At 34.1% G+C, this 144,179-nt stretch overlaps 2 pseudogenes; both read left to right on the top strand.

Annotated features, from left to right (window-relative positions):
- The first annotated feature begins 47,802 nt into the window (after window positions 1-47,802).
- LOC143641245 (tripartite motif-containing protein 51-like) lies at window positions 47,803-56,290 on the top strand (annotated as a pseudogene).
- A 26,651-nt stretch (window positions 56,291-82,941) lies between these two features.
- LOC143641244 (uncharacterized) lies at window positions 82,942-143,707 on the top strand (annotated as a pseudogene).
- The last annotated feature ends 472 nt before the right edge of the window (window positions 143,708-144,179 follow it).

Here is a 144,179-nt window from a genome sequence, read left to right as displayed (position 1 = left end):
TAAGCATCAGATCAATTTGAAGCAAATTAAATACATAAATGTAAGAACTAAAACTATGAAATTACCAGAAGGAAACACAGGCAAAGTACTTCAAAGTTTTGGAATGGGTAAAATTTTTGGGTCAACACACCAAAAGCACAGAAAACAAATGTGAAAAGGAAGAGATAAGATTATCTCAAACTGAAAAGCTTCTTCACAATGAAGAAAGCAGTGAATAAACTGCAGAGACAACTTACACAATTGTAGAGAATATTTGTACCATGTGGCATTGGTATAAAGAGTATATAAGGAACTATATTTTTTAAAAACTCACTAGCAAAAAAATAAGGGATTTAAAAAAATGGGCAATAGTTCTAAATAGACAATTCTCAAAAGAAGGCACACAAATCAACAGCAAATACATTAAAAATACTGAATGTCTTCAATGAGGGAAATAGAAATTGAAACCACAATAAAATAATTCCCTATCCAACTAAGAATGGCTGTTTTTGAAGACTAAGGATAACAAGCGCTGGCAAGTTTGTGACTAAAAGGGAAAGTTTAAGCACTGTTGGTAGGAATGTAAATTTATTCAGTCATTCTGGAAAACAGTATGTAGTTTCCTCAAAAATTAACATATTATCATACAACCCCCAAAATCCCACCACTGAGTTTATGTGCAATAAAATGATATCAGTATGTCAAAGGGGAATCTGCACTCACATTTTATTGCACCCAAATTTATAATATGCAAGAAATGCAAAGCATCTAAGTGTTCATCTATTGATGAATGTATAAAGAAATGCAGTATATATGTGCAATTCAGCCACAAGAAAGAATGAAAATTCGGTCATTTGCCAGGAAAATGAAGATCATTTTGTTAAGTGAAATAAGCCAGATGCGAAAAAAAAAGATCCTGCATAATCTCACTCCTATGTGGAATGTAAAAATGTTGATTTTATTTAAAAAAATCTTCAAAGCAGAATGGTGGTAACTAGAGGTCAGGAGAATAAGAGTGGGGTCTGGGGAAAGGTTGATCTTGGGTACCATGTTACACTTAGATAGGAACAAGGAGATCTGGTTTACTCTAGATAAAAACATATATTTCAAAGAGCTAGAAGAAATTCTATGAAAGTTTTCACCCAAAATAAATGATAAATGTTTAAAGATATACAGCTGTCTAACTTGATTTAATATACTCCATATATATTCATCAAAACCTCACATAGTACACCATTAGTATATACAACTTTTCAGTATCAAATTTTAAAAAAGAGAAGGTGAATTATTGACAAAACAAAACAGAAATCAATTAGATATATACGTTACTAAAAAGCAATTGATCAGAGATTAGTATAGGCAGAAAACTCACTCTCAAAGATGTCTAATGTTCTGATCTTTCCAAATAAAGATATGGTAAGTAACATGGTTAAGATTTGAAGAAGTTGGTTTGAAGAAGTAGCATGGTTAAATCCTAAATTTGAAGAAGTAGCATGGTTAAATCCCAACACAAAAAGAGCAAGATAGTCCTTAGCTAAGCCTGCAGTGAAGCTGTTCTGAACAACAGTACATCTGGAGAAAACTAGTACTAAAGCCAATACCATTACATAGTGCCTTTCATAAGGCAAAATATCAGGAAATCTTTGCTGAAGAAAGGAAGACAGATCAAATATTTCCCACTGATAAAATACAAGCCACATGGTGTATCATTTAGAGATGAAAGTGTGTTTTGCTGGGAGAATGAAAGGATCTAAAAAAAGTTGATGTACTCTTCTCCCATTCTTCTCCAAACTTAAAGCAACCATCACATTTGATTTCAAGTGTTTGGGAAAGAACAGGAATGTGAGATTGCCATCCTTTCAGTGGCCACCACAGATAGGAACAAAAGCAACAGTCTAGAAATGTATTACTCTCATATTGAACTTCTACAAATCTTAGATGTGATTTCTATTTCCAAATGGGAAACAAAAGCAGAACTGTGGTGAATAATCAAGAGAACTTCACGGTTCATATCTGTAAAGTCTTACTTGCTTATAAATAACTGAAAAACTTCCCTAAATTGATCATGGAAGAACTTCTAAGTGATTGAAGAAAATTGATGCTTACTTAAACTGTTGGATGCATAATTTTCCTTTGCTGAAATAGAAATGAATTCACCAATCAGCCTCTACCTCCTTCAATTTTACATTTAAGCCTGTGATTCAGGTAGTTTCATTGTAGATCTATATTCTAAATCAGGTTATAAAGCTCAGGCTCTGTGGCTCAGAAACCCAAAAAAATTCAAGGACTTGATTATATATGATACACACACCAAATAACTTTTCTTTCCATAATAAAATTTAAAGAAAACAATGCATTCATTAATTATCCAGTGAGACCAACTATGACACCAATGGGAGCTTGCTAAAAGCTTGCATGAATAAAAATATAGTTGAGATGGATCATGCATATGGAGCTTCTTTTAACAAAGGAACTTCATTTCTCAGAAATTCCTGTTATACCAAGAATACCAAGACATGAAACTAATAACAAGAAAAGAATAAATCCTGGACAAGAAAACAATAAACCCTGGACAATGTATTCCTGGTAATTGGTCTGGCATCCCTTCAGGTTTACTCTTGAATGAGTAAAACAGTGAGCATTTTCCATTATGCTATAGCTCTAGGATTGAGTTTGTCTTTGTTAGCATATCAGGGGAATTAGCAATTCAAAAAATTGCCAGCCAAAATAGTTTAATTTAATACTTTTTATCTCTAAGCCCCAGTTTTTTTTTCTTCTGCAAATTAGGGATGATAACAATATCTATCTCACAGATATTGTGAAGAATGCATAAGATTAAGTACATAGAGAACATGTGCTCAATAGCTGTTAGGTTATATTCACATTATTAATTGTAATTAAACTCATATTGTCAACTTATTTCTATCTCCTGTTTTGACTGCTTCTGCCAGGCAGGATGGCCAGACTAAACATCAGCAGTGCACCTGCTATCACTTGATTGGTTGCTGGAATTTGCTTCCACTGGATGTTTTCATAAAAAAAACAAAAACAAAAAACAAACAAACAAACAAAAAACCTTTTCTTTATCTCAGTTATTATCCTCTTCACAGACTCATGGTAAGCTATAACTGAGAACTCTTGTCGGAGAGAAGCATTTCCCCAAATGTACCTCTTACCCATTGTTCTTTAATAGTGATATTAATTGAAAATTATTATTTGAAAAAAAAATAAAAGGTCAATGTGGCCCCAATGTCACTTGTGTTGTTGTTACTATTATAATTATTGATTTTACAATGAACTTTGCAAGTTTGGAAAAGGTTTTTATTCTTTTTTCCTGAAATTTCTCAACAGTAATTGAAAATTTGGATCAGGTGTTCTGTAAAGTTCCACCCAGCTTTCAGAATCTAATTCTATGTTTCCTTTCTGTTTTTGGTTGTCTTCCATTTTACACTTGGCCAGATGCCTTCTTTGACCAAAACACCAAGATCTTCCTCTCAAATCATTGAGCAAATGAATTGTTAAATAAATGCATACTTTGATGGATTTTCATTAAACAGTCTCCAAGGAACGTTGCCCTTATTCCCTTCTAAATATAAGTAAACTTCAAGAAAAGAACAATTTTTAAAGTAGTTGTGTGGTAGATGTTCCATTGTACCAAGTGACACTAATTTGTCTCCACTGATTTGCTGATGGAATAACTATCTCCTCTATGAATGTGTACTCTTCAAATTGGGGATGTCTGGTCTTTAGCATACTGATGACATAGAAAAAGGCCACTCAGCTGTCTTGTTTTTAAAACCTATTATACTGATCATAGACTGTAAGAGTAATAAAAACAAATTATGGGGATTATAAAGTGTTCTTGTCTACATTATTCTAAAAAATCAATAATTAAATTTTATGACTCTACCGGTACTTCTGTTCCACTTTCTCTCCTTTATTCTCCTCTTCTCCTCTTTCATCTCCACATTTCTTCTCCTTCTCATTCCCAACCCTCTTTTCTCTCCTGCTCTTTAACTTCTTAACTGGTTTTTGCACAACTTTTAATATCTACTTGTTCCCTGATTAATTAACAAATAAAATAAAAATATTTGAAGCATTAATTTTTACATTTACTTTGCAGATATATATATATATATAAAGTCTAGAAGAGATTAAATATTTTTTGGTCATCTACTGAGATACTCAGGTGAATCAAACTAATGGGTCCAACTAAACTGCCATTCTGAAGAAGTGCATGCACCCAAGATTGGGCTCAAGACAAAACAATGGAACTTCAATTCTGCTAATTGTGGGTCTCTCCAGGTTCCTGTTTTGGTCTTTCAATTGATAATTTTATTTCTGTTTTTGTTTGCTTCATGTAGACTGAATATTTTCTTTGCAATGGTGAAAACAAATAAAAACTTGAGTCTCATGGTTGGCCATTTTGTACCCTTTGTTTGGTGAAGACCATTCAAAGAGAAATTGCTCTCTTAGAAACACTTAATGATTTCTGATTCACTTGATTAAAATGGATCTTTGGAAAAATGATAATCGTTAATGTCTGTTTTAAGGAAGTTTTTAATAAGCTGCTTCCTATCTTTTCTCTGCTTCACCTCTTTTAATATGGCACTAGAGTACATTTTACTTTAATAAAAATAAAGTTTATTTTGTTATACATTTTGCTACTTAATTTGAATTTTTAAAATGTCTTATGTAGGTTTACTAAAAAAATGTAGGTTACTTACTCATTCATGTTCACAAAAGGTAAACAATGATTATTCATGGAACAATCATTTTGAAAATATGTACAAAGTCTTCACCAAAATTTATCAGAGTGAATATTCTGATAAATATGTTTGCAGTACTGATTATATTTTTAGTGTTTTAGCTCAAACAATATTTCTAAGATTTTTATGTAACCCAAAACCTCGAGTAAGTGTTAAACAAAAATATGTTGATATTTCTTAGATATTTGCCTAATTTCTCAATGATATGAAATGCTAACAAATTGATTACTATTATAAATTGGTATACTTGGCATATTTTTCTGTTTTCAAGGGATTTACCTTTGAGTCATTTTAAGGTTATGTTGTTCATTTTTAAAAATATAAAAGAAATACATGTATCAATAAAAATTTTGTTATATAAATTCAAGACTGTTGAGTCTGCTAAGAGGCTCATGTATGACAGATATTTCTCAATGATTCATCACCAAGGAACCTCTTAAAGTGATATCATTTCTTTCAGCTGAATGCTATATTTAATACACATCATTGAGTTAATACTGGAAGAAAACTTAATAGAGAAGCTTAACTATTTAGTGTGTTTTTACTTTCATCAATATTCAAATAAGATAGTCTTATAGCACCTATATCTATAATGTGAAAGGCAAGCTCATTAAAATGTTCACAATGTTATGGAAAGGAGGTTTTTACTTGCCTTGAATTCTATAGTCTTCAAGTACTGGATCTGTAAAGACACAAAGGGTTGTGTAAATATTTTTTTCCAGAGTTGGCTTATTTTGAAGTAGTTATTCTAAAAATGCTATGAAGCATGCCAAATATTTGGAATTTCGCTTTCTCACTCTTAAAGGATAAACAGTCATTTTTTACCTTCTGTGCAATCTGTGCATATATGAGAAAATCTGTGGATTACCAAAATAGTTTTATTTTCTTTGAAATAACTTCATCATATCCTTCTTTATTAAGAATAGAACTAAGTTTCTTTACAAAAGGAAGAACTAAGCTTCCTTAAAATTGCAGTGCTCAAGTTCTCAGGATCCTATCTTAATCCAATGGACAAATAATTTCTTAAATATTCTAATATTTAACATTAAATATTATCTTAAAAAACAGATGCCCTAATATTAGACCCTCTATTTAGGACAAATAAAACTTATAATAAATATTTCTTTAACCTAAAAGAATATTTTATGTTTTTCAGAAGGCCCACAGAAAATCATATAGCTCTGTTCCTTCATTTTGTAAAGAGACACCAGATTTGTTGTGTTCTATATTTTTAAATTAGCTCAGTACAATTGTAAGACTGCTTAGGAATTGTCAAATTAAAAGAGATAACTAAACTACCCTGAGTTAAATTTGTAGTATTAAATACTTTTAGTAAAATCATTTTCAGTTATTGTATACTTTATATGAATACCTAGGAAATTTGTTAATGATTCTGCATTCTAGAAATATTTTTATCTCCAATGGAAAGAAACAACTCTCAAAGCTTGCAAAAAATCTCACCTTTCTATTAGCTGCCCCATGCGCCTGCAAGTTGGGTGGAACTATGACCCACCGATAGAACAGGCCCAGTGGCCCACCAGACACATCGCCCCGGTTGGGGGAGGGGCAGAGACGCCTCGCGCCTGCAAGGTAGGCGGACCTGCGACCTACCAGCAGAACAGGCCCAGCAACTTTCGGAGCGGCAGAGCCACCACACCGCACCTGCAAGGAACCATTTTTCTATCCTCCAAAGTCCATGTTCCCTCATCAGCTATTGTAGAATCAAAGAGTTTGCCCCCAGGGCTTCTCACATAGAACTACCCTACTGTGCTCCTCAACTGGGGCTGATGTGCTCCAACCACTGCTGCACCGAGCTATACCTTCAATATCAATTTTGACTTTTATATTGAGCAATGGAAAAACATTATGAATTCATTACACTAATTGTTCACACACTTCATAATTCCAACATCATTTTTTTTTATTAAGAAAATAAAATTAGAGGGTATCTTTTAAAATCCCACAAAAGTAACATTTCTTATAGTTTCTTTACCATAATCTCCTTTTTGAGTTCAGCTTAAGTTCTTGAATATGAATCCCTTGAATGTTATAATTTTAGGATATTTCTTTTCTATTCTTTATGAGAAAATGAGACATTTTATTTTAATAATATTTCACTGTAATTGTCAAACATTCAAACTGAGTCATCTGTAAAATTAAAAAAAAAACACAAAACAGAACATTTTTTTTAGTAATGCTGATGGTGAATTGCCTGTAAAATATTCTAAAAATTTATGTAATGGGATATTATTACCACATTAATTTAGTGTTATAAGTAGTGTCTAAATAGAATGGAAAATGTTATAGAAAGGTGAGATTTTTTGCAAGTTTTCTCTAAGAAAGACATAATTTGTATTGATAGTAAATAATTTCATGATCATAAGAGGCTACAATAGTTCCATTAGGTTTTACAAGGGCTTTGTCTTCCTGTTTGAATGATGGTTAATTTCCGGTACAATGAATCATGCTATTTTGGGAGTTGTTTTTGTAGCAACAGTTTTATCAGCACTATAATTTAATAAAATGTTGTATTTGAACAAATCTGATAGCAATCAGAGAAGACAGGTAAATATGCTGATACATGTCAGTTCTCCAACTCAATGGGCTGGCAACCTTTCACAACTGATCCACATGGTGACACCCTAGAACATTCTGACTGGTTGCATGCCTCTGGAAGCATCTTGACCCCCTCTATGTTTACTACTATTTTGAGTCTTTGCTACCATTCCTGGCCACAGACCCAGGCACTATCAGCATCAATCTTGAATCCCACAAAGTTATCATGGCCTCCAGCTACTCTACATTTTTTGTTTTAAACTCCATCAAACAGCACTTAAAGGATGTTATTCAAAGGCAAATGGTATTGAAATCAATGGTATTCTGTCAATTTTCATAATGTCTAAGGCATGAGAACTTCAATGTCTCATTGAGCAATATCTTCATCAAAGTGTCATCTTGCCAAAGTGATTATTTACAGTCATGCTATCAACTAACTACTTTTTTATCATAAGGCACTAGGCTATCATATTTTTCTTAACATTCTTCAGTCATTCGCAGAGTAAAGTTAGATGCAAAACTAGTAGTAAGAAACAGAATATGAAGAAAAAATTAAAATTTTATTCTGGCTGTAAATTATAAGCTTAGTTTTGTTTACTCTGATTTACTGTCGATCTCTAGTAATAATTCCCAGAAAGCATTTCTCATTTTTTTCTCAGCAATATTGTTTTAACAAGATTTTCACTTTTCCGAGTAATTGTATTAAGTACAGTTCTGAAGGGGATGGACACTATTGTATTTCATTTAGCTTTTTATTATATTATTATGAAAACTAAAACTTCAATAGTTAAAATTCTTTCATATCGCCAATAGTGTCATTAAAAAGACTGACTTATTCTGCCAAAATTTTAAACATACGGATGTTCTTGTATTTTTAAATGTATTTCTGATTAGAATTGAATGACCTGATTCAGTTGATTTTGGATTCAAAATAGAAATTTTTATTTTAATTATATTTATACAGCATTTAATTTAATTTATACAGCATTAGAGATGAATGTGAAATATTTAAACAATAAAATAATTTTATATAGGATGAGATGAACAGCCTTAAGAGAAACAAACAGCTGGTAGGCTCTCATGTTTTACGATTTTAGATGGAATCTCAAAAAGAATAAACTATTCTGCACAAGCCAAACCCTGCTGCTAAACTCTGTTGACTGTGCAGGCATAAAGGTGAGTCACAAGAGGAAAACACCAAAAAGCCATGAGACTATTTCTAATCTAGTCATTGATCAACCCAACTTATTTTTTCAAGTTACACTCAAGGCAACATTGAGACACTGCACACAAAAAACTTCCACAGTTTTTTCAAGGGTTTCCTTCACTGTCCAGTTGTTGTAAAAATAATACATGAATTATATAAAGGATAACTTTGTCTAAAATGGTGTAGATATGATAATGTATTAAATCAAATTTTAGAAAATTTATTTCTATTAATTATTATGTGTATATTTATAGAAATATTTTATTTTTGTATGTGAAAATCATATTAATTATTGGTTTTGTCAATGCTATTATCAGTTTTATAATATACAGCATTAGAAATCTCATAGATAGAAAAGTTAAATTTGACTTTGAAGCTTAGAATTTCAACACCAAACAACTGCTAGAGACTCAAATCCTATTTACATATCATTATTATATACTGTTTGAGATTTCTTATTTGTCATCGTTTTTGTAAAGTTAAAGGACCTTTCTCTTACTGTAAGGAGGCAATCTTGAGATCACCTTTATAAACATTTTAAAAACAATGTTTTTAATGAATATCAATAAGAATATCTTTTAAAATGATGAAATTAAAAACATATCAACTCAATAAGAGACACTTGTGAGCTAGATTTTGTTTCAGATTATTCAATTTTGAAATAGCATAATAAGTGTTCAAAGACCCTGAAGCCAGAGAATGTCTAGATAATTTCAGGACCTGACTTGGAGCAGGGTTAGGAAATGAGGATGTGGAATGGAAGAGAAAGAAAGAAGAAGGTAAGCTCACATAAGTAACTAAGAAAGTAATAAAAGTTCCTGTTTTTTAAAATGAAAATAAGTGCCTATGGCATGGAATTTTAAAAAAAGTAAATGAGATAATCCTATTTATCTCAAAACTTTAATACTATCCTTAACAAATATATAGGCATTAACCTTATTTAAACTAGTAATTATAACTAGTATATGTATAAGTGTTTTTATGTGTGATATATGTAAAATATATGACATTGCATTAACATGTTTACTTGTATACATACTATTATTATGATACATATATTTGTAGACAAATTTAAATGGAAAATAATTAACTTAAGGGTGCATATCAGTAGGTGTAAAAACACCATATGGATTAAATCAAGAATTGATAATATTATATATTAGGATACATATACAAGTGTTTTGCTCTCAGCATTATTTGTAATTGACCCAACTGGAACCAGTTCATTTGCAAATCCACAATGGTATTAATGCAAAATTTTACAGTAAGAATTGTTTATAAACAATAAGAGTAATTAGTGATGTATCTAGTAACATTTTCTCTCTCTCTCTCTCTCTCTCTCTCTCTCTCTCCCTCTATCTATCTCTCCCTCCTTCCCTTTTTGGTACCAGGAATTGAATCCAGGGGCATTCAGCCACTGAGTTACATCTCCTTCCCTATTTTTAATTTTATTTAGATACAGGGTCTCACTGAGTTGCTTAGTTCCCCACCGTTGCTGAAGCTGCCTTTGAACTTGAGATTCTCCTGTCTCAGCCTCCTGAGCTGCCGAGATGATGACATAACCACAGTTCCCAGCTTGTAAAGCTCTTTTTAATGACATTTTTTCAAAACATTGATAATAATAATTCTCAAATATAAAATTCATATTTAAAAAAACATAAAATACTTGGATAATTGTGAAGTGTTTTACTTTCTAGTTAAATTCATATGGACTGATATAGATTCTATAGGCTTATCATAATAATCTATTTTGAATTTTTTTCATTGAATCATGTGATATTTCTGGTAGTACAACAATAATTCTATCAAGATATTGAATTTGAATTTTCTACTAGCATCAAACTAGTGGATAGAAGAGAATTCTTAAAATGGAAAATGCATAATTGTTGAAATTTTTAATCATGTAAAGGACAGAATAAAATTTCTGATTTTATTTTACTTTTTTAAATTTAAAAATGTGTATGAATATGACTCTTCAAAGACGAAACTTATTTTGTACCAGTTGGCACAGGGAATGAAAATGTTCCCAAGATGGTTTCTCTGCCCTGTAACACAACATGTGTGAGTGCACAGTTGTCCTCTGGAAGTTACAAGTGTCCTGAGATTTAGCTATTAGATTTTTTTCTTATGTGAAACAATAATTGTGCAGGTTTTCTAAAATCACAAGCTGAGTTAAGTGATTCATGAGATGAACATGTCATTGGCTGTGTAGATCTTAAATCACTGATTGGGTTCAAACCATATTCATGTTAATATGATTAGCCTTGGTAAAATCATTTTAGATACTGGATAAACATAGGCAGAGAACTTTAAACATTAGATGGCAGCTCACGTTTTTGCCTGTTAATCTTGTCAATTCCCTGTCCATAAGCAACCTTTGCTTCTATGTGCATAATAGAACCATTTTAGAAAAATTCTAAACTGGATTCCTGTTTAGTTTTTTTCTTTAGTACCTTCACCTCTTAATTTTAACCCCATTCCTCCACAGTGGAGATGGAAAAATTACCAGGAAATTTAGAAAAGCATAACCTATTCAGGTGATAAAAAGGACAGTCATTACAGATTTAGAGACAGGTCATTCCTCCTGGAAATAAGTGAAACTAATATAATTTTCCTCTGACTCAATTCTACAGTCTCTACATTATACAGCCTACTTCCCACACACCTATTTTCCAGTTTGGTTGTCAGAAGCATCAATAAAAGTTCATTAATATTCTCAGAACTAATGCTGCTAAAATATTTTGACAGGTGATCAACTATATAGAATATTGTGAACAGCTCTGCATGTTATTAAGTATTAGTTTCAATCTTTTTTAAAGGCGATTTACCTTTATACAACTTCCTAATATTTTAAATAAATGCCTACTCTTACATATAAACGTTGATTCATATTTGTTTTTCAAGAATTTGAAAATGGGGCTGGGGATGTAGCTCAGGTGGTATCATGCTCGCCTGGCATGCACAGAGTGCTGGGTTCAACCCTCATCACCACATAAAAATATAATAAAGAGTTGTGGCCACCAAAAACTAAAAAATAAATATTAAAAAATTATCTCTCTCTCTCTCTCTCTCTCTCTCTCTCTCTCTCTCTCTCTCTTTAGGAAAAAAGAATTTGACATTTTGCTTTTTATTATAGCTATGCCTGGGAAATTCTAAACATTATCTATTAGAAAATATGTCCCTCTAAACACAGTCATAGTTTATTCAAATGACACTGAGTTAAATAAATATTTTTCAAAATAAGACATAAAATGGCAAAAAATATAAAATGCTCAATGTCTTTAAATATCCAGGAAATACACCACAGAATTACAATGAAGTATTACCTTATCCTAGTAAGAATGGCTATTATCAAAAGACTGAAGACAACATGTTTTGGTGAGGGTGTGAAGAAAAGTGAACACTTGCAACCATTCATAGGAGAGTAAATTAGTACAATTTTGTGGAAAATAGTATGGAGTTTCCTCAAAACATAAAAATTGAATTACCACATTTTCTACCAATCACTGGGTAGATAACAAAAGGAAGTAAAATAGGTATCTGCATTCCCAAGTTTGTTGCAGCAATATTTACAATGGCCAGGACATGGAAGCAATTTAAGTGTCCATAATGGATAAAGAAAACTTGATAAGTATACACCGTATTTAAAAAATATTTAATAATAAAGAATAAAATTCTGTCATTTTCAATAACACAAATTCAATTGGAAATCATTGTGAGCAGTAATTTATAGTAAAGCCAAAATTAGCTTTTTATGTCTTTGTTTCTAAATGGCTCCCAATTTTAAGAGGGACTCAGACTGGGTTTATTATATAAAGTGAAATAGGCCACATAGACAAATCAAGTCCACAGGATCTCACTCAGATATGGAGTCATGGAATTTGTGAGTTAGAGTGGTGGTTATCAGAGGCTGGGGAGAAAAAATGTGTAAAGAAATGAGGAAAGACATATCAATGTGTCCTAAAATACAGTAGGAGAATATCAAGAAATTCTGGTTTGCTATTGAACAGCAGAATGACTACTGATGATAATAATATACTCTACATATCAGAAACTTATAAGAAAAAATATGAACAGTTATGTTTTCCAGGAAAAAAAAAACAACTTACTTCAATTCTGTCATTCAATATGTGCACTCAGAGATTTCATTTGTATTTTATATTTAAAAGAGCAAAAATACAAATGGAAGGCTTTAAAGTTTGGGGGGTTATGCAAACTTTCAGTTTATATAGAGACTCTTACTGTATAAGAATATAATTTTCAATAGTGGAAGTTCTCTTTAAGTTGTTTATTTTGATGGTAAGTAATAGAGAAAATAATCACTGCCAATTATTCCATGGTTATTATAAAACAGTTTTGTCATGGAAAGGTAGGAGGTCAAAAATAATCAATTCAAATGCAAAATATGCTAGGTATAAAAAGACAAACTATTTTTCTGCATGGAATTATTTTAAGGAAGAAACAAAAGTTGACAAGAAGATTTTAATACACATAATTTTTAAATTGGATACTGATGATTTATATCTCTCTACCTGCAAACTAATTATATAAGTACTTACTTTTAAAGTATAACATAGTAGAGCCACAATTTTATTTGTCTAAACTGTGGTTGATAAATCCAGACAGAAGTACAGCAGGCCTGTCCGCCTCGTAGTCTTGGTTTATGTGTTTCTCTGTGTTTGAAGAAATCTGTGGCCTTCTGGGAAAGAACTGATGAAAAGAAAAGAATTTAGGTGATTAAGCTAGGATCAGGGTGGAATGGCGATAAAGAATAATTGGATACAGCATTTTTAGTGCTTTATTTCAGATTATTTGCTCACTTAATTCAATAATCCCACAACTGTCTGATGTTGCAAGGGTATCAGAGTAATGATGTGTAGACTAATGAAAGCAGTTGGGATAAACTAAAGTCTTATGTATAATTTCATAATTTGTAAAAATAGAACAATTAGTATCTACCTGCTTGGTAGATTTGTCTGTCACATTACAATGACATTGTAAAGCAAGGTATCAGGCTAGTGATGTCACTGCTGTTTCTTCAAATCTCTGGCACCAAGATCAAAGCACTCTTGACTATTTCTTTTTACACTAGGAATAAAATCCTCAAGCTGCCTGCCTACACCAACTGCATCAGACACTGGATTGCCTTAAGATTCATGGAGACCATAAATCTCTTCTCAATGAACCAGGGTGGGAAAAGAGAAAGTAAAAGACACATGTTATGGTCTGGACTACTACTTCCCTGAACTCAGGTAAGACTCATTTGAAACTAGGATGAATGCCCAGATGAATATGGGATAAAGAAGATTAAATAATATTTGAGTCTTTGTTTTCTTGGTGGGTCTACTTATAGTTATAGGAAACAAACTCAACTAGTTTTGTTTCTTTTGGTTGTTTTAACCCTGGGTAATTCCCCCCCCCCAATAACTCCTGCATTACATGTAGTAAAAACAATCATTCTTTGCTACTCTAAAACAAAGTGAGTTCCCTAAAATATCCAGCATTCAAATCTTTTCTTTCTCAAAGAGAAATAAAATCTGACAAGGTTAGTATTATATGGTATTGCAATTTGTAATACAAGAAAATAAAAATAGGGCTTCATTCTGTGTTTCTAGGGCAGCAGGTTTGGAAGCATTATAGATCTTTTGCAAGAAGAAAATGTAAATAAATTGTGCAAAAGTTCAACTTAAGTGAGTTCCACCAGAATCAATACTTAATATTTATAATTTTAAGGGTATCAGATTAAACTTTTAGAAAAACAAAGCAGATTTTCTCCAAAAGTCATAATAAAATTTATATTTTCTTTTCTTACTACATGTTTTAAAAATATGTTGTCATTATTAATATATTATTAGACATTAATTTAATATTACTCATATACAGTTTTGTTTATTGCTAGCCTTACATAAAATTCCCAACCTCAGTTTAGGTTCCTTAAATCTCATTTTAATATATTTATTAAAATTATATAGAGTGCAGACATGAAACATGCTCTAAACTTACATGAAAGTTTTGAAAATTTAAGTTTAATCCTGATCTTATACACAAGTTTTGTTAGCTTTATCCTTGTTTTATTTCCAATGCACATTGCTTCCTTGTTTTTTTTTTTTTTTTTTTTTTTTTTTTTTTTTTTTTTTTTTTTTTTTTACCTTGTATCTCTTTAGGTTTGGGGATAGTATTTATCAGAATGGACTAATTTATTCTGTGGCAAGAAACATATCCAAAATATCAGGTGTTCAACAAGTTTGTTCTTCCACATACCAAACTTTTTGCATGAGTCCTGAGAGATCTTGGGTCCTTAGATTCCCTAAGATTTCTATGTAATCGGAACATCCCACATTATGAAATAAGTGAGTGCCTCTGTCTTTAGGGATGAAAAGACAAAATTGGAAAATTACCAACATGTCTTTCAATGCCTTAGCCAGAATTTATCAAATTCTACCTACTGGTGTTCCAATGTTCAGAGTTAGCTACCTGGCCTCAATTCTATTTCCAGGAAGAATAGTAAAAGAAAGGGAGGAAAGGAGAAATTTGATGAACACCAATCTCATTCTTCCTGCTCTTTTTACTCCTGTAGCAACTGAACTTCTATGTCTAAGAAAACCAGCACAGTGTTTTGGATACTGATCTCTCATTCCCCTCCATCCCTGCTTAGGTTCCAAACATTGTCTGCTTCTGTATTCTTTCCTGAATTTTTGAAATGCTCTCTTGATAATCATAGACAAATGTGAAATTTTGTTATTGCCTTTTATAAAAACTAAGTATTCTCCCTGCGTGTCCGTATCTATTTGCAATATGAAAAAAAATCTCAGAGCAGACATTAAAATAATTTTTTTAAAAAATGTGACACTATTCTAAAATTTGGAAAACTTTTTTATTACCAACTACTGCCTCTTGTCTTAATGCCTCAGAAACTTTGAAATCCTGTAGCAATAGACTCTGGAAGAGCCATATAATAAGTGAGATTCTGATTCAATATTTTTCTATCCTTTTATGTAATTTGGTTTTCCACAATCCTTCCTGTCAAGAATGTTATTATTCTATTTATATGAGCTTTTAATGTATTGAAGAGAAATAAAATGAAATAGAGCAACAAACAAAAAATTAGACAGAGTTGTGAAAGTTGTGCTTGATAATTTTCTTTACTTTTCAGGAGATTTGCTCCTGGGATTTTCTTAATAAATCATGTAGTGAAGACTCAGAACCAGAGAGACTCTCTTTCTAATAATTTCATTATGAATAGTAAAAGAGTATGGTCATGTTCTGAAGGTTAAAACAAAATAATAGGAGAAATGAGGCTTGATTTCCTGCACCTAAATGTACTAATCAAATAAAGACCCCTTCTGAATTGAGAAAGTGATAAAACAGGGCAGAACAGCACAGCATGTCCTGTGCATCAATACCAAAGAGAAGGTAGAAATAATGTTACCCTGTGTTTTTTTTTTTCATTCTTAATCATTAAAGACTTGACCATTAAAACTAGGACTAATCTGTGAAGTAGTCAATACCCCCTAAAAACTCCTGTTCTTTATTCATGAGGCCAAATACCTGGAATGAAAATGACTTCCCCTATGTATCATGTGAAAAACAATAGGCCATAGCTTGAAAGATGGAGGGTATATATTAGCTTAAAGTACTCTGCTGTTAGTGAAAAATAGATTCTTTTTAAAAAATTTCCTCTGAAAGTATGACCAGAAAGTTTCTCCTTTGATAAAAATTAAGTACAGAGACTGAACATCCACAGTAGAAAACGCGATTTCTTAATTTATATTTATTTTATTAACACATTTTAGGGACATATTAATTGTATATATAAATGAGAATTACTCTGGTATTTCCGTTCATCTATTCAGCTTGTATTAATAAATTTTTTTCCCTATCTCCCTCCCTTTGGCACCATTTTTTATCCCTAGAAACTTGCTTTTAGTTTTATTTTTATTTATTTTAATTTAATTTAATTTATTTAGATTCCACATATTGAGATAACAAATGATACTCATTGTTTTATTTCTGGCTTCTTTTGCTTAGTATGATGTCCTTCAGTTCCATCCATTTTACTGCAAATAACAGGATTTCATTCTTCTTTTTCCAAAACACTGGCCCTTGATCAAGGAAGGTGAGAGAGATGAGTATTCATGTAAACCCTGTAATTACCCAAGTTATTTGAAAAACTTTCCAAACTACAGTGTAGGGTGAAATCTGAGGTGAAGTCTAGCACATTCTCCAAGTTGAGGTGTCAGGGCTGAGAGTCCGGAGAGGCATCTAAAGTTCAAAAGATAGAGAGTATATCAGACTGTAATTTTGATTTGTATTTGTTTTATTGTTAATGATGTTTAGCACCATTTTATTCTTCTATTGGACATTTATTGTTTGTCTTCTTTAGAAAAATTCTATTAGGCACTTTGACGACTTTTTATTGTTATTTTTTTTTTGTCTTAACGAGCAATTATTTTATTACTCCTTAGTTTCATCACATTTCATCTTGAAGTGACAGTTGGGTGGGAATTTATTTTAATCTGATAAGAAGCATTCTCCTTATTGTCAAATAAAAAGATAACAGATTGGGAAAAACTGTCTTTAAGTCAAACAATGATGCATATCGTCAATGACCACTTTTTTTGTCAGGTTATTTGTTTTCATAGGTTTTGTCACTGAATTATGACTTTCTTGCATATTTTGTACACTAACCTTTTGTCAGATACATGACTTACAATATTTTTCTCATTCCGCAGGTTGCCATTTCACTCTGATGATTGCCTTATTTGCAAGATAAAGATTTATTGGCCAGATGCTGTGGCTCATGCCGGTAATCCCAGTGACTTCTGAGGTTGAGGAAGCAGGATTGCAAGTTCAAACCAGCCTCAGCAAAAACCAAGGTGCTAAGCAACTGAGTTAGACCCTGTCTCTACTTAAAATACAAAGTAGGGAAGAGAATATGGCTCAGTAGTGGAGTGCCCCTGAGTTTAATCCCAAGTAATATTTCCCCCCCACCACCACCCAAGAAAGTTTTTGTTTTGGTGTAATACAACTTGTCCTATTTTCACTTTTGTTTTTTATTCTTTGGATGTCGTATTTAACAGGAATAGTTATAAGAGATAATTTTTCATAAGGGTCTGGACAAAATCAAAAAACTGATAAGAATATAAATTAGTGTGATTATTATAGAAAACAGTTTGGAAATACCTTCAAAAATAAAAATGAAACCAATATATGATCCATCAATCCCATTTACAGGTATATATACAAAGGAAATGAAATCTGGATCTTAAAGAGGTATCTCCATTTTCACTTTTTTGGTACTATTATTCACAATAATAAAGACTTGGAAACAATTTATGTGTCTTCATGTCTGCCAGTGATTGTGTGGAATAAAAAATGTGGTATATACACACGCACATACACATACACACTGAAATATTACTTGGTTCATAATAAAGGGATTCTATGTTTTTCTTCTTTATTTATTTATATATAACAGCAGAATGCATTACAATTCTTATTACCTCTATAGAGCATGGTTTTTAGGTCTAGTTGTATAAATAGTATATTCACACAAATTCATGTCTTCATACATGTACTTTGGATTATAATGATTATCATATTCAACCATCATCAATGCCCCCCTCCCTTTTCCTCACACACCTCTGGCTTATCTAGAGTTCATCTATTCCTCCCAGGCCCCACCACCCTATCCCACTGTGAATCAGCCTCCTTATATCAAAGAAAATATTCAACATTTATTTTCTTTTTTTGGAGGTGGGGGTGGGGATTGGCTAACTTCATTTAGCATTATCTTCTCTAACTCTACCCATTTACCTGCAAAAGCCATGTTTTTACTCTCTTTTATTGCTGACTAATATTTTATTGTGTATATATGCCACATTTTTTTTTATCCATCATAGCCTGGAGGACATTTTGCTAAGTAAAACAAGACAGACACAGAAAGTAATATGCTACACAATCTAATTTATACATGGAATTAAGCAGTTGCTATATACAAGAATAGTGAAGTGAAAATAGGAAAACATCAATTAAGATTGTAAAATTTTAGTTATGAAAAAATTATTTTTGAAAGTCTAATACACAGCATAGTGACTACAGTTAACAGTACTATATTATACACTTGCAGTTTGCCAACATGGAAGATCCTAGATGTTATTACCCTGGAAGAATGAAAGAAGAATGTATAGAAGACAGGAAAAAAGAGGTAAATATGTAAGGTGATGGACATGTTTATTACCTTGATTGTGGCGATTATTTCACAATGGATACATATACAAAATGATCAAATTTGTACACTGCAAATACAAATTATTTGTCAATGTATGTCATTAAGTTCAGGGAAAATTAAATATTTCAAATAGGATTATACTGAAAAGAGAAACCTGAGAGTAAATAAAACCTGCCAAATAACAAGTAGTTGGGAAATATAGAATAGAGAGCTGAATTTGCCCAAATTGTCTTTGTTCACATAAAAAAGTATTATATTATCAATAATAAAAAGCATAGTTGTTTATAGGTAATTATATTACTTTGAAGAGTCCTTCCATTGTCAGTATTAAATAATTATTTAAGAAAAAATTTCTTATGAAAAATTTCTTTACAAAACTAAATATTCAAATCCTGTTGATAAAAAAAGAACAGAAATCATATTTCCTTCAATAATATAAAATCCAGCTCCAAGGAGGACATTTAACTTTGCTAGAAGTGGGACTTACCTGAACAGATTCTCTGATAATTTTATTTGAAGTAGCAAATGAGACCACATGTATTTGTAGAATTAGCACATGTAACAGATGAAAATTGAATGTTGTGCCTATTTTCACTGTCATAGGGTTATGCTATGAGAAACCCCAGATGTTACTCTTTGGCAGACAGTTTTTATTTTTGTTGGGAGCTCAGAAGAATTTTGTATAAATTTGGATATGTCCCAAACTTACTTTCCAAATGTCTGGCCTAATTTAGTGACGCAGATAATGCAAATAGACTTTCTTACTAGCAAGGTGATGTGTAAGATGACAGTTCACATGGTTTGGGAATACTTCATGAATAATGCTGCCTTATCCATGCAGGGTGATGTTCTTCACTGTTTAATGAATGACATCTGTTTGTTGAACAGAAGTTTCCACATTTGACCTAGAAACAATTTTTCTTTCTTTCTTTCTTTCTTTCTTTCTTTCTTTCTTTCTTTCTTTCTTTCTTTCTTTCTTTCTTTTTTTCTTTCTTTATTTTTGGTACTAATTTTTAAGCATAGGAGCTTAACCAATGAACCACATCCTCAGTTCCTTCTATTTTGTATTTTAAGGCATGGTCTCACTATAGTAGTTGTTGAAAAACGGGTTGATGTTTACCCAATGATATTACTTGATTAATTTTGTTTCTTTTTAAGAGTTTATGATGCTACATTTCTTTCTATAAATTTAATGTGTTTTAAGGTGTTTTAATTTTTTTTTCATTTATTCACCTAAGATTAAACTGTTCTTTTAAATCTAAAAAGTAAATTAGGTTTCATAAGTACATTAGTGGTCCATTATTCTTCCATTTTTATTGAATTATGAAGTTGGCTTTGTCTAGCCAAAATATGTCAAATACAAATACTTTAATTTCAGTCATCACTCATATTCTAAAAGATGAGGTTCAAATTCTCATATTCCCATGGCTACAGAAAAAACAGAAGTAATAGTATAAGTCTCTTATAGATTCTAATGTCATACAAAATAAAACAAATTTTTGACTGAAATAGTCTCTTTTTTTCTCAGTGAACATTTCCTTCAATAATGAAAGAAACACTCTTAATATAGAGCTGTGTGATGATGTGAGAGACTGATGTTTGGACAAGAAAATGAAGATGAATCTTTGACTTCTGACAGATCAAACTATTTTGCTTCATGGGGAGATCAGGTCTTCACTTCTGGAAAAAATTACTTGGAGCTGGATGTTAGTGACTCTTGGTTCTGGGCTATGGGAATCTGTAGGATAAGGAAGAGCCACACACTGATTAAATTTGAGTTCATGTTTCTCCATTTATGTATAAAGAATGATAAACAATTCACTCTCTTGACCACCTCCCCAATATTTTCTCACTATATATAGAGATCTCTTGGTCTTGGTTGGTGTGTTCTTTGATTTTCAATGTAAAAGTGTGAGTTTTTCTTCAATGTTGCCAAGAGTTTTCATATAGAGAGTTATCCTGCTGGGTCCCTGAATTTCCCTGTCAGGCCATTTTTCTCCAAATTTTTCTCTTACATAATTAGGGATGATTCAGATACCTAACATTTTTTTTTGTCTAGGACCTCCATATTTGTGGGACTGCTTCTCCATTGAAGCAAAGCAATAATACTGTGGCTGTCTTTTTTCTTATCTTACTGAAGCCTCATTTTATTTTATATGAAGATACGATATAATGTAAAATTTTGTTGGCTTAATTTTTCTTTAATAAAAGCCATCATTAGTGACCCATTATGTATAATATAGGCTGTGGTTGATTCAATGTTTTGTGACCTTTGTGTGATTGCAAAAACATAGATTTGTGATTCCAAATAAAGATCTAATAGAGGATCACAAGAGTTGGCACATATAGACAGATCTGACTAACCACAATGCAACCATCAGTTTGAAATCTCATTCTGGATCTGATAAGTCCTATTAATCAGTTCATGCTAATGGAGGAAAAGTAGTATAGTTGTGTGTGTGTGTGTGTGTGTGTACACACGTGTAAGTGTATGTTAATATCATAGTAGGCACACATAATTCTCTATGTTAATTTAAAGGCTATAGCCCAATAATCAAACACAATAATGCAGTGTTTGATTTCTAGCAGGAGTGGCTGTGTGTTGTGCAGTTTAAAATTTATATTCAACTCCAGGACATGAGACACGAGTTGTTAAGATAGCACAAAATAAAGTAAGTCATCAAGAATACAAACTTGTACTTTCTAGTGACTTTTCCATCTCACAATCACACAATACTTTGATTTTTAATTGTTGTCATACTTAATCACATAATGATCAATGTATATCTGCCATCAAATATTCTTCCAGAATGTATCGTAGAAAAAAATTGTTTTGTTTTTTTAAATGAAAAAATAAATATTTAAAGCTTGCTAGACATTGCTGTCTGACATACCTGATAATGAGTGTTCAGTATGTAGCCGTCAAGTTACCTACGTTCAAATTGCCAGTTCAATTATTTATTAGTCATGGTGGAAAGACTTATTTATTAAACATTTATTGTGTGGCCTACATAAGAATATACTCTGTATGATTGAAATAAAGAAACACATATACTTCTGGGCTTGGTGGAGCTTTCCTTTAATTCCAGTGAATTGGGAACCTGAGGCAGCAAAGTTGCTAGCTCAAGAACAGCTCTATCAATTTAGTGAGGTTCTAAGTAGCTTAGCAAGACCCTGTCTCTAAAGTAAGTAAAAATTGGGGGTGTAGTTTAATGGTTAAGTGCCCTTGGTTCAATACTTAGTACCAAACAAAACAAAAAGCAACATGAAAGAGAAAACACCACCTATACTGCAATTATTATAAAGAAGATGAGACAGGAGGGATGAAAGAGATTTCAAGTAATATGATGGTCTCCAAATGAAATTTAACTGTGAGTTCCCTCTCAAGTGAATCATCTGCGTGTTCCCTCTCAAGTGAATCAGCTTAATTGACAGACAAATATTCATTCCAATGACTTCAAGGTCAAATAATGTAATGCAAGTGGAGTTTACCTGAGTTTTCTAACTCAGTACAAAATTGGCTGCAAATATTAAAATATTATTAGTAGAAAAAATTCACTATTTTAATTTTCTTGATATGCATTTTCTTCAATACTTCCTACTATGAGCTAATCTACAATGTCAAGTGCTATCAGCAAGCACAGTCTACCTTCTTTATTCTCAGTAGATAAACTTGCAGCCTACCAGGATAACAAGATTTACGCAGTGTCTTACATTCATCTTCATATGTGATATTCTTAATTTGACAGTAATTTCAGTGCTGCATTTCAATTGTGTGCAAAAAAGTAACTTAAAGTTAGTTTATATTTTTTATATGGATTACATATTAATTAAAATGCATTCCTTAGCCTTAACATGAATTGTAATGTCCTAGATCTATATAGTATTTAGTATGCCCCTTCTCACATTAGAATGCCCTAATATAAGCACATATTATGCCAGATAGAGAAAAGTTTCCAATGTGCTGCTAACATAATAGGCTAGAAAAATATTAAAGGATAATGTCAATGAAAAGCAAGAAAGAGAAAGATTTTCCGATTTACATGTTAAAGAGGGTGCAATATTTTAAAATTAGAAATTATTATCTTATTTTATGCTGCAAGGTCGATTTTGAAATTTCCCTGGCGATAAAAATATGTACCAGTGTAATATGAAGATCTCTATTGATAAGTAAGCATAAAATTGAACTTAGGCTTATGGAGACAATCAACATTTAAATGGACATATTATTAAATCACTTACTAAGCTAAAAGTGCTATAAATTTCCTTTAGTGACAAATGGAAAATACTTTTCCATTTTAAAGATTAATGCAGATGAATAAGAACATATATTTTCATAACAAATGAGACATATATATCTATTCAAAAAAGAAAGAGATTGTGGGGTATATCCATGAGAAAAATAATGGTGTTAAGAAATTATATCATTTGTAATATGTTCAATTCAACCAAACTGTGGGTTCATTTATCTCTTACTCTCTGTTGGTATTGGGAATTGATCTTAGTGGATTCTTGACCTCTGAGTCATCTCCCTAGTCTATTTATTTATTTATTTATTTAGTTAGTTATTCATTCATTCATTCATTCATTCATTCATTTATACTTTGAGACATGGTCTCAAGTTGCTTAGATCTTGTTAAGATGCTGAGGCCGACCTTCAACTTGTGCTCCTCCTGCCTCAGTCCCCCAAGTCACTGAGCATGTGGCCTGAGGGTTTGTTTCTCACAGATACTCAGTGTAAAGTAAAGGCTTTTATGGGATCTTTTAGGGCACAGGCCGATCTGCCTTAACACAGGTGCAAATTTTGAAAAACTAGTGTTTTCTTCTCACCTGTTTCTCTAAATACAGGAGAAAATCAAACAGAAAATTTTCAGCAACTGGACTTTTATCTTTGTATGCAAAAAAAAGGCAACTGAGGTTTTATTATAAACATAAGGTAAACTAATATTAATCATTCAATATGGTTTTGACACTTAAAGAACTTGCAAAGGTACATAAAAATTCAAGATTCTTTTTTTTATTGGTTGCCAATGACAATACAATGATCTTTACATATCATAAATTTGAATCAAATAGGGAATAATTTCTCATTTTTCCAAGTGTACAGGTGGCAGAATCACATTGTTTATACAGACACATATATACATACAGCAATACTATTGTATATTATATTCTGCTGCCCTTCCTATTCCTCTTCCCACTCCCCTTCCCTCCCATTACTTCTCTTTACTCAAACTAATGTGACACATTTCTTTTTTCTTTTTTGCCTCACATCATCATACATGTATTTTGTATAATGATGAAGGTCTCCTTCCATATTCCCCGCAATTCCGCTTCTCTCTCCCATTCTCTCCCACCTCTATTCCCTATTTAGTGGTAATCTTCTTCTCACGTTCTTCCTCCCTATCCCATTTTGAATAACCCCTTATATCAGAGAAGATATTTGGCATTTGTTTTTTAGGGATTGGCTAAGTTCACTTAGCATAATCTGCTCTAATGCAATCCATTTCCCTGCAAATGCCATGAATGGATAAAAAAAATGTGGCATTTATACAGAATGGAATATTATAAAGCACTAAAAAATAACAAGATTATGACAATTGCAGCTTTCTTGTTTTTAATCTTCTAAATGGATCGCTAAAACAGGATAAATTCTCCAAATTATGAAAATACTTTTCAGAAATATTTTCTTATTTTTTCTGTCTGTACCAATTAGATTCCATAGTTGACATGCTCCTCCTCCTGTTCCCATTTTACACAGTCCTTTATTAGCTAAGTATATTATTAAAGTTTTTTTTTTTCTCACTGTGACCCAAATACCTGACAAGAACAATTTATAAGAAAAAAAGTTAATTTGAGGCTCATAGTTTTTTTTAGAGGTCTTAATTAATAGATAGATGACTCCATTTGTCTGGTTAAGAGTGAAACAGCTTTTCGGGTGGCAAGAGCCCATCAGAGGGAAGCTGCCCCACTTGTAGTGGCTATAAGAAAAGAGACAGGGGAAAGAATAGTATACAATGTAGATGAACCCCAGGAAAAAAATTATACATCTATTTGCCAATGCTTTTGCAACCATTATAATAAAAAACTTCTTTCTTTAATGATGCTTCTGAAAATATTTAATTTTATTTATTTTTAACATTTTTGGGATATTGGAGATTAACCCAAAAGCACTAGCATCTCACTGCAGCATCTCACTATTCCACTGAGTTTGGCCTCAATTTTGCAATCCTTCTGCTGCAGACATTCAAATCATTGGCATCACAGGTGTACTCCACTGAGCCTAGCTTGTTACATTTACTTAATGTATCTTTCAGCTTTGAAGATCTGTATGAAAGTTATTATTACACAGGAAATACCATAGAGGACTGAAAAAGGTGAGAACAGTGGAATACTTGCCAGTTATATTAATGATGTTGTTTATTCATTTGCTTCTTTTTTTTTTCATTTGGCAAAAGTATACTTTTTCATAGAAATAAGAATAAAAACTTATGTGGAGAACATGGGACACTTTGAGAGTTTTTTTTTTTTTACTTGGTTTTAGAGATATTAGTTCATAGATGGATGACTCCATTGATCTGGTTAAGAGTGAAGCAGCTTTTTAATTAATTAACTAATTAATTATCCATGAAAGCAGAATGCATTTCCATTCATGTTCACAAATGCAGTATAATTTTTATTTCCCTGGTAATACACAATTTATATTTTGTGTTCTAACAAAGCAGATGAAATGGTAAAGAAGTCAAGGAATACCTTAGACAGATGGAATGGAATCTTAAAGACGACATGAGACAGCAAATTCAAACAATGAAAGAACACATTGAAAATGAATTACATAAACAGATAAAAGAAGCAAATAAGCATCTTTAACAGGAGATAGAGAATATAAAAACATTCAAACAATAATCCTAGAAATGAAGGAACTATAAACCAAATTAAAAACTCAAATGAGAGTATTACTAACAGAGTGGGGCCAGTAGAAGCCAGAACATCAGATAATGAAGACAAAATATATCATCTTGAAAATAGTCTAGCTAACTCAGAAAAGCTAGTAAAAAATCATGAGAAAAACATGCAAGAGATATGGGATAACATAAAAAAAAACCTAAGAGTCTTCAGGATAGAGGAAGGTATAGAGGTTCAAACAAAGGGAATGAGAAACCTGTTGAATGAAATAATTATGGAAAACTTTCCAGAGATAAAAAAAGAAACGGATGTACTCATTGTAGATGCATACAGGACCCTGAGCATACAAAATCACAGTATATCAACACCACGACACATTGTTATGAAGATATCCAAAATACAGAACATAGAGAAAGTATTAAAAGCTACAAGAGAAAGGAGGCAAATTACACTCAGGGGTAAACCAATAAGCTTACCAAGTGATTTTTCATCACAGACGCTGAAAGCGAGAAGATCCTGGAACAATGTATTTCAAACAATGAAAGACAATGGATGCCAACCAAGAATTTTGTATCCAGCAAAATTAAGCTTCAGGTACAACAATGAAATAAAAATTTTTCATGATAAACAAATTTAAAAGAATTTTTAACCAGAAAACAAGCATTGGAAAGCATCTTGAGCAAAACACTACACAAGGAAAAAATGAAAAACAATAACCAAAACCAACAATGGGAAGTACCTCAGTAAATCAAGAGGGCAGGGGAAAAGCTAATCATGCAGATACAAACCAAATTAAAACAGAAAAAAAGATAAATAATCAAACATGGCTGGAAGTACAAACAACATATCAATAGTAACTCTAAACGTTAATGTCTTAAACTCACCAATAAAGTGACATAGGCTGGTAACATGGATTAAAAAACAAATCCAACAATATGCTGCCTCCAGGAGACACGTCTGATTGGAAAATCATACACAGGCTGAAAGTGAAAGGTTGGGAAAAAACATACCAAGCACATGGTCCTTGTAAGCAAGCAAGGGTGGCCATCCTCATATCAAACAAAATCGACTTCAAGACTAAATTAATCAAAAGGGATAAGGAAGGTCATTATGTACTGTTAAAAGGAGCCATTCACCAACAAAACATAAGAATTATCAATACTTATGGACCAAAGAATGGTGCCGTGATGTTCATAAAACAAACTCTCCTCAAGTTCAAGAATCAAATAGACCACAACACAATAATTATGGGTGACTTCAACACACCTCTCTCACAATTGGACAGATCCTCCAAACAAAAGTTGAATTAAGAAACTATAGAACTCAAAAACACAACTAATAACCTAGAATTAACTAACATATATAGAATATATCAACCATCATCAAGTGGATATACTTTTTTATCAGTAGCACATGGATCAATCTCAAAAATAGACCATATATAATGCCATAGGGCAACCCTCAGTAAATATAAAAGGTTGGAGATAATACCATGCATTTTATCTGATTATAATGGAATGAAACTGAATATAAATGATAAAAGAAGGAAGGAAAAATCCTACATCACATGAAAAATGAACAATGTATAACTGAATGATCAATGGGTTACAGAAGACATAGAGGAGGAAATCAAAAAATCCTTAGAGATAAATGAAAATACAGACACAACATATTGGAATCTGTGGGACACAATGAAAGCAATTTTAGAGGGAAATTCTTTGCCTGGAGGTCATTCCTCAAAAAAAAAAAAAAAAGAAAAAAACCAACAAATAAATGAGCTCACACTTCATCTCACAGCCCTAGAAAAGGAAGAGCAAAACAACAGCAAATGTAGCAGAAGGCAAGAAATAATTAAAATAAGAGCAGAAATAAAAAAAAATTGAAAGAAAAAAAACATGGAAAAAATTGACAAAATTAAAAGTTGGTTCTTCAGAAAAAATAAATCAGATCAACAGACACATAGCCATGCTAATGAAAAGAAGATGAGAGAGAATTCAAATAACTAACATATGGGATGAAAAAGGTAATATCACAACAGATGGTACAGAAATACAATAGGCAATTAGAAATTATTATGAAACCCTATATTCCAAAAAAATAGAAGATAGTGAAGACATCAATAAATTTCTTAAGTCATATGATTTGCCCAGACTGAGTCAGGAGGATACACACAATTTGAACACACCAATATCAATGGATGAAATAGAAGAAGCCATAAAAAGACTACCAACCAAGAAAAGTCCAGGATCAGATGGGAATAAAGCAGAGTTTTACAAAACCTTTAAAGAAGAATTAATACCAATACTTTCAAGTTATTTCAGGAAATAGAAAAAAAAGGGAGGTCTTCCAAATTCATTCTATGAGGCCAACATCACGCTGATTCCGAAACCAAACAAAGACACCTCAAAGAAAGAAATCTACAGACCAATATCTCTAATGAACCTAGATGCAAAAATCCTCAAAAAAATTCTGATGAATCAGATACAAAAACATATCAAAAAAATTGTGCACCATGGTCAAGTAGGATTCATCTCTGGGATGCAAGAATGTTTCAATATGCGGAAATCAATAAATGTTATTCACCACATCAATAGACATAAAGATAAGAACCATATGATTATCTCGATAGATGCAGAAAAAAGCATTTGACAATGTAGAGCATCGCTTTATGTTCAAAACACTAGAAAAACTAGGGATAACAGGAACTTACCTCAACATTGTAAAAGCTATCAATGCTAAGCCTCAGGCTAGCATCATTCTGAATGGAGAAAAATTGACGGCATTCCCTCTAAAATCTGGAACAAGACAGGGATGCCCTCTGTCAGCACTTCTATTCAATATAGTTCTCGAAATACTGGCCAATGCAATTAGACAAACAAAAGAAATTAAAGTCATAAAAATAGGAAAAGAATAACTTAAATTATCACTATTTGTGGAAGACATGATTTTATACCTAGAAGACCCAAAAGGGTCTACAAAGAAACTACTAGAAGTAATAAATGAATTTAGCAAAGTGGCAGGATATAAAATCAACATGCATAAATCAAAGGCATTCCTGGATATCAGCAACAAAACTTCTGAAATTGAAATGAGGAAAAACACCCCTTTCACAATATCCTAAAAAAAAAAAAAAAAAAACAAATACTTGGGAATCAACCTAACAATATAGGTAAAAGAGTTATACATTGAAAACTACAGAACCCTAAAGAGAGAAATAGAAAAAGATTTTAGAAGATGGAAAAATATACACTGTTCATGGATAGGCAGAACTAACATCTTCAAAATGGCGATATTACCAAAAGTTCTCTATAGGTTCAATGCAATGCCAATCAAACTCCCAATGGCATTTCTTGTAGAAATAGTTAAAGCAATCATGAATTTCATATGGAATAATAAAAGACCCAGAATAGCAAAAGCAACTCTAAGCAGGATGTGTGAATCAGGCGGTATATCGATACCAGATTTTAAACTATACTACAGAGCAATAGTAACAAAAACAGCATGGTACTGGTACCAAAACAGGCGTGTGGACCAATGGTACAGAATAGAGGACACAGAGACCAATCCACAAAGTTACAACTATCTTATATTTGATAAAGGAGCTAAGAGCATGCAATGGAGGAAGGACAGCATCTTCAAAAAATGGTTCTGGGAAAACTGGAAATCCATATGCAACAAAATGAAACAGAATCCCCTTCTCTCAGCATGCAAAAAAGTTAACTCAAAATGGATCAAGGAGCTTGATATCAAATCAGAGACTCTGTGTCTGATAGAAGAAAAAGTTGGCTCCGATCTACATATTGTGGGGTCGGGCTCCAAATTCCTTAATAGGACACTCATAGCACAAGAGTTAATAATAAGAATCAACAAATGGGACTTACTTAAACTAAAAAGTTTTTTCTCAGCAAGAGAAAGGATAAGAGAGGTAAATAGGGAGCCTACATCCTGGGAACAAATTTTTACTCCTCACACTTCAGATAGAGCCCTAATATCCAGAGTATACAAAGAATTCAAAAAATGAAACAATAAGATTACAAATAAACCAATCAGCAAATGGGCCACGGACCTGAAAAGACACTTCTCAGAGGAGGACTTAGAATTAATCAACAAGTACATGAAAAAATGCTCACCATCTCTAGCAGTCAGAGAAATGTAAATCAAAACCACTGTAAGATACCATCTCACTCCAGTAAGATTCACAGTCACTATGATGTCCAACAAAAACAAGTGCTGGAAAGGATGTGGGAAAAATTGTACACTTGTACATTGATGGTGGGACTGAAAATTGGTGCCGCAAATTTGGAAAGCAGTAAGGAGATTCCTTGGAAAGCTGGGAATGGAACCACCATTTGACCCAGCTATTCCCCTTCTTGGACTATTCCCTAAAGACCTTCAAAGAGCGTACTATAGAGATACTGCTAAAAATATGTTCGTAGCAGCACAATTCACAATAGCTAGGCTATGGAACCATCCTAGATGTCCTTCAATAGATGAATGGATAAAAAAAATGTACAATGTAGTACTACTCAGCACTTAAAAAATGACAAAATCATGGCATTTGCAGGGAAATGGATGGTATTAGAGCAGATTATGCTAAGTGAAGCTAGCCAATCCCTAAAAAATAAATGCCAAATGTCATCTTTGATATAAGGATAGCAACTAAGAAGAGAGCAGGGAGGAAGAGCACGAGAAGATGACCATTAAACAGGGATGAGAGGGGGGGAGGAAAAGGGAGAGAGCAGGGAAATTGCATAGTATAGGAAGGAGACCCTCATTGTCATACAAAATTACATATAAGAGGAAGTGAGGGGAAAAGGGAAAAAAACAAGAGAGAGAAATGAATTACAGTAGATGGGGTAGAGAGAGAAGATGGGAGGGGAAGGGAGGGGAGGAGAGGGGGGATAGTAGAGGATAGGAAATGTAGCAGAATACAACATACACTATTATGGCTGTATGTAAAAAAGTGGATGTGTACCCGATGTGAATCTGCAATTTGTATATGGGGTAAAAATAGGAGTTCATAATCCACGTGAATCAAATATATGAAAGAGCTTTGTCAAGAGCTTTGTAATGTTTTTAACAACTAATAATAAAAAAAATAAAAAATGAAAAAAGAAGTCAGTTATGTATTGAAAAAGAACATCATTGATGATAAAAATGAGGAGAAAGTCATAATATGAAGTATACACTGAAAAACAGATAGTCAAGATACTAATTGAGTTGGCAAATATTGTATGTACAAGAAAAGTGTGTGTAGCAAAATTAAACAAAGGAATGATAAAAGCATGAATGGTGTTCTTGTCCTGAGACCTCAATGTTACCAGCAGCATCCAGTTTATTGCCCCAACTATTACTGAGGATACTGTGAACTTGGAGGGTACATCTTCCCATTGCTTTGCTGTCATGTTCACTTTGATTCATTGCTCATGACCAATGATTCAGGACTAAGTTTCAAAGCCATTATATGATGGAAACTCTACCACATTCAAATCATAAAATATTATTTTGGCTTCCACCTAAACTACTGGTTGTCTGTGTAACTGGGATCCAAATTCTGCATATCTCTCTCTCTCTCTCTCTCTGTTTTATTATTTATCTGGATATGTCTGTTAAATAAAATTTATGGGAGGACATTGACTTGGACTGAGCTTCCAAAGTAAGCCTAACATACCAAGCCTGTGGCTGTGGTGAATGCTGGTAATTCCGTTGGGTTGAGAGTGCTTCAATTTTCAAGAACAACAACAACAACAAAAAAAAAAAGACTAACCGACTAACTTGTTATGGAGTTTAACCACAGTATCGGAGCTTCTATTAATCATAGAAGGCTCTGTAAACCTTTAACAAATTCAGTTGTCTCTAACCTTACTTCCATATTCTATAAATTCTGTTAGATCAAGTCCTGGGCTGCGCTTCAATGAATTTGTCTTATTTCAGGTGATTGTCTTTTTTGAGATCTGCTTTTGTTTCATTTTGCATTTCTCTTTTTTTATATATAATTGCTGAAAAAATACTTTGTATTCAATTACTATTTTTGATTCATTGTAGGACTTTTATTTTCAACTCATGAGTATCTTCTCATCTAAAAATAAAATATTTGGGAATCAACTTAATGAAAGTGGTGAAAGATCTATATAATGAAAATTACACAACACTAAAGAAAGAAATCAGAGAAGACCTTAGAAGATGGAAAGATCCATTTTTCTCTTGAATAGGCAGAATTGATATTATCAACATGATCATAGTACCAAAATCACTATACAGATTTAATGAAATTTCTATCAATATCCCAATGACATTCCTCATAAAAATAAAAAAAGAGAGATTATGAAACTAATATGGAAAAATAAGTAACCCATGATAGCTAAAGCAATTCTTAGCAGGAAGAGTGAAGCAGCTGGAATCACTGTGCAACATTTTAAACTATACTATAGAGCAATAGTAACAAAAACAGCATGGCATTGGCACCTAAACAGATTTGTAGACCAATGGTACAGAATAGAAGACACAGAGACTAAATCAAAAAATTGCAATTATCTTATATTAGAAAAAGTTGCCAAAAAATATATTTGATAAAACATAGCCTCTTCAACAAATGGTGATATGAAAACTGAAAATCCATTTGCAACAAAATGAAATTAAAGCGCTATCTCTCACCAGGCACAAAACTCAACTCAAAATGGATCAAGGATCTAGGAATAAAACTAGAGACATCATTATCCAACACATGTATGAAGACACAAATTGGTGTCAACATACTTTATATACAACCAAAGTTATGGAAAACTGTGCTGTATATGTGTAATAAAAATTGTAATGCATTCCACTGTCATATAGTTTTTTAAAAATCAATTAAAAAGAGACCATGTGTCTAATAAAAGATAAAGTAATGTCAATCATGTGGGATTAAGCCCTAAATTCCTTAATAAGACTTGTGTAGCTCAAGAAATAAAATCAAGAATCAATAAAGGGGATGGACTCAAATTAAAAAGTTTCATCTCAGCAAAAGTAAAAATCTTTGAGGTCAATAGAGAGCCTACATCTTGGGAACAAATTTTTACCCCTCAAAGGTAGAGCACTAGTCATATAGAACACTAATCTCTAGCCTGTATAAAGAACTCAAAAATGTAATGACAAAAAAATAAATGGGCCAAGGATTTGAACAGACACTACGCAGAAAATGCTATAAAATCAAATAACAAATATAGAATAAAAGATCATAATCTCTAACAATTAGAGAAATGCAAATCAAAACTATTCTAACATTTTATCTCACTCCAGTGAGAATTACAGCTATTATGAAGACAAACAGCAATAAATATTAGTGAGAATGTGGAAAAAAAGGTACATTCATACACTTCTGGTGTACCTGTAAATTGGTGCAGCCAATATGGAAAGAGTTATAGAGATTCCTTGAAAAAAAAAATGGAATGGAACCACCATTTGACCAAGCTATCCCACTCTTTGGTCTATCCCCAAATTACTTAAAAAGAGCATACTACAAGGACACAGCAACATCAATGTTTATAGTAGCACAATTCACAATAGTTAAACTGTGGATCCAACCTAGATGCCCTTCAGTAGATAAAATGATAAAAATGTGGCATATATAGACAATGGAATATTGCTAAGCAATAAAAGAGAATAAAATCATAGAGTTTGCAGGTACATGGATGGAGTTAGAGAAGGTAATACTAAGTGAAGTTAGCTAATCCCCAAAAATCAAATGCTGTGTGTTTTCTCTAATGTAACAAGGCTGATTCATAGTGGGGTAGGGAGGGGGAGCATTAGAACAATAGAGGAACTCTAGATACGGCAGAGGGGTGGGATTTGAAGTGAGGGGGCATGAGGTTAAAAATGATGGAGGAATGTGATGGACATTATTATCCAAAATACATACATGAAGACACAAATTGGTGTGAATGTACTTTGTATACAACCAGAGATATGAAAAATTGTGCTCTCTATGTGAAATAAGAATTGTAATGCATTCCACTATTGTATATAAAAATAAATATAAATAAAAATTACAAATAGAGATACACAAAAAGCAAACACAAAAATAGACAGGCATTATACCAGTTTTTATAAGGTAGTTTGAACAGAAGCTGGGGAAGGGCATAAGACAAAGCAGACTGGTTAATATCACCTTACTTTCCTCGTAAGGATAATCACACAGAACATTCTCTTACTGTGTTGGCAAAAACCGGTCTGTTTAGGTGATTGGCCATTCTCCAGAGTTTCTCAAAAGGTCAAATAAACTATTTGGTTTTTGTTTAGTGGTGAGGAACATTTGTACAAGTGGCTCTATTTTGGTTTGGACTCTTGAGGACAAGTTCAAATTAGTGAACACCAATTTATTTTAGTTTACAGAATATACATTTTAAAAAGCATATAACTATATACAACTATAGTGAACAAATTAAAATTTGAGAACATACTTAAGTGTCCATTTTCTTTAATGAGATTCAATTTCCCATTTTCAATTTTTCTGATCATTACTTGTAAATGTTGTGGGGGAAAAATAAGTTGAGGCCAGTCACCTAATGCATATAAAGTTTTGAGACCTCAAAATCTTTCAATTTAGAACTCAGAAATTTACAAGGATGTCTTTGGTTTAAGGTGGGAGTTGAAATTCAGCATTTCCTTAATTGAAAAATTCTAAGTAAGTTCAATTTTGAATAACAGAAAATTTAGAGAAAAGTGGAACTGGAAGGAAATGTAAAATGAAAAAGAGATCAATGATAATTATTTTCTTCAATTATTATTATTATAATAATTTTATATTATGATTATAATATTTTTTTTGTATCAGAAATTGAACCCAGAGGCACTTAACCACTAATCTATAGTCCTAGCCCTTTTTCTTTTTCTTTTTTATTTTGATACAGAGTCATGCTAAATTGCTTAAGCTGACTTGGAAATTGCAATTGTCCTGCTTCAGCCTCCTTAGCAGCTGGATTTACAGGCACACACCACTGCTCCCAGCTCCTTTAATTTAATCTTGAAGATCAATTTTTCACTCATGTGTTCCCTTAGCCCCATACACTTAGATATCCTTCAACTTCTTTCTGCATCTCTAGTGCATTTCCAAAGGAATTTGGGAAACATCCATAAGTAACTTTATATTACTGTAATTCTATTAAAAATGAAAAATAGAATCCAGTCCCAGTGGTGAATGCCTGTAATCTCATTGACTCAAGGCTGAGACAGGAAGATCACAGATTTTAAGGACAGCCTTGGTTATTTAGAAAGGCCCTCAGCAATTAAGTGAGACCCTATTTCAGAAACAAAATAAAAATGTCTGGGGTAGATCAAGGGTAAAATGCCTCTGGGTATAATCCCCAGGACCAAAAAACAAAACAATCAAACGAACAAAATACTTGAAAAAGCATTTTCAAAGGGTTAGAAGAGGATTATAATGAAAAATTCCTGTGGTTTTTATACACCTGTTCTTTGAAGATCCACTTTGTTTTTAGAGACCTGGAGTAGTTCAATACTTCAGTGAAGTTTTTTTCTTGTTTTGTGGTACTTGGGAAAAAACTCAGTATGGTTAACCCTAAGCTACATCTCCAGTCCTTAATATTTTATATCTTGTGATAATCACTCCCTAAGTTGCTAATGCTGCCCTCACACTTTGGATCCTCTGGTCTCAACTTCTTGAGTTGATGGGATTACAAGTGTGACTCACCTCACCCAGCCAGGGAAGATTCCACTATGCAGTGAAGGAAGCACTGCTTCAGTCAAAGTTCAGAACAATCTGACATCTTTTCTGTCATATCTGTACTGACATCCTTGGAAAGTCAGGTAAGAACAAACTCTAGATGTTGTTACTTTACCCATCATCCTTCTCTTCAATACTTACCTGTAATTCTACATACTATGTATCAACAATTTTTTTCCTAGAAAATGTGTTGCTAAGAGGTAAGTAAATAAAGTTTATTATTTTTTTGACAATTATGTATGCTTATTTTGTGTAAGCAAAGCTTGTACTGATAATTCTACACTGTGAGGAAATCTATGGGCTATCTCATGTGTTACTGCCTTACCTGTTCATCTAGATTTGAATAAAGAGGTCACATGTCTAAACTTTTTAAAAAAAATCTTATACATGTCTCATATTTATATTTTTTCTTGATAGGCAGTAGAACTCTTTTAATTAGAATGACATTTCTTTTTCTAGGGAACATTTGTAGATGTCTGAAACTATTTATGATTTTTATACTATGGTGCTTTCCACTGGTATGTAATGAGTAGAGACCAGAAATAATGGTGAACATGACACAAGGTATCCAACAAACCCCTCAACAAAGAATGGTACCTTGATATGCTGTAGAAAAGTTTTAAACTAGTGAATCTTAACATAGGTTAATAATAATACTTAAATTAAAGGGCTCGAGGTGTAGCTCAGTAATGGAGCACTGGTCCTGTATGCATAAGGTCCTGAGATTTTTCCCAGGTGTGTAACTAATAATAATTCTAAAAACCAAATAATAAATAATACTTAGGCAGCAATTGGAGAGAACATGCAATTAGTAGAAGTCCTACATAAATTGCAAACAACTAATGTTATGAGCAAAAATTACAGCAATTTAATTTCTTAACCAAATACTTCATTTGATAAAACATAGAATAAGTATTCCAGAGGGTTGAGCAGAAGAGTTTAGAATTTTGGATAGAAAAAGCCCCAAAGAAAGCAGAAACAAAAATCAAATGGATGTCTTTGAATATGCATACGTTGTAAGGTGGGGCAGAGAGATGGAGTGATAGAAAAACAAATTATTGTTTAATGTTCAATTACTTTAATATTACATTTGTGTGTGTTAGTTTTTGTGTGTGTGTGTGTGTGTGTGTTTGTGTGTGTGAGAATCTGTAATAATTAAGACAGAGGAAGCTTCATTATCACACCCAAGAAATTGGCCTGTGAAGGTAATTTGGTCTTTTTCTCATAATCTTTTAAGAAGGTTAGATGTGACCAGGGATTGAACATAGTGATACTTAACCACTGAGCAATATCCCTAGTTCTTTGTAGTATTTATTTTGAGACAGGGTCTGGCTAGGTTGCTTAGGCCTCACTAAATTGCTAAAGCTGCCCTTGAAATTGTAGTCCTTCTGCCTTAGCCTCCAGAGGCACTAAAATTACAGGCTTGTGTCATAAAGCCCAGCTCCTTTGGTCCTTATTTCTACCAAAATCAGATTAGGCAATTTAGTCTTACCTTGATGAAATGAGGCTCAATTTTGTTTTTGGTTTGCTCTGTTGAAGAGCTAATCCAGGAAGTGACACCTTCCATCACTGAGCTACTTACCCAGGCCCTCCATTTTCACTTTTATCCTGGTCCATGGGATCTTAGTGCAGAAGCTTAGTTCAAAAAGTGATGGCCTTTCATAATTTCTGTTTAATACTTTGAGTGGGAATAAAATGCTTGTGGTCTAAAATTTATGTGATATTCTCTGAAATCACTAAAGATGATATTCTAAATTCATATATATTTAAAAATTACACTTTAACTTGTGATCATTGGTAGTATAATTTTACACTCTGATTTTCAATTTGTAAATATGTTTTCACAATTGTGAATAATAATTATTAGTGTATTAGTGAATTTTTTATTGCTTATTTCTTACAACTTTCTTCATACCAAGAAGCAAGCCTTCATTAAAGCTAATGTCAAGTCTCATCAAGAAACAAGGAATTAGATATGGGAAAATTAAGGAAATACATACAACAAATATAAATTTAAATCAGAATAAGAATTTGAAGATAGACTTAAAAGATGGTTAAGGCATGGTGGGTGGGGATTTCAAGGTGAAAATAACTTCAAGTGTCAGAAAAAGCCATTGAATTTAAAGGGTGGGAAAAACACAAGTGGGAAAAAGTACCAGAACATTTGAGGTTTCATACATCTCAAAAATTCTTTCTATTCCAGATTCCTTTTTTTACTGGCATAATATTTCTACATATTGATGGATAGATTATTGTAATTTGAGACATGTATATGATGTGTGATTTAAATCTTGTCAAATATAAGCATTTCTGTTTGTTGGTAATATTCAAATTCCTTTTATTTATTTTAAAATGTATAACTAATATTTCAAACATTTTCTTAACTGTTTTCTATTTTTTCAATTCACGATAGCTAAACTGTGGAACCAAAATAGATGTGTTTCAGTAAATGAATGCAAAAAGAAAATGTGGTGTACATACACAATGAAATATTACTCAGCAATAAACCGAATGTAATTGGATGGAGTTGGAGAATACAATGCTAAGTGAAGAAAACCTATCCAAAAAAAAAAGACAAATATTTTCTTTGATATAAGGAGGCTGATTTATAGGGGGGCTGGGAGGGGGAGAATGGGAGAATTAGACAAACTCTGGATAGGGCTAAGGGGTAGGAGGGCAAGGGAGGGATCATGGGAGTAGAAAAGATGGTGGAATGAGTTGGACATCATCACCCTAACTACGCGTTTGAAGACAAGAATGGCATGAGTATATTTTGTATACAACTACATATGAAAATTTTTACTTTATATGTGTAATATGAGTTGTAATGCATTCTGCTGTCATATATAACAAATTAAAATAAAGAATATATAAAAAAACAACAAAAAATGTGCACTCTTTAGCTATCTCCTATACTTTTTTTTCCTGTCTTCAAACTGAAAACTGAGTATTTTTAACCTAAGAGAAGTTATGTTGTATGTACAGCTAAACTGTATGTCTTAGTAATAAATTAAACACATATCTTACCAACTCATAATGCATTTTCAAAATGAGACAAATCTGTATTGTAAGCAAAAATAACTGAAATTAGAGCAGATATCATGGGCAGTAATTCTGTTTATTGTTCTGTGTAGTCAATCAGTCAGGCACTGGAGGTGCACATTTTCATGGTGGAAAATGGACACTGGGTACAAGTGGAGTCTGTGTTTTATATGTTACATTGAGGCTGACTTAATTTCTGGAAACTTAAGCAGAACCTGTCAGTTTGGGGAGTCAGGAAAACACTTATAAAAGTGTGAAAACCATTGTTACCAGCAAGGAATGAAAATGCAGAACCTGGAGCTCACTATTTTATTTTTTACACTGGGACTCATTGTTATCCAGAGGTCATTGTCTGCTCTCTCCCTCCAGGACCCATCCTCACTGGGACAAGGTGAAATTCCAGAGCCCAGGCTCACTATTTTACTCCTCCCTTCAGGATCCATTGTCCTCTTCTTTCCTTGGGTGTTGTTATTTTTCATATGTTTAATCTATCAAAATACATTTTCTCTGGGAAACATAACCAAGTGGATCTATGAAAGATAAACATTAACTTTGGTAGGTGTCAGTGTAGGAAATTCTATAACAAGCATATTTGCCCTTATTCCCTCAGAGCTGCTTAACTTTCAATTTAAGATATTTAAATGTTACAAATTTTAAAAATCTTTTCGACATTTTTTGATGTCAACATTTGTTACTCTTTACACATGATTATCAACCATGCTCTAGCACTTAAAATTCTCTGACTAGTCTTTGGGTACTTAATTCCTAGAATCTGGAACACCTGTGGTGGCAGCATTTGCTGTTAATTCAGGCAACTACTTCTGCTGTTCACACACAGCAATTGCATTTGTCAGATGGTCTGCAGCTTTCTCAAGTTTTCCTTGGCTTATTAACTCTTTACTAGGCTCTATTTCTTCAAGGAAGAATTGCTGAACAGCTTCAGCTTTATTAATATCCTGTAAGTTGGAAAACCTCCTCTCTCCCCTTGACAAACTTCTGCTTTTCTCTTCCTCCCCAAAGTGTGCTCTTGAATTTGGAGTTTCTCAACCTCTTGCCATTGAAGAAAGTGCAAAAGTGGATGATGAGCCCTGAATTTTCCTGCAGCCAGGGTGCAGCTTACCTTTTTTCCCTAAGGGCATGGAGTGGTGCTTCCTTGCCCATGGAGTAGTAGTTGGTGGAGCCTAGAGAGAGTGGAATTTTAATAAAGTATTTAAAATAAATTTTACATATTGGTTGTCTTCTCTTCATCAGTGTTTGCTCTGCTTTAAATACAATGAACTGCATTTTCCTGACATGGCCTTCTTAGTCTCCCTTGCTGCTTTTTCTGTTATATGAATGTGTGTGTTTTCTTGTCCTAAGTCACTATAGCTGGTGCTTTAATCTATCATTATTATAATATATTAAGACCAAAATTGTTTTCTAGATGTGTCAAAAACTCCAAATTCATCCTACTTCTAAACCCTTGTCATTTTTTGTTCATGTTCTCTTCTTCCTTGTTAACTAAGTACCCAACAGCCCACATCATTCCCCTTCTTACTCAGTATGTTCTCCTTGCTTCTCCATTGATACACAATCTTAAATGAGAGTCCAAGATATAGTGTCAGAGTACTTTGGCAATAGCATAACTGCCTGGGGATTGTGCTCATGTGCATGATCTTCAAATAATTCACTGCCAGCCACCACCCTGCTGCACTATCAAGAGGACAGTGTTGATTAAAGGACTAACCCACCTAGCAACTAGCTGGTTATCTTTGCTGCTTCTTCAGTTTTACCATCAAGAAATACTGGCCAGTACCATGAGCATCATTGCTCCTGAAGCTATTGGGGCATCTTACATTATTACATTTACAAAGCATTTCCCAAACGTGGAAAATGACTGGCTTATCCAAAACATAAAAATAAAACAAATATTACGTTCTAAACATGTATCAGCACATGCATTTATTCTGTAAATATATCATTGTATATTGTGGAGAGGGATAGTTGGGGCTCACTTACCCACAACACTCAAATAGAAAGTCACATGTAGGAAAATAAGTATAAGTACATTTCCTCTAATACTCATACTATTTTTAATGATGTTTTCTCAGAGGAATTTTCCACAATCACAAAAGGAAAGTGGGCCTCATTTAAATGATATTTTCCCTATTGTCTCCTTAAGGAGTAAGATATAGACCTTGCACTGGAGTCATTATCTAATTGAATATATTTATACATGTTTTTACTTTTTCATTAGCCTATAGGCATCAAAGTGAAAATGACAACACATAAAGGGAAATGGCTTGTACTAAATTCATACATGTCAACAATGCTATTTTTCTGATAAATGTCATTAGAGGCATCGGTCACATAGCCTGGCTGCATATTCAGTGTGGTGAGTGCAACAACTGGGGACACAAGAAGCAATATGGAGTAAAGGTGGTAAGCTGCCATATATTTCCCCACCCAAAAGAATGAAAAAAAAAAAAACAATACATTTACATCTTGAAGGTTACTCCTAAGATGAAAACTAAAAATATATACATTCTTTTTCTGAGTATGTCATGTTTTACATGAGACAAAGGGAGAAATTATTGAATTAAGATTTTATACTTGCTAAAAGCTGCTTAATTAATTCTTCTTATTTGTTAGGACTAGAATTTCTGGGCTATGGCCAAGCAGATTTTAAGAGTTTTAAGGCACATTTTTGTTTTGTTTTGTTTTTGCAATCCCCAACAAAGTCATACAAACATATCTAATAATATATGAAGGTACTCATTTCACATTATTACAATATTGGTGGCTATAATTTCTTAATAATCTCTAATTTCATAATTTAATAATGGTCATTTGCTTTCCAGAGAAATTGAATGCCTTACTATAATGTACTTAAAGCCCATGATTTTTAGTAAGTGAATATCCTAAAATTATTCAAATATTTTATTAAATTCATAAACATATAATATTTATTTATTGTATCGATAAATGTATAGTTGACCAAATAGCATAGACAAAATATTGCCTTATTTAAAATTAATTATAACTGCATACACCTAAATAACTTTTTATGTGATTATATGGAAGATGTGCATATTATAATAGTTATTATTTTTTATGAGTAGTTTATTCTTTTACAGCATTTATTTTTATTACTAAAAATCATAACACATAAAAAAGAAAACAACAAAAGTATTTAAAAAATCACAGGAATTATTACAGTGATTAACTCACCCAGCTCCTGCTTCAGCGTCCTGAAAGCCACTGTGATTTCAGGAATATGCCACCATTCCAGGAGAAAGTATGATATTTTAAGTGTCAGTGGATTTACAACTTGTTCAATGTTAATGTAAATTTGTCAAACTAACAAAAAACATTAATTCTTTACTTTTTATTTTCTTTTTCCTTTCAGCCTTTCAGAGGTTCTTCTGTTCATAGCTGTTGCTATGTCCATTCATATCCATCATTATATCAAATCCACACTTTAAGTCAGATTTATGTATTGATTTGTAAAGATAACAATACATTTAAGCAGTAAATTAATTTAATCTTTTATACTTTATTTCCTGTTGTTGTACTCTTCAGTGAATTACTTGTTTGAATTCAGATGTAGTTCAACATTATTTTTCAAATTATCATTTGTTTCCATCAAGAGATCCTTTCATGTCATTTGAGTTTGATCAAATTGTGCTTTTAACCAAATCATCTGGAATTTTAGAAAATCTATTACTCATATTTCTTTTCCCAAGCTCAAAGTTAATGGATCCAGAATGACAGGCAATTAACCCATTAACACTCATTCTTCTAAAGCCACCAGAATCAGTTACATTTTGAGGTCAAATGCCACCTTAACAATAGAGTTTATAGAAATTGACCAGCCACCCCAAGGATAAAGACAATATTAAATCCTAGGCCATAGTGAAGATAAGGCAGAAATTATCAAGGAAGGATAGGATGCATATTCAAGTATAATGTTCAAACATAGTCATAGGTGGGGCAAGAAATGGGATTCAAATATGGGATCCCTGAAACAGAAAGGAATAGCCATTTGCTTGTGCTCTGTGTGAAAGTCAATTACAAGATTAAATCCCTACTATAGGCTATTTGTAGTGAGTTATTTATGGAAATCAGGAAACAATCTAGAAAATTTTCAAAGGCACACGTTTCCTGAGCATTTCCAAATGCCAAGATCTAATCTGAGTGGGGCTGCAAGCATCTTGATAAGGCTTTCTTAAAATAAGAGTCTCTCTGTTAGAAAGCATTTAGGGTCTCCTGGACTGTGGAGAACGGAATGTTTCAGCTGTTTTCCAAGAGCCCAGAAAACACAAAATCTATTATTGGATTTGCTGTTTGTCCTGTAAATTTTTTGAGATTGATTATAGAATCTTCAGGTGAGTACAGAATTTCTCAGATATAACTCATATTGCTTTAACTGAAAAGTTAAAAAGAAAACAAAACTATATATATATATATATATTTTTGGGGGGTGGTTACTGGGAATTGTATTTAGGGGCACTCGACCACTGAGCCACATCCCCTGTCCAGTTTTGCATTTTATTTAGAGACAGGACTTAACTGAGTTGCTTAGTGCCTTAGAGTTTAGCTTTGAACTCACAAGCCTTCTGCTTCAGCCTCTTGAAAGCCACTGGGATTACAGATATATGCCACCATGCCAGGAGAGAGAAAGTTATTTTAAGTCTCAGTGGAGTTACATCTTTTTCAATGTCAATGACAATTTGTCAATTTAACAAAAAAAATCAATTAATTACTTCTAGGTTTTTCCCTAAAGTATAGAACATAATTCCTATTATTGATTTGAATTTTATAGGTTTAATAGGGCTTTTAAAATTTGTGGTGTCATGTGTAGAAATTTCCTAAATTTATAAAGAGATTTCTCTTCAAAAAAAATGTTGTAGAAGGAAAAGAAATGACCTTGAGACATCAGTGTGTAGTCTTCTTTTTTAATAGTGATCTTAAACATCTAAAACTCCAGGATGGTGGAGAAAGGTGACAATGAGTAACACAATGAAGTTTCAAGGTGAGAGTTTCTGAATTCTTTTTGATCTACAAATCAGGAGCTGATTAACTTCACATTTCAAAAATATTGCTAAAAAAAGGATCCCCTTTATTAAAAGTCTTGTATTATCTATCTATCTATCTATACATATACATTCACACACACACACACACACACACACACACACACACACACACACACACATATATATATATATAATGCCTTGTACCACCTCATATGTGAAATTTAATTTTGGTCTAAAAGTTTACAATATATATATATATATATATATATATATATATATATATATACACACACACACACACACACACACACACACACACACACACACACGTGGTACAAGGCATATACTTATTATATTTGGACACATTACTTTTATTTTGTTCATTTTTATATGGTGCTGAGGATCAAACCCAGGGCATCACATGTGCTAGGTGAGCAATCTACTGCTGAGCCCCAGCTCCAGCCCTTGGCTTTATTTCCTGTTTACCAGATAGATAACAGCTTTTTTTCATTTTTTAACTTTACTATACTTTATCATTCTTCAATCTTCTACTGAAATTTTTATTTCTGCTCCTTTTAAAAACCTAAGGTCCCTTTTATTCTCTGAATGTTTCTTTTAATAATTTCTTGAAATTCTTTTGGCAACTTACAAATTTATTATGCAAAATCAATACTATAACTCTAAACACATATTTTGAAAATACACAAAAGATTAATTGTGTGGAGTGAACAAAGACTATCTTATTTAATACATCTAAATTTTGCCATCTCCATCACTTTGGCACATTATATATTCTTTTTCATTTTACTTGATTTCTTCATCTATGCAGTGAGGAAATAATAGCAAACATACCAGGCAGTGCTGTAATGATAAACATGGGAAAATTAGTGTAAAGCCCTGTGGAGGGAACCTGGGTCGTGAAAGTGCCATATGGGAACAACACTACATTTATGTGGCTCCACTCACATCCTAACACTGTAGGAAAATGGAAGAAGAACCATTCTTCTTCATTGGAATCACATTCCAAATATTCCACATCACATTTGGAAAGTAAATTTTATTTAATTCATATTTTTTTCTTAGATTATGTCTGTTATTTAATTTAGTCATATAAATTTTGACAAAGTTGGAGGTGGAAGATAAAACTTTTCTTCTGAAACTTTTGAGTTAATGTCATACCCCATAATAACAGATAGGTTTATTTATTAATCTTGTCCTTTTGTGTTTTTTCATGAGAAAAAAATCTGTCTCAATTATTACTTCTATCACTTTATTAAGATTCATTTTTCTTTCCTGAGGACATTAAAGAAGTTGTGTATTTATTTATTTTTTAAAATTAAAACTTCAGTGACTTTGAAGTTTATTCTCTCTTCTCAGAGAAATCCCCATATTTTAATATTTTTATTTTTTATTCCTAATTTTAAAATCTTCTCTTATGAAGGATTATTTTTAATTATGTTTTGGGGATGGTGAACCACACTTGAGCTCCTTTTTATTTTTTTTTATTTAGAGACAGGATGTCACTAAGTTGCTTATGACCACACTAAATTGTGAAGGCTGGTCTTGAACTTGTGATCTTTCTGCCTCAGCATTGCAAATTGCTGGTATTACAGACATGTGCCACAGCATCCTCTTTTTTTAATCTGTTTTACACCAGACATGGTGGTGAACACCTGTAATTCCAGTGACTTGGGTGTCTGAGGTAGGAGGACTGCATGTTCAAGGTCAGCTTTGGCAACTTTGTGAGATCTGTTCCTCCCCCCCCAAAAAAATTAAAATATAATATAAAGAGGCTGGGTAGGTGCTCAGTATGAGAAAGCTTACATACCATGTGTGAGATCCTATATTTAGTGTTCAGTACTTAAAAAAACACGTTTCTGAATGGTAAATATTTTTTAATCAAATTTGTTGTTCTTCCAAAGAGTAACAGTAAAATTATTTAAAAAAATATCTTTACATAGTGGAGTACAATATGCTGGATGATAATTCTTTTTTTTCCACCTCATATGTGAAGTCTAACTTTTCTCTAAAGTGTTTAAGTATTTTGATCTTTTCTTTTTGTTAATGCATTCTTTACTATTTATCCCAGATTTATTATAATACAGTCATCTCTTAGTATTAGTAACCTGTAAAGAAAAAAAATCTGTAGATTCTTGAGTCCTTAATATGAAATGGTGAAATATTTACACATAATCTACATGCTTCAAATATCTCTGGGTTACTTATGCAATCTAATAAATGAATGTAAAAGTTATGTTACACTGTATTGTTCAGGAAATAAAAAGTCTGAACAAAACATGTTCAACATGTGTGTGTGTGTGTGTGTGTGTGTGTGTATATATATACTGAATTCATAAATGCAGAACCCACAGGTATAGAGGGCCTATTGTAACTACTACTGTATTAATATATGCACCTTGAGTGTATTTAGAAGTTTTATTTTTAAATGATATAAATGCTGTCCCTTTATAGCTTAAACTTTTGAACTTAATTTTAAATTACTAAGACAGTGGTGAGAACCGCAAAACAGTGGCAATAGGGGCACTGAGAAGTTTCCCTGAAATATCCAACTCCAAGAGTCAGAACCCAAGTATTTGAACAATAATTTATTTTAAGTCATAGTTTTATGTGGCTGATTGTCTTTCATTTGATGTATCTTAAGTTATGAAATTTTTTCTAGTTAATAATTGTGAATTACCTCTGAAGTCTATCAGCATTACAATATTTTCCTATTTTCCACTTAAATTCATCAGTGTTACTAAGAACTGGAAGATCAACTACTCAGCATTGCTAGAATAAAGATTTCTGTTAAGATATGATTATGCATATTTTAGATTAAAATAAGTCTTCTCAGGCTGTGGCTGTGGCTCAGTGGTAGTGCACTTGCCTGGCAAGTGTGAGGCAGGGAGTTCGATTCTTAGCACCACATATAAATAAATAAAAATAAAGATCTATTTAAAAAAAGCAAGAAAGTGTTTTAAAAAAATAAAATAAAATAAGTCTTCTCTTTTGTTTTAAAAAAATTAAGAGGAACATATAACTTTAACTGTGCTCCAATTTTTCTGCCAGAAATCAGGATTATAATTGTTAGAGTACCCAAGAAATAAGGTTGTGATGAAAATAACATGTTGATTGTAATAAGATTATTTTTTAAAAATAATTTATCTAGTTTTTTAATACTCAAGATTAAAACAGAAACCAAACCAAACAAACAAAAAACATTTTTTTTATTTCTTACCCTTACAGAAAACCTAGATTGGTTTTATTTTTTGAATTGATGTGGTTTATGTGTGCAATGGTTAAGGTGAATTGTCACCTTGGTTGGATTAAGAAAGAAAGAAGATTTAGAGTTTTCTGGGTGGGTCAAGAGGGTGTGTCTAGGAATGATTAGCAAATGGAATAGCCAACTGAAATGAAGACTCTCCCTAACTGGGGGCAATACAGTCCAAAAGGGTGATGGATTGGATGGAATAAAAATAGGAAGAAGAAAGAAGCAACAGCAGATGCCATCTTGATCCTCTTTGAACTGTTTCTTGATTGCTGTTTTGAGCATCTGAAATTGTCTGATACTGATTTCTTCACTCTTCCAAAGCAGACTCTGCCAGTGATTCCCTAGGGAGTTTCCAGAAACTTGCAGTCTTTGACTTGGAATTGATACCTCTTGTTTTGAAGCTTAAGCCTCTTGAACTGTACAGCTAATTGTTCTTCCAACTCTCCAGCCTACAGGCATCCTTTGTGGAACACCCAACTTCTGGTCGACCTAAAAAAATACCATTTTATAATTATACTTCATATTGGTTTCCAATATATATATTTATCCCAGATTTATTATAATACAGTCAACTCTTAGTATTAGTAACCTGCATATATACATTTGATTTTGTGAGTTTTACTTTTAAAGAGCTGGGCTCTTTCTAGTGAACTTCTCATACTTCATTGGCCCAAGTAGACTTTCCCCAATAAACCTGCTTTCATTTTCCTTTTATTGAAAAGATGAATGGAAACAATTATAATTGTATGTAGGCCCCTTATGACCCAAGTCCTACACCCACAGCCAGATGATTAATATTCAAATTTCTATTATGGTGGGAGCAGAAACTCAGTATGGCCGGAATATGAGTTATCTAGTCAAAATTATGCCTGACATAATGCTGAAGGCTCTCCTTGTGCATCAGTTCTTTTGTGTTATAGAATAGAGTTTGTACTACTTTAATGACCATTTTTTAAGAAAATTAAAATGTAGTTATTACTCCCCAGGTATGGGTCTGAGGAACCATTTTGCCTAATCAGGCTCAGAAATAACATGTTGCTGCTTCTTCTTCTTCTTCTTCTTCTTCTTCTTCTTCTTCTTCTTCTTCTTCTACTTCAAAAATATGGATTCCAGAATCAAGCAAGCCTTCAGGAAGAAAATCATCTGCCCTATCTGCATAAAGTACTTTATAGATCCAGTCACCTTAGCCTGTGGGCAGAGCTTTTGTAGGCCCTGTATCTACCTTGGCTGGCATGATCTCTCAGTTCTTGTTACCTTCTCTGTATGCAAGCAGATGGTACAGAAGAAAGACTTTAAAACAAATGTTTGTGTGAAGAAACTGGCAGCCCTGGCCAGAAAAAAAACAGTCTTTGGCAATTTCTGAGCTTGGAGTAACACATGCGTGAGGCTCATAAGGAGATGAAGAAGAATTTGTGTGAATAAGACAAGAACTTTCTCTGTTTGCTCTGCTCTAAATCCCAGGAGCATGAAGCTCACAGACATGGCCAATTGAAAGTGCTTCTGAGGAGCACAGGGAAAGTGATTCCTCTGAAGATCCATTCTTAAAAGATCAAAGAAATCAACATGGGTGTGTTTTCTTGGGGGAACAGATGACTCTATGTTTCCCATTCAGAATGCCTTCTGGGTTCCAAGTCTCAGGCTTCCCATATTTGACAAACGTCTGAAAGGAACAAAGAAAACATAATGACCCTAGTATTTTCAATGAGGTTAATTTATCTCTCATTTCTGATTTCTTCCCTATGTGAAGGTCTGAATGTTACACTATTATTTTTGCTGCTTCTCTAACTTATGGTTCTTGTACAGAATTATCTGCTGAAGAAAATGCAATGTTTATGGAAAAAATATTGTGAAAGTCACAGAAATCTGGCCATGGAGATATTGACAATGGACTCATGGGAGGTTAGTGCTATACTTCTGCCTTCAACATAAACTTAGGGGTCCTATATGCAATATTTAAAGTAGGAAATAGATCTGAAACTCTAGTGTTCTCTAGGAATGAACAAGAAAGGGGAGGAGTCAATAGTAAAAGTATTTCCTCAGTTTCTAGTTATAAAAGTTTGGCCCTTAGATAGGGTTTCTATTTGAGACACAGATACTATCAAAATCACTCTGCTTTACTACATGTAAAGGTACACTTAGTACTTACACAACAGGTATAAAAAACTAGGCCATTTCAAAATGTCATATGTGCTGGGATGATGTAAATGGCAGGCAAAAGTGGCATTTGGTAGTTACTGAAAATTCAAATGTAGCTTCCAAAGCAGATTAAGCTGACTGCTAGTGAAAAATAAGTGGTGATAAATGGGTGCAAAATTTCAGAGAGAGGGATAAATGGTTCAAATATAAGAACAGTCTGAAATTACTCCAAAGAATTAATATTTAACAACATAATATAAAGTATGGAGGGGAAATATGAATAGTAAAGCAGCTTTGTGTTTGAGTAGAAGATTACAAATTTGATAATAATTTTTAAATAACTAATTTTCTTTGTGGATGTTTATCCTGAGTGTCTTATAATTTAAATTAAAATTAATTTAAAAATTGTTTCATGATAACTCTATTACAAATAATAAGCTAAATAACATGCAGAAAACAAGGCTGCAAAAATCTCTTATTGGAAAGGTTAAGATACAAATCAGAAAGGAAAATGACCGTCATGTAAATAAGTAAAGTTCTTGATATATTAGAGCATGATAACATTTTTTAGACTAATTAAGCAGGAAAGGTGAAAATGAGTAAAAGAGCACAGACTGCAAATTAGGTTTAAATTTTAAATAGTTGGTTGCAAAATTTTTAACTAAAAAAATACTTTAAGATTAAGTTCTGAAGAGGAACATAGCCATAGAATGTCATCCCAGAGAGAAGCACATGATAAATAATTGCACTGGTATATTGGGAGGGAGGTTACTGAAGTTATGGTGAAGTTGATGTCATAGATTGGAATGACTTTTGAAGAGAATTTAAGAAAATGGTCTCAGAAAGATAATAAGATCAGGTGCTAAATGGCACTTCAGTATTACAGTTAGCTGGATGAAGTGCTTGGAGATGACTATTGTACTCTGAAGTTACAGTATGTAGGTGTAAGTGACTTGGCTTAAACTCAAGAAGAGTGAATGGATTTCAATCTATTCGTTGTAGTCTAAAGTCCTTAAGTATGAAATGGGTTATGTTTCCTCACATATGGGTTGGAAAGGATAAAACAAAATTTTTTTTGTGTGTGGATTATTTTAGAAAACTCTTTATTATGAATTAAGTGAATTTAACCTGTTGATTAAAACTGTTGGCCATGATGAAGAGAAAAGGACATGGTAGTGCAGTCTTGTAATCTCAGCTGATTGGGAGGCTAAGGCAGAAAGATTACAAGTTTGAGTCTAGCCTCATAGAATTAATTAGAAAGAAAAAAACGAGCCATGAGTATTTGTAAAAAAGGAACGGAATAAAAGTTTGTGGATTCTGAAAGTTTGACAAGATGAAGGCTTAAATATGATTGTTAATAATACAAATAAGAATCTGGGAGTTTATTTTATTTTTTGTTTGTCCTTTTAAAATACACATGACAGTAGAATGTACTTTGACCTATTATTAATACTTAGATTTTAACTTATTCTGATTAGAATCCCATTCTTGTGATAGTACATGATGTGGAATTCCAATGGTTGTATATTGATATATAAACATAGGAAAATGAAGTCCTAGAATTAGGGAGTTTCGACAGGATTTAGAGGGATAGGTTCATATTTTGATGAATTTAATTTTACTGCAGAACTAAATAAATTTAAGAAGAGAAGCAATCAGAGTTGAATATGGGAAGATGCCTCCATTTTACTATGAGGAAGAATGGCATCATTCAGACAGGATGCAGAAAGAGAGAAAAGACATTTTTGAGCAGCTCAAAGAGAGTATAACCAGAATGATTCATATGACAGAGATCTCAAGAGGACCTGAATGAAATATGCCACAGACAAGATGTGGAGTCATTCAAGGTAACTACTGATACATGGGGATATAGGACAGGCATGTATAGCTATTGCATTTTACAACTGAAATCCACTTCCCTTGTTGCTTCAAGTTTGGTTGGACAAACATATCTCTCCACAACTGTGATTACTTTGCTACGAGGTCACTTCTTCCATGAAATTCTAAAAATAAGGATCCCTCCTATGTTATCTGTAAGTAACAAAAATGTATGTAATGATTAATGGATAGTCCCCTTCTGAAAATCAATGACATATTTGGGACTTTTAGAAATTCACCAAGTTGTAAGCTGCACATGGGTATTCTTGTTTTTTTTTTTATTTTTATTTTTTTATTGGTTATTCAAAACATTACAAAGATTTCAGAATCACATCGGTTACACATCCACATTTTTACATAATACCATAATAGTAACTGTTGTATTCTGCTACGTTTCCTATCCTCTACTATCCCCCCTCCCCTCCCCTCCCATCTTCTCTCTCTACCCCATCTACTGTAATTCATTTCTCTCCTTATTTTTTTCCCATTCCCCTCACAAACTCTTATATGTAATTTTGTATAACAATGAGGGTCTCCTTCCATTTCCAAGCATTTTCCCTTTTCTCTCCCTTTCCCTCCCACTTCATGACTCTGCTTAATGTTAATCTTTTCCTCCTGCTCTTCCTCCCTGCTCTGTTCTTGGTTGCTCTCATTATATCAAAGAAGACATTTGGCATTTGTTTTTTAGGGATTGGCTAGCTTCACTTAGCATAATCTGCTCTAGTGCCATCCATTTCCCTGCAAATTCCATGATTTTGTCATTTCTTAGTGCTGCGTAGTACTCCATTGTGTATAAATGCCACATTTTTTTATCCATTCATCTATTGAGGGGCATCAGGGTTGGTTCCACAGTCTAGCTATTGTGAATTGTGCTGCTATGAACATCGAAGTGGCAGTATCCCTGTAGTACGCTCTTTTGAGGTCTTCAGGGAATAGTCCGAGAAGGGCAATAGCTGGGTCAAATGGTGGTTCCATTCCCAGCTTTCCCAGGAATCTCCATACTGCTTTCCATATTGGCCTCACCATTTTGCAGTCCCATCAGCAATGTATAAGAGTACCCTTTTCCCCATATCCTCGCCAGCACTTGTTATTGTTCGACTTCACAATGGCTGCCAATCTTACTGGAGTTAGATGGTATCTTAGGGTGGTTTTGATTTGCATTTCTCTGACTGCTAGAGATGGTGAGCATTTTTTCATGTACTTGTTGATTGATTGTATGTCCTCTTCTGAGAAGTGTCTGTTCAGGTCTTTGGCCCATTTGTTGATTGGGTTATTTGCTTTCTTATTGTTTAATTTTTTGAGTTCTTTGTATACTCTGGATATTAGGGCTCTATCTGAAGTGTGAGGAGTAAAAATTTGTTCCCATGATGTAGGCTCCCTATTTACCTCTCTTATTGTTTCTCTTGCTGAGAAAAAAAATTTTAGTTTAAGTAAGTCCCATTTGTTGATTCTTGTTTTTAACTCTTGTGCTATGGGTGTCCTATTAAGGAATTTGGAGCCCGACCCCACAATATGTAGATCGGAGCCAACCTTTTCATCTATCAGACGCATAGTCTCTGATTTGATATCAAGGTCCTTGATCCATTATGAGTTAACTTTTGTGCATGGTGAGAGGAGGGGATTCAGTTTCATTTTATTGCATATGGATTTCCAGTTTTCCCAGCACCATTTGTTGAAGATGCTATCCTTCCTCCATTGCATGCTTTTAGCCCCTTTATCGAATATAAGATAGTTGTAATTTTGTGGATTGGTTTCTGTGTCCTCTATTCTATACCATTGGTCCACCCGCCTGTTTTGGTACCAGTACCATGTTGTTTTTGTTACTATTGCTTTGTAGTACAGTTTGAAATCTGGTATCGCTACACCTCCTGATTCACACTTCCTGCTTAGAATTGCTTTTGCTATTCTGGGTCTTTTATTTTTCCATATGAATTTCATGATTGCTTTATCTATTTCTACAAGAAATGCTGTTGGGATTTTGATTGGCATTGCATTGAACCTATAGAGAACTTTTGGTAATATTGCCATTTTGATGATGTTACTTCTGCCTATCCATGAACAGGGTATATTTTTCCATCTTATTCACAGACATAACAAGATGACGTGATTCAGGAATATAGAGCTTATTGCTACTGCTTTGTGTCTGCTCACCTGAGACACAGGGTCTTTAGACAATTGCTGGGATTTATTTATGGTTGCAGCAGAACCCAGACTCCACAGCATCATCCTCTTCCCCACACACAGAATATTGATGAACCACACTTTACAACGATTCTATAGTGGACTGTGTTCTATTGAGTAGAAAAGAAGTTGGAAATGCACCCTAGGATGGAAGACAGAACTTCTTAGGAACTAGTAGATTCTGGAGCTGATTCAAAAATCTCACACTGTACTTAATGGTAGAGGGATCTTGTAAAAATCACTCAGAATTTTTATTTTTCTTTTCCCAGGTCATTGGAGACACAATGTACAGGTGAATGTTTACATGCCTCCCAACAGATCTTTTTGCAGTTTTTACAGTACTTGTCAGGACTATTACAGCGCATGATTCACTGGAATACTCAGTCCCTCTTGTCATTGATCTACTTTTTTCTTCCCCCACCTAATTTGACATCTCTCTTAGTTCTCATTCTCAGTAATTTTAGGAGTAGCTTCAATTAAAATGTTGCAAAAGAGAAATTATTTCAAAATCCTTTCATTCCTGGTTTTCTTTCCAGTTCTGGAAAGCCTATGCAGATGAAGGAGAAATACTAAGTGTACACCAGGTTGATGAAATCAAACAATTCACAGAGCTAATAGTGGGAACACAGGCTAACAGGAGAGGTAGAGTGCTCCAATGTGTGAAACCTCTAGAGATTTGTTAATTTTGTATGTATAAGTTGAGAGTTTAAAATTATAGTTGAAATAAACTTAAAGCATTAGAACTCTGTGGGTCCTCCAGGCAGCTCAGCTTCAGAAACCAGATATCACTGCTTAGAATTCTTCTGACAGTCTCCCTGTGAAGGAGGCAATAGCCAGTTCTAGTTCTTAGAGACGCTTATGATTGCAGATAGGGAGATTTCAGTGCAGACTGGAAATGGACACCAGATTTTTACTCTTATATATATGCAAGTGAACAGAAAACTAAGCATATTTACAGAATTTGAGGAGTAACAGAAAGTATTAATATGTATTTCAACAGCATTTAAAATATATTTAAATATTTAGGAACTGTGAATAAGAGTTAATTTCAAAAAGTGATGATTTCTGTATTTCCACACCTGTGTGTTACTAGAATTCTTATAAAGGGTTATATCAAGAAAAGTCATGATTTTCTGACTTTACATATGTTCACTGCATCTTCCTTATTGCAGGATTGAATCTATGCAGCTGTATATAGCCCAGCCTCTGAATCCAGAACTCAGTGCAGGGCCCATCACTGGATTAATCCACAGCTCAATTGCTTTCAAGGTAAACATAAGCACTTTGGTAGTATTCTCATATGTATTATTTGTTCTTAGGACCACATGGGTGGTATTTCCCTTTTGTTAAATATCTTACTTATTTTTATAAATAAATAATATGACTGAAAATCCTTGAGTATGTATCTATAGTCAAATTTACACTGTAAAGAGTGAAAAATATGGGGCTGGGGATGTGGCTCAGGTGGTAGTGTGCTCGCCTGGCATGCGTGCAGCCCGGGTTCGATCCTAAGCACCACATACAAACAAAGATGTTGTATCCACTGATAACTAAAAAATAAATATTAAAAAATTCTCTCTCTCTCTCTCTCTCTCTCTCTCTCTCTCTCTCTCTCTCCTCTCTCATTCTCTCTTTAAAAAAAGAGTGAAAAATAAAAAAGAAAACTACATAAATATAATCCAGGCTCATATGTCCTGAGGTATATATAAAACAAGCAATATAAAAATTGGTAATTTTAATAAACAGAGCTATACTCAGATTTAAGTTTCATTATTCAATTTCACAAACAAATTTATGCAGTTGTTCAGTATGTTCAGTATTTAAAAAAAAATGGCCCTGGCATTTTAACTTGGGGCCTCCCACATGTTAGGCAAGCACCATACCAGTTAGTCAGATATGCAGCCCGCAGTATTTTTTGTAACAGACTCTCATGAATTTGCCCAAGCTGGCATTGAACTTTTTATCTGCTTATCCCAGTCTTCTGGGATTTCAGACATAAGCCACCTTACTCTGCTAAATTTGAATTGTTAGGAAAAGCTTTGGGGGGTAAATAGTTGAATAGTACTTTATGTTGTATATACCATGGGTATATATGATTTATATGACATAAAATTTTGAATAGCTATAGAAAATCTAAGAAAATAAATCAACTTTATCACCAAGAAAGGAAAATAAAAATAAAAATGATTTTAGTTTGCTCAATATAAATAGCTACATGTTAAATCTCATAAATTCAGGGCAGTGCAGAACATGCAGAAAACTTAGGGATAGTGAAAAGATTTGCATAAATAAATATTAAATTATTCTTTCTAAAATCACAGGATTTGAGGAATAACAGAAAGGATTGAAGTGGATTCCAGCAACATGTACAATATATTTGAATATTTAGGAAATGTGAATGAGAATTAATTTCATAAAGTGATACTTTCTAAAATATATAAATAGATTTTTATACAGTTGCTTATAAAAGCTTACAAGAGAGAAAATCTTCACCTCTGGTCCAAAGAATGACACCTTTTTTTTTTTTTTTGAAATAGGAATTTTTTTTTTCTGATAGTTATTTTTTATGTCTTCAGAGAGTTCAGGACATCCTCTCTGTATCTATTTTGAAACAAAAATAAAATTAAAAAAATTGGTTTCATATTTGACTCAATATTTGATTCTTCACATTGTCAACAAATTTATGAGTCTGTGGTAAGGAATTTATTTGTTCTGTAGAATTACTATTCATGCCCATAATGTATTAGATTTTTACATCCAAAATCATTGTTGCTTTTACAATTTCACATTTCTCAGTAATATTATTTCTGCACAGGAAGACTTTTTTTTAAAGACTTTAACTTCTTATTTTTTACATTCATGTCTGTAATATTTTTCTTACAGTTGCTATTACTTTGTGTCCTGAAAGAGCCAACTGCCGCGTCTTCCTGTAAAGAGAGTTGAGAAGCATGAATGTTGGATGTGATCCACAAGGTGCCTCCTGGATCAATCTAACATCAGAATGCTTTCTTGCGTGGGGTACTCAGACTTTTACCATTGGCAGATATTACTGGGAGGCGAAGTGGGAGACCCTTGAAACTGGGCAACTCTTGGAACTGGGCTTTTGGAGTCTGTAATGATTATTGGAAAAAGAACAGAAATTACAAGATGGATGAGGTGGAGGGGCTCTTAGTTCTTGGATGTGTTAAGGAAGGTTTCTATTGCACTCTCTTTACCACCTCCCCAATTGTACTTCAATATGTACCAAGGCCCATTAGCCAAATAGGAGTATTTCTGGGTTATTAAGTTAGAACTGTGAGCTTTATTAATGTTGCTCAAATTTGCTGATATACAGGATTCATTCCTGTACCTTTTCTCCCTATCTTTAGCTTGTTTTCTGCTGTAGTCACTTCTGACCAGACATAGATAAGGACTATGCCCCAATGTATGGGAAATTCAATATCTAAGGAAGCCCTCCACCTTGGGTCTTATCAAACATGACAAACAGGTTGCATTTTGTTAATTTTACATTCCTTCTAATGTTGTGAAAATCTATTTAATGTGTTATTAATTATGGTGATAATATTAAAAGCCCATATATTCCTAAAATTTATGTTTTTTAAAAATTTATTTATTTGAGGAATATAATTGCCTATGGTACATGAAACAGAATATACTTCCTGGTTTTACTTTATTCCTGAACTGTCACAAATGAAAGAATAGATAAAGTATGATTTAATAAAGTTAAAATTCAACCTAAGAGAACATGTCTTTTTCTCTAACCAAACAAGCATAAACATAAAGACTCAATGGTTGTAAGAACATAATTTTCTCCCTTCTTTTTTATCTAACTTTAATTTACTCATCTTGGTCCATTTTCTGTTGTTTTCAGACAAAATCTGCAACTGAGTAAATTATAAAGAAAAGATTTACTTACCTCACAGTTCTGAAAACAGGTAAGTTCTACGTCATGGTGCCTCAGTTTCTTTTGTGTTTCATGATAAATCTGCTCACAGCAGAGAAGCAGAACGAGAAATCTTTCAGTGCAGAATGTTGGACGACAGGGGTGGCATCCTTCATAACAATGCACTTTCTTAAAAATAACTCTCCAAGGGCCCAGAATTCACTCTTTTATTTAGGTTCAGTCCCAGGAGAAAGGCACTGATCATTTTTCATGACTTAAAGGCCCCATCCCCAAACACCACTGCTCTATGAAATTACACTTTAACTTGGTTTTTATTGAGGACAAAGCATATTCAAACCATATTACTATATATTTATCCTGTCCATAATACTGAGTAATCATGCTTAATTGTTAGTGTGATGATTTCTTTTCTAAAATTATAATCATACATGTGAATATTTACAATTATTAGTATTCTCCTTTGCATTGGCAACCACAAGATAATCAATCTAGTGTTGAATCTAATAGTTATACAAGTGGACAAAAAGAAACCTGAGCCCTACCAATACATAGTCCTTTACAGATTGACTTAAGGCTCATAGAGAAATTGCCCAGACAAGACATAAAAACAATAATCATTGAGGAAAAATTCAATTGGTCTGAATTAAAATTAATGACTGTTTGCTTAAAAATACTATTCCTCAAGAGTAAACATACAAAACTGGAGTTGGAAAATTGCCATGCACTATAAGCTGTGCCTGTAGCTACTTGGAAGCCTGAATAAGTGGTTGGTTTGATTCCAGGTGTTCAGAACAAGATCTTCTATCAAAAAAAAATATATAACTAGAACCACGCATGATTGTAGATGCCTTTAATTGGAGCCACTTGGAAGGCTATGGCAGTATGGTCAGAGGTTTACCAAGGCTCTAAGCAACTTAGTGCGATATTTTCTCAAAAAAATAGAAGTGACATGGTATGTGATTCAGTGATAAAGCTTCCCTGGGTTCAATTCCCAGTGCCCCTCCCTTCAAAAGAATATATTTACCAAGTATCTATGAAAGATACAATATATATGCATCATTGATACTATGTTGGTGGTTCTGAATTGTCAGTTTGGATTAAAGTATGCTTAAGTTTAGGATGCTTCTGGGAATGTCAATGAGAGTGTTTCTAAAATGATTGTCATATGCGACAGCAAACTGAAATACAGACGCACCCTATGGCAGCCATAGGTTGAGGCCCTGGATGGAATAAAAGTTGGAAAAATGAGGCATCAATGCCCTCTAGCTTGATTTTTCTTGAGGGGTTATAGATTGCTGCTGCAAAATTCTGAGAGCATCAGACTTCATCTCCTTTACTCTTCCAAAGTGGACTCTGACCAGTGAATATCATGTTGTTTCCACGTCTCTGATCCCACTAGGGCTACATCATTAATCCCTCTTGTTCTGAAGCATCAGTACCTTAGACTCAGCAGCTATTGGTTTCTCCAGAACTCCAGCCTGAAGATAGCCATTGTGAAATTATACAGCTTCTGATTCTGTAAGCCAATGTAATAATCCCCTTTCAATAATTATATATACCCTGTTGGTTCTGTTCCTCTAGAGAGCCCTGACTAATAAAGATGCATAAAGTTTGGTAAAAAAAAGAAAAGTAAATCTGCTAAAAAAATTAAATAACTTTTCTTGAATGGTAACATCACAAAACAGAAAACGCATTTGTAATCAGTGAAATATGAAAAAGTACTCACTTTTATGAGACATTAGATTATTGCTAATTCAAACCATAAATTGAATCACTAGACCTTGATAAGAATAAATCAAATTTAAAGATGAATAATATGTGTTGACAAAAATGTAGAATAAAAGAAGTTTACTCAAGGCTAGAGAAAATATTAATTGAAAAAAAATTTTGGCTTACTTACTGAGAGGATTTCCTAAGGCTTAGATATTCCAGAATGGATAAATATATATTATCAGCAATTTCTACATACACTTGTTAGGTAAAATTTATACGCAATGTTGCTTCTTTCAGCACTTCAAATAATGCCCTAAAATATGTAGCCAAAAATACTTACCAAAAGTAAAATAGATAAATAAATAGTTATAAACTCATGCAAAGCAATTCTATGAAGCAATGAAAATGAACAAACTCTCATTTCGAAAATGTGAATGAATCCCAAAAGCGTAAGCTGAAAAAAAATACTCAGTTTTTCCACTGTTTGTATCTAAGGAAAGATATATTGGATATTTACTAAGAGAATATGGTTTAGATAATTTTACCACACACACATGCACACACACACAACACACACACACAAACACACACACACACACAATATCAATGGGGGATTATTTAAATAAATTGCAGACTCCATGAAATAACATTAAAAAAAATTTTTTTTGGCAGGGTGCTGGGGATTGAACCCAGGGCCTTGTGCATACAAGGTAAACACTCTACCAACTGAGCTGTATCCCAAGCTCCAAACTTAAAATAGTAAATAACTTCATAAGAAAATACTTATACAGGTCAGTATGAACTGGGAATAAAATATAGGACAAATTGCAATTGAGGGGAATATCTTTTCTTTATCAGGAGAATGATTATCTCTCCTGTTTTACAAAACTTTAAGCCACAAAGAGAAGAGCAAAATATATTATTGCGTTTGGGGAATTACAATTTTGGAAAGGAGAAATAAAGATATATAAAAATCAGTGAAAAACTTTAAAGCAGACACAAATATGTGATTAGTTAGACCTATAGGTAAAGATAGACATGATCACTGATAAAGCCCCTCCTAAGACTCAGGGTCATGGAATGTGCTTAAGATCTTGGCTTTATTAGAATCACAAAAATGCTCCTATATCCTTCATATTTCCATTGCCCAATGAGACTAGCAAGTGATGAGCAACATGTAAAAGAAGTTTGTCTGAGAGCCTGAAAAGAGTTTATAAAGAGAAATAGAGTGTGGAGCAGTTATTGAGACAAACTGGTGAACCAGTCCAACCGTAAAAACAAAGTAATGCTAGGTGAATATGCAGCCCAAAAGCACTGAAATAATGACATCAATAATGAATTCCAAACCAACTCAACTTTTCACCAGATTAATTCAGACACTACACACAAAGGTAAAGTCTAGTATGTGAGAAAGCCTGTCAGTTTACATTCTACATTATCACAGAATTGTTAGATTTTATAAGAAAATTATAGCATATAAAAATAAACAAGAATAAAGTAAAAAAAACACCACTCAGACACCAAGCAAACAACCATACTACATTGAGATGTGACACAGGTGCTGGAACTCTTTACAGTTAGATCAGTTGGCACAGTTCTATAAAAGGTGGGTAAGGTGTCCTTGCAATTTGTGACTTTGTTATCTTTTGTTTGAACTTTTAGGGTTACTTATATAGAATGGAAAGGGAAAGGGAATAATTTTCTTTTTGCATATATGTGGTACTGGGAATTGAACTTAGAGGTCCTCTATCATTGATCTAAATCTCCAGGCCTACTAATTTTTTTTTTATTTTGAGCCAGGTCCTTGCTAAATTGCCCAACCTATAAACAAACATGTGATTCTACTGCCTCAGTCTCCTTAGTAGCTGAGTTTACAGGAGTGTAAAACCATTCTAGCTACAAAAATGACATTTTATACAATGTTTTCATAGATAGATCAGATTTATTACTTTTCTACAGATCACTCATTTATTTCAAGTTTGGTAAAGTCTTTTATTTATTATTCTGTTTGATATTAAAAGGCAAATTTTAAAAGTTAAGCTATTGATATAAACCTTAAAAAATAAAAATAATGAGAAAGAAACATCGAGATTGAATTGTGTTCTAAAGGTTCATGATGTTGGCTACATGCAAAAGGATTAACAGTGTGCCACCCTGGCTGTCTGTGCAGAATGTCTGGGTTTTTAGCATGTAGCTTCCACCTCCTGCCTGTACCATGCCTCCACCAGCATAAGAGATAGAAGCAGTAAGTAGCTCAGAGGTTAAGTATCTTGATGTCACCGACTCACAGAGTATTTGGCAGGTTTTTTCTCTCCCCTGTAATACTCCCAAACACTTCAACAGGAAGTAGTGAATGGTTTGCTGGTTCCCAGGTAAACTCAAGTTCATTGCTAAATTTTTAGCGGCATTAACATTGTCTGAAACCAGCCCTCCCAACCATTTTTTTTTTTTAGATCGTCTTGCTCATTTTCACATTCTGGCCTTAAATTCTTTATCCTTCCGAATAGCCTCAGCCTCTTGAGTACCTGGAATTATTGACATAAACCCCTGTGGACAGCAGCTGTCTCAAAATTTTTGCCTGAGCTAGAACTTTTAGATAACTGCTTTATCCAAGGTGTCAGAAATTACTGTGACCACATTGCGCGTTCCAGATGGGAAGTATGACTGCCCAAGCCAGTGTTCTAAAGCTTGTATCTCCTTGATTTATCTTTTAGGGAAGAAATTTAGCAAATGTAAACATTTGAGATCTCTAGAAATGAGGAGCTTTCCTCATCTAACACTTTGAAAATCTGGGGAAAAAAAACAGGGCCTCATGGGAAGCCTAATGCCTTTGTAGCTCAGGAAATTTCAGGGCAGCTACTTCTTCTGAACACTCTCCCTTAAAGCCCAGGATTCTTATATTAGAAATCAAAGCTTGAGACCTGCGACTCACCAGCAGATCAGGCCCAGCAACCCGCGGAGTGGCAGAGCCACCCCCGCGCCTGCAAGGTAGGCGCACTTGCCACCCACCGGCAGGTCAGGCCCAGCAACTCTCGGAGGGAAACAGCTGCTCCACACGCATGCAAGGTAGGCGGAACCGTGACCACCAACAAAACAGGCCCAGAGGCCCGCCAGACACATCGCCCCGGTTGGGGGAGGGGCAGAGCCGCCGGGCGCTTGCAAGGTAGGCGGACCCACGACCCACCAGCAGAACAGGCACAGCAATCCACAGAGCGGCAGAGCCACCCCCCAGCCTGCAAGGTAGGCAGACCTGCGACCCACCGGCAGGTCAGGCCCAACAACCTGTGGAGGGGCACAGCCGCCCCACGCACCTGCTAGGTAGGCAGAACCATGACCACCAACAGAACAGGCCCAACGGCCGGCCATATACATCGCCCTGCCCCAGTTAGGGGAGGGGCAGAGCCGCCGGGCGCCTGCAAGGTAGGCGGACACGCGATCCACCAGCAGAACAGGCACAGCAATCGGCAGAGGGGCAGAGCCACCCCCCAAGCCTGCAAGGTAGGCAGACCTGCGACCCACCGGCAGGTCAGGCCCAACAACCTGCAGAGGGGCACAGCTGTCCCACGAGCCTGCTAGGTAGGCAGAACCGTGACCACCGACAGAACAGGCCCAGCGGCCTGCCAGACACATCGCCCCGCCCCAGTTGGGGGAGGGGCAGAGCCACCGGGCGCCTGCAAGGTAGGCAGACCTGCGACTCACCAGCAGATCAGGCCCAGCGACCCGCGGAGCTGCAGAGCCACCCCCGTGCCTCCAAGGTAGGTGTATTTGCCACCCACCGGCAGGTCAGGGTCAGCAACTCTCGGAGGGACACAGCTGCTCCACGCTCGTGCAAGGTAGGCGGAACCGTGACCACCGACAAAGCAGGCCCAATGGCCCGCCAGTCACATCGCCCCGGTTGGGGGAGGGGCAGAGCCACCGGGCGCCTGCAAGGAAGGCAGACCCGCGACCCACCAGCAGAAGAGGCACAGCAATCCACAGAGTGGCAGAGCCACCCCCGGAGCCTGCAAGGTAGCCAGACCTGCGACCCACCAGCAGGTCAGGCCCAAAACCTGCGGAGGGGCACAGCTGCCCCACGAGCCTGCTAGGTAGGTAGAACCGTGACCACGGACAGAACAGGCCCAGCGGCCGGCCAGACACATCACCCCGCCCCTGTTGGGGGAGGGGCAGAGCCGCCGGGCACCTGCAAGGTAGGCAGACCTGCGACTCACCAGCAGATCAGGCCCAGCAACCCGTGAAGCAGCAGAGCCACCCCCACGCCTGAAAGGTAGGCGCACTTGCCACCCACCAGCAGGTCAGGCCCAGCAACTCTCGGAGGGACACAGCTGCTCGACGCGCCTGCAAGGTAAGCGGAACCGTGACCACTGACAAAAAAGGCCCAGTGGCCCGCCAGACACATCGCCCCGGTTGGGGGAGGGCCAGAGCTGCCACAAGCGCCTGTTAGGTAGACAGACCTTCATCCAAAAGACAGAACAGGCCTAGCGGCCAGAGGAGGGGCAGAGCTGCTGCTCACACCTTCAAGGTAGGCGGACCTGTGACCACCGAAAGAACAGGCCCACCGAAAGTACAGCCACAGCGGCCTGCCAGCATGGTAGGCACATTGCCCCAATTGGAGGAGGAGCAGAACCACCGCCAAAGCCTGCTAGGGAGACTTTGCAACTATACAACAGCAATATAAATATATAGGGGGAAAATCAATAACACAACAGTTTCACCAAGCAGAAAGAAACGTGATCAGTATGCAAAGACAAGGATAGAAAGGACCACAAGAAATGCAGGTCAACTCAACTTTAGAAGAGGTAATATCTGCAGTAGATGGAATGTCAGATAAAGAATTCAGGATATACATGCTTCAGATGATCTGGAGTCTCAAGGAAGACATTAGACAGCAAAATCAGACAATGAAAGACCACTTCGACAATGAATTACATAAACAAATCCAAGAAGCAAAAGATCAATTATACAGGGAGATAGAGGTTATAAAAAACAAACAAACAGAAATCCTGGAAATGCAGGAAACAATAAACCAACTTAAAAACTCAATTGAGAATACTACCAGCAGAGTAGAACACTTAGAAGATAGAACATCAGACAATGACGACAAAGTATTTCAACTGGAGAAGAACATAGACAGATCAGCAAAGCTGTTAAGAAACCATGAGCAGAACATTCAAGAAATATGGGATAACATAAAGAGACCAAACTTAAGAGTCATTGGGATACAGGAAGGTATAGAGTTCCAAACCAAAGGAATGAGCAATCTATTCAATGAAATAATACGAGAAAACTTCCCAGACTTGAAGAATGAGACAGAATCCCAAATCCTAGAAGCCTACAGGACGAAAAATGTGCAAAATCAGAAGAGATCCACACCTAGACACATTATAATGAAGATGCCCAACATACAGAATAAGGAGAGAATTTTAAAAGCTACAAAAGAAAGGAAGCAGATTACATTTAGGGGTAATCCAATCAGGATGACAGCTGATCTTTCAACACAGACTCTGAAAGCTAGAAGATCCTGGAATAACATATTTCAAACACTGAAAGAAAATGGGTTCCAACCAAGAATTGTGTATCCAGGGAAATTAAGCTTCAGGATGGAAGATGAAATTAAAACCTTCCATGATAAACAAAAGTTAAAAGAATTTGCAGCTAGAAAACCATCTCTTCAAAACATCCTCAGCAAAATATTACAAGAAGAGGAAATGGAAAATATCAATGAAAACCAACAGTGGGAGGTAGCATAGTAAATGGGGGGGGGATAATCAAAGAGGAAAACTAACCATGTTTAGTAACATAAATAAACAAATACGGCTGGAAGAACAACCCATATCTCAATAATAACCCTAAATATTAATGGCTTAAACTCACCAATTAAGATACACAGGCTACTAGAATGGATCACAAAACAAGACCCAACAATATGCTGCCTTCAGGAGACGCATTTGATAGGAAAAGACATACATAGACTGAAGGTGAAAGGTTGGGAAAAATCATATCATTCATATGGACTTCGGAAACAAGCAGGAGTGTCCATACTCATATCAAATAAAATAGATTTCAAGCCAAAGTTAATCAAAAGGGATGAAGAGGGACACTACATACTGCTCAAGGGAACCATACACCAACAAGACATAACAATCATAAATATATATGCCCCAAACAATGGTGCAGCTATGTTCATCAAACAAACTCTTCTCAAGTTCAAGAGTCTAATAGACCAACATACAATAATCATTGGAGACTTCAACACACCTCTCTCACGACTGGACAGATCTTTCAAACAAAAGTTGAATAAGCAAACTATAGAACTCAATAACATAATTAATAACCTAGACTTAATTGACATATATAGAATATACCACCCAAGATCAAACAGTTACACTTTTTTCTCAGAAGCACATGGATCCTTCTCAAAAATAGATCATATATTATGTCACAGGGCAACTCTTAGACAATATAAAGAAGTAGAGATAATACCATGCATCTTATCTGATCATAATGGAATGAAACTGAAAATCAACGATAAAAGAAGTAAGGAAAAATCATGCATCAATTGGAGAATGAACAATAGGATACTGAATGATCAATGGGTTATAAAAGACATCAAGGAGGAAATCAAAAAATTCTTAGAGATAAATGAAAACACAGACACAACATATCGGAATCTATGGGACACATTGAAAGCAGTTCTAAGAGGAAAATTTATTGCTTGGAGTTCATTCCTTAAAAAAAAGAAAAAAACAACAAATAAATGATCTAATACTTCAACTCAAAATCCTAGAAAAAGAAGAGCAAAAAAACAGCAAAAGAAGTAGAAGACAAGAAATAATTAAAATCAGAACTGAAATTAATGAAATTGAAACAAAAGAAACAATTGAAAAAATTGACAAAACTAAAAGTTGGTTCTTTGAAAAAATAAATAAAATCGACAGACCCTTAGCCACTCTAATGAAGAGAAGAAGAGAGAGAACTCAAATTACTAGCATACGGGATGAAAAAGGCAATATTACAACAGACACTTCAGAAATACAGAAGATTATCAGAAATTATTTTGAATCCTTATACTCCATTAAAATAGAAGATAGAGAAGGCATCGATAAATTTCTAAAGTCATATGATTTGCCCAAATTGAGTCAGGAGGATATTGACAACCTAAACAGACCAATATCAATTGAGGAATTAGAAGAAATCATCAAAAGACTACCAACTAAGTAAAGCCCAGGACCGGATGGGTATACAGCAGAGTATTACAAAACCTTTGAAGAGGAACTAATACCAATACTTTTCAAGCTAATTCAGGAAATAGAAAAAGAGGGAGAACTTCCAAATTCATTCTATGAGGCCAACATCACCCTGATTCCTAAACCAGAAAAAGACACTTCAAAGAAAGGAAACTACAGACCAATAGTTCTAATGAACCGAGATGCAAAAATCCTCAATAAACTTCTGGCGAACCGGATACAAATACATATCAAAAAAATTGTGCACCATGATCAGGTAGGATTTATCCCTGGGATGCAAGGTTGGTTCAATATATGGAAATCAATAAATGTTATTCACCACATCAATAGGCTTAAAAATAAGAACCATATGATCATCTCGATAGATGCGGAAAAAGCATTTGACAAAGTACAGCATCTCTTTATGTTCAAAACTCTAGAAAAACTAGGGATAACAGGAACATACCTCAATATTGTAAAAGCAATCTATGCTAAGCCTCAGGCTAGCATCATTCTGAATGGAGAAAAACTGAAGGCATTCCCTCCAAATCTGGAAAGACAGGGATGCCCTCTCTCACCACTTCTGTTCAACATAGTTCTCGAATCACTGGCCAGAGCAATTAGACAGATGAAAGAAATTAAAGGCATAAAAATAGGAAAAGAAGAACTCAAATTATCACTATTTGCAGATGACATGATTCTATACCTTGCAGACCCAAAAGGGTCTACAAAGAAACTATTAGAGCTAATAAATGAAATCAGCAAAGTGGCAGGATATAAAATCAACAAGCATAAACCAAAGACATTCCTGTATATCAGCGACAAATCCTCTGAAATGGAAATGAGGACAACCACCCCATTCACAATATCCTAAAAAAAATAAAATATTTGGGAATCAACCTAACAAAAGAGGTGAAAGACTTATACAATGAAAACTACAGAACCCTAAAGAGAGAAATAGAAGAAGATCTTAGAAGATGGAAAAATATACCCTGTTCATGGATAGGTAGAACTAACATCATCAAAATGGTGATATTACCAAAGGTTCTCTATAGGTTTAATGCAATGCCAATCAAAATCCCAACGGCATTTCTTGTAGAAATAGAGAAAGCAATTATGAGATTCATATGAAAAAATAAAAGACCCAGAATAGCAAAAACAAAGCTAAGCAGGAAGTGTGAATCAGGCGGTATAGCTATACCAGACTTCAAACTATACTACAGAGCAATAGTAACAAAAACAGCATGGTACTGGTACCAAAACAGGTGGGTGGACCAATGGTACAGAATAGAGGACACAGAAACAAATCCACAAAACTACAACTATCTTATATTCGATAAAGGGGCTAAAAGCATGCAATGAAAGAAGGATTGCATCTTCAACAAATGGTTTTGGGAAAACTGGAAATCCATATGCAACAAAATGAAACTGAATCCCTTTCTCTGGCCATGCACAAAAGTTAACTCAAAGTGCATCAAGGAACTTGATATCAAATCAGAGACATGGCGTCTGATAGAAGAAAAAGTTGGCTATGATCTACATACTGTGGGAACGGGCTCCAAATTCCTAAATAGGACACCCATAGCACAACAGTTAATAACTAGAATCAACAAATGGGACTTACTCAAACTAAAAAGTTTTTTCTCAGCAAAAGAAACAATAAAAGAGGTAAATAAGGAGCCTATGTCCTGAGAACAAATCTTTACTCCTCACAATTCAGACAGAGCCCTAATATCCAGAATATACAAAGAACTAAAAAAATTAGACAATGAGATAACAAACAACCCAATCAACAAATGGGCCAAGGACCTGAACAGAAATTTCTCAGAGGAGGACATACAATCAATCAACAAGTATATGAAAAAAAGCTTGCGATCTCTAGCAGTCAGAGAAATGCAAATCAAAACCACCCTAAGATACCATCTCACTCCAGTAAGATTGACAGCCATTAGGAAGTCAAACAACAACAAGTGCTGGCGAGAATGTGGGGAAAAGTGTACTCTTGTACATTGCTGGTGGGACTGCAAATTGGTGTGGCCAATTTGGAAAGCAGTATGGAGATTTCTTGGAAAGCTCAGAATGGAACCACCATTTGATCCAGCTATTCCCCTACTTGGTCTATTCCGTAAAGACTGAAAAAAAAGCACACTATAGGGACACTTCTACATCCATGTTCATAGCAGCACAATTCACAATAGCAAGACTGTGGAACCAACCTAGATGCCCTTCAATAGACGAATGGATAAAAAAAGATGTTGCATTTATACACAATGGAGTATTACTCTGCATTAAGAAATGACAAAATCATAGAATTTGGAGGGAAATGGATGGCATTAGAGCAGATAATGCTAAGTGAAGCTAGTCAATCCCTTAAAAACAAATGCCAAATGTCTTCTTTGATATAAGGAGTGTAACTAAGAACAGAGTAGGGACGAAGAGCATGAGAAGAAGATTAACATTAAACAGGGATGAGAGGTGGGAGGGAAAGGGAGAGAGAAGGGAAATTGCATGTAAATGGAAGGAGACACTCAGGGGTATACAAAATTACATACAAGAGGAAGTGAGGGGAAAGGAGGAAAAATATAAGGGGGAGAAATGAATTACAGTAGAGGGAGTAGAGAGAGAAGAGGGGAGGGGAGGGGGGAGGGGGGATAGTAGAGGATAGGAAAGGCAGTAGAATACAACAGACACCAGAATGGCAATATGTAAATCAATGGTTGTGCAACTGATGTGATTATGCAATCTGTATATGGGGTAAAAATGGGAGCTCATATCCCACTTGAATCAAAGTGTGAAATATGATATATCAAGAATTATGTAATGTTTTGAACAACCTACAATAAAAATTAATTTAAAAAAATAAATAAATAAATGAAAAAACATAAATCAAAGCTTGCGTTTTCATACCATATGGTATTTTTAAAAGTCTTGATTTTACATCCTAAGATCATAATTAGTAACAACTGAACAAATTCATTCTTAATACTAATCTGTGTACAAGGCAAGTTCTAGAAAAGTCCATCCAGTGTATAAAGAGTCTGTGGAGGCTTTGTGGTGGCACCTTTTGCATTCCAAACAGGATGGGTTGGAGGATGTGTCCTCATCTGGTCTTGCAGTTTACTCTGAAAATCTGCCATTCCTTAAGAAGCCATTGCAAGGCAACTCCTTAGGTCTCTTACTGGAAAGCATTAGATTGAAGTGAGAAAAATAAAATTATTTACTTTATATATTTTTTTTGTGTGTGTGTTTGTGTGCCTGTGTGTGTGTGTGTGTGTGTGTGTGTTTGTCTGTGTGTACCAGGGATTGAATCCAGGGGCACTTAACCACTGAGCAACATCCCAGCCCTTTTTCACATTTTAGTTAGAGATAGGTCCTTTCTGATTTGCTTAGGACCTTACTAATTGCTGAGGCTTGGGTTTGAACTGCTGAGCCACCTGCCTCAGCTTCCCCAGCTAGAAATATAGGCATGCACCCCCACATCTAGTGAGTATAATAAAATTTCTAAATTAAATCCCTCTCATAGTGACAGAATAAAACTAAAATCAATCTTAGGCAAAATATTTATAAATGATCAAATATATTTACTAAAAATCATATATTGATGACATCCTCTTTCTATGTTTTTAAAAGCCGAAAATTAAAATAACACAACTAAAAAAATAGAGATACAATCTGAAACTAAGGATTCACTTTTTTTTTTTTAATCAGTGACTGTTGGTGAGCCTAGGGGGTTTATTTATGAAGATTAGATAAGGTGATACATCAATATTCTGTATCTGAAATCTAATCAACCTCATACTTAAGCACCCACACTGATCCAATCACCCACACTAACCCAATAACATACCCTAGCATTGATTGGAAGGATCTTGAAATCCAATCAAGGAAAACTGGATGTGGTCTTCAGCACTCAGTAAAAGGGAACTCCTGGAGACAAGCTCATCTTCTCTAGAGCACATTTTGAAACTCACCTTTCAAAGAGATATTTTAATCTACATCCTCTACAATTTGAGCACTTGATCCTCCAGCTGACTTCATATTTTCCCTTCTGCAACAAGCACTGGTGAAACCATGGACCCACTGGTTAGGTAAGTACACAATTTATAGTGGAACTGTAGCTACTTACCCAAGCCAAATCAAGTCAAATTCCATATTTTAAATGATAATCAAATTAGGTTATTTCTATGAAATGATGCTGTTTCTCTACTTAGTAAAAAAATCATTCTTCTTTCTTTGCTTGGATATAATTTGGAATTAAAGTGATAATTAATTTAATTTTGTTAGTTGTGTATCCCCTAGTTGGTCCTCTGTATTTTATAAGGACTCAGAAATTAGTTTCCAGATAACTTGAAATTTTGCACATGTAAAACTAAAAATATATTTAGGAATATTCCTTTCCTCATATTATTAGAAATTCAACCACTCTAGAAATGAGAACCCAAAAGTTTAGCTAAATGAACTTATAAATGATGCCTTGTTTTCTGGAACAGATTAAAATAATTTCATATTTTCACAGTGTGAAGTGCTGCTTTGTAATAGTTTAGACTAGGTAGAGAGTGATAATCTCTTAAATGCATAATTTATTTGTGTTATCTGTTTACTTATTAATTTTTGTATTTGGTCATATATAAAACGGAAGTCTATTTTGCCATAGGCAGAAATGTGCTATGCAGTAAGAACTTGAGTAAAATTTTATTGAGGACGTTTTCTCTTCAAGGATAGATGAATAAAATCTATTGATATTCTTCCCTCAGAAAATGGACTTAGAAATCTCACATGCCTTCAAGAAAGAATGCACCTGCTCCATCTGCCTGAACTACTTGATGGACCCAGCCACCATAGGCAATGGGCACAGTTTTTGTTGGCCCTTTCTCTGCCTTTCCTGGGAACAAGCCCAAACTCCTGCCTATTGTCTAGTGTGCAGAGAGCCATAAAAATAGAAATATGTCAAAACAATATTCTTCTGAAGAATTTGATGTCCAATTACAGAACGGCCAGTCTCAAGAAATTCCTGAGCTCTGAAGAAGATGTGCATGATCCACAAAGAGACAAAGAAGATCTTCTGTGAAGAGGAAACCCCCCTGCTGTATTTGCTCTGCTCCAGCTCTGAGGAGCACAGGGCTCAGGAACTTCCTTCAGTAGTAGGGGCTACTGAGGAGTACCAGGTAAGTGAGAGAGGGAGCTCAGGTATTATAACAAAGATGAGGATCCTGATGATGATTGCCCTATTCTTTCCTGCATGCTACCTAATATTCTAAGTATCAAGGAATAAGCTAAGTACCAAATGTGTAAGCAATAAATAAAGTATAATAATATACCTGCCTTAGTGGAGCTTGCTTCTACAGGGCTAGCGATAAGGTACATGGCTATTTTAATTTTGAGTTTAACACTAAGGCATTTGAAAGTTCTCATTTCAAATGAGTTACATGTTACTAAAATAATAAATACAAAATATTTCTATACAGCATGCATATGCACTAACACAAGGGAATAAAGAGCATAAAGTGCTTTGCAATTATTGGGAGAGAGCACCAGAAAAATCCCAATTTTCATGCCAATTGCCCCACTATCTGAAAGCTATATATCAATATTCCTGGCTATATTACATTTTATACTTTTTAGCGTGAAATTCATAATCATCAATGGTTAAAAAAAGAAAGTAGTATAATTTTTTTCCTACTAAATATTATTTGTTTATTCTATCCTTGTGAGATAGAAACAAATGTATTTTCTTCTCAACTTTATATGTTTATATATATATATATATAAAGGAGAAGCTGCTAAAGCAAAAAACATCATTATGGGAAAAGATCCATGTAAATCAGAAAAATCTAAATGAAGTGAACAAAATTATTAATCCATGGATGGTAAGTGTAAGACTATTTTTCGAACATTCAGCTTGAAAAAATTAGCATACTAGAATCACTTTAGCATCATAGTGTAAGGATATTTGGCACAGCTTTTCTGATGGGTTTTAATTCTGAAAGTAAAATTTAACTATGCTGGTCCAACAAATCACCAAGCAGTGTTGTAGTGAGGTTTGAGATTGAAATTTATTTACTAACCATAGATGAGACTATTAAACTATTGCAAATAATGACGGTGACTCATCTATAAATTCTAATTGCTTGCATAGTTGATTTTATATGTGGGAGGATAAATTATCAATCAAAACTTTTTCTTTGGATATTTTACACACTGATGTAGCAGATAAAAGTGGATAAAAGCAGATAAATGGATGGCTTGATAACTTCTATCATTATAAAGAATAGAAAAACAATCAAGATTAAAGAGGAGTGAAATTACAATTTCTGAGAAAATGGGTAGATATGAATTCATGGTATATTTAACATACTGATAAAATGTCCTGGCCAAAAAGAGAGGTTTAAGTGGAGGAAGATAAAATCATACTGGAAAGGTGATCTAGACAACCTATCCATACAGTGCTACATGTAACTACAGAAAGAGATGATGAGGGCTGAATACAAGTAACTGTGTCCCATTCTTCTTTAGGAATAAAAACTATATGTAGATTCTTAAAAAGGAAAGCAAATGAATTTTAGAGCATCTAAAAAAAAGCAAAGCCAATTTTTTTCAAAAGAAGAAACAACTTAGAGAAGTACATAAGAAGCTATTGAAAAATTCCCAAAAACTCTATGTTGAGCTACTTCAGGTAAGCACTGAGATGGAGGTGACTGTGTTTTATATAATCTGAAATTCTCAATTTTGACCACATTATTTGTTGCAACATCTAGATTTTTACATCTCCTGCATCAATGATCAGGGTTATTTCCTCTTTAGATATTATCTAGGTAATATTTAACTTCTATTCTGACTACAAATAAGCAAAATTTATAGAATTTTGTGAGTAGCTGTCCTAGCAAATGTTTACTTCATAAATTGTTGTTTTGAAGCTTGCTTTCCTAAGAACCAGGAAATAACAATTTATTCATGAACATTTCATTTTTGCCTACCACTGGATAATATGGAGAAATTTTGTAAAAGTTAATGGCTCCTTAATTCTGTTTAGAAGTTGTGGGTTTGAAATGCCCTCATTAGAGACATTATCTACTCTGTGATACCGAGGTCCTTCCTACTCACTATTTTCTCACCCTCTGTGCACTGAATTCTTCAAGAATTCAGTTTCTTCAAATATGCTATACCAGTATTGTCCTGAGAGATGAAAATGAAAATGAATTTATAACAAGGGTTGCTGTGATGATATTTGATACTTACCTGAACTTTACAAAAAACAAAATACCATCACATTTATTAAGACATCTAAGCCTTTTTTTTGGCAGGACTTGGGATATCTATTGACAAAGTTAGTTTAGTCTTTAGTGCAACTAGGGCACCATGTGATTATGAAAAGAATCAAGCCGTTTCTAACAAAGTGAAGAAATACTTTTTGTAGATAATAATAAACTGTGTGTGCATATGTTTGTGCAAATATGATTTCCTGTTCCCTTTATCAAAAGTTAGCTTCTCTTCTGTGGTTATGGGATGTATATTTTTCTGGGGTGAATGCTGGCATTCACAAATACAACTCTGTATGATTTTCTATTGTATATTAGAAACACTGAGGTGCATGGGATAGTTTTTCCTACTTAGGAAATGAGACTGGCACCCCTGAGTATGAGTAGTTAAAAGGCAAATAAAGTAATAAAGACTCCTAGGAAGAGTGCCTTCTCATGACCATAGAGGTACACTCTGTTGAGAAAAGGTTTTCAAGAAATATTTTCAATGGAATGGTAATGTAGATCCTTTAAAACTGTGATGACATCTTTTACATGAGAAGATTCATGTCCTCTTCCTTCTTACAATAGTGAGTCAGTGCAGCTGCACATGCCTCATCCTATAAAGCCAGCACTTCCTGCCCAGACCATCCCTATACTGAGAGACACGCTCAACTGCTGCCAAGGTGAGCATCAACCCACTGATGGGAGCACAGTATAGTGCTCTTCAGTAATGATATTCTGTGGGAAATATTTAACTTTATTAACCTTTAATATCCCCCGCCCAAAATGGCCTGTCACTTGGTATCTATAATCACATTTAGTAATCTAGTTACCATGATTAAATAAAAAAAAAAGTGCAGGGTTGTATAATAGTAAATGTAATGCAGGGTATAGATGCAAAATCATTTAAATAAGTCAGACAATTATAAATTACTTTATAATTTATATATATATATATATATATATATATATATATTAAAGTTACAATTATAAATTACTTTATATATATATATATATATATATATATATATATATATTAAAGTGAATGTTCTCACTTTAAATTAAGTGAAGTTATTGATGGACATTATTTAAATATTTTCACTTAAAATATCTTAGTATTTCAATATTTCACAAGTATTATATTAAATGTAACATATAAAAATGTATTAAATTTAATATGTTAAAATGCATGAACAAACATAAAATACCTGAATTCACAGAGCAATACTTCACGAGCATCAAAAATAAAATGAGTTGGTGAATGTTGATGCCGTATATCGATTTCCAGAGTAAACCTAAATCAGAATGAAAGCAAATAGTTAATTATTTGGACTTAGTGGAAATGCAGACCTCCAGTTCTCAGATAAAATGAAAAGCAATGAGGAAGAAGTAGGCATGACCACCCTTTTTGTTACAGTGTCCATAGTTTTAGCAGTGTTTTCACTGTGATTGGGCTCTTGTTTCTGCTGCAGGTGTTCTGGAACACTTGTAATATACTCCAGACAAAATTATGCCATTACTTCTGCCTTCTAAACCACCTCTCCTCCCAAAAGTTTCAAAGGTATAACTTCTCATATAACAGGAATTTAAAAGATGATTTTGAGAGAAGATTCTCTTCTTTCCACAGTGAAATTTTTCTTTAAAAATGCAGTAAATGATGATAACATCAAGCTATTTGATGATGTGAGAAGTTTGAGATTTGAACATATCCATCCAGACTCATATTTGAATTATGATAATTCTAACTATTTTGCTGTGTGGGGAACAAAGAGTTCCCTAGGAAATATTGGAAATTTGATATGAAGGACTCTTTGCACAGGGATCTTGGAATCTGTAAGGATTCCTGGGTAAGGAAGAATAGCACACTGATTGACTCCAAAGGCAGGTTTCTTCTTCTCTTTGTGAAGGAGGATGATCACCACAGTCTCTTGAACACCTCCCCAATGTTTCCTCACTACACAGAGAAACTTCAGGGCTAAGTGGTGTGTTTATAAATTTTAGAGCATGGAAGTGTGATTTTTGTGAATGTTACCAATTGTTCTCTTATATGGCAGTACCCTGCTGTCACTTTAAATTTTCCAGTCAGAACTTTTTTCATACTGGCTATAAATAATCAGGGATAAGTAAGAAAACTCTATGCCTAGGAAATCTGTAATTCAGGTAGCCCTTCCCAGTAAAAGTCAACAACCTTATACTTTAGTATTTCTTCAATATTTTTGACTTGAGCCAGGCATGATGGTACATGCTTATTAATTCCAGCAATTGTAGTAATTCAGGAAGCTGAGGTTGGAGGACCTCAAGTTTGAGGCCAGCCTTAGAAACTTAGCAAGACCTGGCCTCAAAAAAAAAATAAAGAAAGAATTAGAAAGGGGCTCAGATACACCTCAGTTGATAGAGTGGTTCCCTCACTTGCACATGCTCTGGGTTCAATTCCCAGCACCACAAAAGGAATAATAATAATAATAATAATAATAATAATAATAAGAAGAAGAAGAAGAAGAAGAAGAAGAAGAAGAAGAAGGAGAAGAAGAGGAGGAGGCAGAAGAGGAGGAGGAGGAGAAGGAGGAGAAAAACCTTTTCTTGAATGTAACTTCATTGTGCGTTTAAAAACAAAGACTGTGTGTTGAAGACAGTGTGAATGCAAAATTGTGTTGATTAATTTTTATTAAATGAAGATCATGTGCCGCAGTCTGACTGGGCACTAAATCATGAGCCGCTCAAGCAGGAACAAGTTTTATTTCCAAACCTCCCACCAATGGCATGCATGTGGCCTGCTCCCAGGACACACTACACCAACAGGAAATCCCTCCTCTGGAATTCCCTCCTACTGCACTTCCCCAACCAATGGGAACTCTCCTGGAGTCCCAAGAGAGCTCCAAATTAGCAGATCTAGGGAGACAGCAGGGGTCTAATCTCCAATTGAATGCAGATTTTAACATAATCATTATCATCTCAATGGCTTGATGGGGTCACCTTTCAACCAAAAGTGCCATGCATCATTCCTACTTGGCTATGGCTCTCAGCATCTCCCCACTTCTGTTTAATTAAACAACAAGCAATGTGGCTAGGGGACCGTGCCTGTTAGGTTGTCCAATACAACATGTGGTCCTTAACCGTCATCGGATGAGCTGACCTCTATGTGTCAGCCTCCTGTCTTAGGTTGGTACCACTGCAATTGGATCATACCCGTCACTGACTACCAGTCCAGCATACAGCCATACATGTGGATAGGCCTATGCACCAGTGGGGTGGTGAGGTTCTTTGGCTCACCTCTGTTGACCCCCAAATTTAGCCATCACTAGTAGAAGGGAGGAGGATACAGAAATGCTAGGACACCATGCCAATCGATGGCTCCTTTGGAAAGACTATATCACCTGTGACGCCATCAGCAAAGATACACCAGCACTACCACAATTTGCTTTTCCAACAGATAGTTCACAATGTATAAAAATGATACATAGTTCAGGCAAGTTCTGCAAGCAGTTCAAAGCGGAGGAATCTATCAATATGTCCATTTCCTCCTAAAGTAAATCGACTCCTTGATTGAGCATTACTTGTTGAGTTAATATTCATTGATGCATCAGTTTATACAGTTTACCGTGATAGCTATCATAGAAGCTGTAGTTTGGTTTTATCTTTGACTTCACTGGCACTGGGATGAAGATAGGAATTCTGGCAATGATGCTAAAAAAATTATGTAACATTCCAACAGGTACTAAGAAAACAATTTTCTTAACAATTTACTTTATCCTGAAGAGAATTATTAAATATAATGAAAAGGAAAGGTGAAAGTAAACGAACAGATGTGTTAACCTCCTTATTATTTAACATATTAAAACAATCCTCAACAGCTGTTTACCCAATTTAAATTAAACCATTAAAATCACGTGAATAAGAAAAAAACATTTGGATCCATTTTTTCACGAGCGCTCCTCATATATGATCTATGGACATATGCACATACAGACATACAACACAAAACACAAGTGTGTACACAAACATAAAACACATAAGACAATAGTAAAGGCCTTGTAGCTTTACACAGGTGAAATATCCATTGTAATGTTTAAAAACTCCACAGTCAAAAAATAAAACTGACCAGAAACACATTAACCTTGGTCAGTATGAGCTCAAAAAATAAAATAGAACTTTATGATGTGGGAAAAGGCAATAATAAAATAGATATTGTAAAAAGCATTCTGGTTAATCACTGTCGCAGAGGTAAAAGTAGCCAAGCTGGAGCTCTGGATATCAGCTGTTATGGATTTGAGTCAAATCATCTTCTTTTTGGTCTGTAGAATTGCTTTGGTTAGTCTCTCTGGAATCAAAATCGGCTGCTGTTCTCCCTGTGGAAACACACAAACAGAACCCCGACTCCAGACAATCACTGGAACAGGACCTTTCCATTGTCATGTTAGAATATCCTTCCAAAGTACCTTAGGCTTATGTACATTTTTTGGATACATATGCCTTTCCACAGCACTAAGCCCTGATGAATCCAAATTTTAAAAGTTTAGAGTAAAAAGCGTTATTTTAAGTTTATCTTTGGGGGATATAGACCCCTTTCCAATTCCCTCTTTTTGTTTTAATAAGTACATTTTAATAGTTTGATGAGCTCTTTCAACTATGCCTTGTTCCTGTGGATTATATAGGATTCCTGTTATATGAGTAATGCCAAATGATGAGCAAAATTCTTTGAAAGAGGTGGAAGTAGAACCAGGGGAATCATCTGTTTTTAACTGTTTAGGAACGCCCATAGTGGCAAAATTTTGTAAGCAATGAGCTATAATATCTTAAGTTTTATTCTCCGGCATGAAGAGAGAGCATCAAAGATCTGGAAGAAGTATCAACTGAAACCTGCAAATATTTTAATTTTCCAAATTCTGGCAAGTGTGTGACGTCCATCTGCCAAATATGGTTAGGTATCAATCCTCTAGGATTGACCTCAAGATTAACTTGTGATAAAAAGGTCACATAATTTTGACATTGTTTTTTTATATGTCTGGCTTGTTCCTTAGTTATTTTAAAATGCATTTTTAATGTATTAGCATTGACACAGAACCTTTTATGAAAATTTGTGGCTTCTTCAAGTGTAGAGAAAATATGTATGCCATGTGTAGTTTTATCTGCTAAATCATTGCCCAAACTAAGGGCTCCAGGCAATCCTGTATGTGCCCTGATATGTCCTATAAAGAATGGATCTTTTCTGTCCCAGATTAGACTTTGTATAGTGGAAAACAAAGAGAAAACAGTAGAGGAAGAAGAAATCCTACCAGCATCTTCAAGGGATACTATATCATTAACTATATACAGGCTATAAGAAAATAAAATAAATACAGAATCTTTAAACATTACAAAAGTGTGTAATACTGCATTAAGCTCTACCTTTTGACCTGATTGTTTGAGTACTAAAAATGTAAAGTTTTGATCAGGGATAACTACTTCTGCTGTACCATTATTTGACCCATCAGTGAATATATTTGAAGCAGTCATGATAGGTGTTTTTCTTGTCATTTTTGGAAAAACTACAGGATGCGAAGACCAAAAAGACAATAAAAAATTAGATGGTAAGTGATTATCAAACGAAACATTAGATTTACACATGATTATTGAACAAGTATTTAACTCATTAGCTAACTCATCTATTTGATCCATATTATATGGAGAAATAATTTTATTGGGAGAAATTCCAAACACTTTGTTTGCTGCTTTTATTCCTTTGAGTATTAATTGTCCTACAGCCTCGGGATACCTAGGAAGAATAGTGTTAGGAGAACAAGATAAATGTATCCACAATAATGGAACTTCTTGCCAAAATACTCTTGTAGGAATATTTTCGTTGCTATTAGAACAAATAATAAAGGCAAACTTATATCTCATTCCACCATCTTTTCTACCCCCATTCTCCATTCCTTACCTTCCCTCCCCTTTGCCCAATCAAAGTTCCTCCATTTTTGCACCTCACGCCCATTATGTGTGCAGAGAGCCATAAAAATAGAAATATGTCAAAACAATATTCTTCTGAAGGATTTGATGTCCAATTCCAGAAAGGCCAGTCTCAGGAAATTCATGAGCTGTGAAGAAGATGTGCATGATCCACAGAGACAAAGAAGATCATCTGTGAAGAGGAAAACCCCCTGCTGTATTTGCTCTGCTCTAGCTTTCATGAGCACAGGGCTCAGGAACTTCCTTCTGTAGAAGAGGTTGCTGAGGATTACCAGATAAGGTAGTGAGGGAGCTCAGATATTATAACTAAGATGAGGATCCTGATGATGATTGCCCTATTCTTTACTGCATGCTACGTAATTTTCTAAGTATCAAGGAAGAAGCTAAGTACCAAATGTTTAAGCAATAAATAAAGTATAAAAATTTACCTGGCTTAGTGGAGCTTGCTTCTACAGGGCTAGTGATAAGGTACATGGCTATTTTAATTTTGAGTTTAACACTAAGGCATTAGAAATTTCTCATTTCAAATGAGGTACAGGTTACTAAAATAATAAATATAAAAAATGTCTATATAGTATGCATATATACTAACACAAAAGAATAAATAGCATAAAGTGCTTTGCAATTATTGGGGGAGAGCATCAGAAAAATCCCAATGTTGATGCCAATTGCCACACTAACTGAAAACTATATATCAATTTTCCTGGCTACATTACATTTTATGCTTTTTTAGCCTGAAATGTTCTAAAATTCATGATCATCAATGGTAAAAAGAAAGTAGTATAATTTTTTTTCTACTAAAGTACTTATATCTTATTTGTTGATTCTAACCTTGTGAGATGGAAACAAATGTATTTTCTTCTCAACTGTTTTAATATATATATATATATATATATATATATATATATATATACACATTTTATATATATTTTATATTATATATATATATATATATATATATATATATATATATATATATATATAAAGGAGTAGCTGTTAAAGCAAAAAACATCATTATGGGTAAAGATCCATGTAAATCAGAAAAATGTAAATAAAGAGAACAAAATTATTAGTCCACGGATGGTAAGTATAAGTCTATTTTCCTAACATTCAGCTTGAAAAAAAAAACATACTAGAAATATATCTATAATCACTTTAGCATCATAGTGTAAAGATATTAGGCATAGCTTTTCTGATGGGTTCTAATCCTGAAAGTAAAATTTAAATATGCCAGGCAAACAAATCACCAAGCAATGTTGTAGGGATGTTTGAGATTAAAATTTATTTTCTATCATAGATGAGACTATTACAGTATTGCAAATAATGATGTGTGTCCCATCTATAAATTCTAATTTCTTGCATAGATGATTTTGGATAAATTATCAATCAAAACTTTTTTTGGATATTTTACACGCTCATGAAGCAGATAAAAGTGGGTAAAAGCAGATAAAAGAATGGCTTGATAACTTCCATCATTATAAATAATAGAAAAACAATCAAGGTTAAAGAGGAGTGAAATTGCAATTTCTGAAAAATGGGTAGATATGAATTCATGTTATATGCAACATACTGATAAAGGTACTGGCCAAAGAAAGAGATTTAAGTGGAGGAGGATAAAATCATGATGGAAAGGTGATCTAGACAACCTATCCATACAGTGCTACATGTAACTACAGGAAGAGATGATGAGGGCTGAATATAAGTAACTGTGTACCATTCTTCTTGAGGAAGAAAAAACTACATGTAGATTCTTAAAAAGGAAAGCAAATGAATTTTAGCGCAATCCAAGAAAAGCAAAGCCAATTTTTTTTAAAAGAAGAAACAACTTAGAGAAATACATAAGAAGCGGGTGAAAAATTCCCATAAACCCTATGTTGAGCTACTTCAGGTAAGCACTGAGATGGAGGTGACAGTGTTTTATATAATCTGAAATTCTCAATTTTGACCACATTATTTGTTGCTACATCTAGATTTTTACATCTCCTGCATCAATGATCAGGGTACTTTCCTTTTTAGATATAATCTAGGTAAAATTTAACTTCTATTCTTACTACAAATAAGCAAAATTTATAGAATTTTGTGAGTAGCTGTCCTAGCAAATGTTTACTTCATAAATTGTTGTTTTGAAGCTTGCTTTCCTAAGAACCAGAAAATTACCTTTTATTCATGAACATTCCATTTTTGACTGCCAATGAATAATATGAAGTAATTTTGTAAAAGCAAATGGTTCCTTAATTCTCTTTAGAAGTTGTGGGTTTGAAATGCCCTTATTAGAGACATTATCTACTCTGTGCTACCCAGGTCCCTCCTACTCACTCTTTTCACACCCTCTGGGCACTGAATTCTTCAAAAATTCAGTTTCTTCACATATGCAATACCCGTATTATCCTGAGAGATGAAAATGAAAATGAATTTATAACAAGGGTTGCTGTGATGATATTTGATACTTACCTGAACTTTCCAAAAAACAAAATACCATCCTATTTATTAAGAAATCTAAGCCTTTTTTTGGCAGGACTTGGGAGATCTATTGACAAAGTAATTTAGCCTTTAGTGAAACTAGGGCACCATGTTATTATGAAAAGAATCAAGCTGTTTCTAACAAAGTGAAGAAATACTTTTTTTAGATAATAATCAACTGTGAGTGCACATGTTTGTGCGAATATGATTTTATGTTTCCTGTATCAGAAGTTAGCTTCTCTTCTGTGGTTGAGGGATGTATATTTTGCAGGGCTGAATGCTGGCATTCATAAATACAACTCTGTATGATTTTACAGTGTTTCTAAGGTGTATGGTGCTTCGCCCCTCCCCTGACTCAGGCAATGGCAAGGCCATACTGAGGTGGATGGCGCAAGGCGTCCATCCTCTGGAGGAGCGCAGTATGTTTCTGGGAATGGGCTAATTTGTTTTTGTATTCCTTTAATAAGTATAGTTGTGACTTCTCATATGACCATTAAGTATGAAGGAAAAAACATGAAATTCCCAATTAATACAACTACTTCTAAAGAATGGATCTGTTTGCTCTAAATGCAATGATTCAGCTGTGGAGTGTAAATTGTTAATGTCTAATGAAAAACTCCCTGTATTCCTGTCAAGGAAGTTTTTGAGAAATTAAATTAAAATCTAGAGAAGAAAAATTAATGTTAAGAAGACAGATTAGTGCTTAGTACTAGGCAACTTGTTCTTGTTCCTGTGCACAATGGTTTGTGCTCTTACTCTTGTTTGATTAAAATTAATAACAAGTCAACCACTTGTCATCACCATGGCACCGGTTCCAGTCAGTAAGTCAAGGAAGAATAGTCAAGGTATAGGCCAATAGTTTGGGACATTTGTAACTATTATTAAAAGTTAACTAAGCAGAAACAGCTCAAAGCAAAACACGAACTGAAAGTACAAATGTTTGCTTATGCCTAAGCCAAGATACATTCTTCTATTCTGATTGTAGCTAGGTAATATTTTGTTTATTTGAATAATGATTCCTGTTTTGTAGCCACAAAGTACTGTGAGCCTGCCAAAATGAAAAGTATATATGATCAACTTCACAAGTAAAGATGGGGATCAACACCTGCACTTTGGTGTCTGTGTTGTTTCTCCACCCCTCTTTCGCTGACTCCTCACCATCCGTTCGTCTCCTGAGACCCCCTGTTGGAGCTGGTCTCCGACATCTGGCGCCCCCTGAACAAGGACGATCGGTAATCCGTAAGTCTGATGCATTCATTTCATTCAGAAGTTTTCGGGTGAGGATAGGATTCTTACCTAGGGTACTGAAGACCCCTTAGCAAGGTGCTAAGTAAGTGAAGGATAAGTAATCAGAGAACTTATTTTGAGAAGTCATGGGCCATAAAGAGTATAAATAAAGAGGACTCTTTATTGATATAGCTAAGCATATACTCCATAAACGGGGCATTTCAGTTTCTTCTAAGCAGTTAAGACATTTTTTTCATTTTATTCAAGAATGCTCTCCTTGTTTCCCTGAGGAAGGAACCTTAAATTTAGAAACATGGAAAAAACTAGGTAAAGAGATGAAGGTTTATTATGATCATCATGGGCCAGAGAAGATTCCTGTAGATGCTTTTGCATTATGGAATGTTTTTAAAGATGCTTTGGATCTGACCCATGAGGCAGTTTGTTTGGCTGCTCAACTGACCGAGTCTGAACAAACCCTCTTAATCAGGTCTGCTGCTACATCTAGATTTTATAAAACTACATTCCCTCAACATTCTCAATCTGATGATGAACAAGGGGATGAAGAGGAGGATAAACAACTTTCTCCTCAAGATCAGGAGGACTTAGAGGAGGTACAGCTCAATATCATAACTCTGATTGGCCACCAAATTTGTTAGTTTCTGTGTCTCCAGAGCCTCCTTAGAGCTTTAAATAAAACTATGGAAACTATGGGAGCCTTACAACTGGGTCTCCCATCTCCTACTGCTATAACTAAAGATCATAACATAATGGTGATAGACTTATAAGATTGCTTCTTTACAATTCCTTTAGTCAAACAAGATTGTAAACATTTTGCTTTTAGTCTGCCTTCCCCAAATTTACAAAGACCTTATTAAGGATTTCAATGGAAAGTTTTGCCTAAGGGAATGAAAAATAGTCCCACCTTATGTCAAAAGTTTGTTGATGCAGCCTTAGTCTCCACAAGAAATAAGTTTCCATCTGGATATACAATTCATTATATGATGATATTTTATTAGCTCATGCTGATTATTTGATACTCCAACAAATACTTAGTTTTATGATTACAAGTTTACAAGACCGGGGATTAAAAATTGCTCCTGATAAAATTCAAACTCAGGCTCCTTTTTCTTACCTAGGAAGATTAATTAATTTCAACAATGTAACTTCTCAAAAAATACAGATTAGGGTTGATTCTTTACACACTTTAAATGATTTTCAAAAACTTCTTGGGGATATTAATTGGATTAGGCCTTACTTAAAATTAACCACTGCTGACCTTAAACCATTATTTAAAATTTTAAAGGGAGATTCAAATCCAAATTCACCTAGACAATTTTCTCCTGAGGGAAAGAAGGCTTTATTTAAGGTGGAGAAGGCTATTTCAGATCATTATTTACAAAAAATAGACTACAATAAGCCCTGGATGTTAATAATCTTACAGACTTCACACACTCCTACTGGATGCCTATGGCAGGATGATCCTTTAGAATGGATTCATTTGCCTTCTACTCCAAAAAAGATTAATATTTCGTATCCCACCCAGGTGTCATTATTAAATTGTAAAGATAGACTTCGAAGTAGAGAGCTCTTTGGACGAGATCCATCCTCCATTATTATTCCATACAAAAAGGAACAATTAGATTTCTTATTAAGTGTTAATGATGAATGGCCTATAACATTACAGGGATTCTATGGAGAAATATTGTTTCATTTGCCTAACCACCCATTACTACATTTTATGACTAAGGTAAATACTATTTTTCCTAAAAACTTTTCTCATGTGCCCCTCGATGAGGCTTCTCTAATTTTTACAGATGGATCCTCTAATGTAATAGCTGTTACTATTATAGATGACCAAGAGCCAATAGTTCAACAAACAACTGAAACCTCTGCTCAAAGGACGGAATTAATTGCTATTATAACTGCTTTTGAAAAGGTTACACAGCCTTTTAATCTTTATACTGATTCCCAATATATAGTTAATCTCTTTCCAGCCACAGAAACAAGTTTGTCCTCTCAATCATCAATTGTTAATATATTACAAAAGTTACAAAAATTAATATTACAGAGATCCTATAAATTTTTTATTGGACATATTAGAGGACATTCTAACTTACCTGGACCTTTAGTGGCAGGAAATGCTAAAGCTGATTTATTAACTAGGACTGTTTATAACGTTATTGAACAAGTTACTAAAGATCATCAATTACATCATCAAAATTCTGCTGCTCTTAGAGCACAGTTTCATATAACTAAAGAACAAGCTAGACAAATTGTTAAACAATGTCAAATCTGTCCTACTCACTTTCCTTCTCCACAGATGGGTGTCAATCCCTGGGGTTTATTACCTAACAAATTGTGGCAGATGGATGTTACTCATATTCAAGAGTTTGGAAAGTTATCTTTTGTTCATGTTTGTGTGGATACTTTCTCACATGTTATTTTTGCTACAGCCCGTACTGGAGAAGCTTATAAGGATATTGCCCAACATCTTTTTGACTCCTTTGCATATATGGGATTACCTCTTCATATTAAGACAGACAATGCTCCTGCTTATATTTCAAAAACCTTTAAACACCTGTGTCAGACACTTAACATAGTTCATTCCACAGGCATCCCCTATAACCCACAAGGACAAGCCATAGTGGAAAGAGCTCATCAGACCTTAAAATCACAAATTAATAAATTAAAAGAGGGGGAACTACATTATAGCTCTCCTCATCAAATTCTTCAACATGCTCTATTTGTTATTAATCATTTAAATGTAAATGATTCTAAATTAACTCCAATGCAACATCATTGGTCTGAGCAAACAGTAACTCAAAAACCTTTAGTCAAATGGAAAGATCTTCTTACTGGACAGTGGAAAGGACCTGATATTCTCTCAACATCGGCTCAAGGATATGCTTGTGTGTTTCCAAAGGACGCTACTTCACCTTTGTGGATTCCAGATCGACTCATCAGACATTATGACTCACCCATATCGCAGGCGGAGGTTCCTCCCCAAGCCATACCCAAGGATGCCATCGACCCAGGATGAAGAACTTGCGGAGGACATGACTAATCTTCACCTTCATTCCCCTCGACAGGCACGAACAACATTGACATCAAAATTACCTTTCTGGGGTCAAATTAAACATCTGACCAGTCAGGCACAAAATTTGGTTGTTAGCCAAAGTGCCTCTGCCTCTCCTGAAAAGGTGTTTCTTGCTATGCTAGCACTCTTATCCTGTCAGGTATCACTGATTTCTGATAATCAATCTTATTGGGCTTATTTTCCTGATCCTCCTCTTTTAAGAGTTACTGATTGGGGAAAACTTAATATTAAGGTGTTTACTGATAATCCTGATTTGTTAGGAGGGATTTCTGATTCCCTTATTCCTCATAAGATGTCCTATAATATTAATTTCAAGGGTTTAATAGAAGAGACTCCTATTTGCTTTGCTACTGATAATAAATTCATCCCTCAAAGATGTATGCCTATTAATTATAGACAATATTTTACTGATTGCCCTCCTGGCTTCCCAGACATGGATGATAAAAAGAGGAGCCTTTGGCTCCTCGAAATGGTTTCTTTAGGATATTATATAGTTAATGAAACCTATGTTAATAAAACATTACCTGAAGCCATTGATCCATGTGGATTAAAGAATAACAAAAAAGATTTTTATTGGAATAATATGATTGATCCTTGGGAAGAATTTCTTCATTGGTTTCAATGTGGATTTATACAAAGGGCACAAGTCTTTCAGCCTAAGTCTTCAGATGTTAAGATCTATGATTGGTCTGCTTCTGCCCCTCATTTTGATTATAAAAATTATTTTAAGACTAAATCTCAAAAATTTAATCATACTGAATGAATGTACACAAGTTCTCCCATTCATAGATGGTTCTCACCTGGTTGGGTCACTCCAATATTTCAGAGTGAGCTCCCTAATGGAAAGGTTTCATACTTCCCAGATCTCTTTAGATTAATAGCAGCTACTAATATGGTTCTTTTAACCAGACCTGGTAAAACTCCAGAACCTTTCAATATTCATGTTTGCATTAATGCTCCTCATGCTATTTTAGTAGGTAATAATAATACCTTGACAATTGATCATAATAATAGTGTTTATTCTATTTCCTGTGATCAATGTATGTTAACTAATTGTATATATGCTAATCTTCCAAAAAACTACACTACTTTTATAATTATACATCAGCCTTCCTATGTAATGATTCCTGTCCTTCTTAATGATGATTGGTATGATGATGAAGGGTCACAAATTCTTAAAAAATTTAATGAATTAATTAGACCTAAGCGATTTGTTGCAACATTAATTTTAGGAATTACAGCATTAATAGAAATTATTACTTCTTTAGCTTTATCTACTACAGCTTTAGTTAAAGAAATTCATACTGCTCATCATGTTAATGATTTATCTCATAATGTTTCATTAGCATTAGCTATTCATGAAAAAATAGATAAGAAATTGGAGGCCCGAATTAATGCCTTTGAGGAAGCTTTGTTGTATGTAGGAAACCAGATTCAAAACATAAAAACTCAAATGACAACCAAATGTCATGCTAATTTCAAATGGATCTGTGTTACTCCCTTAAAATATAATCAAACTAAATATGGATGGAATCAAGTACAAACTCATTTATTAGGGATCTGGAATAAAACTCAAATAGGCCCCAATATACAAGATTTACAACAAGTAAAATATGTAAGTAAGGCTTATTTATCTACTGACTCTACAGCTGACTTTGCTGCAGATTTATACAAAAATGTACAAAAAACTATTTCCAATAGTACTTGGTGGTCATATATGATTAATATTGGTTTTGGCTTTTTATTCATTGTTCTTGTTTGTCTCATTCTTCCAGTCCTCTTCAGACTTGTCTGGAAATCAATCAGAAGCATCTCCATCCAAATCGAACACCTCAAATTAAAAAATAAAAAGGGGGAAATGCTGCGCCCCTCCCCTGACTCAGGCAATGGCAAGGCCCTACTGAGGTGGATGGCGCAAGGCGTCCATCCTCTGGAGGAGCGCAGTATGTTTCTGGGAATGGGCTAATTTGTTTTTGTATTCCTTTAATAAGTATAGTTGTGACTTCTCATATGACCATTAAGTATGAAGGAAAAAACATGACTTTCCCAGTTAATGCAACTACTTCTAAAGAATGGATCTGTTTGCTCTAAATGCAATGATTCAGCTGTGGAGTGTAAATTGTTAATGTCTAATGAAAAACTCCCTGTATTCCTGTCAAGGAAGCTTTTGAGAAATTAAATTAAAATCTAGAGAAGAAAAATTAATGTTAAGAAGGCATATTAGTGATTAGTACTGGGCAACTTGTTCTTGTTCCTGTGCACAATGGTTTGTGCTCTTACTCTTGTTTGATTAAAATTAATAACAAGTCAACCACTTGCCATAACCATGGCACCGGTTCCAGTCAGTAAGTCAAGGAAGAATAGTCAAGGTATAGGCCAATAGTTTGGGACATTTGTAACTATTATTAAAAGTTAACTAAGCAGAAACAGCTCAAAGCAAAACACGAACTGAAAGTACAAATGTTTGCTTATGCCTAAGCCAAGATACATTCTTCTATTCTGATTGTAGCTAGGTAATATTTTGTTTATTTGAATAATGATTCCTGTTTTGTAGCCACAAAGTACTGTGAGCCTGCCAAAATGAAAAGTATATATGATCAACTTCACAAGTAAAGATGGGGATCAACACCTGCACTTTGGTGTCTGTGTTGTTTCTCCACCCCTCTTTCGCTGACTCCTCACCATCCGTTCGTCTCCTGAGACCCCCTGTTGGAGCTGGTCTCTGACACTAAGGGGCTGTTTGAATTTGGGAATCTGTACTCCCCTCATCTCCACATTTGCCTTGACATGTGTCCTGCCTCTGGAAACCTTTTCATGTCACCTCCTTGTCTTGCTGAATAAAAGAGGGGATGTGAGGTGGGAGGAGGCTATGGGAGCGAAGTCAGGAAATTTTTTCTAATTTGCCTAATTTCCTCACTCAAGTGTGTCTAGTGATTAAATATTGCTTCATTCTATCCTGTGTGCTTAGGCCAGAGGCCAGGGTTTTTTTTTTTCTGAACAGGTAATTGAGAGTATCTGGTCTTTCCATCTTGAGAATTCTCACTCCATTTTCTCTCTCTTTTTTATCTCCCACTCCTGGAAAAGCTATGGTCTTCCCTTCTGGAACCTATCTCCTCTAGAGAGAGCACATGGGTGGTGCCAAGTGTCAGTCAAAGGCAGTGTCCAATACAGAGCTCACTCAATGGAAAAGACTGCAATAACTTGGTCACGCTGCCCTCCCTTGCCCAGGGTAAAGCACCTGGCAGAGTGGGCAGTGGATATATAAAAACAAGTCCTGTGTTCTCGGTCCTGGTCCTTCTGGCCTTGCCTGAGCCTGGACTCCATCACTGTGATCTCTCATGGCCCTTTACTTGCCTGCCCTTGGGGGTGATCCTGAGCCTCCTAGCCATGGCCTCCTCTCCTTGTATTTTTTTTTCCAGGTTTATCTTGCAGTCACTCTTATTCAGGAATCTCCATGGCTCCTGTTACAGCTGGGTTAGGGATGGTCAGGGTGAGTCCACTCTTCTAAAAGTAGAAAGAGAAGATATCAGGATGTTACTGTCTATGAAGGAAGAAAAATTTTAAACTGTCTTCTAAAACATAGATGAAATTTACAGAGCTTACTGTATGCCAGACACGGGGCTCGATGCTTTATCCACCTGTATCTCAGTCTTCCTGAAAATTCCATGAGGTGGGTCCTATTCTTCCCACTTATTAATAAGGAATCAGCGTAAAGAAGTTAACCTTGCTAAGCACATTTGGTCTGTGTGTGTACCACGGCCTTATCATTTTTCTTGCCGCTTTGTCTCTATGAGGTTTTTGGCACCAAAACAAGCATGCTAAATGCAGAGTAGGTTTCCTGATAAATTCCCCCAGAAGTCAACTGGGCCATGCATTGCAAACTACTGTCTCTCAGGTACAAAATGCAGCCCATGGCTCCTGGGTGTACCTTGGTTTTACAAGGCTTCCAGTTATGTGGAGTCTCCCACTCATCCCCACAGCCTGTTCTTTGATCCCCCAAACCACCATAGAATCTAGAACTGCATAAGTCCCACTTTACAGGTGTGAAATAAGCAGGGGGGTTGCTGGAGCAATTAGCCAAGGCTGTGGGGTGTGTATGTGACTGGACTGGAAAACAGACCCATGTTCTCACAGTTTCTGAAAGCCTGCAAGATTCACTCACAGGCTACAAAACACTGGAAAGTCACATTATTTTTCAAGCAAAAATAGCCATTGGAGATCTAAATCCTGAGCTTATAACGGAACAGTGAGAACTCCATTTTTTGTTTTTCTGCCCACATCTTTCCCAGGAGGTGATTTAAGGACAGAGTCCCTCTTGTAGTAAACACAGAATGATGGGAGTTGGAATTGCAATTCCTATGTACATATAATTAGAGGAACCACCCTCATTCTTGTATTTTAGTCAATATTTAGATTCAATATATCTCAGAACATTTGAGAGCCTTACAGTGACTATTAGAATCAACTTGGACAATGTAACAGAATTAGTTCATTGGGACTTACAAGCAAGACAAATTTATAAATGTCTCAATCCTATCATACCACTTGTTTTTGATTATATTATCATTTCAATCCCTGGATACCTTGCAAACACTTTGGTCTTAACCAGATGTAATTCAACTATGGTCACTATTGGTGGTTATGGAACAATGCAACAAATCACAATTAGAAGTGACTTTTGGACATATGTGAAGTCCAGCCTTTGGTCAATGGAATGGATGTGTCTTGTGATTAAATATTGCTTCAAGCTTAGGCACCCCTTCCCCAGGATGTTCATTGTGAATCAAGTGGGTGAATGGTGAGAATGACTTTAGCCCTGAGCTTAAGCAACTCCATTTTAAAAACTCCAGTTTCAAACCTGCATTCTCACGAGGCACATTCACAGATCCCTCAAGTATGACCTCAGACAATTACTTCCCCTTACTCTGATAAACAGCGTGAAGACTCTGGCAGGCTGCCCTCTCCTGATAAGAAGATAAAGTGAGAAGATAAGGGTGGAGACCACCAGACCAGATGTTTCTGACCCCAGGGTAAATGATGTCCTGGAAAAATCTGGTGGTAGCTGATAAGGATAGCAAAGGGGATCATAAAGCCCCAAAATTTAGTGTAAAAATAGAGCTAATGAACAGGGATTCAGCCAACTGAAACAAGGATGCACTCGGGCTGGAAAGCCTGGTGAGGAACTGGACTGACATCTCATTACTTATCATCATTCTCCTGACGAGATCCTCATCCTCTCAAACTCTATAACCTCATCTGGATGGTGAGAGCCTCAACTTCTTTCTATGTCCCTCTCCTCAACAGGTCATCCACTCTATGCCAGGAAAAACCTGCCTTGGTTCTGGACCTGATTACTGTGAATCTTCTTCACATGATCTCAGAATCGAATAAATTAAGGTGGACTTGTTCTCATCAAGGAGACAGTATTCTAAAAGCAAAAGCAAAATCATTAAAAATATTTTCTGACTAGGTAACTGACAAGTACTCTTTTATAGCCACACATTTATATAAGCCATAAAAAATAAGAAGAGCCCTGACCCAAAGTTTGGAGAATACATTCTGCATTTGGCTAGAGTAGGAGTAAAATCGCATTACCAAATTTCTGTACACAGATAAGGCTAAGGACTACTGATATTATGGCACTAATTCTGCCTTTTGTAATAGATGAGGTTTATAAAGCTGTTCAGTATCAAAAAATATTTTCAAAGTCCCACAAGTACTGTGTGTCTGTGTGTGTTTGTGTGTGTGTGTGTGTGTGTGTGTGTGTGTGTGTGTGTGTGTTTATATGAGTGTAGTACTGGTGGTTAAACTAAGGGAATATCATTCCTGAGCTATATATTCAATTTTATCTTTTTTTTAAATTTTGAGACAGGATCTTACAAATATGATTTCTTGTGTGTTCACAATTTTTAAGTACATATCAAGATCAAATATGCCTGACACAAAGGCAAATCTTATCTCCTTTAGGAGCCATGGATTCATCATTATTTTAAATTCTCTTAAAAGTTAAGTAGTATTTTTTTTTCAAAAAGGGGGGTTACACACATATGGTGTCTCATATCAGCAATCTTAATTATTTGGGAGACTTAATCAGGAGATTCACAATTTCTAATTCAGCCTAAATAATATGAGAGGGCCCCAAGCAACTAAACAACACTTTGTCTGAAAACTGAAAATAAAATAAAATACAATTAAAAAGGGCTGGTGATACAAGGGTTTAGGAGAACTATCCTGGATTAAGTACTCATTCCTCTTCCCTTAAAAAGAAAAGAATAAAAAAACCAAAAAGAAACTTTTTATATCTGGTGTACTTTTTTATTAAATGGGGATAATATGTTAGAGAAAAACTTCTGAAGCTTATAGCAAGGATTTAAAATAAACTTGGGAAATGGCTGAGATCTGAATTGAAAAATCAAGGACAAGCAATATTTTTAAAATTTCTTATTAGGAGAAACTTAAAAACAGATATATTTCATTACAGTCATGATAAAAATGCAGCATGGTATGGAAACTGCAACAAAACCACTGTATTTGTATCACAAAAGTTTTATAAATGGAGAATATGAAACATAAAACACTACATAAAAAAGTGAGAGAGAGACAAAATTAAGGCAATATATGTAATGTAAAATAAATAATACCCTAAATATCCACTATATAAATATTATCTGGGGAAGCCGCGACAGCCGCCCAGCCAGACCGGAGCAGGAAGCCGCGACAGCCGCCCAGCCAGACCGGAGCAGGAAGCCGCGACAGCCGCCCAGCCAGACCGGAGCAGGAAGCCGCGACAGCCGCCCAGCCAGACCGGAGCAGGAAGGCGCCAGCCGCCAGCCAGCCCGGAGCAGGAAGGCGCCAGCCGCTCAGCCAGACTGGAGCAGGAAGGCGCCAGCCGCTCAGCCAGACCAGAGGAGGAAGTCCGGTCCCGCCCAGAGCGCTAGTCTCCAGGAAGCCCATCAACCCTTAAAACCCATCAAAGTGGGTGTGGCTACCAGCACAGTTGCGGCTGATCCAGGGACCCGGTTTCCAACTCCCCCACCCTTAGCTGCGATAACTCAAAATATTTCCCACAAGCTTTTGGGGATTGTAGCTATCAACACAAAACAACAACTGTAGAGGCACCTGGTTTCTACCCCAGAGACTAGAGTAGGGAAGATACAGGTGGAAGCTCATTTCCCTTCACACTGGCTATACCCACCACAATGAATACAGAGGCTCAAACTAGGAATAGACAACGCCACCTACTGGAAGCAAGGAAAACAGTGTTCTGAGAGACTTTTTTTTTCCCTCTCTTTCTCTTTTCTTCTCTCTCTTCCACAACTTCAGCATATGTGAAACCAAGAACTGAGCATGAACAACTGAATTACCAAAGTAATATAATATAGAGGAATTGCATATACCCCACCTCCCCCCATTTTTTTTCTGTATTTCTATCTTACTTCCCTTTCCCTTCTCTTATTTCTCTTTTCTTCCTTGTTATTTCTTTTCTTTTCTTTTTTTTAATTCATATTCTCTCTATACCACTTTCAATCTCCTAACTTTTGCTATCTATACATAGGGTAACTATCTAAATAGGAGGTTGAGTCTATACATTCTTCCATAAATTACCAGTCGAGTGGTTAGAGTTCTCCAAAGGTGCTGTTAGTTTAACCTCATTCCCTCACTCCTTTCTCTTTAAGTATAACATCCTTCGTCTGAAATTAAGTTTTCTATATGCCACCAGATATGGTACACCTTTTATGAAACTAAGGAATATATTCTTAAGTAATAATTAAATCCAACATCTATAGTCTTAGAATCTAACTATAAATGTATTAAAAATGAAAACTTGTCCTTAGATAATGTACTGTTGATATTGGGATCTGTTAACATTGTCTTTCTCCGAAAAAGAGGGATATTGGAGCTATTCAAGAACAATACAAATATATAAGGGGAAAAACATTAACTCAGCAGTTTCACAAAGCTAGAAAGAATCATGAGCAGTATGAAAAGACAAGGAAAGAAAGGACCACAAACAATACAGGTCAATTCAACATTAGATGAGGTAATATCTGCAGCTGATGGAATGTCAGACAAAGAGTTCAGGATATACATGCTTCAGATGATCTGGAGACTCAAGGAAGACATTATTCATCAAATTCAGACAATGAAAAATCACTTGGACAATGAATTACATAAACAAATCCAAGAAGCAAAAGATCAACTCTATAGGGAGATAGAGGATATAAAAAACAAACAAACAGAAATCCTAGAAATGCAGGAAACAATAAACCAAATTAAAAACTCAAATGAGAGTATTACCAGCAGAGTAGAACACTTGGAAAATAGAACTTCAGACAACGAAGACAAAGTTTTTCAACTTGAAAAGAACATAGACAGCTCAGCGAGAATGTTAAGAAATCATGAGCAGAACATCCAAGAATTATGGGATAACATCAAGAAACCAAACCTAAGAGTTATTGGGATACAAGAGGGTACAGAGGTCCAAACCAAGGGAATGACTAATCTATTCAATGAAATAATACTAGAAAACTTCCCAGACTTAAAGAATGAAAAAGAAATCCAAATACTAGAAGCCTACAGGACACCGAATACACAAAATCATAAGAGATCCACACCAAGACACATAATAATGAAGATGACCAACATACAGAATAAGGAGAGAGTCTTAAAAGCCACAAGAGAGAGGAAGCAGATTACATTTAAGGGTAAACCAATCAGGATAACTGCTGATCTTTCAACACAGACTCTGAAAGCTAGAAGATCCTGGAACAACATATTTCAAACGCTGAAAGAAAAAGGGTTCCAACCAAGAATCATGTATCCAGCGAAATTAAGCTTCAGGATTGAAGATGAAATAAAAATCTTCCACGATATGCAAAAGTTAAAAGAATTTGCAGCTAGAAAACCAGCTCTTCAAAACATCCTTGGCAAAACATTACAGGAAGAGGAAATGAAAAATAACAATGAAAACCAACAACGGGAGGTAGTACAATAAAGGAAAAACTAAGCATAGAGGAAAAACTAATCATGTTAAGTATCATACATAACCAAATATGGCTGGAAATACAAACCATATCTCAAAAGTAACCGTAAATGTTAATGGCTTAAATGCACCAATCAAAAGACATAGGCTAGTAGAATGGATTAAAAAAAAGATCCAACAATATGCTGCCTACAGGAGACTCATCTGATAGGAAAAGACATACACAGACTGAAGGTGAAAGGTTGGGAAAAATCATATCACTCATACGGACCCCGGAAGCAAGCAGGGGTGTCCATACTTGTATCAAATAAAATAGACTTCAAGCCAAAGTTAATCAAAAGGGATAAACAAGGACAAAACATTCTGCTCAAGGGAACCATACACCAACAAGACTTGACGATCATTAATATATATGCCCCAAACAATGGTGCAGCTACGTTCATCAAACAAACTCTTCTCAAGTTCAAGAGTCTAATAGACCACAACACAATAATCATGGGAGATTTTAATACACCTCTCTCACCAATGGACAGATCTTCCAAACAAAAATTGAATAAAGAAACCATAGAGCTCAATAATACAATAAATAACTTAGACTTAATTGATATATACAGAATATACCACCCAACATCAAGCGGATACACTTTCTTCTCAGCAGCACATGGATCCTTCTCAAAAATAGACCATATATTATGTCACAGGGCAAAGCTTAGCAATTACAAAGGAGTTGAGATACTACCATGCATTTTATCTGATCATAATGGAATGAAATTGGAAATCAATAATAAAATGAGAAAGGAAAAACCCTACATCACATGGAGATTAAAAAATATGCTACTGAATGAACAAAGGGTTACAAAAGACATCAAAGAGGAAATTAAAAAATTCTTAGAGGTAAACGAAAACTCAGAAACAACATATCGAAATCTTTGGGACACTATGAAAGCAGTACTAAGAGGAAAATTCATTTCATGGAGTTCATTCCTTAAAAGAAGTAAAAGCCAACAAATAAATGACCTCATACTACACCTCAAAGCCTTAGAAAAAGAAGAACAAATCAGCAGCAAATACAGTAGAAGGCAAGAAATAATTAAAATTAGAGCAGAAATCAATGAAATCAAAACAAAAGAAACAATCGAAAAAATTGACAAAACTAAAAGTAGGTTCTTTGAATAATTAAATAAGATTGATAGACCACTAGCCACACTAAAAAAGAGAAGAAGAGAGAGAACCCAAATTACTAGCTTACGGGATGAAAAAGGCAACATCACAACAGACAATTCAGAAATACAGACGATAATTAGAAATTATTTTGAAACCCTATACTCTAATAAAATAGAAGATAGTGAAGGCATAGATAAATTCCTTGAGACATATGAACTACCCATATTGAATCAGGAAGATATAAACAACCTAAACAGATCAATATCAAGGGAGGAAATAGAAGAAGCCATCAAAAGACTACCAACCAAGAAAAGCCCAGGACCGGATGGATATACAGCAGAGTTTTACAAAACATTTAAAGAGGAACTAATACCAATACTCCATATTCTATTTCAGGAGATAGAAAAAGAGGGAGAACTCCCAAATTCATTCTATGAGGCCAATATCACCCTGATTCCCAAACCAGAGAAGGACACCTCAAAGAAAGAAAACTACAGACCAATATCCCTAATGAATTTAGATGCAAAAATCCTCAATAAAATTCTGGCAAATCGTATACAAAAACATATAAAAAAGATTGTGCACCATGATCAAGTAGGATTCATCCCTGGGATGCAATGCTGGTTCAATATACGGAAATCAATAAACGTTATTCACCACATCAATAGACTTAAAGATAAGAACCATATGATCATCTCGGTGGACGCAGAAAAAGCATTCGACAAAGTACAGCATCCCTTTATGTTCAAAACATTAGAAAAACTAGGGATAACAGGAACTTACCTCAAAATTATAAAAGCTATATATGCTAAGCCTCAGGCTAGCATCATTCTAAATGGAAAAAAACTGAAGGCATTCCCTCTAAAATCTGGAACAAGACAGGGATGCCCTCTCTCACCACTTCTATTCAATATAGTTCTCGAAACACTGGCCAGAGCAATTAGACAGACGAAAGAAATTAAAGGCATAAAAATAGGAAAAGAAGAACTTAAATTATCACTATTTGCGGATGATATGATCCTATACCTAGAAGACACAAAAGGGTCTACAAAGAAACTACTAGAGCTAATAAATGAATTCAGCAAAGTGGCTGGATATAAAATCAACACGCATAAATCAAAGGCATTCCTGTATATCAGCGACAAATCGTCTGAACTGGAAATGAGGACATCTACCCCATTCACAGTCTCCTCAAAAAAAATAAAATACTTGGGAATCAACCTAACAAAAGAGGTGAAAGATTTATACAATGAAAACTACAGAACCCTAAAGAGAGAAATAGAAGAAGATCTCAGAAGATGGAAAAATATACCCTGTTCATGGATAGGCAGAACTAACATCATCAAAATGGCAATATTACCAAAAGTTCTCTATAGGTTCAATGCAATGCCAATCAAAATCCCAACGGCATTTCTTGTAGAAATAGATAAAGCAATCATGAAATTCATATGGAAAAATAAAAGACCCAGAATAGCAAAAGCAATTCTAAGCAGGAAGTGTGAATCAGGAGGTGTAGCGATACCAGATTTCAAACTGTACTACAAAGCAATAGTAACAAAAACAGCATGGTACTGGTACCAAAACAGGCGGGTGGACCAATGGTATAGAATAGAGGACATAGCAACCAATCCACAAAATTACAACTATCTTATATTCGATAAAGGGGCTAAAAGCATGCAATGGAGGAAGGATAGCATCTTCAACAAATGGTGCTGGGAAAACTGGAAATCCATATGCAATAAAATGAAACTGAATCCCCTCCTCTCGCCATGCACAAAAGTTAACTCAAAATGGATCAAGGACCTTGATATCAAATCAGAGACTATGCGTCTGATAGATGAAAAGGTTCGCTCCGATCTACATATTGTGGGGTCGGGCTCCAAATTCCTTAATAGGACACCCATAGCACAAGAGTTAAAAACAAGAATCAACAAATGGGACTTACTTAAACTAAAAAGTTTTTTCTCAGCAAGAGAAACAATAAGAGAGGTAAATAGGGAGCCTACATCATGGGAACTAATTTTTACTCCTCACACTTTAGATAGAGCTCTAATATCCAGAGTATACAAAGAACTCAAAAAATTAAACAATAAGAAAACAAATAACCCAATCAACAAATGGGCCAAAGACCTGAACAGACACTTCTCAGAGGAGGACATACAATCAATCAACAAGTACATGAAAAAATGCTCACCATCTCTAGCAGTCAGAGAAATGCAAATCAAAACTACCCTAAGATACCATCTCACTCCAGTAAGATTGGCAGCCATTATGAAGTCGAACAATAACAAGTGCTGGCGAGGATGTGGGGAAAAGGGTACTCTTATACATTGCTGGTGGGACTGCAAAATGGTGAGGCCAATATGGAAAGCAGTATGGAGATTCCTGGGAAAGCTGGGAATGGAACCACCATTTGACCCAGCTATTGCCCTTCACGGACTATTCCCTGAAGACCTCAAAAGAGCGTACTACAGGGATACTGCCACATCGATGTTCATAGCAGCACAATTCACAATAGCTAGACTGTGGAACCAACCCCGATGCCCCTCAATAGATGAATGGATAAAAAAAATGTGGCATTTATACACAATGGAGTACTACGCAGCACTAAGAAATGACAAAATCATGGAATTTGCAGGGAAATGGATGGCACTAGAGCAGATTATGCTAAGTGAAGCTAGCCAATCCCTAAAAAACAAATGCCAAATGTCTTCTTTGATATAATGAGAGCAACCAAGAACAGAGCAGGGAGGAAGAGCAGGAGGAAAAGATTAACATTAAGCAGAGTCATGAAGTGGGAGGGAAAGGGAGAGAAAAGGGAAATTGCTTGGAAATGAAAGGAGACCCTCATTGTTATGCAAAATTACATATAAGAGTTTGTGAGGGGAATGGGAAAAAAATAAGGAGAGAAATGAATTACAGTTGATGGGGTAGAGAGAGAAGATGGGAGGGGAGGGGAGGGGGGATAGTAGAGGATAGGAAATGTAGCAGAATACAACAGTTACTATTATGGTATTATGTAAAAATGTGGATGTGTAACCGATGTGATTCTGAAATCTTTGTAATGTTTTGAATAAAAAAAAAATTAAATAAATAAATAAATAAATATTATCTGGGAGCATGTCTACAAAACAACACAATACTCCTTGCATAAACAGAGGATTTGTGAGAGTCTCAAAAATAATTTCACATCTGTGGCTGCTGTGTAGGGGCTCATATCAAAAAAGCAATGTTTGGGGTTCAAGCAGTTGAAAGAAGATGTGAGGAACTTTTTTTTTACCATGTGATTTATTTTCCTTATTTTATTTAGTCATGCATGAAAGCAGAATGTATTTTGACATATAATACATACATGGAATATACATACATTAATCATATTGTCTATTCTATTCTGCTGCCCTTCGTATCCTCCCTACTCCTGCCCTCCTCTCCGATCCTTTCTCTTTATTCAATCTAATGTGACACACTGCCACAGTCTGTCTGGGCACAAATAACCAAGCCGCCACAAAAGCCTTGTAGGTTCAAACAGCAATTCTTTATTCCTGAACTCTCACCGGCACTCTACACACACTTCTCTGGAACACACTCCCTCCACCAGGTTCCGCGTGCCAATTCTCCCTGAATCCCATTGACAACTTAATGGGAACTCCAAAGTAGTGGGCTGCCAAAGGCAGCAGGATCTGCCCTATTCCTGGAGCAGGGTCACCTTTCAACAATTTCCTCAAGCAAAATGCCAGGCGTCATTCCAAACCCTAAACTGTGGCTCTCAACAACACACATTTTTTTTTTCTTTTTCTCATCACAACATCATATATGTATTCTGTATAACAATGAGGTCCTCCTTCCATCTTCTGTGCAATTCCCCTTATCCCTCTTTTTTCCTCAAACGTGTCTTCCCTAATAGTGGTAATCTTCTTCTCATACTCTTCTTCCCTATCCCATTTTGAGTCACCCCCCCCCCTTATATCAGAGAAGACATTCGTCATTTGTTTTTTAGGATTGGCTAACTTCACTTAGCATAATCTGCTCCATTGTCATCCATTTGCCTGCAAATTCCATGATCTTGTTATTTTTTAGTGCTGAGTAATATTCCATTGTGTATAAATGCCACATTTTTTAATCCATTCATCTATTGAAGGGCATCTAGGTTGGTCACACATTCTAGCTATTGTGAATTGTGCTGCTATAATCATTGATGTGGCTGTGTCCCTGTAGTATGCTCTTTTTAGGTCTTTTGTGTATAGTCTGAGAAAGGGAATAGCTGGGTCAAATGGTGGTTCCATTTCCAGCCTTCCAAATTGGATGCACCAATTTGCAGTCCCACCAACAATGTGTGAGTACACCTTCCCCCAACATCCTCGCCAGCAATTATTGTTTGACTTCATAATGGCTGCCATTCTTATTGGAGTGAGATGGTATCTTAGAGTAGTTTTAATTTGCATTTCTCTGATTTCTAGAGATGGTGAGCATTTTTTCATGTACTTGTTGATTGATTGTATATCCTCTTCTGAGAAGTTTCTGTTCAAGTCCTTGGCCCATTTGTTGATTGGGTTATTTGCTTTTTTGTCGTTTAACTTTTTGAGTTCTTTGTATACTCTAGAAATTAGAGTTTTATCTGCTTTTTGAAGGGTAAAAAATTGTTCCCAGGATGTAGGCTCCCTATTCACCAGATGTGAGGAACTTTTGAGATGGTAGGCTTGCTACATCTGAAGGCAGCAATAGCCCATAACCAGCCTCTAGCTTCTACCCCCAGCCCAAAAATTTATTAAATAGAATTTTTTTTTATGCAGGTCAGACAAAGAAGGCACATCAATAACATTTGACTGATGTAAGAGCATGCTCACAAATGTTTTTGACCTTGAGTACATACATTGAATCTGAGTGTTTATGACATTAGCTATTTGCTAAAAACATAGCTCTCTGGAAGCTCTACTAACACACTTGTTCTTTTTGGTCTTTTTTTGGCCCTAAATGCCTCATGGAATTTAGCATTTTACAACTTCTACTATAAGGAGCAATGCTAACCTCACCATTTTTAGGGTGCAACATAGAATGCTATTTATCTCTAATTTTTATAGACAAAAAATAATAATCTTGCTCTCTTGAAACATGGGTAAGTTATTTTTTAAGTCCATCAGTTCTGCTTAACAGGTAAAATATATTAAACTTGGATGCCTGCACTGGCCATGCCAGTTGTTCACTGGAACCATTGGCTGCTGTTGTTTCATTTTATGCATCATCCAATGACTGGACTTGAAAGCCTTTATCCTTCTTCTTCTCTACAGACTCAACATCACAATGGGTAAGGTTGATAGGTATTTTCAAAATACAGAGATCTTACTCTACTGGGTGTATTTTGGATCCTAGACCTCTTGATTATCTTGTAATTTCTCATTCTGGTAGTCTCTCATAAACTTGCATCAGTTTTTGCTCTCAGATGTATAGAAACCATTCATCCCATGGTGAGAGCAGCTGCACATGATTCATTTGACTACTTCTCCAAATCATCTATGCCATTGCTGCCACTTTTTTCTTTGGCCAGGGGCTGGAGCCTAGGCTTCAATACTTCATTGAGACTTCAACTTGAAGGGTTCATGTTTGCCCACAGTGCAGTCAGAATCCTTATTTCTGCTTACAAGGAACTAATCCCAGTATATCATAACTCTCCATAGGAGTCCACTGTAATAGAACTGAGGCAACTAAGTAGTGTATGCTTCTTCGCGTCCATAGGTGCTACCACTCCCCTAACAACCTCTATTAATCTATCAGGACTGAGATATCTCTCACCTGCAAATGTCCTAAACACTTTGACAGTTGCTGTGTGGATGTTGAGACCCAGGATGTAAAATTCGGGTCTCTAGCAATTGAGAGATGTGAGGCAGAGTTGGCAGTGTTGTCATGTTTATGCAAAAAAACACAATAGCTCCCAGACATCCCAGAACCTTCAGCCCTTAGATTCCTGCATCATGCCATTGGCCTTTTCATATATAGGACAGAAAACAAAGATGAATGGTCAATATTTTACATAATGAACACATTCTCAAAAGAAAATTTTTATGACAATGAATTAATACACTAAATCAGGGTATTTATTACTTCAATAAATAATAATAACAACCTGTTGGAAGCATCAACAACAGAGCAGCTATAGCCATGTTTGGCCTTTCCAATGATCCACACTTTTAGGATTCATCATCAAAAAATCTACACTCCTGAAGTCTTCTGCAATGATCTATTAGCAAGGAAGTAAGAGCTCTGCATCCACAGGCCACGAAAAATACACTGTATTGTGATATGACTAGAACACAATCCCCCCTGCCTAGGATTACTAAAAGCGATCTCCAGATGGTATCCTGACAAGCTCATCATTCTTTCAACTTATCATTGATCAACTGCTGTGTGGCTGAAACTAAAGATGTAATATGTTTTGAAATAATATTTATATTATTTTGATGATTCAGAATATACATACAATTGAATAATGCAGGAATCCATTCCTGTACTGCTGTTAACAAACCAAGTGCCATGTGATTTTGCAACACAACTTTTTGTATTTGATATTTTTCTTTATTAACTAGAGATAGAACCTGCTTTGTATGATTTAAGATTTGACTGTGCACTCTATCTTATTCACCCAGGATACATTAAAAAAATACCTCATTCTTGTGAGTTTAAAATTTTATTTATCATATAGTCTTCTCTTTAGCTATAACCATACCTTAATTTGCCATAGGCTGTAAGGTTTGAACCTAATATCTTAATAATGCCAGCAGAAAAACCAGAAGTTGAAATATATTGAGTAACCTTTTCAAACTAAATAAATGTTTAGGCAGTAAAAAAAAAAAATGTCTGGATAGAATGGAGATCAACATACCTTTCACTGAAATAGATAATGTTACCTTTAATATAGATTGAAATATGGGTTTCAATATTTAATCCTTAGGAAATAAGCCAGAATTAACAAAGGGGTAATTATAACAGCTGTTTCTCTGCTTAGGATTTCAATTTTGCCTGTTCATAAACCAGGAAACAAGAGCCAATATTATAGTGCATGTCTGTAATTTCAGTGACTCAAGAGGCTTAGGAAAAAGGATTTTAAGCTCAAGGCTAGACTCAGCAACTCAGTGGGGCCTTAAGCATCTTAGTGAGAACTTGGCTTGTCTTTAAAAACAAATGGGCTAGAGATGTGATTTGTGATAAAGTGTTCTGAGTCCAGTCTTTGGTACAAAAAAATATTCTGCTTTTCTGTGTCACGATCTAACTTCTAAGACAATAATGAAAGATTGATAATTCATGTAGTCTAGAGTAGAATGATACCGAATGCCAATATATTAGTAATTCTTTAGCCCTATCTGTACACAAAAAGTTGACAATGTGTTTTTAATCCTCTTGTAGCTAAAGTGCAGAGTATATTTCCCACATTTTGGATCTGAGCTCATATTTTTAGTGTGTGACTTATGTAAATCTGTGACTATGAAAGTGTATTTGTCAGGAAACATTTTGAATACTTTGATTTTACTTTCATAACACTGTCACCTCAATGAGAAAGAGACCACCTTAGTTTATTTGATTCTGAGAAGTAGGGTTCTTTTATTGGCAACCATATCTCCCTCTGAAGTACAGTAACCTTACAAACTATCAACTAATGCAGTAAAAAGATCCCATATAAACCCAGTCTTAATTGATGATAAGCCCACACTTGAGACAATAATTTGTATATAGTTTGTTTTATTCAGTGATAGATATCTAATTTACTAAACATTGTTTGAATGCCAGGATTCAATCAAATGTGGAACAGAAATTGTGTGAAAAACATATTGTGCCTTATAGGTACTGGTTAAATTTTTATTGATTTAAATTTAAACTTTAATCTCTTGACAGGCTTTATTGAATTATATGGAAATATGTGTAGACTTCTATGCCTTTAATGTTGGATGATATTCTCAGTGTACCCCATACTAAAGAAGAAAACTGAAATCACAACCCTGCATTAGGCTGAAGACAAAACTACAAAATAAATTTAAAAAAAAATGTTTAAACTCTAGTTTCTGGGTTACTGATGATCTGATGTCCTAGAGTCTTCTCTCCAGTGACACCAATCTTTTTTTGTTAAAGTATGATATCTAAAATGAAAATGGATCTGTGCCCAGAATCCTGTGAGAAACAGTGTCCACTTTTGTACACTTCTGAGTTGTAGATGGCTGCTCTCTCAAATTGCAGAGTCTCTCCTGTTCTTTGGTCCTGAGAGAATGTTGTTTGGTATGTTTATTCAATAACTTATGACACAGAACTGAGTTGTCCATTTTTTTCACCTTGCTGAGGTCAGAGTATTTATAGATCTCAAACATGGAATATAGCTGTGGTGAACATAGATATCTCTGAGAGGTCAAGAGTAAATTTTAGGATGAAGCTTGAAAAATACATTAATTTAGTAGTCTATTGATATTTTAAAAAAATAATAATATTTTGGATACAGTGGTTTATGTTATTAAATTGATTTTAGCTGTCCTTCTTAATTTTTATTATGAATACTAGAAATTTTTAAATTATATTAGTGCATTATAATGTTTTTCCCTCTGGGAAAATATTAATCCTTTAGGACATTGCTTAGAAGTTTAAAATAAAATTTGCTTTCTCATAAGACAGCACAAAAGTTAAATGAAATTTTAATGTAATTTTGATAAAGTTTTTATTCATAAAAGTATATATTTTGGGTGTGTGGGAGATCTTGCCTTTTAGTTTTATTTTCCCTATTGGGTTTCTCCCCACTGAAATTAAGTTTTCATCACATTAGTAGAACATCACAAAATCTTTTAGCTTTCCCTGTCTCACTAAGGTGTGGCTGTAGAGTTTAAGAATGGTGAGGATAATACAAATGATGAAAAGTGATGATATGTCATTCCAAGTCCTCATCAGCCTCCCCAGCTCAAGTGCATTTTTTCTTGAGCTGGATGAACATCTCTTCATTTGCTATACTCTTCATACTAAATTTTGTAGCTTTTTTACCCTTTTTTCAATCCTTGTTAGTTACCAACAGATTTTTCCATGACATCATTTAATCTAGGGCCAGAAACATCTGGTCTGGTGGTCTGCACCTTGGTCTTCTCACCTTTCCCTCTTATTAGGTGAGGACAACCTGACAGAGGCCTCACTCTATCAAGGTGAGGGGGAAGTGATTTATTTATGTCTGAGGGCAACACTGCAGGGCTTCTTTAGGCATGCCCTGGTGAGACTGCCTGTTTCAAAGTGAAAGTCTTAAAATGGAGATTTTTAGGCCAGGACTAAAGCCATCCTCACAATAGTGTAGTTAATTTGTCCAAAATTAAGGTTTTTTCTTTGTTGTTGTTTGTTTGTTTCTTTAATGTATTTGTCCTCAATTGAATTTTTTGATTTTTCTTTTCTTTTTTTTTTTTTTTTTTTTGGACCAGGTTTTAACTCAGGGGCACTGAGACACATCCCCAGTCCTTTTTTTATGTCTTTAGAGAGAGGGTCTCACTTAGTTGCTTAGTGCCTTGTTTTTGCTGAAGGTAGCTTTGAACTCATGATACCCATGTACAATTCTTCTGCGCCACAGGGGTTATGGCCTGTGCCACTAAGTTTTCTTTCAAGTAAGTTTTTAAATATGTAAGACAACTTTATTAAAATGACATTTAGAAGCATTCCTAATATTCAAGCAAACTCCTTTATCCTGGTGTGGCAGGAAACAAAAGTGGAACTGAACTTTAATTTAAATAATAAGAAAGTTCAATTGCAAGGGCTTAATTAGAACACAGATAATTAGAAGGTTACAGGCCATTGCACTGTTGTACTTTTAAAAAATAATTATTTTTCTTAGTTGTGGATGAACAAAGTATCTTTATCTTTATTATTATTATTATTAATGTGGGTCCAGTATCAAACAGACTGCCTCATGCATACTAGCCAAGCACTCTACTACTAAGCCACAACCCTAAACTCTTACCTGGTATTTTTTTAATATTTTATTTATTTATATGTGGCGCTGAGAATTAAGCTCAGGGCCTCATATATGCTAGGCAAGCACTGTACCACTGAGCAACACCTTCAGCTCTTTCGTGGTACTTTTTAAATACCTGTTTTACATAAATTTTAATTAGTAGCTTTAACCCTTTCCCAATATCTGTTTGGATTAAATCAATAACCTAGAAATAAGTGAAGCAAAGTCTAGTTTTATCTCAAACTTTGATTTTATATCCTCTTTCTTCCCCAGACAAGACACCTTATCACAGTGTCTGAATTAAATTCCCCCCTGAGGAATTTACTGTATGTTGTTCACATTCCAAACTCCAAAATGTACCTATTCCTTAGTTTTGGAAAATTCTTATACAATTTGTCCAGAGGTACCAAAATTGCTTGGAGTACTCAGAAGAATCCATATCTGAGTCTTGCCTTTTAGGGAGCAGTTTGAATTTAAGTATGAAGCCTTTAAGGCAAGTAGATGGATTATCTGGAGCTGGAAGGAACCTTTTCATCAATACCTTGCATCTAAAAGGCACTTCATTTGATCCCTTTTATTAGATACTGTGAATCAACCTAAAATAAAAATGGCAGTGAAGTAATTTCTTTAACAAAAATGTTCCAAATTCTTTAGATATTTATCCAGAATTTTAATTGCTGGGTTATAGGGCATTTTTAAACCAAGAGTTGTTATTTATTTTTATTTATTTAGGCACTTTACCACTGTGTTACATCCCTATGTTTTTTAATAAGACAGGATATCACTGAGTCACTTAAGCCATTGCCAAGTTTCTGAGGCTGGTCTTGCATTTAAGTTGCTTATGTTTTATCCTCCCAAGCCACTGAGAGTACAGACATTCACAATAATACCCTGCTTCAAAAAATTATTATTAGTGGATTATATGACATTTTTATTTTGAACTCTTAAGAACCACCTATACTCTGGAGTCCCTACTATCTTTCAGATATTTGTTTAGTTTGGTGTGGTTTGGTGCTAGGAATTGAACTCTGGGAGTGCTTAAAACTGAGTTATTTCCCCAGTCTTTTTTTTTTTGGAAACAGGTGATATATCACTAATATCTCAATAAGTTGCTTATAGCCTTGCTATGTTGTTAAGGCTGTCTTTCAAATCACAATCCTCCTGACTTGCCTCCACAACTAGCTCTTTCAAATTATTATAATAACCTTTTCAACAACACTGCTCAGGCTACAGAAAATCTCTTTGACTGATGCATTTTATCCCTGTGGAAAGTTTATATGAAGTAGCCAATGTAGGACTATTTTGTAAAGATTTTTTGAAATAAACAGGGATCATTTTTTTTTTTTTTTTTTTAGTTTTCAGCAGACACAACATCTTTGTTTTTAATGTGGTGCTGAGGCTCGAACCCGGGCCGCACGCATGCCAGGTGAGCGTGCTACTGCTTGAGCCACATCCCCAGCCCGGGATCATTGTTTTTTAACCTCCTTTTTGAACTGCTTTTTGGTATCATAGTTCATAAAAGTGCTGGGAAAAAGAATGCAAATTCATTTGTTTGAAATCTACAGAGATTTACACAAGCTCAATCACCTTTTGTTCTAGAGTTTGGAACTTCAGAACACAGTAACTTAAATAAAATATTTTAAAGTTGAGATATTTAGTACACACATCGACACTCACATCCACACACACACACAAAAAAAACTTTCTAGGAGCAATTGGTAGTTCTTTCATAATTACTAGTGTATCAGGGACATGTAACATAAACAAAATATGTTAAATTTGAAACATTCAATACACACATACACACACCCACAAAAGAAAAAAGAAAAAAAAACTTTTTCTAGGAGGAATTGGTAGTTCTGGCCTTATTACTAGTGTATCAGGGTTGGGGCAGGATTCAGGAAGTGCTAAAATCTCACTCAAGCTAAGAGTGGTTTACTGGATTCCTCCCTATTTCACCAATAATACAAGCTAGAGTGAACTTCATCTGTCAGCAACAGCAATTGGGAAAATATGTTGGCAGATTATTTTTTGAGATAAATTGACAGTTTTGATATTTGGGTGTTTTTTTGTCTTGGTCACACCTGATGGAACACTTGTGAAGGATTTTATAGCTCCTAGATATCGCCACTTTTTGTATCATTTCTTTCATATTTCCTTCTTTCTTTTTTTTCTTTTCTTTCTTTCTTTCTTTCTTTTTTTTTTGTGGTGCTAGAGATTGAACCCAGGACCTTGTGCATACAAGGCAAGCACTCTAAAAACTGAGCTACATACTCAGACCCTCTCTCACATTTCTGTTCACTAGAGGCGTTGATGGTAATGAGGGATTTTGTCCAAAATGTGGTACATTTCTTAAGACCAGACTAATATCCAGTGTATCTAAATCTCTCTACTCATTCATGATTTTGCCAAAGAGACACTTACAGTAGTTTTTTTTTCCTTAAATGTATATATAGATGGAGAAAGAGTGTCTCATTTAATATACTGTTTTATTTTCAACATCATTCCCTCTTAATATTTGCTTTTTATAGTGTTGCTAATGTTGGAACTGACTATCTTGCCCATTCTGCACACACACTCTAACAGTGAAATTTGCCACTATAGGTTAGATAGATTCATTCATTCACGTGTAATGTTATTTTTCATATTGTCGGTTTTACATATACTTTTCTATTGCTCTTAACAATACTATTGATCTACATATGGTTTCAGATTTGATTCATATTTTGATATATTGGTCTGTATTATTGCAATATAGTTTCATAATATACATTAAATATGTCTTATAACAATAACTATATTATTTGTGTTTTTTTATTAAAGGTTTTGAGGTATTTTACATATATTTTATTTCTAACATAATTTTTTTTGGTCCCTTCTTTTATTTTCTTTTATTTGGTACTTGGAATTAAATTCAGGGGAATTGAGCCACATCCCCAAACCTATTTTGTATGACATTTAGAGACGGTGTCTCACTGAGTTGCTTAGGATCTCACTTTTGCTGATGCTGGCTTTGAGCTCACAATACACCTGTCTCAGCCTTTCAAGGTACTAGGATTACAATTGTGCACCAACAGGTCCAGATCTCTTCTTGTATTTAAAGAAAAACATGCTAAAATTTTGATTAAAAATATTATATATTAAATTTAATTAAAATATTTGTCTTTGTAATGATTAGTTTTATTTATGCACATGCTATTTTATGTGCTTTTGTAAATTTTTATGTAGTTTTGATAAGTTCCACATATTTTCCTTGAAATCCATTATACATGTGATGTATTTAACAGATGTAACTTCAGTATAATACTTATGTGGTATTTCGTACTCTTATTAAACCAAAAATCTTTCTGGGCTCCAGAAACCATGTTTTCTCAAACTTTATTATTTTTATTTTTCTGAATCACCTTCTTTTTTCTCCTATGCCACAAATTTGTACTGTATTGACAAGTATAGCTCAAGTCTTATGCTATCACATACTTGTACACTGTCATGGTACACACATACTATAATTTCTACAGGTCTAAGCTGCTTGGTGAGGAGTATTTCATATATATATATATATATATATATATATATATATATATATATATATATATATATATATACATACAGTTTTCATGATGAAATAACAGCAATTATTACTCCATCTTTAGTTCATGAGAATTTGTTCTGTGTCCTCATCAATACTTTGTATTCTTTTTGTTGTTGTTATTTCTTACTGGAAATTTAAATCAGGGGCACACAGAGACTGGGTCACACATAGTTTCTTAGGGCCTTGCTAAATTTTTGAGGCTGGCTTTAAACTCAGGCTTTAAACTTGCCTTAGTCTCACAATCCAATGAAATAAGAGGTGTGTGCCATGGAACCTGGTTCTATTTTATTTTTATATTGAAATATATATTACTTCTGAAAATAATTTATTCATGATATTAAGAAAGCATAGAATACAATTTTACCCCACAAACACCGCCCCCCTTTTTGGAAAAGAGGTCAATTTTCTTGGAAAAGATGTCAGTAGTGCTAGATGTATAATTTATTAATGTCTAAATGGCAAGTTTATTATTATTATTATTATTATTATTATTATTATTATGCTATGTATTAGTTACAAAACATTATTTGTTCATACTATTATAAGGTATATACTCTTTTTCTGTAACTTCATAACATACATCATTGGGTATCAAAATGAACTTTTGGGGGTTGGGAGGTGAGGAGAGAGATCATGGGGTTAGAAATGATGGTGGAATATGATGTATTTTGTTATATTAAGTATATGTATAAAGAAGTGAATTCATGTAAGTATATTTTGTATAAAACCAGAGAAATGAAAAATTGTGCTCTATATGTGTAATAAGAATTGTAATGCATTCTGTTTTCATATATAATTAAAATATTTAAAAACTAAAGATAAATCATGTCATTATATTCTTACAGAAAATAAATAGTACTCCTTTTAAAAATTAAAAATAAAAAAAGGTCTGTTTGTCAGTTGTAAACTTTATAAAGTACAAAATGTATCCTGAACATTTGGTAAAACATAACCCTAGATTTAGGTATTTATAGTGTTGTCAGCAAAATTAAAAAAAAAAAAAAAAACAACAACAAAAAAAAAACACAGTAGAGTTCATATGTATACTCATAATTATATGAGATGCATTTTGTACATATACATGTATACTACCATGATATATAATTAATAAATGATTACTGCATCTCACATTAACTACATTTCCTTCTAATTAATTTGTCTTTTGATAGCACTGATATATGATTCTCTTTGATATGTACACTTGGTGTGTCTTCAAATTTGTCAATTTTGTGTATTATGTTCTTTTCTTTATTCTCCTTTTTATAGAATTTCTTTTTCCAAATTATTGAGATTAATGAATTTTAAACAATTCAGTATAACAGAGCAGTCTGTAGATTTTCTTTTTTTAACCTAACACAAAATACATGCCAATTTTTATAGGCTTGTTTTTATGTAAATGACTTTTAAAAACCTGCATATATGACACCCTTACCTGACCTTACTCTGGACTATTGATATCTGGGTGGAGGGAATCTCAAAGTGATCCATGGAAGAGGCAGAACAGGGATGGGTCAGGATGTGAGATTGGTGGATACTGAGTATGTAGTAATGAGTATTCATGAAAAAGTATTGGTGGGATATGTACGCATAGAGAAAAAAATGCTGTGAAGGAAAGAGGGAAAGAATGACCAGCTCTAGAATTCACATTTTAAAAGTCTAATGGTGGATCAATGGTAGTATGAGGATAAAGGATAGTTTCTTTGGAGGCAGAAATAAGGTAGAAGTGAAAGAAGAAGGTAACTCTGGCACAGTACCCAAGAGAAAGAGTCAAATGAACACTACCCTCTCTCTCTCTCTCTCTCTCTCTCTCTCTCTCTCTCTCTATATATATATATATATATATATATATATATATATATATATACACATAATGCAATCTTCTATAACATTAAAGTCAGCTAGCCTAAGCAACTTAGTGAGGCTCTAAGAAAATCAGTGAAACACTTTTTCTTTATAAAATGTTTGATTAAAGGCTGAGAGTGTTTCTTAGTAAAAAAGCATATCTGATTTGAATTTGTCATGAGAGAGAAAGAGAGAGAGAGAGATAGAGAAAGAGAGAGAGATCTTGAAAAAAATAAAAAAAGTAATTAGTGACACTCTTAGTGTCAAGGATGTAAATAATTTAAAGTAACAGTGAGCTAGTTGGAAAACTCATCTAGGTTATTAACTACTACTTTGGAAGTTAGTCTACTCTCCAAAATATAAAAGTGAGAGAGGAATTATTTATTAAAGTGTATATAAAAAAAGAGGACTTTTTACACAGCTTTTAGTTGACACAGACTGGGTCAACTTTAGTGGGTGATTAGGGTTTTGCAAAAATGATGAATCCTTGAGTTATTTGGAATAATGTGAATTTATCTAGTCTTCATAAATGAAGATTGAGGTCTAACATAAATCATGCTTGGCAAAGGAAAAGCATTTCAATGAAAATAAATGTATGAATAAACACAAAACAATATTTAACCAAAAGTCAACATTCAGAATATTTATGCTATTATGTAATCACCAGTAATGTAAAAATGATGACAACTAAAGAAAAAGTGAACTAATAAAAAAATAAATAATGTAATGAATTAATTAATGAATGAATAGCTAATAAGTGCAAAGATGTAATGTGACTGGAATTGTCAAAGTCAGCTTGTAGCCATGAAAAAGTGTTAAGGTACATAGAAATGGTGTTTTACTACTTACTGAGACATAACCTCTGAACTATAAATTCCACCCCTAGGTGGGAAGAGTTAAACACAGAACCTATTCACTGGCTCTCTCATTTGGGAACTCTGCAAAAAATTACCTTTTCTTTACCTCAAATTTTATTGCTGCTTCCAAGAACACTACCCTCTATATTCACACTATCATTGTAGACTTGTAGCATGTAAGCCCCTCTAGTGTTTTAAGTTTTTCTTCTTTTTTTTCATTGCTCTTCTTCTCCCTACCCCCATATCATCCACCAATACTTATTTTGTATAGCAAAATCTACATCCTCAGCAATCACCAGTCTTATATCTTACTATATCAATTTCCTACATTGTGCATGAACACTTTGAGATCCCCTCCAACAAAACATCAATCGTCCAAAGTGATTAGAATGGGGGTAAAATTTGCAGAATATTAATGGTCAGTTACATAACAAGAAAGCTATAAAAAGTGGGCTTCATTTAAGGGTGAAAATAAAAAGAAAATTGTTAGACTTCACAAGTTAAAATAAAGGATCAAAAATTTATGAGTCTCAATAATTTGAATTATTCTTGTGAGTCACTTTTTGGGGAAGGGATATAAAGACATTGCTAATGAGTTCAAAAGCTCAAACTGTTTTTTTTAGGAGACAAAGAATTAAAAATTAAATAATATATATTAAAGTAATTGTGATATCATTTTCATAAAAATATATATACATATTTATTCACAAATTGTTTTAATCTTATAAACAGTTATAAGTGTCAATACATTTCTCTCTGGGCTCGGTTCTATTATTGGAAGAAAATTTTGCCTTAAAATAACCCCATAAGAGGCATTTAATGCAATTAACAGGCCTCATAATAATAATAATAATAATAATAATAATAATAATAATAATAATAATAATAAGTGAGTTGTGGAGGATTTCATGCTTGTGAAGCACACCAGTAATATTAATATAAGTTACTTGAAAAGACATCACAGTATAATGAGAGCAACTAAGAACAGAGCAGGGTGGAAGAGCAGGAGGAAAAGATTAACATTTAACAGAGTCATGAGGTGGGAGGAAAAGGGAGAGAAAAGGAAAATTGCATGGAAATGGAAGGAGACCCTCATTGTTATACAAAATTACATATAAGAGATTGTGAGGGGAATGGGAGAAAAATAAGGAGAGAAATGAATTACAGTAGATGGGGTAGAGAGAGAAGATTGGAGGGGAGGGGAGGAAGGATAGTAGAGGATAGGAAAGGTAGCAGATACAACAGTTATTATTATGGTATTATGTAAAAATGTGGATGTGTAACTGATGTAATTCTGCAATATTTGTAATTTTTTGAATAACCAATTAAAAAAAAAAAGAAAAGACATCACAGGAGAATTTATACACTGTCTGAAGACGTATATGTATATATTATTTATAAAAATGTTTATGAGTTCTTTAGTGAGGGTGCACAAGCCCAATACACAGTCTTTTTTTTCTTTGTATATTTTTTGTTGTAGATGGACACAGTATCATTAGTAGTTTGTTGGCTTTTTTAATATTTATTTTTAGTTTTTGGTGGACAGAACATCTTTGTTTGTATGTGGTGCTGAGGATCGAACCTGGGCCGCCCACATACCAGGTGAGTGTGCTACCGCTTGAGCCACATCCTCTCTTGGGTGGCTTTTGAATGAGGTGCTGGGTGTTCAACCCAGTACCTCACGCATGCTATGGAAGTTCTCTACCACTGATCCATAACCCTAGTCCCCAAAGTCCTTTACTTAACCTTTTTTTTTGGGGGGGGGGAGAGTGTGTGCTTGTAGTGCAGGGGATTGAATCCATGACCTCATATCAGCAAAACAAGCATTCTACTAACTCAGCTGTATTCTCAGCCCTTATCTGTAGTCAGTTAACAATGACAATGGAGCAGCCTGTAATTCAGACTTTGATTGTGTGCCCGCTTGGCTCAGGTTGGAGGCAGTGCCTGAAGCCTTGACCAATCAATAACTTATGTGAGAACTCTCCAATCCTCAGGCAGCCAGTGATGAGGGGGAGGGCTTTTAAAATCTTCTGTTCCCTTTGTGTCTGGAAACCGCCATTTTTTCAATCTTTTTGTAGGATTCTGTCCTGGATCCGGAGCCCAGGTGTCTGTGCTATGCAGAATCTGAACACAAACCACAGGGAGAATGCTGAGAACCTTGAGAGCCAGGAAATGGTAAGTGTGCCTTGTTATATTGAGCCTGCATAGGAAGGTGGCTTAAAGCTGACAGGAGTGGCAATGGTGGAAACTGGCAGTCCTGGCTAGGGACTCCTTGTGGTTCTCTCCCGAGTCTTGTGGCCAGAAGGTCTCTCTGTGGTAGCTTAGCCTTCACATCCATCTGACTAGTCTAGTGAGGCTTAGATCATCAGTTAAACCTGGGTTTTGTTCCATAATTGTATGGTGTTTTCAGCTTCTTTCTAAAGCCCTTTGTGGGCTTCCATGTGCCATGAGTTCAGCATGTCTCCAGATTGCATACTGAAGACTGAGATAATTACCAGGAGAGAACTCAAAATCCATTTATTGTATTCATGCATGAGAGAGGCTGTTAATTTTAGGGTTTGTTACTGATGAGGGTTTGTTTTTTTGTTTGTTTATTTATTTATTCATTTATTATTATTATTATTAATATTATTATTTGTGTGTGTGTGTGTTGTTTTCTCTTTTGTACCAGAAATTCAACCAGAGGTGTTCATCCACTGATTCACATTCCCACTCCCTTTTTAAAACACTTTTATTTAGAGATAGGGTCCCTTTGAATTTCTTAGGGCCTCACAAATTTGATGATGCTGGCTTTTAACTCATTCTCTTAATGAGTCCTGAGATTTTTAATTGTAGCAGAAGCAGTATCTCAAATCCAACACAAAAATCTGAAATCCAGAACTTCAGTTTAGCTCAATATAGAACTCAGAATAAACCCCTAGTTTTCTAGCTCTCTGTTCACATATCCAAAACTAGGGTTCTCTGTTCACCAATAATAAGTATAAAATAGAATATATAGTATAATGACCATGTAATGCAGATAATGGGCCTCACTCAAACACACCTGGTGGCTAACTGAAAGATGTTAATGAGCACCATTAAGGCCTATTTCAAATGTAAAAGACCTTTTAGCCCACTTGTGGGAACACCTTCAACAAAGTCCTTTGTCCCAGGGGTGATTCCTGATTGAATTTGAAAAAAAAAGGATGGGTCAGAAAGAATAAAAGTGAACCCATATAGTAGTCAGGATTCCTTTTCCAAAGCCTATTCTAAATGCATTATGTTTCATGTTCTGCCAAAAACCATCAGTAAACTTCAAAGATGGCACACAAAAATGAGTTTTTTTTTCTGGTATTATTCCTCATACCACATGGTGGGCGTTCTATTTCTTGTTGCTTAAATAGATTTTTTTTTCTTCAAAATTTATGAGACAAGCACCTAGATTTAATTTGCAAACTGAGAAATTTTGGTTCATCTCAAAACTCCACTTTCAGCATTATTAATCATTTTCCCATGTTTTATTTCAAATGTATGCATCATTTATAATGTTTTTCTTCAAGAACTGGGGGCATTTTTAAAAGATTTTAATTTATCATTCTGATAAATTAAAGTGTTTATCTTTAATTTATTTAAAAATAATTAAAAAATTTTAATTTATCATTCTGATGAATTAAAGTTATTAAAGCTGGGGGAGTGATCAGTGATAGAGCACTCCCCCAGCACGTGCAAGGTCCTGGGTTCGAACCTCAGCACCACATAAAAATAAGTAAATAAAAATAAATAAATAAATAACCCACAGAAACATTCCAAACATTTCAGGATTTCAGGAAACACTTTTATTCTAGTGTGGCAGAAAAAAAAAAATAAAAGTGGGACTAACATGTATTTAAATTGCATACAATTTTAATCTCTCTTTCTCTCTCTCTCTCTCTCTCTCTCTCTCTCTCTCTCTCTCTCTCTGTACTGGGGATTGACCCCAGGGCCTCATGCTTAGAAAGCAAGCACTCTACAAGCTGAGCTATTTACTCAGCCCCGTTTTTTGGGGGGAGGAGACCAGGTGTTGAAGTCAGGGGCACTCTACCACTGAGCCACATCCCTACCCATGTTTTGTATTTTACTTAGATACAGGGTTTCACTGAGTTGCTTAGTGCCTCACCATTGCTGAGACTGGTTTTGAGTTTATGATCCTTATGTCTCAGTCTTGTAGACAGCTGATATTACAGGCATGCACCACCCTGCCTGGCCAACTTCAATCTTTTTTTTTTAAAGAGACAGTGAGAGAGAGAGAGAGAGAGAGAGAGAGAGAGAGAGAGAGAGAGAGAGAGAGAAAGAGAGAATTTTTTTTTAATATTTATTTTTCAGTTTTCGGCAGACACAACATCTTTGTTTGTATGTGGTGCTGACTATAAAACCTGGGATGCACACATGCCAGGCAAGAGCGCCACTGCTTGAGCCACATCTCCAGCCCCAACCAACTTCAATCTTAAGGGATAAAGTACACTCAAATTAGATAAAAGTCCATGTCAGTATCTTGGTACTGTATATATAAAGTTATTGATAGACCTTATATTCCAGTGCCTCACATGTGACAGACAAGTGAGCTCCACTGAACCCCAGCCCCAGCCTCCTGGTACATTTTTTTATGGGGGATATTGGAGATTGAACCACGAACACTTGACTACTAAGAAAAATCCCCAGGATTTTTTTTTTTTTTTTTACTTTATTTAGAGACAGGATCTCACTGAGTTTCTTAGCACCTACTTCTGCTAAGGCTGCCTTTGAAATTTTGATAATTCTTACTCAGCCCCTTCAGCAACTGGGATTACAGGCTTGCACAAATATACCAAGCCCCTGGTACATTTTAATACCGATTTTAGGTAGATTTTAACCAGTAGTCTTAACCTTTTTTCAAATATATATTTGATTTAAATCCATAACCCAGAAATCAGTGAAACAAAATCTATTTTTTATCTCCAACATTGCTTTTGGTTAAGTCAGTGTCTGAGTTAAGATTCCCCATTAAAGAATTTACTATGTCTTGTGTTCTCGTTCTGACCTTCCATATGTCCTATTTCTAAATTTTAGAATATCTGAAACAAGGTTCCCAGAGATTGCAAAATTTTTGTAGTATTTAGAAAACACCACTCTCTGAGTCTTGTCTTCTAGGGACCAGTTTGAATTTTAAGTGTGTAGCTTCTGAAGGGATGGACTAATTGGATGCTTTGCAGCTGGAAAGCATTTTCTGATATACTTTTTATCTAAAAGGTACTTTATTTATTTCCTTTTATTAGATACTGTGAATAAAGGTACAATAAAAATAGATGTGTGGCAATATATTTAGCAAAAGGATACCAAATTTTTTACATATATACGCAGTGTTATTATTACTGGATTGTATTGCATTTTTTTTTTTACTGAGAATTGTTATTTATATATTTTTTATTTATTTAAATACTGGAGATTAACCCCAGGGCACTTTACCAGTGTGCTACATACCCAGTCTCCAACATTTTTATTTATTTATTTATTTTTGAGAAAGGGTTTTACTGAGTTTCTTAGGACCCTGCCAATTTCTTGAGGCTGGCCTTTAACTTGAGAATAAATCTCTAGTTTTCTACCTCTTATCCTCCTAAGCCACTGGGAGTACAGGTATGTACAATATTGCACTGCTACTCCAAATTACTACTAGTTGATTATGTGGCATTTATATTTTGGGCTTTTAAAGAACCTTAACACTTTTATAATAATATATTTATTAAATTTATATTGTCACTAACATTTTTACATATTTGTTTACCCTGGAATCTCTATTAATTATGAGATATTTGCTTGGTTTTGTATGGTTTGGCGCTGAGTATTGAACCCAGAGGTACATACTACTGAGATACATCCACATTCTTCTTTATGTTATATTTTACAACGGCTCTCATTAAGTTGATTGTAGCCTTGTTATGTTACTGAGGCTGTCTTTGTACTCACAATTCTCCTGTGTCATTTTCCATAGCTTCTAGAACTTCAGGAATATGCAACCACACATGACAATTTTAGATTTTTATAATAGCCATTGCAACAGCACTGAATAGGCTGAATAAAATCTATTTGATTAATGCATTAAATCCCTGTGTCAAGTTTATGTGAAGCAGCCAGCGTAAAGATTAGCAAGAATTGTGGAATGTGATAGTCATTATTATCTAAAGTACATATATGGAGCTGGGGATGTGGCTCAAGTGCTAGTGTGCTCACCTGGCATGTGTGTGGCTGGGGTTCGATCCTCAACACCACATACAAACAAAGATGTTGTGTCTGCTGATCACTAAAAAATAAAAATATTAAAATTCTCTCTCTCTAAAAAAAATAAAGTACATATATGAAGACAGAAATTGATGTGAACATACTTTATATACAAACAGAGGTATGAAAAATTGTTCTATACGTGTAATAAGAATTTCGATGCATTCCACTGTCATGTATTTAAAAAATAAAACAATAAAAAACTTTACATGTATAGCTGAGAATCAAACTCGAGTGCTTTGCATATTCTAGCAATGTAGTCTACAACTGAGACACAACTCCAGCCCATGTACTCAGCTTTTTATTCTCTCTTTGTAGTAATCAGAAACAACTTTTAAAATTGAAATTGCATTTATATCACTTTTAGTATTTTAGTATTATATTACTAACTAAACTTTTTCTTAGTATTTTTAAAAAATAATCTAATGGATGACTGTTATTTTTTCCAAAGATTATTTTATCACTTTTTTAGGGGTTGGTGAAGGGTCTTTTTTTGCAGAATATAGATGTCCTCTATTATCAAATGTGTGCTTGCTAAGTGTGTTGAAAATAGTGATTCTAAAAGTTCACAAATCGACACATTTCCAAGACTATAGGGGAAAGGGAAAGACAATATTCACAACCAAAAAATCATTTACCATGGAAGCATAGTATCAGTGTCTAACCTGGAGTGTAATTCAAATCTTTCAGTGGTAAGGTTGTTTAAGAACCACAACCATAGGTTTTTGGGATCCTCTAAAGTACACTGAATGGCTTTAAATCACTTACTCTTCTTCAAAGTAAAATTTCTGCTACCTACTTACAAAAATAAAGCACTATGAATGAGAAAGGTGAATGAGACTTAAGTTCTGTGGAAGTACTGAGGTTGACCTTTAATTATAGTTTATAAATAGTCAAATAATAAGGGCCTTAGAGTTGTCTCATCTTTTCCAACACATGATATGGAATATTTAGATGAACTGACATGAAATAATGAAAATGCATTTCAGGAAAGTGATATCACAGAAATTTTCATGGTAGAATCTTGGAAATATGGGAAAAATATATTCATATACATATGCATTTCTTTAGAAAAAATAAGTGATAAGTACATGAGTATGAGGGTAAATTCAGTGTGCCTCATGCATTACAGGTTGACGGTAATGATAAAGAAGTAACTGAGGGGATCCAGAACTCTATAATCTTTGGAGACATTAATAGCATTTTAGAAAAAGAAAATATAGTTAAATCTCTTTAGATTTACCTCTGTCCTCTGTTCCTCTTATGAATTTGATTCTGTCAAAAGAGATTATGTGGGTATGGTTCTCTCTGAATTTATGTTTTCTTTTGTTTTTAAAATTTTGTCAGCGATGTCATGTAAAGCAGTTTTAAACTCACTTTGGGGGCTCTTTTACCTCCTATTCTTGACTGCAGAGAAGAGATTCACCTCACTCATTCTGTGCAATGAATTGACTTTTGTCAATCTTTGCAAACAATGGTTGGAAGAACAAGCATATTGGAGGGTCTTTCATATCCTATAATATCGTTGTCAGACCCTGTGGGTTAAAGGGTAGTTACTTGCTATGTTTGAAAAATCTTCCCTATGAGAATGGCTTATCTATATTTTTTTGTGTTGGAAGCCCCATAAACACAGAAGAGAAGCATTTATGGTTACAAACAAAAGAATGCCAGAAGCCGTTAGATATGAGAAAATACAAAAATAAAATATAATAAAATAAAATCTTCTCTTAGAGCTTTTAGAGGTAAAAAGTTCATTTCTGTTTTGTGTAAGAAAACTAAAATTTCTCTTTGGCCTGAATATATTTTGATGTTTTAAAGTTGCCTGCAATTTCTACCTGTGTTTTGAATTCACCTATGCCTGGCTATCCCTTACCAGATAACAACCCTCTCTAAAACCTTACTGGTGCCTCATAAATTCTGGCTCCTGCTGACCAAATAACAATTCTCTCTAAATCTCAGTGGCAGCTCATAAATTCTAATATTTGGAGCTGAATTTAGTTCCTACCTTGAAATGTTAGTCATGTAGATCCTTAACCTGCAGTATTTTTTGTCAGGAATAAACATTTGGACAGGAATGGAAGTTTTGGTTCTCTTTGTAAGTAATTTTACTCCTAGTGAATAATCTTTACACTATCTGCATTTTATTGGTTGGAATTAGTTATAATTCATATATCTGCAAAAAAGGTACTGAATGCAGAAAAATATTATTGCTCATGTTTAAATCACCTCCATTATTTGATCTTTCCCTTTTTAAACCAAAAATCTGAATAAAACCGTCTTAATAAATATCTCTATCTCTGTACATTAGCAGCAACTGAGTTATAAAATTTGCTATGATAGCTTGTCTCTTCATGTACTTAAAGACTATGAATTTGCTATTTAGCAATAGGTATAATTCTCTGTGATGTTCTCTAGTTATTAGTGTCTCTATGTCAAGTTTTATACCAAACTCTTAGTATATGCCTTAATTACTCTGTGTAGCAATGTAGGATTTATGTCTTATTTGTGATACTTTGTTTCCAGATCTGTTTCTAATTGGAAAAATGTACAAAATGATTATCCAGGGGAAAATGTCTATCTAATATTATATTTTATTTTATATTTATTTATATATTTATGTATACATATTTTTATTATTTAAAAACACCCTTTGATCTCAAACTACAGTGATACTACTGTATTTTAGCTTGAATTGGTTGTGAGAAACAAACTGAAAAGACTTTTCTCTGTGTTGGTTGGTGATTTCTGCGACCTCAGGAACCTAGTGAATAATTGCAGAAATAAATAAGTAACTCTCTAGTTTGAGGCAGAACCACTAAACTAGATGATGTTTTGCTTCTGCTTTCTATCTTGATTATTAGAAACATACCTTTAAATTTACATAGAACACTTTTGGAATTCTGTTCTGTTAGTTCTTCTAAAAAAATCAATGAAAGTGAAAAATAATACAGAAAAGACAAATAATTAATTTCAAACAAATCATTTTTTAAAATAATTTTTTTTCAAATCACCAAAAATTTTTAAAAGTGAGAAAAGTTAAAAGCTTTAGAAATATCCAAAGGCAATTGCTCTTTTGCTCAGAACAATAGATTATATCTCCAACTCATTCTTCTCTAAAACTGGATTGTGTGCAAATAAGAAAAAAAAAAAGTGCTAAGATGACCCACATGGCTTATAAGTTTTAAAATCTTGATAGGAACTCAAATCTGCCATTTTTCCACTTTACAAAATACAAATTCTTAAATTTGTATATTTAACAAACATTTGCAGAAGTGTAATTCAAAATGACCTAAAAAAATGAAAAGAAAATCATTGAATGTGACCCACTGAACAGGAGGGACTTATAATATTGAATCCCTAGTATTAAATATCTTTTTATCATTGTCAAAATTTTCCATGTTTATATTATCAATATATTAATCAAAAATTTTATGGACTTAATAGCAAATACCTAATTTCCTATTTTATTCAGTCTTTTAAAAAATTAGTAGTAATTAATATTAACAATTTAATGCTCATTCTTGTTAAAGTATGAAACATATACTTTAAAATCTATGGCTATAGCAAGTGAAAAATCCAGCCTAATTTCCTTTTAAGATTGGGAGCCATTTCATCACAAACGCATGAAAAGTTAATTTCTGCTTCATTATAAATTACTGTGATTTGTAAACTTGCTTGAAATGCCTCCCAGTGCCTTGAACTCACCCATGTCTGGTTTTCCCTGATGAGATAACAACCTCCCTGAAACTTTAGTGATGACTCATAAATTCTGGCTTTCCCTGACCAAATAAAAACTCACCAAATAAAAACTCACTCTAAAACTTTAGTGGTTCAACATAAATTCTGATGTTGTGATCTAAATTTACTCCCTAAGTGCTAAACCATTTAGACCATTAACCCACTACATGTCTTTGTTTTATGCTTGTGAAAATCCTGTTTTTTTGTGTAAGTTCTCAAGTCACCTCCCTTTTGTAACTTTTGGTGCTATAAAACTACAGTCCTAGAGAACTGGAGTGCTGAATTCTTTCCCCATGGGTTTCAGGAGAGACTGTTATGCTCAAATGCAGAACCCCCAAAAGACCACCAGAGACCAATATCGAGGTAAGCACCAAAGAGGTGTTTATTTCAAGCTAGCTCAGTCCTCCAAAAATAGAAACTGGTGGCTTAGAGGCCCTTAGCCTGGAGTTTGCAGCAGTTTTATAACTCTTTGGGGAAGGCAGGAACCCCACATACATCACAGCATCTCTTAGCAAATCGTCACACACCTTGGGAAAATCATTAATAACTGTAAAACATGATTAGCACATTCACAGGTGGAAACAAGTTGGGTAAGTGTGATTGGTTAGTACAAGATGGGGATTCATTTCAACAGATTGACTTAGGCCATGAGGGGAGTATATTCTGAACTATATGGTTTCCCAAAATGTTATCAACCACCATAAACTACTGGAAGTGTGATTTGGAATCCCAGAAATTTTCCCTGTCTCATGCTGATTGGTGGCTGCAAGGGGGTTGCTATGGATCCCCACCTAGCCTAACTGAGTCAGGGACACCATGCACAGCAGATCTCTCCTGTTATTTGTAGATAACAACTCAGCAGGGTGGGTATGAGTCTAGGAGTGCTCTGTGTGTCTTTCCAAGGACAGAGTCACACCCCCTTCCAAGGACAGTCTTTGCTCTGAGGTAGAGGCTGGTTTCTCATCTTGTAACGTATGTTTTTTTACGTATTTTTAAATCTGTAGCTGGACACAATACCTTTATTTCACTTATTTATTTTTTATGTGGTACTGAGAATTGAACCCAGGTTTTGCACATGGGAGGTGAGCACTCTACTGCTGAGCCACAATCCCAGCCCCTTATGTGTTGTTTTTATTGGGCATTTTTACTTTAGGTGTTTTCTTCCCGGTTCAAAGTTCAATCTGTCACCTAAAAAGAACAGAGATCAAAAAATAAATAAATAAAATTTATAATTATTGCCATTATTTTATATTAATTTCTGAATAATATACAAGCATATATAATCCATAAACTTAAATGACTTTATATGTAAGTTTAAATGAAAATGTTCTGTTGGTTGGGTGAGTTCCTACTCATGGGAAAACAACCTTGCCTTAAAATAACAGCAGGCTGAGACTCTGGGGTATATTTCTTAGATTAAAAAACAGCACTCAAGGACCTGAGATTTTAGCTCTTATTCATGCCTGGATAGGATAATATTCCCTGTCACTCAAAAAAAGGGCTCACTTCTCTCAGATTCAATGTTCATGATCTGAAGCCCCTTCCAATCAAGGGCATTTTGTGGGAACTGTCCAGTTGTGTGTCATAAGGGAGGAGGAGGGTGGGCTTTCACTTCTTATCTTCTGAGTCCTTCATTTTTGCCATCTGTATTCTCACACTTCAGAGTCACATGTTGTTCTGCTGTGCAGGAACTGAGGACCCCAAGTAGCCCTACTGCTAAGTAGTAGGAAATGGTGAGTGTGCATTGGCCTAGCAAGGGAGGCTAGGAAAGTAAGACTATTAGAACCACAAGACTGGCTGTGTTGAAAACAGGAGCTAGCAGATTGGGACTCTGGGCAGTCTCTGGAGTCTCCAGGCTTAACTCTTCCACTGGGCCACTATGTCCTCAGTCCTACTGGCCAACCAGGTGGGGAACATGTCAGTGGCAGAGACTTTTTGCTGCTTTCCTTATGCTCAAAGGGCATCCTCAGAATCTGCATAAAATACTATTTGGCAGGTGTGTTCCTGCAGCCCAGTGTCTTACCAGATGCTGAAGATTAACAGGTGGAATAATTATCAAAATCAAATCTCCAAGGTCCATTTTCTTGCAGGAAAGGAGTAATCATTTGGGGGTACCTAATTTCCTTTTTAGCTAGCTAATTTTCATTTTAACATTCTTTTATTTTTATTTTCTTCATGATTATTATTTTGTTAAAGTTAGGTGAACTCAGGGATACTATAGTACTTAGCCATATCTTTGGTAGTGGAGTCAGATTTACAGATAGGTAGTTAGTGTAGTTAGGAAAAATTGGATCTAATATCCAGTAAAATCAAGAATGAACTCCATATTGAGGATGGAGTCCAGGATAAGGGGAATTTAAAATGTGCTCAAGGCCCTGAGCCAATCCCAAGGATATTTTAATAAAGCAGCTCAAGGCACACATGGAGATGCTAATCTAAAAGCCCTTCCTGCCCAGATTACTCTTTCAGCCCAACTTTCCTCCACACTTTGGGTCTTCCCACCTACATTCCAACACTGCAAAAAAAAAAAAAAAAAAAAAACAGAACAAAGGACAGCAATGTGACAGGAATGCAGGATAGTTGAAGGAAGACCTTAGCTATAAAAAAACTAAAAAGACCTTAGTTTTAAAAATAATCCCTTTCATGGATTCTACCTTTGTGGTCCCCTTTTTCTTATGGGGAGAAGTCTTTTCTACTGTCCTTTAATAAAGTTTCTACTTTCCACTCTAAACTTACCTTGGCGCACTTCTCTGGTGTTATACTTCAGCATTGGGGAAGCAAGGACTCTTCACCAGTAAACAGCTGTAACAGGTTTAAATTTACTTTGAGAAAGGTGCTAGCTAAGTTCCTAAGATTATTTTTGTTATGGTTTGATTTATCTAGAATTTGCTATTGCAATGAAGCATACTGTTTTTACATACATATGTATTCATTTGGGGATCTTATTTATATTGTGTTTCTTTATTATTGTAATATTATATTTTCACAATATAAATAAATAGTAGGCCATGATAAGTTCTTTTTATGCTCTTATAATTGAAAAGGATTTTGAATAAATTTACATATAATTTTGTAGATGAATTTTAAAAATGTATGCTTTGGTTTCTTCATTTAAAGTAAAGCTTGTTGATTTTTTTTTAATATTGCATTATTGTATTTAATAGTCAGGTTTATTTTGACATAACCATAAAACATGAAATATAATTTGTTCCCCTTCAGTATCCAGTGTTCCCCTTTCCCTACTTTCTTGTATCGTATATTTATTTATTTTTTTAATTATTGCTTTCTAGAATACACATAAAAGTAGACTTCACTGTGATATATTCATATTTGAACATAGCTGTCTTGGTGAAATATATTGTCGGTTAATTTGGGGTAAAATTATCACCTTTGTAATGATGAGTTTTATTATTTACATGGGATGTAAAATTCAGTCTTTTATGTGCTTTTTTGACTATTATTTTCTCATAAGTTCTACATATTTTTTTTCTAAAAATGTACACATATGAAATACCACTTGCATAAGGCACCTATGTAAAATTTATACATAGTGTTTTATGCTCTTTTTTAAACTGGATATATTATGAAGTATGACTGGCCCCAGTGGCCATTTTTCCTACGTATTATTATTTATCTCTTCCAAGATGTATATTGTATTGAACCATGCCCTTGTGCTTCAAGTGTTTAATAAATACCATTGCATACTTACATGTTATCATGATCATTTTGCTATAATTTCATTAAGTCTCTGGGATGGGGAGTATCATGTATATTAAATACCAAAATAGTTTCCAAAAATAGAAACTAATTTAAACTCCTTTTGAGATAATGATTATTAATTTGTTTTAAATGTTCATCAATATTACTTAATTTTTCCTATGATGGGTTTTTATTTTGTATTTCTTAAATTTCTAAAGATTTTGAATTTTTATAGTTAATAAACATATTTCATGTATAAATTTGAAATTTGAACTTCTGTCTTTTATATAGTTTTGGCTTAAAAGATGAGAAAAGTATCCAAAAATGCAGCTAGAGATTAATTTCAGAAAAAGAAAAAGGTTCAAATTTTTTTTTTAAAATTGACTTTTTTCTTTACTCATCATTTATTATAGGTTTATTTTATGATTGTAAGGTTAGGTTTTTTAAAGGGGATTCTAGGGCTTATCTTTGTTAATTAGTACACAAAAAATAAATAAGAAATTTCTCTACACTACGGCTGCAGGTAAATGAATAAATTTCTTTAAAATTATATGGTAATAAAATTGTTAAAAGACATACTTACTAAACGTCCACTCCTTAAATTTTTTCTTTCTGTAATATTTTTGGCAGTGAATCATAAATTCTATTATTTGGATTTTGGGATTTAATATAAAATCATATGGAATAAAATTTGGCCAATTCTAGAAATATTCATACATAATTTGTTGTTTACTTAATGATATGGAGATAGCAACTAATGAACATATTTATTTTTAGAAATAGTTAGTTTTTGATTTTCAGTTTCTAATAACCCTTTTAGAATTATTTCCTTACTGAGTCATCAGGGCCACAGATGTGTTTTTATTTTTTATTTTTTTTTCATTTTGTAATCTCTAGGCATTTACCCTTCTATGAAATGTGTCTTGTGAGCTCTGTTTCAGAAGAGTTTCTTAACATGAAAGAAAAAAGTATTTATGTTGCCCCTGAAATGTATTCTCAATTCAATCTCTTCAAAATGGAGAGAAAATAATATTTCCCCACACTGATATCCCTGTGTCAGGAGATAAGAATACTTTGATGGTCTTTGAAGAAATTTCAAAAGTTCTGTCTCTGGGTAGTTTTGTGTGGACTGCTAAATTGCCATTTAGTATCCAGATACCCATGTTTTTTTCATCTGTACTATGGGAATAGTTTTAGAGGGCACAGATGAATAAGGCTCTTCATGGAGGCTATGAATACCTGCATGTTCTGTAGTGCACAGCTGACAAAGCCTCTGGAATACACTGTGCAGATTCTATTTGGTTAACCATTATTTGCCACTCACATAATTTTCTTTCAAAAGCTTGTAATAACCTTTTCACTTTAAGCATCCATGTCATCCCCATTCCCAAGTATTAAAGTTTGAATCTTTCTTTTTTGAATTCCAGGTTCCATTTCTCTTGTGGTTCAATGTGGTACAAATAATTGTGATTTTTTTCTTTCTTTTACACTGTGTTTCCAATAAAAATGTTCTCTGCTCCAAACCTATATTTCCCATGCCCATCTATGTTTAGAAAATGACATAGATAATTGTCTTTCATAATTTATAAAGGAGAATTGAGAATAATTCTTGCTCATGTTGCCCCTCCTTAGAAACTTAACCAGAAGTGTTCTTGGTCCTGAAAAGGGAGGACCATAACCAATCAGATATATAAAAAAATGTTGATTAATTTTCTATTCTCTTCTAAGAACTCTCTGTTCAGATACTTGGCCCATTTCTTGATTGTGTTATCATCATCATCATCATCATCATCATTTTCACTATTATTATTATTTGCTTAGTTTTTTTGAGTTCTTTATGTACCCTAGAGATTAGTGCTCTATCTGATATGTGAGGGGTAAAATATTTCTCCTATAATGAAGGCTCTGTCTTCACCTCACAGATTGTTTCTTTTGCTGAGAATAAACTTTTTAGTTTGATTCTATCGCATTTATTGATTATTTGTTTTAATTCTTTGCTATCAGTGTCTTATTAAAGAAATTGGGTCCTTATCCAACATGATGAAGATTAGAGCCTGTATTTAATTCCATTAGACAGAGAGTATCTGGTTTAATTTCTAGGTTCTTGATACACTTGGAGTTGACTTTTGTGCATGGTGAGAGATAGTGGTTTGTTGAAGAGGCTATCTTTTCTCCAGTGCATGTTTTGACACCTTTGTCTAATATAAAATAATTATAATTTTGTGGGTTAGTCTCTGTGACCTCTATTCTGTACCATTCATCTGCAGTCTGTTTTTTTTTTTTTCAAACGCAATGCTGTTTTTGTTACCATTGCTCTGTAGTATGGTTTAAAGTATGGTATAGTGATGCCACCTGCTTCACTCTTTCTGCTAAGGTTCACTTTAGCTATTATTGGTTTCTTATTTTTCCAGATAAATTTCATTGTTGCTTTTTCTTTTTCTATGAGGAATACCATTAGGATTTTGATCAGAATTGCAGTAAATCTGTATAGTGCTTTGGTAGCATTGTCATTTTGATAATATTAATTGTGCCTATTGATGAGCAAAGTAGATATTTTCATCTTTTAAAGATATTTTTTGATTTTTTTTTAGTTTTCTATAGTTTTCCTTGTATAGACCCTTCACCTCTTTCATTAAGTTGATGCCCAAGTATCTTTTTTTTGAAGTTGTTGTTAATGAGGTAGTTTTCTTCATTTCTTTCTCAGAAGATTTTTCACTGATATACAGAAATGACTTTGATTTATTGATGTTGATTTTATATCCTGCTACTTTGCTAAATTTATTTACTAAATCTAGAAGTTTTCTGGTGGAGCTTTTTGATTCTTCAAGGTATATAATTATACCTGGCATTTGCAGGTAAATGGATAGCATTGGAGAAGATAATGCTAAGTGATGTTAGCCAATTTCAAAAAAAAATGCCAAATATAAGGAGGCTGACTCATAATGGGGTAGGGAGGGGGAGCATGAGAGAAATAGATGGATTCTCAATAAAGAAGAGGGGTGGATGGAAAAGAAAGGGGACAGGAGATCAGCAAGAGTCGTAGAAGGTGATAGAGACCATAATCAAAATTACATGAACAAAGACACAAATTTGTGTCTCTATACTTTAAATACAACCAGAGATAAAAAATTTGTGTTCTATACATGAAATAAGAATTGTAATGCTTCTGTTGTCATTTCTTTAAAAAAATTGATAGAAATATTAAAAAAATTTGTTCATAAATTATATACATTAAATATGATCATGTCATATATATAATATATGTATATATATATATATATACATATATACATATATATATGTACATACATATATACATGCTCATATATATATATATATATATATATATATATATATATATATATATATGGAAAGGCAAGTCTCTTTCCTGAATTTTTAAAAGTCAATTAATTTATTAATTTGTTCTAACTTGCTAATAGAGCAGAATACATTTCACTTCATAGTACATAAATGGAGCAGAAAATTTTAGTTCTCTTGTTGTACAGAAAGTATAGTTACAAAACCCATGTAACTCTACTTTGTGTACAACAAGGTTTTCATCTCATTTAACCATCTTACCTACCTCTATACCATCTTTCATCACCTCCCTCCCCTTTGTCTTATTCAAAGTTTCTTCATTTCTTCAATGCTACCTCCCACTTCCCTCATTATGGATCACCGTCCACTTAGAAGAGAAAATATTAGGTCTTTGGTTTAGGAGGATTGGCTTACTTGCCTTAACATGATATTCTTCAAATCCATCCATTTACATACCAATTCCATAATTTTATTATCTTTTAATGCTAAGTAATATTCCACTGTGTAAATAGACCATATTTTCTTTATCCATTCATGCATTGAAGAGCATATAGATTGGTTCTATAGTTTACCTATTGTGGATTGTTTTGCTATGAACATTGATGTGGATATGCCTCTGTATTATGCTGTTTTTAGGTCTTGTTGGTCTAAACTGAGGAGTGGGATAGCTGGGTAAATTTTGGTTTCTTTCCAAGTTTTCTAAGAAATCTCCTTATTCTTTTCCAGATTGGTGTCACCAATTTAGAGTCCTACCAACAGTGTAATGGTGGTCCTTTTTCCTCACATCCTCAACAACATATATTTTTGATTGTATTTTTAATAACTGCCATTCTGATTAGAGTAAGATTAAATTTTTGAATAGTTTTGATTTGCAATTCTTTAATTGCTAGAGATATTGAACAATTTTTTTATTTATTGATTGATTGTTTATCTTCTAAGTAGTGTGTCTCTTCAGTTCCGTAGCCCATTTTATTTAATTATTGGGAAATTTGTTTTTTGGTATTAAGTTTTTTTTTAAGTTCTTTATATATTCTGGAAATTAGGTTTCTATTTGATGTGCATGTGGTAAAAAATTATTCCTATTCTCTGGTATCACTTTTCGCCTCACTGATTGTTTCTTTTTCTGAGAAGAATCTTTTCATTTTGAATTCATTTAATCTAGTGACTCTTGTTTCTATTTTTTGTGTTTTAGTAGTATTCTTAAAGAAGCAAAATTTCAAATCCCCTACCTGGGATTACAGGTGTATGAGATCATGATAGCAACACAATTCATCTTCATTTCAAGCCCACTTTCTTAAGAGGCTTTCATCATAGGATGAAAAAGAAAATGTTATAGACAGGACATTGGGTCTAAGGCCATGTCATAAAATAAGGAATATACCATTAATCAATTTAAATAATAGACTCAAATCTTTGGATCTGGGGAAAACATATATGTATGTATATATTACACACACACACACACACACACACACACACACACACACACACACCATACACTTTCTCGTTAAATCTCCTTGCCCTCACTCAGGGCAGTTTCTCTCTAGTTTTTTTTTTTTTTTTTTTTAATCTTCCTGAAGTGAGGACAAGCATAATTTTCAAATATAGTTCTGTGAACTGTGATTTTTTTGGAGTCTTGACATAGTTTTGAGGGTGCTGTTCCAAAAATACATATAATTTTATTAGTAATATTTTAAATACATAATGGTAATTTTTACATAGTGGAAATTATGGGTTATAATATAAAATAAAATTTTCACTATTTTTATACTAATCCTAAAAAAATAATTATCTTTTCACCTCATATAATTTTAATGTTCAATATGTTTCCATACAAGAGAAGTTAACTGAAATTTTACAAGATTGTCACTGTATTATTTCCATCAATAAATAATATATTTACATATATAATCTACAAATTCAAAGGGCCTCATATGCAAGTTTAAATGCAAATGCTTTTCTGGGTTGGCTGGATTTTACTTCTTCAAGGATACCTTGCCTTAAATTTGCTGCAGTCTGAGGATCTGGATTTCAATTCCCAGTGCCTCAAATGAAAAATCAGTAAATAAATAAATGTACAGGCAAGACCCTACATTTGTGACATCATTTATTTCTGGATTTGAGGTTATCTCCTTACTCTCAAAAAATTCGCTAGGCTCAGATTGAGCGTATGAAGACATAAGTTGTGTCTGATCAGGACCCCTTATATAAGCATTTTCCAAACTACACATATTCAATAAAGAGAAGCAAGTTTTGACCATCTGGTGTGAAGTCTGTAAGATTGGGTATTCATTTCTAGTCTTTCTCACTTATGTTCAGTGAGCCTGATTTTTTCTCCTGTATAGATACTTTGTGATTTATAGAGAGGACATGTGGTTCCTTAAAATACAGTAAATGATGAGTGTGCAGTGAAATCCTGAGACTGGATGGTGAGTCTGGTTGAAACTGGCTGCACTGACTATGGTGGGAACTGGCAATGGTTGGTTAGAATCCCTGGTTTAATCTTTGTTTTTTGCAGTCCTGTGTCTTCTTCTGAGAAAGGTCAGCCATGAATTTCCACTGGCCAGTCAACTGGACCATATATTATCAGTAGACACTGGAAGTCCTATAGTATCCTATAGAATATCTTCAGACCTTACCTTAAATTCTATGTGAGAACATTTGTGGCAATATTTCTGAATCTTCTCAGATTGTGTTATGTATTCTGGAGTGAAGAGATCATCCCAATCACAACTCCATGTATTTTTTCCTCTAGGAGTGGGGTGAGATACTCTATAGGTATATCAGTTTTTCTTTCCTCCTGAATTCATTCTCCTTCATTTTGGAGATTGTGGTTTTGTGGATTGAGCCAGAGGTACTGTACCACTTAGCTACATACCTGCTACTTTTAATTTTTTTTATCTTCAAACAGTTGCTAAGTGTGATTTTAAATTTATGCCCCAGTATTGTGAGTTGTATTTATATAAAAATTTTAGCTTCCTGTTCAATGACAACTTCCAACTTCTCCCTTTCACAGTATTATCAGTTAAATTTTTGCAGTATTATCCGTTATTTTACCCATATTATATTTCAAATGAACATGGTATTTTCAATTGTTATACTAAAAACTGGATGAGACTTTAAAGCCTTTTTTTTTGTACTCTGGGTGCAATGATACATGCATATTAATTCCAGAGACTCAAGTGGCTAAGTCAGTAAGATTGTAATTTCAAAGTACACATGAGGAAATTAGGTAGACTAATTAGACAATTAGAAAAACCTGTCTCGAAATTTTAAAACATGGCTGGTTATGTAGCCCAGAATTAACATGCTGGTGTTTCAAATCCCCAGTACCATAGAAAAAAATCAAAAGCACAAAATTTTTTTTGTTGTTTTTTAGCATTTTACATGATTAAAAAAAGAAGAATTACTTGATCTTGAAAAAATCATGTGTTTCTATTCTTCCTTTGTGTCTCCAAATGCAGACGACCTGTCAGAGTGTCTTTATGCTCAGATTTTCTTTTGTGGAATGTATATGAGAGCATTCTCATTTCATACTCTGGTATTTTCCTGAAACTGTGTTTCAGAACAATGTAATATGAGGATTCCACAGCTGGCACATCTAATGCCTCTCATAAGTCCAGACCAGTACTTGTTCAAGAGCAGTATAAATGTAGAGAGCTTAGTTTCTCAAAGAAATAACAGAGAACTCCCAACTTCCATTTATTTAAAAATGTCTTCACTAATTTTATACTCTATCACAGTGTTTCTTTCTTCCATATTCATATAATTGGAGTACTACTTACTATTCCACTTTTTCAGAGTAGCCATACTAACAGCTGTGCTCATGCAGAAAATCTTATAGAAAATCTTATAGTACCATTTTTCTTCACTAATATTCAAGATTTTAGCCCATTACACTCTTTGCACACCAATGTCAACACACTCTTTTTTGATCTAGGGAGATTTGCACCTGCACAGTTACCAGTGCTTTCAATGCTTTGAGGTTTCAGATGTGGTCCATTGAATGGAAAAAGTTAATATCAGGAAAAATTACTTACAGAAAAAATTGGTTACGTCTGGTGTTATTAGTAAAGTGAGCTGTGTGAGAGAGCTCAGGAAGTGCTAAACTGCCACTTTGGCTTTCAGTGGTGGTCTGTAATTCCCTGATAATTTTTTGGTACTGTCTAGATAAAAGTTGAACTGTCAGAAACAACTATTTGCATTTTTAGAGAATGTTGGCAAATCCATCTAAGGGATTAAGGGGTTACCTTCAGATTTAACACCTCTTCCACTCTGGTCTAATGGAATAAACCCCATGGATCTTGCATGGCCAGAGAAAACCACTTATCCCCCCCCCGCCCCCCGGAGTAAATACTCATGTATATCTTATTCCTTCCTCTGTGTGTACAGATAAATTAGCATTTAAACTACAGGCAATTTAGAGTTAAATAATATATTTCAAACCCAAATCAATCTTTCTTTTTTTTATATTAACACTGGTTTTGGGCATTTTTGTTCCAGTAATTTTGCATATTGCTCAAATCAGAAAAATCGTCAAGTGCATTCTACTTATCTCTTTGTCGATATTTTTTTTTTCAGTTTTCCAATATGTGTGCCTCTAATTCCTTTACAGTTTTTAGAAGGACTCAAAACAGGAGTATATATTTATTTGGTGTGTATCCATAAATGGAGGGAGGCTTATATTCTGCTTTTATTTATTTTTATTTTATTTTTTAAAATTATCTCTCTTTATATCTGCTCTTTGGTGGATGCTTGTGTATAATTCCAGTGTCACGCAAATTCTGCACACAAGTCACTTTTGTAATCTATTCCTTTCATTCTAACATCTTCCTTGAGGTTGGATTATAGCATTCATTCACATTAAATATTTTATTCATATGTTTTGATTTATATACTTATAATAATGAACAATAAAAATATATTTGCATACATATGAACTGCCCTATGTAGTTTTCTGTATTGTGATTTCTTTATCTTAAAATTACTACACTGTTATAATATTATAACATAAATTAGTGTCAGGTAATGATCACTAATACATTTGCTCTTATATATGAGAGAGTACTTGTCTAATTGTATATACATTCATCTTTCCAGGAAAATTTTAAAAGTTTTTGCTTTGATTTCTTCTTTAACAAAAAGTAAACAATGGTAAAATTATGACCAGTTATTATTAAAGGGCACCTTGGGAAAAATGATCATTTTCATAATAGTTTTATCCTTTTTAAATATGTTGAATATTAGAGGTTTTTAAATGTTCTCTTCTGTATTTTTATTTTCTCAAATACTGCATAATCCTTTTGTAAACATACATGCATATGAAATGCAACATTCATGTGTCATCAGCATAATCCAAACATGGTATTTTATAGTATGTGTCAAACTGGATATAATATATCAACAAAAATTCTAGCTCCTAGAATTTACTTTTTACAAAATGTAATAATTATTTCTTCCTCTTTAGCCATGCCCCTTTGTTTCAACTCTGGAAGAATGTGGCTGTATTCTCATGTACAGTTGCTGTAGTTTTAGTCTCTGTTTCCTGTGTGGGTATATCATATATATATGATTACAAAACAGTTTCTACAAATGGATAATAAAAGCTTAAATTATTATTTTATTTTTTATTGCATTAATTCCACGTATTCATCAACACTATTTAATTCATCTATATGATGTGATTTTATTCAATGTTATCTAATTTCTAAAGATTTTGAGTTTTCATGATTATTGAACAATTAAGTTTATCCTTTTTAAGTGACTCTTCAAGATTTTTTGTTTTTCTTTTGCATTCTGTTGTATTTCTTCTTCTTATAAGTGTTTGATTATATGTGAGGAAATTAGGGTTTTTTTACCTTGTCAGTTTTGAAGCTTTTAATGTAATCATTTCATGAATAGATTTTTTTGTATTGATATTTTGTAATTCATAAGTTTAAGTCTATTATATTGTATAATTTTTTAAACAAAAAAAACTTTTTTTTTTCTTTTGTGATATTAGGGATTGAACCAAAGTGTCTTAATGCTGAGCATATTCTCAGCTATGTTTTAAATTTTTTTTCCAGATGGGGTTCGCTCAATTTCTTCAGTTGGCCTTATATTTTTAACTTCATGCCTTAGACTCCAGAATAGTAGATATTTCAGGTGTGCACCACCATATGAACCCTATCTTTTGTATGTAAACTTTTGAGCTTTGTACTTTCTTATATATTTCAGTATCATTTATTAATAACTTATATTCAGCATTTAATGTGTCAAAATATGTTGTTATATTTTATAAGTAAAGGGATATCACATTTTATTATCACACTCTTTCCCCAATATCCTAGCATGTTTTAAGAGTTTTGTTTTTGGTGTTTTCTGTAGTTCCACCATTTATTTTATTATGAGGTTTACCCTGGTTGATTTTACTTCGTAGCATCAATAATGTGGCATCATGGTATTTTGGTTAGCTGTAGACTTTATGTACAACCATGGATCTTGCAAGTGTCTTATCCATGTACTAGTCAATACCATCTAGATTCTGTCATTGCACTCAGAGAATTGGCAAATTGCACAAGATTCTTAGAATAAATTTTCCACAGTGTATTTCCATAAAATGAGAATCATTATATATGACTATATTTGCAATTATATACTGTATAATTGATATAATTTTTATTTGTTGAATTTTCAAATTTGCTCGTGTTTTTTAATTGTATCTGCTTTTTAAAAATTTGTACTGAAGATTGAACCCAGGGGTGCTCTACAATAAAGCCACATCCTAAGCTTTTTTAAAAATATTTTATTTAGAGACAGAGTATTGCTGAGTTGCTAAGTGCCTCACTTGGTTGCTCAATACAATATATATAAGACAATATTATATATAATATAATTTTGTCTTAGAATTTATGATCCTTTTTTTTATCCTCCTCAGTCACTGGAACTACACTTGTCCATCACTAGACTGGACTCATTTGCTTTTTAAAAGCACCAACATTTATACTGGTAACTCTGTGGTATGTTTATCTTTAATAGCTTCTAATTTTGCTCTTTTGCTTAAGACTTTCTTTACTTTTTGTTTTTAAATTTTACTTTTTATTGGGATGGATGACTTGGTAATAAATTCTAGTCATTTTATGGCTTATTAATTTTTTGTATGTTTTATTTTCACCACAGGTATAGATAAAATCCAATTTTTCCAGCTGTATGGAGGTCTAAGTGAAACATAATAATCTATATGGTTATTGTTAAAGAAATGGAACCACAATTTTACCCAGTTTTTTGACTGAACTGTATATTCCCAAAGGACATAAAATCAGCATACTACATTGACACAGCCACATTAATATTTATAGCAGCATAATTCACAATGGCTAAGCTATAAACCCAACAATTTAATGATGAATGGGTCCATTCAATGATGACAGGATAAAAAACTGTTGCTTATGTACACAATAAACTATGAATCGGCCATAACGAAGAATGACTTTATGACATTTGCCAGGAAATGGATGAATCTGGAGATTTTATGCTAAGTAAAACACACCATTTCTTCAAAACCAAAAGTTGAAAGTTATTGCTGATATGTGAAATCTAAAACTCATAAAGTGAGGAAGGGTAAGAAAAGAAGATCAGTAGATTGTACAATGGTAAACAGAAAATAAATAAATAAATAAATAAATAAATAAATAAATAAATAAATAAATAGGACAAGGATAGAAATATAAAAGATATATATCTGTAAGTGAATCCTACCATTATAGCCACCAACAAGAACTGGATTTTAATTAGGATAAGATATATCCCATGGTTGCATAATACCATAAAAATTGATTTTATTGTCAGGTAGAACTAGAAATAACCAATAAAATTTTAAAAAAAATTGTTTGAAGAGCTGTATGTATATTTTATTATAAATATCATACAATATAAACACTGATCAAATATTTTATATATATAATTTGGTATGTTAAAAAATGTTAAAATTATAAAAAGGAAAATTCAAACAGTATTGTTTTTGCTATTTTTTATATTAATAATATACATAAAAACCATATAATGTTTGAACTTAAATAAACTATTAAATATTTCCATTAAGTGGTCTGTCTACCTTGTTAAATTTCAAAATTTGTCTTATACCATTGATTTTAGAATTACTAAAGATCTCACTACACATTCAGTATAGCCAGCTCTATCAGAGACATAACAAATGAGATTCTACACATTAGTTAATCTCTGGTTAGAGGTTTTACAATTAAAATTTGAGGATTTCTTTTCTTAATTACCACGATTTTCTGATCTGAAAAATATATTTAATTTACTTTTTTGAACTTAATTCACTTTTTATGCAGAAGTAGATAATAGTATCATTGTGTTCCAAAAACACTACCTACATGATAGTCTACTAACTCTAATTTCAACTGTAATTACATTACAGACTGTGCAAATATTCCTGGCTTCAATGTGTTGTTTATTTACCTATTCTTATTTTAGGAACTGTTAACATTTATGGATGTAGCCATTGATTTTTCTGAAGAGGAGTGGGAATGCCTTCAGCCTGCTCAGAAAAATTTATATAGAGATGTGATGATAGAGAACTATAGAAAACTTGCCTTCCTGGGTACGTTTAATTTCCCTTTAAAATTATTAATTACTGATTATTATTTAATTTACTTCTGTTGCAGAGTATCTTCTCGGATCTTCTCTATAAAAATGAGTTTAGATTTGTGTTTCAAAGAAAAAGGGCATTTTTAGTAAAAATATTTTACTCTATTTCTTTCTCTCTCTCTCTCTCTCTCTCTCTCTCTCTCTCTCTCTCTCTCTCTTTATATATATAATTTTACTCTTTAACCTGTCTCTTTCTTTGTGTGTTACACATCCTTCACTTTAGATAAGTAGTACCTAGTATAATTTAGTGATGTAAACTAATGTAGACTAAACATAACAGGGGACACAGTTGAGGCATTCAAATGTCAAGGAGAAAACCAAACTAAAAAATGTTGAAAGAGTAGTTATCCAGCAGAAGAAATTTTCAGAAGCTTAGGTTTATTTATGTCGTGCTGGTCAAGTGGAACCTCATATATTACATAATTTTATTGGTTATGGCTGTTTGAGAATAAAATGTCTATTCAATATTTTCATTGTAATCATTGAACACATACTGCCCTATATTTATCAAATTTTCAAATTCCTTGTTGTTCTCTGTTTTCTTCTTTAGTGATGTCCCAGTTTTTTCAGAATAACCATCAAAACTTACCTTTTGTTGTGTAGGCCAGCTTAATCTGTTTCAAATCTTCTTGTGAGGAAACCTTTTAAAAAGCAAACAGAAGAGGGAGACACACAGAGAGTGAAAAAGAAAAAAGAAACAAAACTGGCCACCCCTCTTAACAGCTGAACATATAATACCCCAAATTACATAGCTTCTGATACCATGACTACATTCTAACTCAGGGTTTCTTTAACCCCAAGTGCTAGCTAACCATAATTATATACAGTTAATACAAATATAGAGCCCCTTCTTGCTAATAAAATTACCAGAGAAACTAGATAGTGCACCTGTAGAGTTGTCTTAATAGCTTCAGAGAGAAACTGCTGCGCATTACAATTGTGGGACTCAGGGTGCCAGTTACAATCAAACCCACACTTTCCTGTCTATTCCAAGGCCAGAATACCTAATAACTGCCCTCTTTTTTTAAGGCCTTTTGAATAAATAATATTACTTATTTCCTTAATGCTGTTGGGGGAAAAAAATAGGGCAGGCATAGACAACAGCAAGTTCCAACATCAGTAAACATCCACCTATGAATATTTTTGACTCTGATGAAATGTAGTAAACATCAAGTTAACCAATCCAACAAGTCCAAAATCCATCATTTTGTTGAACCTTGTTAATGATATCTTTAAGGTAATCTAAGTCTTTTGAAATAAAATTACTATTATAACTTAAATTGAAGAAACACATGGTATTAAACTTCTGATATATTTTATGATGTAACAATAATAGACAATCAATTTCAGCATGATGTCAAGTATGGCTTGACAATGTTGTTTTTGTTTTTTATTAAGCATATTTACATTCATGGAGGCATGAATAATACTGTTTTTGATTGCATAGGCGAGTTTCATAGTAGTTTTATAAGCTGGTAGATCTAGTCCAGTAAACCCACCAAGGAGAAGGTCAAAGCGTTAAATTCTGCCTTAGAGAGAAGCTTCACTGAATAATCACAGGTTTTATCAAGAGGAATAGATCTTTTATTAATAAATTGCACAGGATGGAGACTTATTAAATACTATGTGGATGGTATGACACATTCTTCTGAGACAACAATGAATACCATGAGACATTTTTGCAGGTATATCACAATTTTATGCAAGTGAGTCAAGATATTGTAATGGGTTCTAGAAGTCCAGGATCTAACAGTACTGAATTTTCCAGAGCTGGTGTACAAAAACAGAGCAAATTTGTTAGTAAGACCAAAGCATTTACAGAGTTTTGTGTGAGTTTAGCAATCAAAGCAGTAACAAAGATATCTAGAGTACATTCTAACCCCATTTTAGCCAACACCTATTGAGCTGAGGCTGTTAATGGTTTTATATCTCCCCAAGTAACTAGCATTCAAGTATCTTGGGGTCCTCTTTTGAAGTTTCTCCTCTTTTTAGGAGAATGATTATTCTCTTGTTGGGATGAACTCTTATCTTCCAGGGTTAATTGAAACATAGAAATCAGCTTGTGAAGTCCCTGATGTATATTTAAAATTGCTATTTTTCAAGCATGAAACTAGAATCCAAACAGGACATGTTGGCATAAGTGTAGCAGTCTAAGCTTTTCCCCACGTGATCAAAGGCATAGGATCTTGTCGTGCTGGTCAGGTGAAAGCTCATATATTACATAATTTTATTGGTAATGGGTGTTTGAGAATAAAATGTCAATTCAATGAAGATGACCAATTTTGAGTATTAACTTTGTGTTGTATATTGAACACATTAACTGTAAATAAAACAATATTTAATGCATATTAATATAAGAGAGGCTAGATCATTGTTTGTTTCTGCTTTAAAAGGCAAGTATTAGGATACAATTTGCTCACTCAACGGAAGCTCGTCCAAAAGAATTATGAGAAATTTCATGATTTAAAACTATATCTCATTTATTAAAAAACTGTGCAAAAGGATGAAATGCAAAGGCAGGAGCATTATGCATCATTAAACAAATAGGGCCTCTAGGAGCAGATCTTGCTTGGTTTTTTTCCATGCTCTCTGCTGGAAGTGACTTGACATTTTCTTTTTAGATTCAATTCTGTTAGTATATTTTTTCTTTTGTTTTGTGTTTTACAATAATGCACTAGTAATCATAAATATTTTGAAGTGAATAAGTCATTATACTTCTACTTTGTAATTTTTTTTTCACATTTTTTAATTTTTAAATTTTAATTAGTTATTTAATTTCTGGATCTTTTTTATTGTGGCATGCTTGCATTTTCTCACACTTCATACACACACACACACACACACACACACACACACACACATATATATATATATATATATATATATATATATATATATATATATATACATATTTCATATATATATATACACACACACATATTTCCCACTTCTCTTTATACATCATATAGATTTTTTTTTACAGTATTTTACAAGTTGCTTAGACTTGTCTTAGACTTGGTACTGCTTGACAAGCCTCTCCCATATTTGTAGAATTTCAAATTTGCACACTAGGAATGCCCCTCTCATTTTTTCTTAAAGAATTTTTCACATAAACATCGTGCTCATTGACGTTATTATTTTTCAATTTTACTCTCTAAAACATTTTAAAAATAATTATTTAGTGTTCTTTGAATAATTCATAACTGTCAGTATCCTAATGTTAAATTTCTAATGTTTTATTTTTCTTTTTTTGTCACTTGGATTTAGCCATGCTTCTCTTTGTTTATATTTGCTGTACTATTTTTTATTTCTTCATTAAAGGAGCCATCAGCAGATTATATAGTCCCTTTTCGGGAAAAAAGTATAAAAACTTTTAAATAAATAAAAATAGGCAAAAACAGTGTTGCATTCTTGTAATATTTGCTATTTGGGAGGCCATGCAATAGTACTTCACGTTTGAGAGAAGTCACAGAAATTTAGAAACAGCATGGCTCAAACAATTTTAAAAAGACTTGTGTTGTAGTTCGTGATATAGAATTTTGGGGGTAATCTCAAGCATTACACATGAAACATTTAAGGGTGGATGACCTAATAATCCAGAATTGCCAGTACTAAATATGTATCCATGAACAATTAAATCAGAAAATTGAAGATATACCTCTGCTCTTGTGTTTTGTGCCAACATTTCTGTCAGTATTAAAGCTAGAGACTCAATGTGTGTGCCCATCAATGCCAAATGTTTAAAAATATGTACTTATATACTATTACTATTTAGTTATAAAATATTTTGCCTCTTAAAGGGTTATAAGAAATATATGCAGGACTTTGAATTAAGTGAAAGGTTGCAGGTATTTAGATATTAAGTTGTAGGAGAACATGTGGAAGTCAGAAATTTAGTGAGCAAAATTTTGGTCACCAGGTACTGTGTTTTGTGTAGGGTTGATATTATATTCAAAGTTTCCATATTTTTATTTTATTGAGGATAATAGGGTCAAGAGCTTTATTTTACCACATAGTGAGTGTATTATGTTCTTCATAAATCCTATTAGAAGGAATACAATACCTCGTAAGAAAAAATTGATAATTATATGAAATAATGATTTTGTTAATTCATTCTATTTAGTCATTTTACCTTGTATATATATATTATAAAATACCATGATATATTTATAAATAAACAAAGTTGTATTTGTCAATAAAGGAAATTCTCATATCACACAAATGTAAAAATATAAAAATCAATTTATTATTCTTGATTTTTATGTGTTGAATTTATCCAAACATTATGGCCATAGGCTATGCAAGGCTTTTATAGTCTTTTAAAATGTTTTTATGAAACATTTTATAGACATATATGTGTGTATTTCTTAGTAAATTTTTTGTTCATATTTCTTTTTAAGAGTCCATTGCCTCTTTACCCTTGTTGAATATTTATGGTATTATCACTCAAAATCTACTGGTTATTTTCATGTCTCTACGTCATGGAAGACAAAAACCATAATTTGGTTACTCTGTGAAAAGGCCAGAAATGTTTGTATATGTTTTACATTTCTCTTATTCTACTGACAGTGAAGGTAGATGCTAGATATTTCCTAAATACACAATACTATCTTATGAAGGACAAAAGGCTTTTAATGATACTTTTCTACACTTAATTTATTACTCTTCTTAATGATGTTCTCCTCTTGGATACTGTGATCTGTACAATAATTTGGATAATATTCTCAAGGTAATTTTTCTGTACATTTTTATTGAACTAATATATTTTTTGGATTTTTAGTTACTTTGGATTTACTAATCTGTTACAGTCCTGATGTACTTATTTTACCTTAATTTCATTTTATGTGTGCAAAATATATTTATCCCAGTCTAATAGGTATTTTTTTAATTTTTGTTTATTTCAGTCATGACTCCTAATCATACCCAAGAATATTCACCAGAAAAGGGCCTAAAACATATGTTTCATGAATTGATAAGTGCAAAATATAAAAGTTGTGATCTTAAATATTTACCACAAAAGAAAATATTGAAAACTACAAGTGAGAGTGAACACCAGAAATCATATAAAAATTCAGGCCTTATTCACTACCAGAAAATTTATACTGGAGAGAAGCCCTACAAATATAAAGAATGTTGCAAAGCTTTTAGTAAAAAAAAAAAAAAAAAAAGGTCTTATTTACCACAGAGAGAGCCACAATGGAGAGAAGCCATACAAATGTAAAGAATGTCCCAAAGCTTTTGGTAGAAAATCCCACCTTATTAGCCACAGCAGAACTCACATTGGAGAGAAGACCTACAAATGTAAAGAATGGCAAAGCTTTTGGTCAAAACTCAGGCCTTATTCACCACAGCAGAACTCTCACTGGAGAGAAGCCCTACAAATGTAAAGATTGTGGAAAAGCTTTTCATAAAAAATCACACCTTATTTACCACAGCAGAACTCACACTGGAGAGAAGACCTACAAATGTAAAGATTGTGGCAAAGCTTTTAGTCAAAAATCAAACCTTATTTGACACAGAAAAAATCGCACTGGAGAGAAGCCCTACAAATGTAAAGATAGTGGGAAAGCTTTTGGTCAAAAATCACAGCTTATTTACCACAGCAGAACTCACACTGGAGAGAAGCCCTTCAAATGTAAAGAATGTGCCAAAGCTTTTGGTCGCAAATCAGTCCTTATTCGCCACAGCAGAACTCAAACTGGAGAGAAGCCCTACAATTGTGAAGATTGTGGCAAAGCCTTTGGTCAAAAATCAGACCTTATTTGCCACAGGAGATCTCACACTGGAGAGAAGCCCTACAAATGTAAAGATTGTGTCAAAACTTTTGGTCAAAAATCACACCTTATTTACCACAGCAGAACTCACACTAGAGAGAAGCCCTACAATCAGCTCTTTAATCACACAGAGCCTCTTTTTTTTCTCTCCCCTAACATCTAAAGCACACTTACTGCCTCTGCATAAAGGACTTGGTGCTCCTAATCATATTGATTTTACTATAATTAATTTTTAATGTATTTTCCAGGGTGTTGTGTATATACAGACCCAGATATTTTATCATATATTAACATAGCCATTTCCGCTCTTAAAGTGGGTTATTAACTGAGGACTAATCTATTATTGCTTAAGATGTTACGATGTTAACCCAATTATCATCTGTGTTCTGTCATGTACACTTTGGAATGGGGTAGTGACTAGGATTAAATTTACCAAATTGAGTCCCCAGGATTGTTGCTGAATTCTAATAATAGCTTTGTTCTCTAGCAGGCACCGCTTCTGTCACTGAGGTGGGCCTCAGAGTCCAGCAGCGCCCTCTTTAGGGACTGGACACAGGGCCAGCTGGGGTAACAGGTGAGGGCCAGCTTCTTTCCAGGACCTGACCAGCACTTGGCTTCCATGTCCTGCACCACTG

This window comes from Callospermophilus lateralis, unplaced genomic scaffold (genome assembly GCF_048772815.1).
Source record: "Callospermophilus lateralis isolate mCalLat2 unplaced genomic scaffold, mCalLat2.hap1 Scaffold_922, whole genome shotgun sequence".
In the NCBI taxonomy this organism is placed as follows: domain Eukaryota; kingdom Metazoa; phylum Chordata; class Mammalia; order Rodentia; family Sciuridae; genus Callospermophilus; species Callospermophilus lateralis.
The sequence above is the reverse complement of the archived record's forward strand: the minus strand, read 5'-3'. Positions and strand labels throughout refer to the sequence as shown.